The sequence below is a fragment of the Oreochromis niloticus genome, linkage group LG7, assembly GCF_001858045.2.
Source record: "Oreochromis niloticus isolate F11D_XX linkage group LG7, O_niloticus_UMD_NMBU, whole genome shotgun sequence".
NCBI lineage: Eukaryota > Metazoa > Chordata > Actinopteri > Cichliformes > Cichlidae > Oreochromis > Oreochromis niloticus.
In genome coordinates this window covers 1,362,051-1,502,511 of record NC_031972.2, presented here as the reverse complement: position 1 = coordinate 1,502,511, position 140,461 = coordinate 1,362,051, and the positions used below count along the sequence as shown (strand labels likewise).

Here is a 140,461-nt window from a genome sequence, read left to right as displayed (position 1 = left end):
CTTTATGTCTCTTCTTTTTTTCTCTCCTACAATGTGGAGAAATTAGGCGATGGCATCATTTAGCGACTTCTAGAGACTTTAAGGATAGCCAATACCAATTTTCCTAACTGAGGAGTTGGCAACACTGGCCAGGGGCTGCAACACATTTATACAGCCGTATTTCACATATGACTATGAAAGGCGTAAGAGGAAGTAGTTCCTTCCAATTTAGACAATCCGAATGATATAGTTTCTTTCCACTGTGTTCCTGTTAATAAAAAACTGCAATTTACCCTAAAGTACTAAAATATCGATATTTTGATATGAGAATCGATTCTAGAACATAAATTACTGGTATCAGAAGGATCCCCACACCATTACTATCCAATCAGAGAACAGACGGGTTTGGCTGTCGGAGGGGCGCTTTTTTGAACTGCAGGTCCTTGAAGGGTAATACAGTTTGAAGCTGGAGGATCTCTATATAAATATCCGATAGAAGCTAGGTCCCCAAACTTTCAGTAGCTGTTGAAAGGGTAAAGTTGTGATAAATCAGTGGTTAGAAATACCATTATTACTTTAGGATTAGTTTAACACAAAGTCAGGGCTGACCCGGGAACATTGCTGTGAGTCACAGTGCGCAGCATAAAGGTCCTTTCACATCGGCTGCAGCATGTTTTGCTAATGCTAACTAAAAGCCAAGGATCCAGAATTTGTTGCGCTGGCTGCTGAGCTCTGTGGGTTTTTGCGGCAGCTCTACCTGTACTAGATGCACCTGCTCCTTGTCGTTTCTATCTCTGAATTTATGTCCTCTACAAGAGTTTGTTTTTTTTCTTCAAATGTATCACTAATTCATAACAAAGAAAGCTTTGTAACTATCCCCACTGGTGAAGACTATCCGGTCTTTAAGTCTGACGTCACTAGCCGTGTCTGGGCTTAAACTCCGCCGCAGGTCCCGAAGTCAAACGATCACTGTGGCATCACTGAGAGTTGAAAAACTCTCTAAAGTCTTTCATCTGTAATAAAATGATCAGTGTTCTGCTCTACCAGGTGTAACAATTGAGTTTAACATCCAGGCATCCACGAAAACGGAATTTATGACATTTAACGGAGTTAGAAATTAGCAGGAAGTTAGCTCGCTAGCTTCCATCTAAATACAATATAACATGTCCTGACTGAGGGATTTTGGAAACAAATTCAAACGTACAGCTCTGCTATCACTTCCAACATAAATGAAGACAGAAAACTAAACAGCAGTGACGTTTGTAGGGTTACTGAAGTTTGGCTAGCTGGTATATAATGATGTGCTACGTGACCGCTAGCGACACAGCTATGTGAGCATAATATAAACACGCTAACTTTTTTCCACTTGATAAAAGTTAATGTGAGGATTCTCGGTGGTCAGGACCCAATGTAATCGCATGGCGTAAAACTCCGTTTTGCGTAACTATTTTTAAATCCCGGTAGAACTGCAACCACGTAAGCTAGCGCAATAATTTTTTTTGCATATGAAACCGGAGGAGTTGTACTTACATCTTATGCCATCAGCTTGTCCTAGGTCACGGTTTCCTTCCACATATAGCTTTGCAAAAATTGCATAAAAACCACTTGCAGCAACAAAAACATAATATTCCAGAAACACGCTTTGCCGATCCGATCAGCTGTTCGTAACACTTCCTACCTTGGAATAGATCATCAGCGCAAACTATCGCATGTCCGCCATTACCTGCCCGAAACCGGAAGTGACGTCATTTTCGCGGAAATGTAGTTTTTTACCTTCAGGGCCTCATCAGCCTAAACTGGTGTTTTTAACAGTTATGTTTGACTTTATGACTTTCTGAATAGTTTCTGGGATGCTTAGAACTCAAATTGCACTGCTGGAAATAGTTTATTTTGATGCACATGCTGTTTGTTTTTTTTGCAAATTTGCATTATAATATTTATTTTCGTTTTTCCTGCAGTAAATAAAATTGGTGTATTTCAAAAATAAAACTATGAAGACACTCAAAATAACTTTCCTGTGGTGGGAAACTATTTTGTGCAACTTTTTTGTATTTACAGTTTTGAGTGATAAGCCTCTGAAATTTCTCTAACAAGAAATATATGTTAAAAAAACAAAAACGACTTTCAATTTTTTTGTAGTTTATTGCACTTTTTTGCAATTTATGTAATTACTATGCACTTAATGCACCCATATTATTAAAATTTGGGCTATAATGGTTGTATTGATGTATAGCAACTTGAAATGCTCCCAAAAATGGCACTACAGCATGTAAAAATATAATATAAGCTCTGGCGGACTTGGTTCTATGGTAGGGTAGGTCTTAAAGGGTTAAACATGTTAACAACACAAAAGCCATATTAAACGCAGACTACTTTAGGCCTGGAAGCAGGATTCGTCACGTCATTACTTAAAGACCGGATAAAGCAGGGGGTGCCATGTAAAGAAAAACAAAGATGAAATCAATAACAAGGGGTCACGATAAACAAACAAAGATAGAAAAAGGGAAAAGACACGAAAGTCACGAGTAAACTAAGGCTACGTTCACACTGCAGGTCTTAATGCTCAATTCCGATTTTTTGATCAAATCCGATTTGTTTCCCATATGGAAAAGATATATATAAATCTTATAAAGTTTGTATCTGTCTTGTGTGAAACTTGTATGAAAAGCATACAAGAGTGAAAACAGATATAAGATCCCTTGAAAAATCATATAAATGAAACTTGAATGTTTTGGATACTTACTAAAAGAATATATGAAAGTAATGAGAAAGTGGCCACTTTCATGAGTAAATCATATAAGCCTTATATGATTCACTATATGAAGTAGGCCACATCTTATGCAAGTCTTTTATAAGATTTTACTATTTCTTTTCCATGTGGGTTGTGAACCCTCAAAGCGGCCCACATGCGCAAAAGAAGACGTCACACACAACGCGCTCTGTTTAGATCCAGACCAAACACTGTTTGACTGTTTCGGACTTTACGTTTCCCAATTTTGCTTAGTGAGCCTGAGGAAGGCTACACCCAGCCAAAACGTCGCGATAGCCCAACGGCAGAGCACTACAGCCGCTAAGGGTAATTTTTTGAACAAGGGGCACCGACCCCAATCCCATTGATGGACCGTGCACTAGTGATGTGTCGGTCACGAACGAAACGGCTCTTAGAGTCGACTCTTTGAAGTAAACGACGCGGGCTGGCTCCTTATTGGGAGCCGTGGGGTTTTTTTCTTTCTCTCACCCTCTCTCTCGCACTTTTTTTTCGCTCCACTCCGCACGCGAGACTTGTGCTTTGCGCTGGGAAGAGGGGGGAGGGGCGCTAGTTACACTTGCGGTAGCACAGGAACAGAGCAGGAGGGAGAGACAGAGAAAGAGAGCCAGGGACAACAACGTCACATTAGAAAGGTATAGTAATCATCCACAACTATTTTCAGTTGCGCATGATAAAGGATTCAGAAGGTTTATTCATGCAGGCCAATATGACAGAGAATGTATATTTACAGTATATTTACGGCACGTAGAAAACCCCGAAGCACGTAAAAACTCCAAAACACGTACAAAAGACAACAGAAGTGCTCCAGGATGCTAGGCGCAGTGTTGAGCTTTTGTTACCTAGTGGCTACACGAGCCAGGAAGTACCAACGACCAGATTTGGTGTGTGGTAGGAACAGGTAAATGAACATTTTTTTTAATTATTTGAATATATATGAGTGCTTGTGTATGAATACACAAACAATACACATATGCTTTCAATTGTGTAATTTAAGTGATCTAGGTAGCTCTGTTTTGGAAGTTCAGTTAACGCTAGAAATGTGTTTTGGAATTTGTACGTGCTTTGTTTCTAGGGGCCACCGCATATATTTATATTTAAGCATATATAAATAAAACCAATTTTTTTTTACATTAGTAATTCCTTTTCTGCACAATTTTATATTGTCGTTAATAATAAATTAATTAAAGCAACAAAACAACCTGAAGAGCTGGTTGGGAGCCGAAAGAGCCGGTTCTCTAAAAAGAGCCGGAAATCCCATCACTATTCAGTTACTCTGTGACTGAGTACATGTTTACTGTCACGGTGAGACTGAAGTTTCTGTTCATTATTACAGTTTTGATATTTTCTCCTGTGCAGTGCTGCTGGATAAACTGCGCACTGTGGGGACACAAATGGAGGAGCAACAAGACTGATTAGAATCATCCTGAGGAGGAAACAACGCGGAATAAAACCCGAAGATAACTGTCATGATCCGTGGGCGTTGACCCAGCGCTTTAATATTTTAGTTTTCTTCATTATTATATTTTCTACATATTCTGCTTTTTATGTGGGATGCCAACACTACAGAGGTGACAAAGAGGGCACTGCTGCGTCTGCTTCACATCTCCAGCTGCACCACAGCAGAAAAGAAGGCACTTCAGAGGGTTGTCACAGCTGCCCAAGGAACAACAAAGGCAAAAAACATGATCTTTTTAGTGAGCCGAGCCGAAAGAGCCGGTTCTCTAAAAAGAGCCAGAAATCCCATCACTACCGTGCACTTCAGGTTCCGGCAATAGCCGGACCTGGTCCTTACTCAAAACCTGATGCTTTTCCTAACCCTAACTTCCTATCCCCTCCCACTACCTTTCCCTAACCCCAACCCTTTACCTATTCCTAACCCCACCCATGATCCCTTTCCCTAACCTTAACCTTTCCTTTTTTTTAAAAAAAAGCCTTTATTTTCAAAATTCATGGCAAATTCACAGGCAAACGACACATAAAAACTTTACATCAATATACATGGCAATACACATAATAATTTACAATAGATACACAAACACAAAATCCAAATTACCCCCCCCCCCCCAAAAAAAACCCTCAAACATTTTAACATTAATTAAATCTTCAAAAGGTCCCAAGGTAAAGGGCTATTCTTTTTTGTTCTAAAGTTTTCCTCCTTCTCAGGTCTGTAAGAATATTCTTGCACACAGCCACACTATCTATCATTTTTTGCTCGATGACCACTTTGGCTCTCGTTTTCCAAATGTGGATGTTAATGACACACATGATGAGCCAAAAGAGGCGTCTTTTACTGTCGTACATTTTTTCTTTAAACAGACCATATTTTATAGCTTGTATGTTGTTGTCAATTTCAAACCCTACTTTAGTCATTTGCTGTCTGATCTCAACTGTTCTATAACAGGATAACAGTAAATGTTCAAGGGTTTCATCTTCGGCACACCGTGGCATTGGACATTCTTTGGTGGTAACATAACAGCTCCACTGAACCACCGCTCTAACAGAAATCAGCCACACCGTATCTCTCATATTTTCAGAGATTAATTTGTCACGGATATTTTTAACTATTAACGGGTATTGTTCTGCGCCCGCGTCTTTATATTTTATCTGTCCTTCATTATTTTTATTATTAATTATATTATATACTTGTTTTGTGCTTACTTGTGTCCAATAAATGTTAAGGTCTTTCCACTGTTCTGTAGTGTCGCCAAAAAAAAGCTTATAATAAGGTATATTTGATCTAGCCCTACCTTTTAATTTTTTCCATCGTGCTACATTAACTCTAATCAATGGAGCTTCCCTATTAAGAGCGCTAAAAACATTTTTAATAAAAGGAATTCTTAGAGTGATGCGGAGATCTGGAGCCCCCAATCCACCACACTCTTTGCCTGTATACATCAAGGTTCGTTTCGTTACCTCTCGGTTTGTTCCCCATATTAATTTGACACACAATTTGTTTAAAAGTATAAAAGTTTTATGGGGAGGAGGAAAAACCGTGGCAAGGAAAAGAAGTTTCGATACTATATGGGTTTTAACTATATTAACTTGCGCTTTATAGTTAGTATTTTTATTTTCCCATTTGACTACTTCTTCTTTAATTTCACATTCCTTTTTAGACCAGTTTAACAAACAGGGGTCCCCTTTGTTGATCCAAATTCCCAAGACTTTCATTTCGTCATATACTTGTATGTTTATTTCCGGCTTTTGTAATGAGGAACCAAACCACACGCCCTGTTTTTTCTGGGTTCAATTTTGCCCCTGATGCCAATTCGTATTGTTTGAGGTGAGAAAGTAACCTGTCTAACTCGTCCTGGTTCCTAATAATAACTGTAACGTCATCGGCATAAGCCATGGCTGTCACTCTATAGCCATCATTAAAACAGTATCCTTTAATATTAGGGTCATTATTGATTAGTTTCAATAAAGGATTGATGGCTAAAACATACAAAGCAGCGCTTAGTGGGCATCCCTGTTTCACTCCACACGAAGCATGGAATTGTTCGGTCAAACTTCCATTTACCTTGACTTGTATGATGGATTTCTTGTATAACAATTTTACCATTGCAATGAAACTGTCCGGCATCCCATAGGCTTTCATAACTGCCCATATATATGAATGGGAGAGATAATCAAAGGCCTTCTTTTGATCTAAACCAAGAATAAAAAATTCAGAGTCTCTTCTGGAGTATATTACCTCTCTCAGAGTGCACAGATTATCCCACATCTGGCGACCCTTTATAGCACATGTCTGTTCCTTCACAACAATTTTATCTAATATATCTTCTAATCTGTTCATTATTATCTTAGCTAATATTTTGTAATCAATGTTCATTATTGTTAATTGTCTATAATTATTTATATCACTTTTATCACCTTTTTTATATAATAAACACATCAAACCAAAATAAAAAGAATCACATAATACTCCCTTTTCAAGACCTGAATTCAATGCTGAGGTTAAAAGTTCGTTTACTTCCTCTATACCCAACTTGTAAAACTCAGCTGGGAGACCATCTAGACCTGGAGTTTTATTGTTATTCAGTTGCTCTATAGCAGCTGTGACCTCTTCTTTTCTTATCACCCCAAGGAGTGGATCAAAAACAGAAGGTTCAAGAGGTTCAATAACATTTAACAATGATCTTAAAGCATTGCTGTCTGAAGGTAATGCCGAAAACATGGAAGAGCATTGTTCTTTGACTGCGTGTCTTTTCTCGCTCTCATTGAGGGTTAATTTTCCACTTCCATCCTTAATAGAGGGGATAAAGTTGCTACCACGTCTCCTCTGACCAGAGACAATCGCAAAGTCAGTGTTTCCATTTCCATCACACCCTGCTGTTATCTGCATATTAAATAATAATTCATTATTGATCAATTCTATTCCTTTTTTCAATTCATCCATCTGATGTTCCTCTTCTTCATTTCTTTTTTTATATTTCAGACTTATATATGTTTTTACATCTTCATTATATTTCATATTCTTAGCATGATTTAGCTCCCGACATTTGAACTTGAAATCTTTCAGTCGGCTTTTAAGCAAATCCCACAGTTCTATCTCAGAATTTACCAGAGCTCTTAATTGCAATATTTTTTTAATTTCACATTTTAGTTCTTGTATTAGCGATAGATTCCTCAAACACGCCGTATTTAATTTCCAATAACTTTTAGGATAGTCAAGACCACACTGCATTGTAGCTTTAACAATCATATGATTAGATAGATCAGTCATATAGGTATCATAATTAAGGGCGCGTATTGAAGAAGAAATATAGATCCTATCTATTCTAGTTTGGACATTTGTGTCAAATCTAGTAAAATGAATCTTTGTGGGATGTAGTATTCTATAAAGATCTCTAAGGGAAGCATCTGTGCAAACTTGCGCTAGAAATTTACCTTCACGATTGATCTTAAAAGGCGTTGTAGCAACTCTATCACTTTCTTCCCTTACAATATTAAAATCGCCACATATTATTAAATTAAAACCCACTTCCAAAAGCTGCTTCATTTTTTTTAACAGCCTCATTTTCTTTGTCCTTTCAGGTGCAGTATAAACATTAATGATCCGCATCTTCTGTCCATGATAAAAACAGTCAACTAAAAGAAGTCTTCCAGGAATAATGTCTCTTCTTTTAATTATGTTCACATTTGAGTCATTAAAGAAAATACCAACTCCATCTGCTTTATCCTCCCCGATTGAATCTATAGAGTGCCCCGGACACCACATTTGAGTTAGGGCAGATATATCATTATCACTTTTCAGTCTCATTTCTTGTAGACAGAGGATATCATAATTTAGCTTTAATAAATAATCAACTTTCTTTTTTCTGTTTCTTTCTGACTGTAAGCCTCTAATATTCCAGGTTAGTATTCTGAGGAGACTTATATTCGAGATTAGTGTAAAGCAAGTTACTTACGACGGGCTGGGTCGGACGTCTTTCCGTTTCTCCCTACTATAGGAGGCCACAGAGACACTCCTCTTTCTGCATACACTAGGGGAGTCATTAATCAGCTCACCCATTGCAGGGTGATCCTTATCGGAAAAAACTGCCCACCATAGCTCTGCTTCCGTCTGATCATCATCATAGCTTACTGCATTTCCCGTTGGCATTTCCCCAGGAGATCCTTCGCTCTCACTCGCGCTTTCATAGCTCTCAGATGTGATGTCCTCATCGCTTTCGTCGTCATTTCCTTCCTTGTTGGCATCATTCTCACTGACAATCTCTGATGACATTGAGTTGGATCCATTTGTATCCCGTGTGTCTACTTGCTCCTCCTCACAACCTTCCTCGCTTTCCTGCTGTTCTAAGTGTAGATCCAGATGCTCCTCTTCCTCCGGTACAGCCGGTTCAGTAGGTCCTTCTGTTGTGATGGTTGCATTTTCTTCAGTCGGAGGAGGCACTTGAGACCCAGGTTCTGGAAGGTTTCCTGATTGTACTGGAAGCATTTGTTCTTCTGCTGGAGCTTGAGACATAATCGAATGGACCTCATTAGAGTGCTCTAGAGTTCCTGCTGTCTGCTGTAGACCAGATGTCTCAAAAGCAGAAAGAGATTGATGTTGATTCTTAGCCATATTTGCATATGATCTCGGACATTTGAAAAAAGTATGCCCTTTCTGACCACAAAGAGAGCATTCACTTTCATTTTGACGTTTTAGCTTTATGTCCCAGATTTCCGCATTTCCAGCACTTGATCGTGGGACATTCTTTAACTTGGTGATCGGAAGCCTGGCAAATAAAGCATCTAGTCGCTTGACCGGGATAGATAACTTGACCATTGTACGGGCCCAGGGAGATGGAATTGGGGATTTGGATGAAATGTCCATCTTCATCCCTCCGAAGGCGAACTTTAAACTTCCGAACCCCATACCGCAGGCCGAATGTGTCCACCGGCTTCATAGGCGGATGTAACACCTCACAATATCTTTTCAAATATAATTCGATGTCATGATCAGGAATTCTTCCTGTCCAAAATTTGACCACAAGGGTGGTCATTTCAATTTGAAGAGATGATTCTACCGTCCACTCTTTCCATTTTGGTTGGCTAGAGTTTGAAAGAACAATCTCCATGAAACGTCGAAGAGGAGCTTCCTGGAAAAAACACAGTTCGAAGTCCCTTCTGTTTGGGAGGGAGATGAAAGAATAAATGTCACGAGGATTTACCCAAGAGGACTGAAAAAGCAATTCCTCCGCAACAAAATCCCTAGTGGGAAGTTCTCCTTCGCCAACATATTTCAATCTGACCCATAAGTTGCCAAACTTGGAGGCATAGGGTGCAGGTGTATAAGGCGGCATGATAGACTGTGACACTGGGCACAATAGGAGCAGAAGGGAAGGGATAAACTCAGGCGTTGCCACCCTTGCCCCTTCCACTCATAGTTACAGGTCTTTCTTTGAACGATCAAAGTTGAGTTAACCTTAACCTTTCCCCCTCCCCGTAATAACCCAAATTGGCTTTATGTCTAACCCTAATTTTAATTTTGTTTAAAAGATAGTTATATTTTCCCCTAATTAATTTTATAAAGTACAATCTTAAAATATATCAATTTCATTTAAAAGTGTTAAACTAATAGAACTAAATTCATTATTACAATCTCAAAGAATAAATATTAACTTATACACCTAAATATTAAATAAGCATTAACAATGATAAATTCCTCGCAGCAGGAATCAATTCCCCTAACCCTAAAAACAAACATATAATAAAAAAACACCTCCATAAAAACAATAAAAGGACAATCACACACTTTCATCTTTCTGCCTATTACACTTTTAACTATTTAAATTTTCAGCTTTTTCCTTTTAAACAAGTTTAAAGTGAAACAATACAAAACACTGCAAACCACAGCCAATTAAGTATAAATTAAAATATGAAAACAAAAAGAAGATGCATATTCTCTGTCATATGGGCCTGCATGAATAAACTTTCTGAATCCTTGGCTTGTGTAGCCATAAAAGCTCAACACTGCGCCTAGCATCCTGGAGCACTTCTGTTGTCTTTTGTACGTGTTTTGGAGTTTGTACATGCTTCTGAGTGTTTACGTGCTTTGAAGTTTTTACATGTTTTGGAGTTTTTACGTGCTTCTGGGTTTTTACGTGCTTCGGGGTTTGTACGTGCTATGGAGTTTTTACATGTTTTGGTGTTTGTACGTGCTTTGTCTCTAGGGGCCACCGTAAATATACTTTTATTTATTCACTCCACATAAAATGTAATAAATAAATCATATAATACAAAAACCAACTATTTACATTTCAGCTTTTATTTAAATTTCCATCTTTTTCCTTTTAAACAAATTTAAAGTGAAACAACATAAAACACTGCAAACCACAGCACAATTAAATATAAATTAAAATATGAAAACAAAAAGAAGTTGCATATTCTCTGTCATATGGGCCTGCATGAATAAACTTTCTGAATCCTTTATCATCCGCAACTGAAAATAGTTGTGGATGATTACTATGCCTTTCTAATAAGAGGGTGAGAGGGTGAGAGAAAGGGGGGAAAAAAACCCACGGCTCACATCGTTCACTTCAAAGATCCGGATCTAGGAGCCGTTTCGTTCTCGAACGACACATCACTAAGAGAGAGCTTATTTTGCTTTCGACAGCCGAACGGTGCACATCTCCAGGAGCCAGCCATTGTTTTGACAGCGCTTTTATTTTATTTCGTGCCTCACAGGCCTGACGAAGACCTTTTAAGGTTGAAACGTTGCCTGAGGCACGTTTGAATTTTTTTTGAACCGAAGTAGACGGATTTTTGTTTTTAAGCCTCTGTGCTCTCTTTTAGTTGTTTAAGCCCCTTTTGGATTATTCCTTTCAGTTTGAAAACATTTCATTCATTTTTTCAGTTCTTTTTACATTTCATAATATCATTTAATTTTTTTAAACAAAAAGCCGAATAGACGTTTTTTGTTATCAAGGGGTCTTCAAGCCTTTGTGCTCTCTTTTAGTTGTTTAAGCCACTTTTGGGTTTCATGTTTAGTTTTAAAAAAAGAACTTCATCAACTCTTTTTGTCCCTGCTTTAATAGCCCTGAACCTCCTGCCAGAGAGTAAAAGCTCAAACAGGGATGGGCCTGGGTAAGCTGGGTCCTTGATCATGTTTTTTGCCTTTGTTGTTCCTTGGGCAGCTGTGACAACCCTCTGAAGGGCCTTCTTTTCTGCTGTGGTGCATCTGGAGATGTGATGTAGACGCAGCAGCGCCCTCTTTGTCACCTCTGTAGTGTTGGCACGCCGGATAAAGAACAGAATATGTAGAAAATATAATAATGAAAAAAAACTAAAATATTAACGCGCTGGGTCAACGCCCACGGATCATGACAGTTATCTTCGGGTTTTATTCCGAGTTGTGTTTCCTTCTCAGGATGATTCTAATCAGTCTTGTTGTTCCTCCATTTGTGTCACCACACTGCGCAGTTTATCCAGCAGCACTGCACAGGAGAAAATATCAAAACTGTAATAATGAACAGAAACTTCAGTCTCACCGTGACAGTAAACACATGTAATCAGTCACAGAGTAACTGAACTCACCTCCAGCTGATGGCCTCTGGAAGCCGTCGTAGGCCCGGCACTCGTTGATCAGCTGTCCCAGTTCTGCAGGACAGTCATCAGGAAGCTGCTCTCGATACTTCTCTTTACACACCTTCTGATAAATTTAAATAAAATAAATAAATAAAAGTTGGACCGTGTTTCCCGCTGTGTAGAATTCCTCTTCTTTTAACAACAGCCTGAAACTTTCTGTGAACCGAGGACAGAAGCTGCTGTGCTTCTGGGAGAGGAACACTCCCGGGTCTCCTTCGTTCTGGTTTTGGTTTCAGGATGCTCCAGATGTTCTCAGCTGGTAGGCCGCTTCACCACCTGCACTCTTCTACTGAGAAGCCGTGCTGTTGGAACGGATGCAGTCTGTGGTTCAGCATCATCCTGCAGAAATATAAAGGCCTTCCCTGGACGGAGTATATGTTGCTCTAAAGCCTGTATATACCTTTCAGCACTGATGGAGCCTCTCCAGATGTGCCAGCTGCCAGTTTCCTTGATACAATCCCCAACCCATCAGAGACGCAGGCTTTGAACAAAGCACTGATAATGAGCGGGCTGGTCCCTCGCCTCTTCATTAACCTGATTAGGTGCAAATTGTTCCTCCATCTTTTCCTCGTAGCACCACTTACTCTTCCAGCCTCCAACTTTTTCTATGTGCTATTGTAAATAAAATAACTCTGACCCTGATGAGATCTGCAGATCATTGCATTCTGTCTTCATTTACATTTTACACAGGGTCTCAACTTGTTTGGAGTTTAGGTTGGAATCTGTAATAAAGCAGACACACTGACCGATAGAGTCCTTGTGCTGCATCCAAACACATGTGAGCTTTCCTGATCCAGGTCAGAGTGTAGTCAGAATCCAGAACCTGGCGAAGACTTCCTTTCTCACAGTACTCCATGATGATGAAGAACTGAGGGTGGGGTCCTACAGGCAAGCAAAAGGACAAGTTATTACAGGTTTGTCACTGAGTGTATTTATCTGTGATGTTTTCACGTATTTATATCTGGGGATAGCGTGTAACAGACACTCTGGTCCACCGTGAGGATCCCCCTCCGACGTGGACACACATGCTTCAGTTGCAGTACCAGCAGGGGGAGATAATATATTTAAAGCCAAGAAATCACTGGTGACCAAGCAAGCTATGAAGTCCATTCCTTCTGTGCCAGGTACGACTGAGCCAGGTGGCTGATATGTATTTACTTGTAAATGTGTTAGTATTGTCTGTTAGTTCCTGTTTTAATTTTAGGGTTTGCCCCTCGTGTGGATTTCTGTTTTCATCTGTCCTTTTTACTTTTTTGAACCCTCCTTATCTACGTGTAAAGTGATGAACTGCATTTCCTGAGTTGGCTGACGCTCCCATTTTAATGCGCTGCAGTTCTTTTTTCAGGTTTGGCTCAAATACAAGTGCTCGTTCAAAAAAATATGCACCTCTGTGTTATTCACACGCTTCGGTCTGCTCACCGTTCTCATCCTGGATGCAGATTCCAAACATTCGCAGGATGTTGGGCAACTCAAACTGCTTCATGGTGTCGACTTCCTTGTTGAAAATAGACTTCACGTCTCTCGATGTGGAGAAAATGTTTGATGGCAGTGAATACAGCAGGACACAGAGAGCACTGGGAGCCTGAGCTGGAAACACTTAGAGGAACAGAATCAGCTTTGGTGAACAAGGATCAAGACACTAAAGAGCTCTGCTTGAACGTCTCTAAAGACAAATTCAGTTTCTCCTCACATTTGGTCATCTCCGTGTCGTCCTCCTTCCCGTCCATTTCGTCTTCTTTCTCTCTCTCTGTTTAAACACCTCGTACAGCATCTTCCTCTGCTCTGATTGCAGAGCTACACACAGGACCTGGTAGGCATCGTTGAGCCGCTCGCTCACCGTATCAAACTCGTCTCCGTGGCTGCCCGATTTCAGGATGCGCTCCACCAAGTTGGCTGCAGTGTATTTTTCAATTAGCTTCTGTGCTGAATCCAGAGTTAGGATCAGCTCCCCGAGGGCTTTCTCTACCTGTGGAGAGAACTCTGTGATGGACTTCACCACACCCTCGAAGGCTTTGACTCGGACCGAAATCCGCTGACAGCGCTTTTTGTTGGCCTTCACCTTTTTAGCCAGTTTGTAGATGTTTGTGGCAGCGGAAAAGAAGGGCTTTACCGTTTCCATGATGAGCTGAAGAGACAGAGAGGACAGTTTATACCAGGAAATGCAACAAATCAAAACACATCCATCAATGCTTCCCCCCTCAGGAGGGGTCCTACTGAACTCAACTGGCTTCTTTTACTGTGAAAGAGTTGTGTCTCTACTCTGAGCTGCTCCCAAATGACAGAGCTCCTCACCCACTTAGTCCTGCAGACCCCTCACCAACCCATCACTCAGTCTCCTGCTCCACTCTCCCCTCACTTGTGAATAGGAGAGATACTTTTGAGTCAAACTCCAACGTAGCTGAAACCCTGGGATCAAAGCCAGCAACTATGACGATATTACATGGTGTGTAACAAAGTAGGTTTTTAGTCTTTCCTCTCACGTCTCAGTAAGATACTCAGTTTGTTCCTCCTTCATCTTTGGCATCACACCTTCATGTCTTTGCAGCTACCTCTCAAAGACAAATCAAGACCTTAGATTACGCTCCAGTGTTGATCCACACACAAAAATCACACAGATTTGCCTTTTGTGGACTCGCTACATCATGAATTTACCTGTAAATTTATAGGCTACTGCAGAAATGTCATTATATCCCAGGTTTCTGTGGCCTGTAAGCCTGGGTATTTTTACCTTTTTAAAATGTAATTATTTTTGTGATAAAATAAGCATTTTATAGTCTAAAAACTAATAACAGGGGCATATTAAGGTTTAAAAGAGTGTGGAGAGGGTTTTTATGGCTTACAAATAATAAAATAAACATATGGTTTCTACGCGATGGATTTTCACCTGGATTTTCAGTATAATAGCATAATTATATAATAGTATAATATTATATAATATTATAATAGTATGATTTAGAAATAGAAACTTGTAGTAGAACTTAGTAGAAATGTAATATAGTAGCAGAAATACTGTGTGTCACGGCGAGTGAGATGAGCCGTGTGGAAAATAATAAAGGAGGATCCAATCGCAGGCAGGAATGAAGGTGAGAGGGTGGTTTATTAAACACAAAATGAAATGGACAAAACAGCAAACGGGACCGAAACTATCTAAACTGAGAACAACTAAACTACTGAGACAAATCAGGACCTGAACATGAAGGAGGAAGAGCGGAGGTGGCAGACGACGGACAGCAGGGAAACACACAGATGAAGCAGGGTGGATACACAGACGGACCAGCAACTACAAACACAGAAGACGCGACTTAAATACACACAGAGAAACACAGGGAGATTACACACAGGTGGGGAACACAGCTGGGAATAATCAACAAGACGAGACAGGGGTAAAACTGAACACACTCACATGAGACGCAGACCTTCACAATAAAACAGGAAACAAGAACACTACACCAAGACGCAGACCTGACACTGAGAGAGAGACAGAAAATGACACATGGAACTAAACCCACACAAAACATGAGAACACAAATCTTAAATACCAATAAACAGAAACATGGAACTCTAATAACAATAATCATCATCACCATCATCACAAAATGAGAAAACAATCCAAAACACTAAGATAACTGAAACACAAAGTGCCAGAGAAACATAAAGAACAATCCATGATGCAAAAGTAAACCAAAACATAATAAACTGAAAATACTGGGTCCAACGGACCCAGAACCGTGACACTGTGATTTGGTAGAAATACTTTAATTTAGCACAAATACTATATTTAGCAGAAATCCTATGATTTAGCAGAAATATGGTATTTAGCACAAAAATTAAAAAGTTACAGAAATTCTTTGATTTAGCAGAAATACTATTATTTGGCGGAAATACTATGATTTGGTAGAAAAACTTTAATTTAGCAGAAATACTATATGTAGATAACCTGCTGTTAGTTTGGTATTATGTCCTAATCCGCTTGCTGTACCTCCGTGTAGGTCTGTATATGTTTTGAGTGGTATATGGGCATTCGATTATTGAATCCAAGCATGTAAGTTCGTTGCTGCTCTGCTGGTTAATAAAACCACGTCAACTGAATCTACTGCTTCATCATTATCATACTGGTGAACATACAACATGGTGTCAGAAGCGACGGAACATGCCCTTCGTAGTTAACGGTATGTTTTTTTTTTTCTCGTCTCAAGTCTATTTTGTGGGTGCATTTTTTTTGTCTCCGGACTACATGGCGGAAGGATTCAGGAGGCCTGACCCGCTTGTTTTGGATGGTAATGTTGCTGAAAATTGGCGCATTTTTGAGCAAGAATATGACATTTTTATAGCGGCGGCACACTCTGACAAGCCAGCGCGCACACAAGCCTACATATTGCTCAACTTAGCAGGCCCTGAAGCTATAGAACGGGAGCGGTCTTTTGTTTACACGCCAGAAGTGAGAGAGCCCGGCGATGGAGGACGAGTCCTTATTCCTGCAGAATCGAAGGAGGATCCTGAGTGCCTCAAAAGGAAATTCAGAGAAATGTGCAGCCCACAAACCAACGTCACGATGGAAAGACATTAGTTCAACACGCGGAATCAGAGGACTGGTGAGACTGTTGAATCCTATGTAAGTGATTTAAAAGCTGCAGATTTGGTGATCTGAGTGAAGAACTAATAAGAGACAGACTGGTTTGTGGCATCAACAATGACAATTTAAGGAAAGTGCTACTGTGTGACAGTGATTTAACGCTAGCAAAAGCCATATCTGTCTGCCAGATTCATGAAATGACTGAAGAGTATAATAAAACACTTGCTTTTCCTCAAAAATCTGCGACAAATGTTGATGTGCTCCAGCCCAAATTTACAAGAAAGCACAGAGGAGATAAAATAAAAATACAAGGAGACAGGTCTGAAACACAGCATATCACTAACTGTACTAACTGTGGGGGCGCGCATGCTGCAAAAAAGAGTAAATGTCTGGCTTTTGGGCAGCAGTGTCATGCATGCAAAAAGTGGAATCATTTTAAAAAACGGTGCAGAGCCATTCAGCCTACTCAAAACGTAGCCAGACACAGAAAGTCAGTTCATCATGTGGAACCAGACCAAGCTGATGACAGCGGGGATGACACATTCTACGTTGATGGAATAAACCTGCAATATGCAATCCATGCTACTGATGTGCATGTGGAACACAAAGAGGAAGTTTTTGTCACCGTGCAGATTAATGGGATTCCTGTTGAGATGAAAGTGGACACAGGTGCTAAATGTAATGTGCTTCCCAAGAAAACGGTTAACATTATAAGAGCAGATAAACAAATAAAAGCACACCCCAAGTCAGTTAACTTAGTAGCATTTGGAGGCAGCAAGATTCAAACCTCAGGTGTAATTAAGCTGCAGTGTTTTCTGCATGGACAGTCACATGTGCTATCATTCTTTGTTATTAATGAAGATGTTCAGCCAATACTGGGACTATGTGCGTGCAGAAATGGGACTTATATCATTCAGCAATGACGTCCACCAATTGAGCACGTCTGCAGATGACCTGTCACAACAGCTTATCACAGAATACAGCGACTTATTTTCTGATGAGCTTGGAAAGTTGCCAGTCACCTATCACATGACACTGAACCCAGATGTGAAACTAGTTGTTCGCCCAGCACATCGCATCCCTTTGGCCATGAAAGACAGAGTCAAGGCAGAGCTGGACAGGATGGAGAAATTAGGCGTCATTACTCCCGTCTCCGAGCCGACAGACTGGGTGTCTTCTATGGTAGCCACCAACAAGAAAGGCAAAGATGAAATCAGGATATGCATAAATCCTCGAGATTTAAACATAGCTCTGAAAAGACCACACCATCCCATGCGCACAGTAGAAGAAGTGGCTGCATTAATGTCAAATGCTACTGTGTTCTCTGTTTTGGATGCTAAGAACTCTTTTTGGCAGGTGTCATTGGATCAGAAATCATCCATGCTGACCACCTTCAGCACTTGTTTTGGTCGTTACAGGTTCCTCAGAATGCCTTTTGGTCTTAACGCTGCCTGAGAAAAGTCCTTGATCGTGCCAGAGAAGTAAACCTCCGACTAAACCCACTAAAGTGCAAATTCTGGCTGAATCAGGTCAGTTATGTCGGACACATTTTCACAAGTGAGGGACTTAAAGCAGACCCTTCCAAAACAGCCGCAATCAAAGAGATGCCAGTTCCAATGGATGTCCAAGCCCTGCAGAGGTTCCTGGCGATGGTCAATTATCTTGGAAAATTCATTCCAAACTTCAGCCATCTGACAGCTCCTCTGCAACAGCTCACACACAAGGACAGCGAGTGGATGTGGGACACACAGCATCAGACTGCGTTCGAAGCACTTAAAGAGCACATGTCTAATCCACCTGTTCTGTCATATTATGATGTCAGCAAACCTGTGACACTAACATGCGATGCATCACAGTATGGTCTTGGTGCAGCTTGCTTACAGGAAAGGCAACCTGTAGCATATGCTTCACATACTCTGACAGACACTGAAACCAGATATACTCAGATAGAAAAAGAGCTACTGGCTGTTGTTTTCGCATGTACAAAGTTTCATGACTACATTTATGGCAAGCCTGTGGTCGTAGAAACAGACCATCAGCTACTGGTCACCATACCAAAGAAATCTATTCATGCCGCACCAGCCAGATTACAGAGGATGTTGTTAAGGCTCCAAAAATACAACATCACGCTCACATATAAATGTGGAAAACAAATGTATCTGGCTGACACGCTGTCTCGTGCTCCCAACAGATCCACTTTCCAGCAGTCTGAAGAAGAGGACAACTTTGATGTCATGATGGTGAGCTGCATCTCTTCTTCACGCCTGGAAGAACTTAAAGGACACACAGCTGAGGATGAGACACTGCAAGCGCTCAGCTCGTTCATCAAACATGGTTGGCCACAACGACTCCACGACCTTCCCACGGCAGTTCATCCATATTTTCCTTTCAGGGATGAGCTGACTGTGGATGATGGCATCATTCTTAAAGGTTCCAAAGCCGTGATCCCAAAATCACTGCAAGGAGACTACATCACCATCATCCACAGAGGACATCCCGGCGTGGAAGCTACCAAGCGGAGAGCGCGGGGGGTTGTCTTCTGGCCGTTCATGTCAAGAGATATTGAACAAACAGTCACTTCCTGCTCGGTGTGTAACAGCACTAAACCTCATCAACAAAAAGAGCCCCTTCATCTGTATGAAGTTCCGATTCTTCCTTGGTCAACTGTGGCTACAGATATCTTTGAGTGGCACTGTCAGCACTATTTAGTAGTAGTCAACTCATACTCAGGCTGGTTTGAGATTGACCTGCTAAAGGACACTTCTCAGTTCATGGTGCTCCACACACTCTGATCTCAGACAATGGAAGGCAGTTTACGAGCCAGCGTTTCAAAGACTTCGCTTCACAGTGGGACTTTCAACATGTCACCAGCAGTCCAGAGTATCCTCAATCCAATGGGCTTGCTGAGAGCAGTGCGCAGTGCTAAACAGCTGATGGAGAAATCGCACAGAGATGGCACTGGTGTATTTCTCAAACTGCTGAATGTCAGGAATGTTCCACGTGATGTGAACCTGGGTTCCCATGCAGAACGCCTTCTATCCAGACAGACTCGCACTACACTCCCAATCACAACCAAACTGCTCAAACCACAACACCGTGAATCTGAGAGAGTAAAAGCCCAACTTCTCAACAAAAGACTGACTCAGAAGGTCTGTTATGACAGATCCACCCGACCACTTCCACCTCTTGAAGAAGGACAAGTAGTGAGGTTACAGACCCCACAGGATTATGACCGCACAGGTGTGGTGAAGGAACTTTGCAAAGAATCTAGATCCTACCTAGTACAGTCAGATGGGAACACTTACAGGAGAAATCGCAGACATATATTGCCTGTATCTGAGCCTGTTACTGTTCAGAAAGACACTGATCATCATCATTATGATGGACTGCAGGTTGTGAGTCAAAACAATGTAGAACAGTTTAAAGACAGCACTCATGTTGAGAGCTCTTCTGATGTTTTGCATTCTCCAAAACCTTCCAAGAGTGATGGTGTTTACAGGACACGCTTTGGTCGTGTATGCAAACCAAATCCAGGATATAGGAATTAATTGGGTACTAGTTAAAACACAGAACTAATTCAGGTTTGATATTTGATCCAACAGTAACTGATGTCCACGTTTCAAGTTAAATTCAGTTTGATGTTATTTTCAGTAGTAATCATATTTCACTTTATACAGCAAAAGGATATTTTGTCATGTTTATTTCTTCCATCTGGTTGCAAATTTAAATGTTCCTAAGGACCAGTATATGTCACCTTTAATGCTGTGATTATTATTATTTAGCATGCATTAAACTTTGTATCCGGTTAGGGATGTACTAAAGAAGGGGAATGTAGATAACCTGCTGTTAGCTTGGTATTTTGTCCTAATCCGCTTGCCGTACCTCCGTGTAGGTCTGTATATGTTTTGAGTGGTATATGGGCATTCGATTATTGAATCCAAGCATGTAAGTTCGTTGCTGCTCCGCTGGTTAATAAAACCACGTCAACTGAATTCTACTGCTTCATCATTATCATACTGGTGAACATACAACACTATATTTAGCACAAATACTATAAAGTAGCAGAAATACTATGATTTAGCAGAAATACGGTGTTCTCACCCCAACCGGTCGCAGCAGATGCCCGCCCCTCCCTGAGCCTGGTTCTGCCGGAGGTTTCTTCCTGTTAAAAGGGAGTTTTTCTTTCCCACTGTCGCCAAAGTGCTTGCTCATAGGGGGTCATATGATTGTTGGGGTTTTCTCTGTACCTATGAAGCGCCTTGAGGCGACTTTTGTTGTGATTTGGCGCTATATAAATAAAATTGACTTGAATTGAATTGAATTTAGCACAAATCCTATAAAGTAGCAGAAATACTATGATTTAGCAGAAATACGGTATTTAGCACAAAAATTAAAAAGTAGCACAAATACTATGATATAGCAGAAATACGGTATTTAGCACAAATGCTATAAAGTAGCAGAAATACTATGATTTGGCAGAAATTCTATGATTTAGCAGAAATAATATAATTAAACAGAAATATATTTAGCACAGATCCTATAAAGTAGCAGAAATACTATGATTTAGCAGAAATACTATCGTTTGGCAGAAATACTATGATTTCGTAGAAATACTTTAATTTAGCACAAATTCTATAAAGTAGCCGAAATACTATGATTTAGCAGAAATACGATATTTAGCACAAAAATTAAAAGGTAGCAGAAATACTGTGATATAGCAGAAATACGGTATTTAGCACAAATGCTATAAAGTAGCAGAAATACTATGATTTAGCAAAAATACTATTATTTGGCAGAAATACTATATTTAGCACAAATCCTATAAAGTAGCAGAAATACTATGATTTAGCAGAAATACGGTATTTAGCGCAAAAATTTAAAAGTAGCAGAAATACTATGATATAGCAGAAATACGGTATTTAGCACAAATGCTATAAAGTAGCAGAAATACTATGATGTAGCAGAAATACTATTATTTGGGAGAAATTCTATGATTTAGCAGAAATACTATAATTAAGCAGATATATATCTAGCACAGATCCTATAAAGAAGCAGAAATACGGTATTTAGCACAAATGCTATAAAGTAGCAGAAATACTATGATTTGGCAGAAATTCTATGATTTAGCAGAAATACTATAATTTAGCAGAAATATATTTAGCACAGATCCTATAAAGTAGCAGAAATACGGTATTTAGCGCAAAAATGTAAAAGTAGCAGAAATACTATGATATAGCAGAAATACGGTATTTAGCACAAATGCTATAAAGTAGCAGAAATACTATGATTTAGCAAAAATACTATTATTTGGCAGAAATGCTATATTTAGCACAAATCCTATAAAGTAGCAGAAATACTATGATTTAGCAGAAATACGGTATTTAGTGCAAAAATTTAAAAGTAGCAGAAATACGATGATATAGCAGAAATACGGTATTTAGCACAAATCCTATTGTCATGGTCAGACGGTCTTTCCCGGGGCGACCTGCCTGTGTGTGTGTTTCTCTCTCTCCTCCTCCCTACCCTTGCTGTCTCCACCCAGCTGCTGACACACCTGCACCTAATTTGCCACCCCGGCTGTCACTAATCATCCTTCATCGTGGGCCGAGGTATTTAACTGTGTGTCCAGACGGCAGTCGACGCTGGATTGTACTTGAAGCTCGGTAGTAAAGAGTGTTTGTTACTTGCAACATAGCTTTAGCCGGCTAGCCTTCTCACCTGTTGTTGTCGCCAGTGTTGCCAACTTAGCGACTTTGTCGCTATATTTAGCGAGTTTTCAGACCCCCTAGCGACTTTTTTTCTTTAAAAAGTCGCTAAAAAAAGACGTGAAAGCGCGTATCGCTTTTACTCTCAACAAGCAGCGGGTGCTGTAACACAGTCAGTTCTTCTTTTACTCTTTTACTCTTATGCTGTTTTGTGGATCACAAGGTTTAAAACTACTTATAAACACACACACACAAAGTAACTCCACCAGAGTGCCTATTTCGGGTCACTTTTGCCGGTCCAAGCCCGGGTGAAGGAGCAGGGTTGGAATTGTGACATTAAAAAAAACAATAATTGCTAAAAGAAATTTAATTTGTAGTTCTAAATAAACTCTAAATGCATTTAGGACGTTTTTTACTCACTTTATGTCTCTTCCACGATGTTATTTCTCTCTCCAACAACATAGGTTACAATTATATTAGCATGATAAATTATGCAAATTAGGTGATGACGTCATTTAGCGACTTCTAGCGACTTTTAGGACAACCAATAGCGATTTTCCTTACTGAGGAGTTGGCAACACTGGTTGTCGCTCGTTTGTAGGAGGAAAAGATACGGAGCAGGAGGTTGGAGAGAAGGAGCCCGCGGGATTAAGCTCTCGGAGAAGAAAACACACTCGGATAATCACTTTGGAAACTCACTTGCGCACCACTGGGAGTTTGGAGAAGATCACCGTTGGATTTTTGCACTTTGCTTTGTGTTTGGAGACTGTTTTTGAGCACTGTAAATAAACGCACTGTTTGCTTTGCATCCAGAGCTCCGCGACTGAGTCCGTATTTTCCCATCACCCGTGACACCTATAAAGTAGCAGAAATACTATGATTTAGTAAAAATACGGTATTTAGTGCAAAAATTAAAAAGTAGCAGAAATACGGTATTTAGCACAAATATTAAAAAGTAGCAGAAATACTATGATTTAGCAGAAATACTATGATTTGGCAGATATACTATGATTTGGTAGAAATACTTTAATTTAGCAGAAATACGGTATTTAGCACAAATGCTATAAAGTAGCAGAAATACTATGATTTAGCAAAAATACTATTATTTGGCAGAAATACTATATTTAGCACAAATCCTATAAAGTAGCAGAAATACTATGATTTAGCAGAAATACGGTATTTAGCGCAAAAATTTAAAAGTAGCAGAAATACTATGATATAGCAGAAATACGGTATTTAGCACAAATGCTATAAAGTAGCAGAAATACTATGATGTAGCAGAAATACTATTATTTGGGAGAAATTCTATGATTTAGCAGAAATACTATAATTAAGCAGATATATATCTAGCACAGATCCTATAAAGAAGCAGAAATACGGTATTTAGCACAAATGCTATAAAGTAGCAGAAATACTATGATTTGGCAGAAATTCTATGATTTAGCAGAAATACTATAATTTAGCAGAAATATATTTAGCACAGATCCTATAAAGTAGCAGAAATACGGTATTTAGCGCAAAAATGTAAAAGTAGCAGAAATACTATGATATAGCAGAAATACGGTATTTAGCACAAATGCTATAAAGTAGCAGAAATACTATGATTTAGCAAAAATACTATTATTTGGCAGAAATGCTATATTTAGCACAAATCCTATAAAGTAGCAGAAATACTATGATTTAGCAGAAATACGGTATTTAGTGCAAAAATTTAAAAGTAGCAGAAATACGATGATATAGCAGAAATACGGTATTTAGCACAAATCCTATTGTCATGGTCAGACGGTCCTTCCCGGGGCGACCTGCCTGTGTGTGTGTTTCTCTCTCTCCTCCTCCCTACCCTTGCTGTCTCCACCCAGCTGCTGACACACCTGCACCTAATTTGCCACCCCGGCTGTCACTAATCATCCTTCATCGTGGGCCGAGGTATTTAACTGTGTGTCCAGACGGCAGTCGACGCTGGATTGTACTTGAAGCTCGGTAGTAAAGAGTGTTTGTTACTTGCAACATAGCTTTAGCCGGCTAGCCTTCTCACCTGTTGTTGTCGCTCGTTTGTAGGAGGAAAAGATACGGAGCAGGAGGTTGGAGAGAAGGAGCCTGCGGGATTAAGCTCTCGGAGAAGAAAACACACTCGGATAATCACTTTGGAAACTCACTTGCGCACCACTGGGAGTTTGGAGAAGATCACCGTTGGATTTTTGCACTTTGCTTTGTGTTTGGAGACTGTTTTTGAGCACTGTAAATAAACGCACTGTTTGCTTTGCATCCAGAGCTCCGCGACTGAGTCCGTATTTTCCCATCACCCGTGACACCTATAAAGTAGCAGAAATACTATGATTTAGTAAAAATACGGTATTTAGTGCAAAAATTAAAAAGTAGCAGAAATACGGTATTTAGCACAAATATTAAAAAGTAGCAGAAATACTATGATTTAGCAGAAATACTATGATTTGGTAGAAATACTTTAATTTAGCAGAAATACTATATTTAGCACAAATCCTTTAAAGTAGCAGAAATACTATGATTTAGCAAAAATACTATTATTTGGCAGAAATACGGTATTTAGCACAAATGCTATAAAGTAGCAGAAATACTATGATTTAGCAAAAATACTATTATTTGGCAGAAATACTATATTTAGCACAAATCCTATAAAGTAGCAGAAATACTATGATTTAGCAGAAATACGGTATTTAGCGCAAAAATTTAAAAGTAGCAGAAATACTATGATATAGCAGAAATACGGTATTTAGCACAAATGCTATAAAGTAGCAGAAATACTATGATGTAGCAGAAATACTATTATTTGGGAGAAATTCTATGATTTAGCAGAAATACTATAATTAAGCAGATATATATCTAGCACAGATCCTATAAAGAAGCAGAAATATGGTATTTAGCACAAATGCTATAAAGTAGCAGAAATACTATGATTTGGCAGAAATTCTATGATTTAGCAGAAATACTATAATTTAGCAGAAATATATTTAGCACAGACCCTATAAAGTAGCAGAAATACGGTATTTAGCGCAAAAATGTGAAAGTAGCAGAAATACTATGATATAGCAGAAATACGGTATTTAGCACAAATGCTATAAAGTAGCAGAAATACTATGATTTAGCAAAAATACTATTATTTGGCAGAAATACTATATTTAGCACAAATCCTATAAAGTAGCAGAAATACTATGATTTAGCAGAAGTACGGTATTTAGCGCAAAAATTTAAAAGTAGCAGAAATACTATGATATAGCAGAAATACGGTATTTAGCACAAATGCTATAAAGTAGCAGAAATACTATGATGTAGCAGAAATACTATTATTTGGCAGAAATTCTATGATTTAGCAGAAATACTATAATTAAGCAGATATATATCTAGCACAGATCCTATAAAGAAGCAGAAATACGGTATTTAGCACAAATGCTATAAAGTAGCAGAAATACTATGATTTGGCAGAAATTCTATGATTTAGCAGAAATACTGTAATTTAGCAGAAATATATTTAGCACAGATCCTATAAAGTAGCAGAAATACGGTATTTAGCACAAAAATTAAAAAGTAGCAGAAATACTATGATTTAGCAGAAATACTATTATTTGGCAGATATACTATGATTTGGTAGAAATACTTTAATTTAGCAGAAATACTATATTTAGCACAAATGCCATAAAGTAGCAGAAATACTATGATTTAGCAAAAATACTATTATTTGGCAGAAATACTATGATTTGGTAGAAATACTTTAATTTAGCAGAAAAACTATATTTAGCACAAAAATTAAAAAGTAGCAGAAATACTATGATATAGTAGAAATACGATATTTAGCACAAATGCTATAAAGTAGCAGAATTACTATAATTTGGCAGAAATTCTATGATTTAGCAGAAATACTATATTTAGCACAAATCCTATAAAGTAGCAAAAATACAGTATTTAACACAAAAATTAAAAAGTAGCAGAAATACTATGATTTAGCAGAAATACTATGATTTGGTAGAAATACTTTAATTTAGCAGAGATACTATAATTAGTATAGATTTCTGTTGTAACCTGTAAGAATCCTTTTGAAGGTTTGTAGATTTCTATACAGATTTCTGTGACTTCACCTTTTATAGTTTATTTTTATGGGATTTGTATCATCCAATAAAGGCTTGTTTTCAAATCATTCCTTTATTTCTTGCATCTTCATTTGGGTAAGGTCCCAGTTAGCTAACAATAACTATTAATAAATGATACGATACTCAAATCACTAATCATCATAAAGTAAATATTTGGGGATAAACATGCATTATTGTCCTGCAATAAGTGGAAGTATCAGTAGTGTCTTAGTTAAATGAGCTAATGTGTGTTTGACAGAAGGGAGCAGTTGATAGCAGACCGCTCTGATGCTCGGATTTGATTTTTTATTATTATTGATGTTTGCACAACAACGACACTGGATCAACTCTGTTATAAAAACAAACATATAATAAAAAAAATAACACCTCCATAAAAACAATAAAAGAACAATCACACACTTCCATCTTTCTGCCTATTACACATTCCCCTCATAGTCCTATTGAGCATTTCAGCAGTGCCCTACTAGCAAAACTGTACTTAAGTCTGTTTGTCCCTGCTTTAATAGCCCTGAACCTCCTGCCAGAGGGCAAAAGCTCACACAGGGAGGGGCCTGGGTGAGCTGGGTCCTTGATCATGTTTTTTGCCTTTGTTAGACAGCAAGAGGTAAAAAGTTCTTCCAAGGTGAGGACGGGGTGGCCAATCCGGTTGTTCAGTCTGACGTCACTGGCCGTGTCTGGGCCTAAACTCCGCTGCAGGTCCATATATCAAACGATCACTGTGGCATTACTGAGAGTTGAAACACTGTCTAAAGTCTTTCATCTTTAATAAAATGATCAGTGTTCTGCTCTACCAGGTGTAACAATTGAGTTTAACATCCAGGCATCCATGAAAATGGAATTTATGACATTTAACGGCGTTAGAAGTTAGCAGGAAGTTAGCTCGCTAGCTTCTATCTAAATACAATATAGCATGTCCTGACTGCGGGGTTTTGGAAAAAAATTCAAACGTACAGCTCTGCTATAACTTCCAACATAAATGAAGACAGAAAACTAAACAGCAGTGACGTTAGTAGGGTTACTGAAGTTTGGCTAGCTGGTATATAATGATGTGCTACGTGACCGCTAGCGACACAGCTATGTTAGCATAACATAAACAAGCTAACTTTTTTTCCACTCGATAAAAGTTAACGTGAGTGTTCTCGGTGGTCAGGAACAAATGTAATCGCATGGCAGGATGCTGTAAAAGGACTAAACTTCAGCCAGGAGAACAAGTGAGATAATCCATCCACAATACGAGGTTAGTCATTCATATACTGCTGCATGGGCTGTGCTGTAGTTACATCGTAAGGTTTTAAAAACTGAGCTTAAATAAATGATTAGCTGTAATAAAAGCCGAGGGAGGTCAACAGTGATCACTGACTGTTTTAGGAGCTTTTTGAGATTAAATAGAAGAAAATACAAAACATTAAACATGTTAACAACACAAAAGCCATATTAAACGTAGACTACTTTAGGCCCGGAAGTAGGATTCGTCACGTCATCACTGAACAACCGGATTGATCCTTAGGCAGTGGTGACAACTGTTGAACCCCGATCTTTTTTTCCCCATGACAGAACAGAGAAAACCGACTCATAGTGTGTTAAAACAGATATATTTCTTTTTATTCAATCATCTTCCGGAAGAGAGAGACCCCTGCACAGCTCAAACGCCAGTTGCAAGATCTCTAACATTAGAATCATAAGCTGTGTCTCATATAGGTGTTATTTTGGTACTTTACACGTCACACAGTTTCAAACATTGCTTATATGGAAAGTTTTTCTGTGTCTTATCTATTAATAGGCCTGTGCACTAAAACTTCCTGTTTTTCAGTCTGGCTGAGCACTTAGTTTGTGAGTCAAAAGTGGCCTTACTCTACAAGCCTTCATTATTAAAGTACATAAAACAATATAATAGGAAAATAAGGATACTAAGGATATTGATTTCATGACACAACCCTCTGAAGGGCCTTCTTTTCTGCTGTGGTGCAGCTGGAGATGTGATGTAGACGCAGCAGCGCCCTCTTTGTCACCTCTGTAGTGTTGGCACGCCGGATAAAGAACAGAATATGTAGAAAATATAATAATGAAAAAAAAACTAAAATATTAACGCACTGGGTCAACGCCCACGGATCATGACAGTTATCTTCGAGTTTTATTCGAGTTGTGTTTCCTTCTCAGGATGATTCTAATCAGTCTTGTTGTTCCTCCATTTGTGTCACCACACTGCGCAGTTTATCCAGCAGCACTGCACAGGAGAAAATATCAAAACTGTAATAATGAACAGAAACTTCAGTCTCACCGTGACAGTAAACACATGTAATCAGTCACAGAGTAACTGAACTCACCTCCAGCTGATGGCCTCTGGAAGCCGTCGTAGGCCCGGCACTCGTTGATCAGCTGTCCCAGTTCTGCAGGACAGTCATCAGGAAGCTGCTCTCGATACTTCTCTTTATACACCTTCTGATAAATTTCTTCATCTGAAAAACCTACGAGACATTTGAAGACACGTCAGGAGGAGAAGTCGATGGAGAGGACTCCAAATCTTAATTTAAATCTTCAGTGAGTGTAGTTTAGATACAAACCTTCAAAAGGATTCTTACAGGTTACAATTTCCCACAGGATGATTCCAAAACTGAAACAAGTTCAAAAGGAAATGTTATCATTTTACAAACCACAGCAGGTTTGAAATTAGTGACTGAGACCATGAGCTCATCAGTAAAGTGTTCTGAGATCAGCCAGGAGCTGTTTTCACATAAACCCCCAACCAGAGGAGTCTCGCTCTGATGGCACATGTAAGTCGCTTCTACATCCGCTTCACTTTTCAGACCCACAAGCTACGTCCATCTTTTAGAAAGCTTATGAATGAGGGCCTTTGAGCACACCTCTGTGGAACGACAGCCGTGGGGTCTCACCTGTACATCTCCCACTCTTTGCAGTAGCTGAAGCTGGCGTTGTGGAGCTTCTCGGGACAGTAGTAGCACAGCGACCTCATGGCTCTGTCCTCCGTCTGCCTTTTCAGAGACGTCTCTGTTTTCGACAGCCTGAAACCTCCCAGCTGGAAACAACAACCAAACGGTCATATGAAGCAAATATGTTCAGCCGCAAGAAATCCCAGCATGCATTGCCTTCAGTACCTTGACGGTGTAGCCTTTAGTCACCAGGAACTTGCTGCTGTTGATGGACCCGTGAACCTTCCATTTTTCTTCTGTGTTGTGCAGTCTAAGATACGACAGGTAAACTCACGAACATGAATCTATGAACGACACGGTCACTGTGAAGCTGCTCAACTCTAAAGAAGATGCAATGATTTGCAGATCTCATAAACTCAGACTTTACTCACAGTAGAACTCAGAAAACATTTCAAAGGTTTCAGCTGAGAAACTTTTAAACTACCTTTCAGCACTGATGGAGCCTCTCCAGATGTGCCAGCTGCCAGTTTCCTTGATACAATCCCCAACCCATCAGAGACGCAGGCTTTGAACGAAGCACTGATAATGAGCGGGCTCGTCCCTCGCCTCTTCATTAACCTGATTAGGTGCAAATTGTTCCTCCATCTTTTCCTCGTAGCACCACTTACTCTTCCAGCCTCCAACTTTTTCTATGTGCTATTGTAAATAAAATAACTCTGACCCTGATGAGATCTGCAGATCATTGCATTCTGTCTTCATTTACATTTTACACAGGGTCCCAACTTGTTTGGAGTTTAGGTTGGAATCTGTAATAAAGCAGACACACTGACCGATAGAGTCCTCGTGCTGCATCCAAACACATGTGAGCTTTCCTGATCCAGGTCAGAGTGTAGTCAGAATCCAGAACCTGGCGAAGACTTCCTTTCTCACAGTACTCCATGATGATGAAGAACTGAGGGTGGGGTCCTACAGGCAGGCACAAGGACAAGTTATTACAGGTTTGTCACTGAGTGTATTTATCTGTGATGTTTTCACGTATTTATATCTGGGGATAGCGTGTAACAGACACTCTGGTCCACCGTGAGGATCCCCCCCCGACGTGGACACACATGCTTCAGTTGCAGTACCAGCAGGGGGAGATAATATATTTAAAGCCAAGAAATCACTGGTGACCAAGCAAGCTATGAAGTCCATTCCTTCTGTGCCAGGTACGACTGAGCCAGGTGGCTGATATGTATTTACTTGTAAATGTGTTAGTATTGTCTGTTAGTTCCTGTTTTAATTTTAGGGTTTGCCCCTCGTGTGGATTTCTGTTTTCATCTGTCCTTTTTACTTTTTTGAACCCTCCTTATCTACGTGTAAAGTGATGAACTTGATGACGCTCCCGTTTTAATGCGCTGCAGTTCTTTTTTCAGGTTTGGCTCAAATACAAGTGCTCGTTCAAAAAAATATGCACCTCTGTGTTATTCACACGCTTCGGTCCGCTCACCGTTCTCATCCTGGATGCAGATTCCAAACATTCGCAGGATGTTGGTTGACTCAAACTGCTTCATGGTGTCGACTTCCTTGTTGAAAATAGACTTCACGTCTCTGGATGTGGAGAAAATGTTTGATGGCAGTGAATACAGCAGGACACAGAGAGCACTGGGAGCCTGAGCTGGAACAGCATATATGTGAGTGTGTGTGTTATTTTCTAATGGGAAGGACTATTTTCCTGTGTTTCATCCCAGTATGGAGCTGAACTGTGGTACAGACCGTGCACTGGTGTTCATGGGGTTGATGTATCTCTTGATGGCCACTGGGAATCCCTGATATTCTCCTTTGTAGAGCTCGGAGCTCGCTGTTGTCCTGAAGGGCTTTTTGGGATGTTCATACTTCAGTTCATCTGGTTTAATCTGTCGCACAGCCACGCTGCTGAAACTGGGCTTATTCACTGTGAACAAAAAAGATAAAGACTCCAATTATAAATCCCACTTTCTGAAAATAAGATGTGTGGTTTGTCAGTAAGTCACCATTCACAGACTTGTTTATGACACGACTCTCCGCAGGGCCGCTCAGCGATGTCGTACTCACACATCTGCACCACTTTGTCCAGCTGACTCAGTATGGTGTTGGTTTTCTCCTGCTGCTCTTTCATGTAGTCCATTAGCACTGATGAACAAAGAGAAACACAAACTCTGAGTCTGCTCCAAACGCTTCAACGGGATTTATTATAAGTGTGGAAACACTGAGAGGAACAAAATCAGCTTTGGTGAACAAGGATGAAAACACTAAAGAGCTCTGCTTGAACGTCTCTAAAGACAAATTCAGTTTCTCCTCACATTTGGTCATCTCCGTGTCGTCCTCCTTCCCGTCCATTTCGTCTTCTTTCTCTCTCTGTTTAAACACCTCGTACAGCATCTCCCTCTGCTCTGATTGCAGAGCTACACACAGGACCTGGTAGGCATCATTGAGCCGCTCGCTCACCGTATCAAACTCGTCTCCGTGGCTGCCCGATTTCAGGATGCGCTCCACCAAGTTGGCTGCAGTGTACTTTTCAATTAGCTTCTGTGCTGAATCCAGAGTTAGGATCAGCTCCCCGAGGGCTTTCTCTACCTGTGGAGAGAACTCTGTGATGGACTTCACCACATCCTCGAAGGCTTTGACTCGGACCGAAATCCGCTGACAGCGCTTTTTGTTGGCCTTCACCTTTTTAGCCAGTTTGTAGATGTTTGTGGCAGCAGAAAAGAAGGGCTTTACCGTTTCCATGATGAGCTGAAGAGACAGAGAGGACAGTTTATACCAGGAAATGCAACAAATCAAAACACATCCATCAATGCTTCCCCCCTCAGGAGGGGTCCTACTGAACTCAACTGGCTTCTTTTACTGTGAAAGAGTTGTGTCTCTACTCTGAGCTGCTCCCAAATGACAGAGCTCCTCACCCACTTAGTCCTGCAGACCCCTCACCAACCCATCACTCAGTCTCCTGCTCCACTCTCCCCTCACTTGTGAATAGGAGAGATACTTTTGAGTCAAACTCCAACGTAGCTGAAACCCTGGGATCAAAGCCAGCAACTATGACGATATTACATGGTGTGTAACAAAGTAGGTTTTTAGTCTTTCCTCTCACGTCTCAGTAAGATACTCAGTTTGTTCCTCCTTCATCTTTGGCATCACACCTTCATGTCTTTGCAGCTACCTCTCAAAGACAAATCAAGACCTTAGATTACACTCCAGTGTTGATCCACACACAAAAATCACACAGATTTGCCTCTTGTGGACTCGCTACATCATGAATTTACCTGTAAATTTATAGGCTACTGCAGAAATATCATTATATCCCAGGTTTCTGTGGCCTGTAAGCCTGGGTATTTTTTACCTTTTTAAAATGTAATTATTTTTGTGATAAAATAAGCATTTTATAGTCTAAAAAACTAATAACAGGGACATATTAAGGTTTATAAGAGTGTGGAGAGGGTTTTTATGGCTTACAAATAATAAAATAAACATATGGTTTCTACTCGATGGATTTTCACCTATGGCGGGGTCCCAGAGGTTTTATGCGTAATGTGTTTACTTGATAAATAGAGTTTAGTGAACAGGATTTACAAAGGGGTTATAAAGAAATGACCTTTTTTACAATGACTGCGTTATTTCACCTACATTATAACCACCCTGGTTCTTTTTGGCAGATTAAAATATCTTTACAGAACTATTGTTAGACTTGCTGCAGTTTCTGTGGCCCTCTTGGCCAGGTCTCTCTTAAGAAAGACATTTTTAATGTCAGTGAGACTTTACAGACTTTAACTGGATAAATAAACACATTTAAAGGTTACTTTGCCAAACACTGATTGCAGCGTCTGCCTTGTTGTGACAGGAATAATGTTTGGAGCTCAGATGAACTGATATCATTCATGAGGGATACATTCAGAGCTCAACTGGTAATGTGGCATACCGGGCACCTAACAGCATCCCATTGGTTCATTTTCATTACTGACACTGGATTGCCCAATGAAATCTCTTAATGTGACAGACCCCGCCCCTACCTTCGCTGTGTACTCACTCGCAAAGGAAGTGGCGAAAAGATGGAGCTGGTAATTTGAGAGAAAACAATAGAAACTAAAAATAGATGCTGAGAATGTTTGGAATGAACGACAGGTTAGCGGCCGTTAGCTGCTGCACCGCGATCAGCAGTAAAAGCAACAACCAGTAACAGCTGGTAACAGCAGGCTGTACCTGCAGCTGTGGAGAGGTGAGGAAGAGACAAGGAAGGTGAAATTAACGTGGTGAGGAAACAGACGCAGGGACATGATTAGGAAAGGAGAGATTCAAGGATTGAGGTAAAATGAATGGCAGCTTTGACCCAACAACATCTGTACCAACCTGCTCAAACCTGCCGCAGCATCTGTGAGCAAACAGAGTGAAGTGTATAAAACAGAGTCAGGAGTCAAACCCTCAACTTTCAGCTCCACAGGCGAGCAGCGTTAAAACGTCAGCATCCAGCTGCTGGTTTGTTACGTCACCATGTGCCACCTGGAGCAAAAACACCAGCGCGGATTTTTTTTGTCCCAGTTCAGCTCTGAATGCATCGCATATTATAGGCCAACAAGCTATTTTCTGCGGTTTAAATACGGACAAATGCTTTTTCACCAAACACGTGTTTTCTCGCTTTGTGGTAAATCTTTCCTCTGTTTCACTGAGAGATGCTGAAACAAACAAACAACAAAAGAGTAACTCCGCCATAATCCGGGGAGTACTGTTCAAAAATAGACCAGCAAAGAGCAGAAAATGCAGAAAGACTGTTTACCTCTGAGATAAAGTTGCTCTTCTTCACAGGAGTGTGCTGTCAGAGCACCACAAGAAAATGAAAGTAGCTCCTGCTTCCTGTTTATGTCTCCCAGCTAAGCGACCCTGCGCTCTGTTTAACACGCCTGCATGAGTCACTATGTCCCAGAAGCAGCACACTGCACAGCCACACCCGAGCCACACACTTAAACCCTTTGACTGCCTGCTCAACCATTTGGTTTAGCATATTTTGAGAGACTATATATAATGAACTGGAGTACTTAGCTTAACTCAACCTTATTGAGCCATCTCTACCACTTGGTTGAGTTATGTTATCCTAAAAAAAAACACTAGATGGCACTGTGTCAGGATATGGCAGGCCTCATCTGCCACCCTCCAACCAGGAAATCAGAAAGCAAAAAATCACTCTGGACACATGGACTGTTTTGGCTAAAAATTTTAAAGGTAAGTACATTTTTCTGCAGTATAAACATGTCAGAGTCTTTACTGAACATGATTATGTCATTTGATACCAGAAAATAGCTGTAATAAATCCATAATATTTTTTTAAAAACATGCTCAACCAAACGGTTGATTTGTCAATTGATGGTAAGAGTAGCAAAACTTAGCTAATGTTTAGAACTGTTGTTTTAACATATGAAATTGACTATTTACTATTGAATATAAATAATTTAATGATCTATACATGTAAATATGACATGTTTAAATTTTTCCATGACAAATACTGTATGTTACAAAATGTTCTAATGTTTAAAGATTTACTCACTTTCTGTGATTATTTTTTAAAGTACAGTTTTAAATGACACATGGAAATCAAACCAACTATATTTCTACAATTGTATTTTTTTTAATGTTTATTAGATGGATTGCAAATCCTTTTATGGAGCAAGACAACGCACCTACCTGGTCCAGCACCTAGACACCTCATTGGGTGTCAAGTGCATTGGCACTGTTCGACCAAATCGCACAGGTGGAGCCACTTTGATGACAGACAAAGAGCTGATGAAGAGAGGGCGTGGAGCTTTTGACTACAGGTCTGCTGAAGGTGTGATCGCAGTTAAATGGTTTGACAACAAATGTGTGAACCTGCTAAGTAATGCTTCTGGGATCATGCCACTTTCAACTGTCAAACGCTGGAGCAAAGAGTCCAAGGCGAAAGTTATGATCCCATGCCCATCACTCATCCCTGCATACAATGAGCATATGGGAGGGATAGATCTCTCTGACATGCTGGTACACCTGTACAAGACCCCAGCCAAGTCTACAAGATGGTACCTGCCACTCTTTGGTTACATGCTTGATCTGTCCATTGCAAATTCCTGGCTGGTCTACAAGAGGGAATGTGGACAACTAAACCAGAAACCAATCACACTCAAAAGATTCCGCCTGGCAGTTGCGCATAGCTTGAAACAAGTCAACAAGCCAGCATCCAAAGTTGGCCGACCATCATCCAGCTCTCCACCACCACCAAAGTAACGATACACCCCAAGACCCTCACAACCACAGCCAGATGTGCGATATGACTGCTTTGGGCATTGGCCACTTCACTGTGACAAGCGAGGCCGATGCAATTACTGTCCAAAGGGCGTCTCAAGATGGAAATGCCAAAAATGCAATGTTTTCTTGTGCTTGAATGCCAGTCAGGAATGCTTTGCAGTGTACCACCAGAAGATCTAATCATCAAGGGGTATTGGTGAAGTTGCATGAACGGCAAAAGAAAAGAGCCAGAACTGTTTCAGTGTGTTCTCAAATTTTTCAGTGCAAAATGGCAATGGTATATAATATACCACCAGAATTTTCTGGAAAATAAAATAAAAAATGTTAGTGCTGTTCCAACACTACAGTGAAAAGTTTATGTTAACAACAGGTCAAAAGTGAATTTGTATGTTTATGAATTTTCGGTAATTGCAGATCAAGTTTTTGATCAAATTTACAATATTTTTGTGTTTTATACATTTTGTGGTTTGTTATTATAACGCCCACTGTTGAAATGGAATCCAACAATGTTTGATGTTTTACTACCACAATAAAGTGGGTCAAACACAAAATTGGGTAGTTATTGTTTTGCAAAATGAGTATAACCTTTACTTTTTTCTACTAGTTATGTCTGTAGAACTTTATGTAGTTGTACCATAGAGAGACATCTCAACTGTTTGGTAGAGGGTAATATTTAAAAAACTATAAGGTGTGTATAAATTTTTTTTTTTTGATTGTGATCATTATTGACCTAAAGGAAAAGAAAATATGGACAAATAATTTTTTCATTGTATTTTTCTTGGTGAGGCAGTCAAAGGGTTAAAAGTCTTCATGAAAAGACACCAGAGGGATTTCTATTTTTACTATTAAACAAAATGACCTTACCAGACAAAAAGCTTTTTAATTTCATGCAAACCTCTAGCCTGCCCCGAGGAGTCACTTGAGTTAAGTAGAGGATACTCAGGGCTGCCTGCTGGCTTTCCTGAGCCTCCCTGAGCAAACTGAAAGGCTGAGTAATAACTGTATTAAGTAGAAGAATCCTGCATGGGGGCAAGTTGGAAATTCTTTGTGATAATACGGTAATAAGTGTGATAAATCACCATGTCCTCAGTCCAGTCAGGAGGAACGTCTGTTTCTTCTATGAAGTTCATAGAAGAAACAGACGTTCCTTCACAAATAGTGACGTAGTTGCTGCAGTACAGCAACTGAGCTGCTAAATGATGCACAACACATAGATAAGCTGCGCTCGTCGGAGCAGACTGACTCACATTTAATGCAGCGTGTTTGTCTGCATTTGTAAATTAGATGGCAATGATTTGCAAATGTTCACCAATCAGTGCTGCTCACACTGAGATCCTCTGGAATGTGTCTACAGTCCGTCTCTGTGCAAACACTTTGTGACCAAAAATGGTTTTTCATTTTGGGCAATCAGCTGATCGCTGCAGCAAGTTATGCAAAAAATAAAAAAATAAACAATAAGTCTATCATATGCACACAGCTTATGGCTGTCATGCTGGAAAACGGCGTCCTGACTCTGAATGTGACCATAAATTATAAAATGAGCATTGTTTTTTGTTTGTTTGTTTGTTTTTTGGTTTTTTTTACAGCAACTCATCAGTAAAGTTTTCACTGAGGTCATAAATACAGTACGGAGCGAGTTCATTTTCTCATAGACGTCTTTGTTATTAGAAAGAATTAAGGCCTTTCTGCATCTGCCTCACTTCTTTTATATACAGTCTATACTTGGAGTAGACAAGTTTTTTAGAAGTAAAATACTGTTTCCTTGCAAAATACTACACATAGATACTCTACATGTGTATATATGAATGCATGTGGAAGTGTAGTGCACTCCTGCATTGTTGCGTCTGCTCGTTGCAGATTCTGATTTGGTTAAGAAATGTTTCAGTGAAAGTGAATCTACTCGTTCACACTGAAAGATGGGGAAGACGCTTGCTTTTGTTTGGTTTCTGTTTTGGCAGAACTGTTTGAATTCAGCCACACTGAAGGTCTAATAAATGAGTCAAAAACTTCCCTCCTGTGTCATGCACACACTTCCATGATGGAAAACTGAGGAAGTGTGTGGATAAAGTGCAGTTATGCACGGTTTCTGCTTCCTGGATAAAACTGACTGTTGGAGGCATGGCTTTTAACTGACAGACAGGAACAGGAAGCAAGGAGGCAGAGCAGCAGGCTGAAGAGGCGCTTTATGTTTTGCGGTGCTCCAACAGCAGACTACCGTGTGAAGAAGAGCAGACTTTCCCTCACAGGTAAACTGTATTTCTGCTGTTTCTCCTCTTTGCTCACAGCTGGTCTTTTTTATTTGATGATTCAGACACTCGTTTGAAAATTCACCTAAAACGTTTCCTGATTTCCTGAGCTTGGTGATTTTTTGTGTATGGATCACCTGTGGAGGTTTGTCTGAGGTTTTGTTTTGTGTTTGAGAGGTAGCTGCAGAGGATACACCCATGAGTGGTTATGATGCTGAGACTTTAATTTCAGACTTTTCTTTTGAGAGGAAAGGTGTCAGGTTAGATGGTGGATGAGGACCCCAAATGCAGACTGATGGGCGAGCAGGCTTCAACTGAAAATGGCTTTTTATTCTAGGCGAGGTAATCACTGAAGCTGAGGCAGACACATAACAAAGGCTGGGATAACGCTGGCAACAGGGTAGCTACAGAGAAATGTGCTATTAACACACACAAGGTAACTAGGGAGAAAGGGAACATCAGGGAACAAGACTAGGGAAAGTAAAACTGAACACTAAACATATGAGATAGAGATTACCAAAATAAAACAGATGGAGCGTTGTCAGTGCACGGGGAGGCAGGGTAAACATAAAGAAAGAACCGATAAACAGAACTTAGAAATCCAAAAACCCACAGAGCACGGCAGGAGGTATAAACTACTGCTTTCTACATCATGTGAACATTGTCATGGTCCCTGGTTTTGAGCTACTTTGGACTTTGATTTGAAAAATCTTCTGGTTTGTGTCATTTCTTGGTGGGTCTTTTTGAGGCTGACGCCTCCCTTTGTGTTTCCTTGTATTGTGCATGTTGGAAATTGTGTTTCATTCATATCCTGTTTCATAGTTTAGCTTGCAGACTGTCTTCCTGTTGAGAAACTCTGGCTGACTTTATCAACTTTGGTATATTTGACAAACAAGCTGAAGCCGGTGTCCCAGGGAATAAGAAGAGAGCCACGAGTGTTCATCACAACTTAAAACTAAATGTGGAGAATCGCCTGTTAAACACTGACTGATTAAAAACTGTTAGTGCTGAACAAAATGAGGTTTAAAAAGGTTTTTGCTATTAGTATTTTCTATGCATACACAGAGTTAAACAGAAGACATATTTTTCCTCTTTAGTCTCGCTGATGAGTGTTTTTCTTACATCTGCACAGCTGTTTAGTCCCATTTCTTTGAGTTCTCTTTAAATTAAAAACCCCAACAATTATATGACCCCCTATGAGCAAGCATTTAGCAACAGCAGGAAGGAAAAACTCCCTTTTAACAGGAAGAAACCTCCGGCAGAACCAGGCTGTGGGAGGGGCGGGGCCATCTGCTGCGACCGGTTGGGGGAGAAACGGGACAAAAAACTCACTTTCCTTGATGGACATTACCCTGATTTCTTCCGTTGCTTTTAACGATTTAACTTCACCAAACATTCAAGTGATCACTTCCTAGGTGAGGGAGGGATGTGTTGCATTTCCTGGTATAAACTGTCCTCTCTGTCTCTTCAGCTCATCATGGACATTTTAGAGCCCATCTGGTCCGCCTTCTCAGGGATTTACACCCTGGCTGAAAACGTGAAGGCCAACAAAAAGCGCTGCCAGCGGATTTCAGTCCGAGTCAAAGCCTTCGAGGATGTGGTGAAGTCCATCACAGAGTTCTCTCCACAGGTAGAGAAAGCCCTCGGGGAGCTGATCCTAACTCTGGATTCAGCACAGAAGCTAATTGAAAAATACACTGCAGCCAACTTGGTGGAGCGCATCCTGAAATCGGGCAGCCACGGAGACGAGTTTGATACGGTGAGCGAGCGGCTCAATGATGCCTACCAGGTCCTGTGTGTAGCTCTGCAATCAGAGCAGAGGGAGATGCTGTACGAGGTGTTTAAACAGAGAGAGAAAGAAGACGAAATGGACGGGAAGGAGGACGACACGGAGATGACCAAATGTGAGGAGAAACTGAATTTGTCTTTAGAGACGTTCAAGCAGAGCTCTTTAGTGTTTTCATCCTTGTTCACCAAAGCTGATTTTGTTCCTCTCAGTGTTTCCACACTTATAATAAATCCCGTTGAAGCGTTTGGAGCAGACTCAGAGTTTGTGTTTCTCTTTGTTCATCAGTGCTAATGGACTACATGAAAGAGCAGCAGGAGAAAACCAACACCATACTGAGTCAGCTGGACAAAGTGGTGCAGATGTGTGAGTACGACATCGCTGAGCGGCCCTGCGGAGAGTCGTGTCATAAACAAGTCTGTGAATGGTGACTTACTGACAAACCACACATCTTATTTTCAGAAAGTGGGATTTATAATTGGAGTCTTTATCTTTTTTGTTCACAGTGAATAAGCCCAGTTTCAGCAGCGTGGCTGTGCGACAGATTAAACCAGATGAACTGAAGTATGAACATCCCAAAAAGCCCTTCAGGACAACAGCGAGCTCCGAGCTCTACAAAGGAGAATATCAGGGATTCCCAGTGGCCATCAAGAGATACATCAACCCCATGAACACCAGTGCACGGTCTGTACCACAGTTCAGCTCCATACTGGGATGAAACACAGGAAAATAGTCCTTCCCATTAGAAAATAACACACACACTCACATATATGCTGTTCCAGCTCAGGCTCCCAGTGCTCTCTGTGTCCTGCTGTATTCACTGCCATCAAACATTTTCTCCACATCCAGAGACGTGAAGTCTATTTTCAACAAGGAAGTCGACACCATGAAGCAGTTTGAGTCAACCAACATCCTGCGAATGTTTGGAATCTGCATCCAGGATGAGAACGGTGAGCGGACCGAAGCGTGTGAATAACACAGAGGTGCATATTTTTTTGAACGAGCACTTGTATTTGAGCCAAACCTGAAAAAAGAACTGCAGCGCATTAAAACGGGAGCGTCATCAAGTTCATCACTTTACACGTAGATAAGGAGGGTTCAAAAAAGTAAAAAGGACAGATGAAAACAGAAATCCACACGAGGGGCAAACCCTAAAATTAAAACAGGAACTAACAGACAATACTAACACATTTACAAGTAAATACATATCAGCCACCTGGCTCAGTCGTACCTGGCACAGAAGGAATGGACTTCATAGCTTGCTTGGTCACCAGTGATTTCTTGGCTTTAAATGCAGTGGCTTGCAAAAGTATTCGGCCCCCTTGAACTTTTCCACATTTTGTCACATTACAGCCACAAACATGAATCAATGTTATTGGAATTCCACATGAAAGACCAACACAAAGTGGTGCACACGTGAGAAGTGGAATGAAAATCATACATGATTCCAAACATTTTTTACAAATAAATAACTGCAAAGTGGGGTGTGCGTAATTATTCAGCCCCCTGAGTCAATACTTTGTAGAACCACCTTTTGCTGCGATTACAGCTGCCAGTCTTTTAGGGTATGTCTCTACCAGCTTTGCACATCTACAGACTGAAATCCTTGCCCATTCTTCTTTGCAAAACAGCTCCAGCTCAGTCAGATTAGATGGACAGCGTTTGTGAACAGCAGTTTTCAGATCTTGCCACAGATTCTCGATTGGATTTAGATCTGGACTTTGACTGGGCCATTCTAACACATGGATATGTTTTGTTTTAAACCATTCCATTGTTGCCCTGGCTTTATGTTTAGGGTCGTTGTCCTGCTGGAAGGTGAACCTCCGCCCCAGTCTCAAGTCTTTTGCAGACTCCAAGAGGTTTTCTTCCAAGATTGCCCTGTATTTGGCTCCATGCATCTTCCCATCAACTCTGACCAGCTTCCCTGTCCCTGCTGAAGAGAAGCACCCCCAGAGCATGATGCTGCCACCACCATATTTGACAGTGGCGATGGTGTGTTCAGAGTGATGTGCAGTGTTAGTTTTCCGCCACACATAGCGTTTTGCATTTTGGCCAAAAAGTTCAGTTTTGGTCTCATCTGACCAGAGCACCTTCTTCCACATGTTTGCTGTGTCCCCCACATGGCTTGTGGCAAACTGCAAACGGGACTTCTTATGGTTTTCTGTTAACAATGGCTTTCTTCTTGCCACTCTTCCATAAAGGCCAACTTTGTGCAGTGCGCGACTAATAGTTGTCCTATGGACAGATTCCCCCACCTGAGCTGTAGATCTCTGCAGCTCGTCCAGAGTCACCATGGGCCTCTTGGCTGCATTTCTGATCAGCGCTCTCCTTGTTCGGCCTGTGAGTTTAGGTGGACGGCCTTGTCTTGGTAGGTTTACAGTTGTGCCATACTCCTTCCATTTCTGAATGGTCTCTTGAACAGTGCTCCGTGGGATGTTCAAGGCTTGAGAAATCTTTTTGTAGCCCAAGCCAGCTATAATTTCTCAATAACTTCATCCCTGACCTGTCTGGTGTCTAAATCCAATCGAGAATCTGTGGCAAGATCTGAAAACTGCTGTTCACAAACGCTGTCCATCTAATCTGACTGAGCTGGAGCTGTTTTGCAAAGAAGAATGGGCAAGGATTTCAGTCTGTAGATGTGCAAAGCTGGTAGAGACATACCCTAAAAGACTGGCAGCTGTAACTGCAGCAAAAGGTGGTTCTACAAAGTATTGACTCAGGGGGCTGAATAATTACGCACACCCCACTTTGCAGTTATTTATTTGTAAAAAATGTTTGGAATCATGTATGATTTTCGATCCACTTCTCACCTGTACACCACTTTGTATTGGTCTTTCACCTGGAATTCCAATAACATTGATTCATGTTTGTGGTTGTAATGTGACAAAATGTGGAAAAGTTCAAGGTGGCCGAATACTTTTGCAAGTCACTGTATATTATCTCCCCCTGCTGGTACTGCAACTGAAGCATGTGTGTCCACGTCGGGGGGGGGATCCTCACGGTGGACCAGAGTGTCTGTTACACGCTATCCCCAGATATAAATACGTGAAAACATCACAGATAAATACACTCAGTGACAAACCTGTAATAACTTGTCCTTGTGCCTGCCTGTAGGACCCCACCCTCAGTTCTTCATCATCATGGAGTACTGTGAGAAAGGAAGTCTTCGCCAGGTTCTGGATTCTGACTACACTCTGACCTGGATCAGGAAAGCTCACATGTGTTTGGATGCAGCACGAGGACTCTATCGGTCAGTGTGTCTGCTTTATTACAGATTCCAACCTAAACTCCAAACAAGTTGGGACCCTGTGTAAAATGTAAATGAAGACAGAATGCAATGATCTGCAGATCTCATCAGGGTCAGAGTTATTTTATTTACAATAGCACATAGAAAAAGTTGGAGGCTGGAAGAGTAAGTGGTGCTACGAGGAAAAGATGGAGGAACAATTTGCACCTAATCGGGTTAATGAAGAGGCGAGGGACGAGCCCGCTCGTTATCAGTGCTTCGTTCAAAGCCTGCGTCTCTGATGGGTTGGGGATTGTATCAAGGAAACTGGCAGCTGGCACATCTGGAGAGGCTCCATCAGTGCTGAAAGGTAGTTTAAAAGTTTCTCAGCTGAAACCTTTGAAATGTTTTCTGAGTTCTACTGTGAGTAAAGTCTGAGTTTATGAGATCTGCAAATCATTGCATCTTCTTTAGAGTTGAGCAGCTTCACAGTGACCGTGTCGTTCATAGATTCATGTTCGTGAGTTTACCTGTCGTATCTTAGACTGCACAACACAGAAGAAAAATGGAAGGTTCACGGGTCCATCAACAGCAGCAAGTTCCTGGTGACTAAAGACTACACCGTCAAGGTACTGAAGGCAATGCATGCTGGGATTTCTTGCGGCTGAACATATTTGCTTCATATGACCGTTTGGTTGTTGTTTCCAGCTGGGAGGTTTCAGGCTGTCGAAAACAGAGACGTCTCTGAAAAGGCAGACGGAGGACAGAGCCATGAGGTCGCTGTGCTACTACTGTCCCGAGAAGCTCCACAACGCCAGCTTCAGCTACTGCAAAGAGTGGGAGATGTACAGGTGAGACCCCACGGCTGTCGTTCCACAGAGGTGTGCTCAAAGGCCCTCATTCATAAGCTTTCTAAAAGATGGACGTAGCTTGTGGGTCTGAAAAGTGAAGCGGATGTAGAAGCGACTTACATGTGCCATCAGAGCGAGACTCCTCTGGTTGGGGGTTTATGTGAAAACAGCTCCTGGCTGATCTCAGAACACTTTACTGATGAGCTCATGGTCTCAGTCACTAATTTCAAACCTGCTGTGGTTTGTAAAATGATAACATTTCCTTTTGAACTTGTTTCAGTTTTGGAATCATCCTGTGGGAAATTGTAACCTGTAAGAATCCTTTTGAAGGTTTGTATCTAAACTACACTCACTGAAGATTTAAACTAAGATTTGGAGTCCTCTCCATCGACTTCTCCTCCTGACGTGTCTTCAAATGTCTCGTAGGTTTTTCAGATGAAGAAATTTATCAGAAGGTGTATAAAGAGAAGTATCGAGAGCAGCTTCCTGATGACTGTCCTGCAGAACTGGGACAGCTGATCAACGAGTGCCGGGCCTACGACGGCTTCCAGAGGCCATCAGCTGGAGGTGAGTTCAGTTACTCTGTGACTGATTACATGTGTTTACTGTCACGGTGAGACTGAAGTTTCTGTTCATTATTACAGTTTTGATATTTTCTCCTGTGCAGTGCTGCTGGATAAACTGCGCAGTGTGGTGACACAAATGGAGGAACAACAAGACTGATTAGAATCATCCTGAGAAGGAAACACAACGTTTGGATTTTAACTTTTGTTAAACAAACATTAATCAATACCAAATTCAGGGATCAGAGGAAGTTAACAAAATCAGCACTTCCTGTATGAAAGAGTGCTGCCTCTAAGGCTCATCCTTCGCTCTTTGCTGTATGTGATCAACCCAAACAGCTGGAAGATTTAGCTTTGTTTGTTCTGCAGATGTCTCTGAATTTCCACTGTTTCAAAGATAAATGAGTGGAAGTCTGGATGCTTTACAGTCTTGGAAACATTTTGTTCTTTGTCTTAAAACACTCAAACCACCTTTTTCTGGCAGAATCTCACAAACACCTCAAAGATCCCACAAACAGCTGCCGTCACAGCATATGAAACAAGTCGGTCCAACCTCCTGTGGCAGTGTGAAGTCAGACTTAAACGTCGCCAGCTCTTCTCACAGCTGTCCTGAACACTGCAGCTCAGATTTCACGTGAAACCAAAGAATGAACTCCCCGCTCAAAGCTGTTCCCTTCATCGCTGTAACGACACCTGTTGAAACGACTTGCAGGAAAATGATTCGGTCCAAAGTGCCAAAAGCTGAACTTTGTTCCATTTGCTAAATGAAAAACACTGGCAGCAGCTGCCACCTTTCATTTAAAACGTGTGTGCCTTTTAAAATTCATTAATCAAACAATTCATCAGTCTCACATTAATCATCTCCAACTCTTTTTCTGCAGATTAAATCCATTCTGCTCATTTTCACCTTAAACATTTGAGGTCAACCATCCAAATCTGCTAGAGCAGCTCTGAATGACTCAAAATAATTAATTCATTATTATTAAATTAATAATTACACTGGACCCCAAGGCTGGCCCTCAGACCAGGAAGTCCCATCTGGTTTGATTATCAGCTAATTTTAATGAGAACATGACAGAAAAGCAGCACAGACCGCCTTCAATGACACTGAGAAACAAAAACAACACCAAATGGCATTTGTCTAAATCGCAGGTTTATTCTTGGTTATTTGGGTTTAAATTAAATAAGGCACATTCACATCATCATTAAACATTCAAGCCTGAAAATAAAACCAGGTGGTACAAAAATAATCCCTCAGACTCGGCTTTGAGTTTGACATCCGCTCAGACGAAGTTAAATCACAAACGTTGTTTCTATGTGAGGGAGACGCAACAGGAAACAGTGACACTGATGGGAGACACGTTTACAGTGCTCTGCTCATAACCATCAAATCGACTCTCTTCAAACGAGTAAAACCGTCAAAATCCACAAATATGAAACATTAAACACTGAGCAGGACAGTCGGCTGTGATCGAATGCCACAGTTGCTCTTTTTCCTCTGAAGACGCGCTCGTTTCATCAGGTAACTACAACCGTTTCATGAAGTAAAGAGACCGAAACTCAGAAATTAATTTGACAGAGGCATAAAAATCACACTGCTTTATTTTTAAAGAAAAAGAGATGATTGTTGTAGTTTTCAGTCATTCATCAGGCTGAACAGTCTGAATCGGGTTTTTGGGGTTTGGACTCAGTTTGTGTTCGATGATGTCATGATTTCATGAGGCATCATGACTTTAAGAGGAAGCTCAGACACATTTAGTTTGGTTTGGCTTCTATTTTCTTCTCGAGGTGTTCTCTGAAGGTTAATAAACCACCTGAGCTGATGGAGCTCTGACTTCTGACCAAAGACCATTTAGAAAAGCTCACAGTCCACGTTTGTGGCCGCTGTCATGTTTTCTTTGTGCACGGATTTGGTCGAGAGGTTGAAATGCTAAATTATCATCACGGACGTTGTAGCATAAAAAAAGCATGGCCGTAGCTTCAAACTGCGACGAGGAAAGCTGAAGTGTGTTAAGGTGCGTTCGTTTTAACGACCAGCAGGGGGCGACGCAAAAAGACTTCCTGTACAGGAAACCGTGATCTCAGTAACACTTCCTGATGAGTTTGTGGCCTCAGCCATGAGGTTCAAGTGTTGCATGAGAGTTTGTGATGAGCAGAAACAGTCCACAGGTCCAGTTCAGTGACTGCGACTGAAGCCCATCAGCATCCTTCTCTGCAAAAGAAGCCACGCCCATTGGGTTAAGCCTCACAGTACTCAGACGGATCTCATAAAAATTCACTCCATACAGTTTTTCTATCAAACTGTAAACGTGGCTCACTCTCCACTTGAGCGGTCAGCGGTTTTAATGTTGGTGCTCAAAAATCATCAGCGCCTGTAAAAAGATGGAAATCCTTCAAACACCTTGATTTGGAAAACAGCAGGCGGTGGTGTCGGATTTAAAATCAGCTGGATAAAAGCACGCAAAGAGGATGAGCAGCGGACAAGGAGACACACGGAGCTCCACCCTCCTAAATAAAATAAGGTCATCCTGATTAAACCAAAGTAAAAACCCCAAAAACGTGGTGCTTCAGTCAGAGCCAGAGAGCAGCAGCAGAAACTAAAGTGAGGACATTCAAACAGCAAGAAATGAAATCAGTTTGCATCCCTTTTTCTCTGAAGGCTGGAAGAAGAAAGTGCTTTAAACTCAGCTGAGACGTTTGTGTTGAAGCTAAATGTAAAGAATTTGGTTCCCTGTGTGAGGAGGGTTTGGATCTCGCTCGCCTCCACACAAAAGGGCCGAGCAGTTTTCAAACATCTGCAAATGAAAAACAAAGTTCGGAAACCTGTCAGTGGAAAAAATGCAGCTTCTAGTTAATGTTAACGAGTGAAAACGGAGCACGAGTGCTGCCGAGTCTGTGCGGGTTAAACCTGATCCAGGTTTCTGAGTCAGGATCGTCTCTGAAGACCCCCACTGACCCCCACCCCCACTAACACAAAACATGGATGGTGCCCGACGCCCCCCTCAGTTTGCCTGAGGAGGCAGAAACCTCCGAGCGGGACAAATAAAACCCGACGCTCTGCAGTGAGAGGACGTTTGGTTTGCGAGGTTCCGGAGTCTCGTGTGCTTTTCTTTCGGCGGTCCTGCTCCTCGTGCCGCCTGCACTGCACGCTCCCTACATCACTGTGCGCTGGGTTCTGGCTGCTGATTGGCGTTTCTCTCTTCGTCTCTTTCGCTCTGGGTCGGGGAGGACAGGCTAAGGGGATAAGGGGTGGAGTCTTCGTCCCTGCTCTCTGATGGTAAGCCTTCAGCTTCCTCGCCAGGCCGAGGGCGGCCGTCAGAAGAGTCTGCGTGTAAATCTTGGTTGGTCTGGCTGTCGGGGTCAGACTGAGCAGACAGGATGTCTGCGAGCGGGACATCGGCGGAGATATCGACCTGCGACGATGTAGTCGACGGCGTGGATGGCGAGGTCTCGCTGCCCGTGCTGCAGCTGGAGGTGTCGGTGGAGAGCGATTCGGCGCCGTTGGGTAGCTCAGCAGCGTGCGCAACGTCCGTCGGGTCGGCCACGGTCGGCGTGTGCCCTCCGGTGTCCAGGGTGTGAGAGCGAGCCAGGCGCCGCTCTTTGAGACTTCCTGTGGGGCTGCTGACTGCCACAGTCTCTCCTCGCCTCAGCCTCCACCTGTCCGGATTCACCTGCAAAGAAACGGCAGCAGAACTAAAGTCTGCCCGGCTCCAGACCGGAAACACAGATAAATACCAAAATACATAAGAGAATAAGACGCGTGTACCTGGTTGAGGTTCGGAGAACACCTGGGTGGAGAACCTGAAGAACCCTTCCTCATCTGCTGCATCCTGAAGGTGCAGGTGGGAAAAAGGAAAGAAAAATGGGGCCGAGGTTCGATGGCGGAAGGTTAAAGTCATACATTCATGAGAAATAAATTCTGATATTCTCTCAGACTAAAGCTGCAAATGTCTGTGAAATACACTCAGAAATAAAGTGGAATAAATCAAATTTACAAGGAATAAACTTCTTTTTCTTTTAATCTAATCCTGCAGCTGCTTCCTTTAGGGGGCACCACAGCTCATCATCTGCCTCACCCTATACTGTCATCCAGCCCTGTGCACGTTCTCCTTCACTACATCCATGAACCTCCTCTGAGCTCCTCCTCTGTTCCTCCTGCCTGGCAGCTCCATCTCCACCCTCCCTCCTCTGCACACGCTCAAACCATCTCAGCCTCTCCGACTGATTCATCCTGTTCAGGTGTGGATTCGTGGCTTGCTGGCGGCCTACCTGCTGATGGACTGAGCCAGCTTCTGCTTCCTGTTGTTGGAGTTATCCTGCAGCCTCAGACGCTGCACGAAGGAATGAGCTGAAAGAGCAAAAGCACAGAAACGATCCCGTTTACGCGTCTGTGGATCACAGTCCCCATTCTAATGAATGAAATTCAGGTAAAGCCTGCTTGGATAGGATTCATTGCTGGTGTTAGTTACCCAGAGCTCCTTTGGGGACGGAGAGGAGTTTGATCGGTTCATCATCAGGGGAGAGTCCGGACGCTTTCTGCAGAGCTCGCAGGATTTCAGTGTTCTGCACGAGAAAACAGGAATATAAGTCTTCAGACGTGCATGACGGTGCAGCGATGACGAGCTAACAGGTGTAGCAAACAGCTCCAGGAAGAGCTACAGGAGAACCCCCCAGGACCGACTTCAAAATAAAAGAAGACGATATTTATACTTTCATATTCAGCAGATCATGGTCACATTATTAATAATTAGGATTGTGCACCATCCACTGCAAGGTCAACAAGCCGTTTAACCTCTCTGTGTTGGCACTGAACTCCAGTTTCACACATTTGGATTATTTTGAGCTGTGAATCATACAAAGCTACCCTAGCACAGTCCAAAGATATAAATTTGGAGCCAGGTGTGAGCGGAGCGGGTTTACTTTTATGCTTTTTATGAACTCTGAAGCTTTTTGGGAGCTACAGCTGGCTGAACATACTGTAAGGTGCTGTGTAGTTTCATGCTCATCACATATTTATGATTTTATAATCATGTATCAGACATCAGCATCGGAGTGGTTTCAAATTTATTCTGCTGGACTACAAAGGTGGGACCTGCACAGAGCCGTGATGTCAGCACCGTGGAGGTGGTCACTGAGACGGAGCGACGCCATGACGCTGACATCAGGACCCTGTGGGTCCCACTCAGCTCCTTAAACAAGTTCTCAGATTCAGAGTGAGGCGGCTCCACGACCTTTCCGCCCAGCTCGTAGGCGCAGTCCAGCGGCGTCCTCTGCCTCTTGTTCCTGATGCCAGGAGAGGCCCCGCCCCTCAGCAACAGCTCCACCAGCGCCAGATGCCCGCCCCGCACCACCTCATGGAGCGCCGTGTTCCCCTGAAGGTTCGCCACGTTCACCAACGCATTACTCTGTGAACACACACACTTTCAGGGTTAATGTCAATGTGTGCGTGCGTGCGTGCGTGCGTGCGTGCGTTTACCTGTAACAGGATGGTGGCTGTTTCCAGATTTCCACGTAGGCAGGCGTGGATCAGCGGTGTGTTGCCATAGTGATCCTTTTTATTCAGCTTGGCGTTGCACTCCAGCAGAAACCTCACCACCTAAACATCAGCATGACACTCAGACTGATTCATCTTTCACAACGACGACAATTAAATCACTTTTTGCCAACACAAACACAAACACACACTCACATACACATACACACACACACACACACACGCGCACACTACTGTAAACACTGTAGTGGTCACCAGCAACTACCCGGGTCCCAGTCAGAGTCACATACAGACCGACTGTGTTTTCACCGCTCAGCCCTACACAGGCATCTAAGAAAGTACAACACCTGCAGAAACAGGCTGCAAGGTGAAATTAGAGAAAGTGACCGTGCAGAATAACAGCAAACAGCTCACATTTCCCCTCAGTGAGGAGAAAACCTCTGAGCAGCACCTGAAGCAGACGCTTGGGGTTGGACTCCTCTTTCTGAGCCGTTTCTCTGCTCAGTGACACGAGCAAAGGACCGAGTGGACTCGTGCAACAAATGAACTTTAAGTCAGCTTTTTGTTCTGCAGTCTGACTTTCTGATCGTTCATGTTTGAGTCGGTCTTTGTGCGCGTTATATCCAGAACATCCAACAATGAGCATGCTGGGAACTAAAGCTCTGCTGGTGGACACATTTCCTACCTGCCCCCCGGTGTGGAGCAGCTCTGATTTCTAGTGTCGAGGTTAAAAAACTGCAGTTTACTGAAACTGAGGCAACATCTGCCCGCTGTTGCTGTCCTGAAGTCTCTGATGTCACTGCCTCAGAGCTTCAGTGATGACGTGTGCCCGTCTTTCTTTTTTAATACTGGCTATAAAAATGGTTATAGGATGGACACCAGTTTGAAAACAGTGAAGATCTGCAGCCAAGAAGAATCTAGTAAGATATTAATATTTTAATAATACTGCACATCAGGCTCATCTGAGCACAGGCAGCTTAACCTGGAAATCTGATGCTGTAGAGCCTGATTTTCTGCTCCTTATGTGACGTTTTCATTAAAATTTGAGTAACTTTAAAAAAAAAAAGAAAAACGAACTAACATCAGCCAATACTTCCCACACGTCTTCCTGAAAACACAATTTTTCCACATTTACATCCTGTGCACGGAAAGCTCACACCTTCACTTTTCCCTTATCGCATACCGGGATGTGGCTGTTCTGGCAAGCCAGGTGAAGCGGCGTGGCGCTCTGGTTGGTGCGGGCATTCACGTTGGCCCCGTGGCGGATCAGCAGGGTGGCCAGGGCCAAGTGTCCGTGGAGGGCGGCGACGTGGAGGGGCGTGAAAGCGTCGACGTTGCAGCTGTTTACGCCGAGAGTTCCCGCCTGCTGCACAGACAGCTGCAGGAAGATCAGAGAGTTTAATGGAAACGGTGTCACCGCGTTCAGCCCGCGTCCACGCTGCTGTCCGGGCCACCGCCGTACCTTCTGAGTGGGAGCGCAGTTTGGGCACTGACACAGAGGGTGGCAAAGCGGAGCCTCCAACCGTACTTCTCCTTCATCCTCATCCTCCTCATCCATCCACTCCAACAGGTAACGCACCTGAGAAACAGGATGAGCAGATCTCGTCACGTTTCCCATCGAGGAAACTCGACCCTGAGCGTTCAGCACAAAGGCAGAAGACTCACCATCTCCACATCAGCGTCTGCCACAGCTCGCAGCAGCTTCTCCACCTGTCAGTCAAACACAGAGGCGTCAGACACCAAAGCAGCTTATTGCCTCCAAAGTTTTCTTCTTCTTTGGTACTCGGAGCTGCACCGACCTACATGGACGCTTTCTCAGAAATAAAGTTTGACTGACTGATTGATTATTGGTGCTAGCTAACGTCTGAGCAGTGTTTCAGATGTGTTTCCTGTGCTGCGAGGTCAGCGTTCACCTCTCTGTGCCGGACCCGTTCTCCCTCTGGTTTGACCTCCGAGCCCAGGGAGGAGATGCTGGAGACGGAGGAGCGGCGGCTGCTGCTGCAGTCTGAGGCCAGAGGGGAGCGGCTGGGAGACTGAGAGACAGAAAAGAGATGCTGAAAACACAACCAGCCTCCAAATACTCCCAATGCTAATATGCTTTAGCTTTAGTGTGTGAATGCAGGTTAAATGTGACCACCAGGGTGAACGTTTCAAACATATGTGGTGAAACCAGAGAGGACGCAGAGTCAGGACGGCGAACATTCGCTCACCAGTTCAAAAGTAGTTCCAGGTTTCACTAGAACTGCTTCTCACTGAGGAAACAGTCCCCCCCATTAAACATGCAGCTGCTCTGTCTCCTGAATAAACCTTTTTGTATCTAATTACATTTTTGTCACATGGATTTTGACAATATTCACTGTGATGTTGGAGATCTGTCTGACGCAAACGTGAGTGCAGATGAGACTCACGTCGACGCCGCTGCTGCCGCGCTGCCGGCCGTTCTGAGTGGACTGCAGCTGCATGAGGATCTGCAGGAAGACGTGAACGACATTTATTTTACAGTATGTGCACCATGAGACCAATATGTTTCTTTTCAGGGAGCACCTGTTTACATTACTTTTCATTTTAAAAACCTTTATTATGCAAGAAAGGCTGTGTGAAGATGATTCAGAGACTCTGCAGGACTAAAATCCAAAGCCTGGGGCCTGTGTCTGCATCAGGTGCAGCAGAGATGAAACAAACATCTGATTTTAAAATGTATCTGAAGCTGGTTTAGTGGACAGACTGGAGTAAGAGGATCAGTCGACCCGCCGTCAGCAGCTGATCAGACATATGGAAGCAGTGAGATTTATTCTTTCCTTCAGTGAGATCAGGAGCTGGTATCACTCATTACGCTACCACAGCTGTGGGTTAAAGGACTCAAACCAGCACCCACACAGTGTGGAAACGTCCTCTGCATGTTCTGGCACAATCGCGAGAGCTGCAGAGCGTTTTGGCGAGTGTCGCTGACCTTGGAGTTCAGGGCGCACTGCAGCGGCGACTCCTTGTTCTTGTTGAGGATGTGGGTGCTCGCTCCGTTCTCCAGGAGCACCTGGATGATGCCCTCGTAGCCCCAGCGCGACGCCATGTGCAGCGCCGTGTCGCCTTTGTCGTTCACCAGGTCCAGACGGCACGTTTGGACATCATAGTACACCAAGGCCTTCACACACTGACACACATCATTCGTTATTTATGAACATGCCGAGTTATTTACTGATACAGACTAACCCAGTGGTTTCAAACCAACTGGAGCATTTAGAAGGATGTGAGCTGAAACGCGAGGACATAAACAGAGCGGTGACGTACGTCCTCGTGTCCGTACATGCAGGCGAGGTGCAGCGGCGTGTTGCCGTTGTTGTCCTGAGCCTCCGTGTTGGCCTTGTAGTGCAGCAGCAGCAGCTGGACAACAGAAACAAAGGAAGGACAACATTTTTTGTAACTGGAGTATCTATTTGTCTTCTATTTGTCTTCATTCTAATGACAAGTTTGTTTGGCTGAGGTCAGACAGCTGTGGCTGATGCAAAACACACACTTCAGTCCTCACTTTGGAAACTGGTTTAATGACTTTGTTTGCTTATAACTCATCTGATTGGATTATGTTAAAGCTTAAAGGTAGAGGTGATGTTAAGGGTCACCTTTAATTTGAACCTGCCAGTTAAAAATAACCAGACTTTGACTGACAGGTGGATGGAGACACAGGCGGCTGTAGCTTCACCTCAGCTACCTGGAGTCTCTGAGCTGAACCTCTGCACCGTGTTTGTGCTGCTGGAGCCTTATGGAGCGTTTTAATGACATTTTTTTCTGACCAATAATATGGCTGCTGTGAGGTCACTGCACTAACAGACTGATTAAGTTCAGTTTTTTTTATTTAAATCTGAGGATTTTAGTTTTCTGCGCATGCTCACCGTTACTCCCTGGTATCCACGCTGACACGCCAGGTGCAGCGGTGTGAGGGCGTGGTAGTCTGTGGCGTTGACCTGAGCTCCTTTATGCACCAGTATGTCGATCAGCTGGGACTGACCTGACACACACACACACACACACACACACACACACACACACACGTTAGGAAATTATGCCTCGCAGTATTAAACAAACTCATGTTGGGTCACTACGCGTTAGCAGCCACTCACCGCAGTGAGCAGCGACATGCAGAGGAGTGTAACCCCGGTCATCTCTGGAGAACGGCGTGACGATGGACGGGTCGTTGAGCCGCCTGAAACATGGCGCCAACACCCAGAGTCAGTTTACAGTCAATAATGGCTGAACGCGTTAAACAAGGAGCTTATTGGTCAAAGGTTAGAGGGGGCTTTCAGGAAGTAACCAGTGAGGCTCAATCAGCCTCTGCGGTCTGATTCTGAACAGGGTGATACCTCAGAGATTCAGCTATGAATGGTGGGCGTGGTCGACAGGTGGAGCTGTCTGCTGGGCCTTGCTTTAGCTAACAGGACTGCACAGCATTTGTGCTGTGCTACAATTTTGAGTACTTTCATTTTCAGTGGACCATTGTATAACGGTCTGAAATACTTTCTGTGTGTGTGTGTGTGTGTGTGTGTGTGTGTGTGTGTGTGTGTGTGTGTGTGTGTGTGTCTCTCTGTCTCTGGGGGTTTCAGTGGGAAGTGAAAATACAAATAGTTTTCATTCCTGATTCGAAGCTCTGATGAACAAAAACAATTGAGAAAAGAAGAAGTGATGATCAGCTGAACAATGAAAATAGAAGTCGAAGGGTTCCAGTGAAAAACAGAATAATATCAAATATCACATCAGCTTTTCTCTGCATATGTGCAAAGGCGAAGTCAGCCTTAAAGTGAATTTCCAGCGTCACAGTCAATAATCAGTGCGTCATAAACTCCAGGCAGGTCTCATCAAACCTTTATTTTGACGTACTATATTCTTCTATATTGACGTACTCTCTGTACCTCTGCATGTTTATCTGTGCGAGTCTGGACACTGACCCTGAAAGCTGGAGGTCACAGAGGTCACAGGAGCAGAGAGGATGACACATCTTCACATCTTCATCGGCCTCTCCATCACTCAGCAGGCGTTCAACCTCCTCTTCATTTCCATTTGCTATGTGCTACAAAACACACAGGAGCAACCTGAGCATTAGCAAAATCTCCCCACTAGATGTCAGAAGACATGTCAGCCAAGAGAGATCAAAAACATTAAATTCAGACTTTCAGAGCACACCCCATAACAGCCGCAGCCAGTGAGCGTGTTTCTATCACTGTTTGGGGAGGATCTAGATGCAACTCAGGGGTTTTCCACATCTGTCTGCTGTTTACCTCAGCTGTCAATGCTGGGTGAGAAGTGTCCATCTTTATTTACTCTGGAGGAGTCAGGAGTCACTTCTGACTGATGACAGTGTTACTGAGGTGAACCTTTCTGTTGGTAAGCTGCTGTTAGCCTCTGTTAGCTGTTGTGTTTCTGCTGCTGTTAGCCTCTGTTAGCTGTTGTGTTTCTGCTGCTGTTAGCCTCTGTTAGCTGTTGTGTTTCTGCCGCTGTTAGCCTCTGTTAGCTGTCGCGTTTCTGCCGCTGTTAGCCTCTGTTAGCTGTCGCGTTTCTGCCGCTGTTAGCCTCTGTTAGCTGTCGCGTTTTTGCCGCTGTTAGCCTCTGTTGGCTGTTGTGTTTTTGCTGCCGTTAGCCTCTGTTAGCTGCTGTCAGTGAAAGTTTCTATAAAGTGGATGTAACTGACACTTAGTGTCACTTAGTGTCAGTTACATCACATGATATGAATAAACTTTCATATCATGTGAGAATGTAATCACACTGTTTATCAGAGGGAAAGTGGGTTTTTCTTCGGACCCTTGAGCTAACAATCTGATACGTTAGCTTGTAACCAGGTGTTGTTGTTTAGCCGTAAAAACGCTATTAGTCAGAAGGAGGGTGTTCTTCCTGGCCACTGTATTCAAATATGGTGAGGGGATATTACAGTTTCCACAAACCCACTCCTATGTATTTTTATCAGATTAATTGTATCATTGTCTTGGAAGACGTAAGACACTCTGATCTATGTACAGTATAAAATTAACCCCCCAAAATAGTTAATATACATTTAACTCACTTTCATGGCCTGGAAAACACCAGGAAACATCCAGAAAACATCATGAACATAAACACAAGAAATGCCAACAGAAGGAACAGAGCTGAAGATTTTAAGTGCCAAATAACAGTTTTTATTTCACTCTCTTAAATTCCTTCTCCTTTAAACTGAATTGGACCTCAAAGGCTCTGTAAAAACATTCACAGTATGAAGGGAAGCTTTTGCATGCTACTGCACAATAAAAAAACAAACAAAAAAAAAACAAACAAACAAATAATTATACAGGGCGGGAGCGCTGATCTTTTATGGGACATCTGCTAACGTCTCGGGCTGCAGCTCACCTCAAACAGACAGTTAATGGGCGTGGCTACACCCTGAGTCAGCAGACTCATCCTCTCCTTGAACAGCGCCTTGTCGCTGAGCTCGCCAGAGCCCTGAGGAAGGAGGCAAAAACAGGAGAAAAAACATGGATGATCTCCAGCACAATGAAGCAGCTGCTGAGCTACGACAGCGGTGTGTTTGTGTCTCACAGAGTTCTGCAGCTTCCCCAGGTTGATGTACTCCACCGCCGCCTCGAAGGTGCTCAGACAGTAGCTGAGCTCATCTTTACTTGAGTGGCTGAAGCAGAAGTTCCTGATGTAGCTCAGGTTGGCCATCCTGAAGGCAAGACGACACATTAGACCACCCAGCTAAATCTGTATTAATCCAAATGATGTTTCATGACTATAGATCATCCTTACGCTTCCTGTCACTGGACGATTAATTGTGCTTATTTATAGAGGAAAAAAATCACGCGCTGTGGATTTTCTCTGTTATCGTTTAATCATAGCAGTTTACTGTCAACAAATATTATGAATTCAATAAAGTAATCAAATATTGCAATAAAAAAATGATGCATTTGATCATAAAACATTAACATTTGCTTGTTAATGTCCCTATTGGAGGTCACCGGTCCGTGTCCTCAGCTGCACAGAGCAGTAAACGCAAAAACTGCACCTCCTGCCTCATAGGGGGCGCTGCAGAGTCCAGACTGAGCAGGTTCTGCTGCAGAACAAACACAGGAACCGCTCAAGATGTTTTTAATATGAAAATGTCTCCAGGCTGTGAAGTTTGGAGCACATTAGAAAATATAAATTCCAATTATAGCAACTTTCTGTACCGTGGCATCGCGGATACGCATTATCGAAAACTCAAAAGCTAATTGAACATCGCAAACATATTCAGGTCCATCCGATCAAACCTCCAAGAGGAAAAACAAAAAATAAAACGGACACAGACGCTGCCAAAATTAGATTAAATTAAAAAAGTGAATTTTTGGTACGATGGCTCCAAATTTCACAAATGTGGGTGAAGCCAGTGTTATCGTTTAGCCACGCACACATGTGAGACCTGGAGAATGTGAGGGCTGCGATACCATCCCTTTGACCCAAAACTGTAAAACTGAGTCGTCTTTTTGTTTTCACCGCCTCATTTTTTCCTCATTTCTCTGCATTTTATTCCCGACAGAAGGTCAAAGGTCGCAGCCAGTTCCCCTTTCGCTCACCAGTTGGGGATTTCTGTCTTCACCAGCAGATAGAGGACGACAGACAGCAGGTCGTCGGCGCTCACGGCTTCTATGCTCACTGTGGAGGGAGACACACAGTCAGTGAGTGGAAACTGAAGACTCATTCTTCCCGTTCATCTCTCCCTCAGCTCAGCACTAATGACTAAACTGGCCCCTTGTCAGCTCGGCCTGCAGGCTGACAGCGGGGTTGTTGCCGTGATCCAATAAGCTTGGATTACCAAAGCAAACTGCACAAATGGAAGCTCACAGAGTCGGTACTGTCCTTTTCTTTAGGGAAACACAAGAATCGCACAGCCGCTCTCTGATGAGTCCCGTATTTCCCTGCATTACACGTTTAATAAGGTGGTTTCTCTTAGGTCACCACGAGAAAATAAACGAAGTGTCTCATTTGTCAGACTCCTGGATCTAATGTGATTTTCTCAGAGTGAGCCAATTTAAAACTACTAGATATTTACAGTTTTTTTGTCCTGTTGGGGACTTTTTCTACAAACGCGTCCAACAGACATGAACTGAGGTTTAATTCGACGTTAAATTCGATTAAACACAGATCTGCACCGCATTCAAATCAGCTGGCTAACACTGCGTCGCCCCTCGTGCCACCGAAACAGCTGAAAACAGCACAGACCTCCCAGCTCTCGCACTTTGGGATTTTGCAGCACAGCCCAAGGATGGAAACTACGACATGATCAAAATTATTACGTTAATATTATCAATGATATGGATTCATGCCAATGGACTTGCAACCTCCGTGTCTGTGACGTGGTAAACTACTTTCTACTGCAAGCCTCATCCACACCTGTGCTTTTTCCTGGCGGAAGCACAAGCCAGCGCTCACATATCCATGAACCCACCTGAGGAAACTCGGGGTTCAGCGTCTTGCTCGAGGGTACTTTGGCATGCAGTAAGGTGTTGCACCACAGACCAGCTGCAGACTGACTAGAACTGGTTGCAATGTGTTGCAAATCTGTCCAATCGACTTGAGGGTGTAAGGGACCCGATCATGGCGAGCTGTGACATGTTTCCATTATAGCGAGTGCTGAAGCTCCACACACACATTTAAACTGCTTTAAACCGATTGAACACGATGAGCTCACACACTCGCTTTAGCTCCGCACACACAAACCAACAGAGTAAGTACCGGTGCGTCTCGGGGTCTGGGTGGCGGTCAGCGCGACTCTACGCAGGCAGAGCAGTTTGAGGAGGGGGGACGTCTGCTGGTTGAGCTGGCTCAGCTCTCTTTTAGCCCGAGACAAGTTTATGCTGCAGAAACAGAAGAACGGGAGGACAGACGATGGGTCAGAGACATCGAACTGACACATTCACACAGCTTCAGTAGCTCGGGCTAAAGGAAAGAGGCACACAGCTAAACAACAGATTCAATTTACAAAACGGAGACAGAACCCATCAAATGGTGCAATCGAACAGGATGCAGACAGAAGTCTTTATGATCGCTCTATTTCACCAGTAACCCTTGGATGGTCTCCATTATTGGGACCCTGTGCTGTCCCTCGGGTCAGACTGACCAGGACATATTTAAAAACAAGTCTGAAATAAAATTTGACTTCATAAACCACGAACACGTATCGTCTTTATCCATGTATACTGCTGGAACGCTGACACGAGCAGGTCGCCTTAACTGGGTCCATGTAAACGTTTAATCCCACTGAAGCATTTTGCATGTTTACACATTGTCTATGATGCCTTAAGAACAGCAAGCGCTGGTTAAACCTGTCAGCAGAATCAGATTTGACGATGCACAGAGGTCCGGGTCTCAAGGTCCACTCCGATGTGTGGAACTGACCTGAACTCAGGTTTGACTCCCAGCTCTTTCTGCTGCAGCTCCTGCAGACTCCTGGTGGTTTTGTTGAAGGCAGCGTCCTGTCAACCGGCAGCACAAGAGACGGGAGAGGAACTTTTAAAACTGTCAAAGCCTCTTTTTGGGGTCATTACAGTAATAAAGAGCATGAAGGAGAAATATTAAGAGCTGTAATAAGGCTTCCATCACTGAAACAACGATCCCTCTGCAAAGACAAGTGATCCCTGCAGACTGTGTGTTTGACGTTATATCTGCAGCAGCATGCAGCATAAACACCACAGCGATGTGTGCGTTTATGCAGGAAGCACGTTAGCAGGAATCTGATCAAAATGCAGATCGCTCAGGATCTGGAGGTGGAAGAAAGCGGATGCACAGACGGATTATTCGCTCCCTCGTTAGGTCTAATGAGTAAATCTGAGCTCAGACCTACCTGGCTGGCCTCAAGTGTTCCCACAAAATTAAAGATTAATTCATGGATACCATGATGAACGTACATCTGGGAAAAGAAGAGGAAAAGCAATATTTTAATACGTGTCAGAAACAGCTCATCAAAGTGTGCCTGCAGTAAAAAACATGAGTTTTCACCTCACACCAAAATAGCTGCATGTTTGGATTATTAAGCTGCTTCTTCTGTTACATGTAGTTTTGCCCACATTGAGTTCTGTCTTATTTTTTGTAAATATTTTATTGAGTTATTCAGCTTATTAATCAATTCCTTTACAGTTTTCACTGGCATAAAGCAGGAATGTCCATAATAAAGCTATGTGTGACAGCTGTGTGAGCTTCTGCATGTGTTTGATGAAATCTGCTTTTCTTGCAAAGTTAAACTTGCGTCTACGTGTCAGCGTGCTCCTTCACTGAACCCAGAGAGACGTTACCTCCACTGCCTGTTTGAGGAGCGTCATCTGAAGCTCCTGCTTTGCCAGAAGTTTCTGCAGAAAACACAAAGCATGCACGGGAAGAGGAACGCGTTAGAGGATGTGATAAGGCCCAAAACTGCTGTGTCACACACGCCGCGGCCACATATCATCCAGTCCAGAGGAACTCACAGCACATCCTGCGTGTGTGCGTCAGGTCAGAGGTCACGCTGATAAAAGGAAGCTGATTTGAAGCGTTAGTTACGGCGGTCACATGACACTGTTGGGGGTTCGTTCCTTTTTTAAAGTGCGAACCGGAGGAAATGATTCCTCCCCTCATAACACAGCAGCATAACGCTCACGTAGAGACTCTGTGCAAAGCCAACAGATGAACGTAGCGATGGCCGCATTAACCCAACACTTTACAATGATGTTGATGTAAGGAAGCATTAACGACCAATGATGCTGTTTAATGAGAATGCTTCCTCTGGTTTACGTGCTGTTTTGTGCCATTTCCCACAAAGAGGGAAGCGCAGACTGCATCGAGGTCACAAATGCCTGAATCAACAAAAGCAGGATTTTTCTGAACTGCTGCACGTGAACTACAGCAGCGACTCAGTATGGCCTCCATTTATATACAACACAACTCACGTGAGCTTCTTCTGCAGTAAAAAGGATGCTGGACTGTCAGGAGAGCCACACAATCATTTATGGAAAGTTGGTTTTAGGAATGATTGCTCACAGCACACTGCTGAGCATCTGTGCCTGCAGAGTATTTAAATACTCGTGTCAGTGAGGAGCAGGTGGTGCAGGAACCACCTTCAGACCTGCTGTTTGTCTGAGTTCATGGGAAGTTCATTTCTGGGGGATTTTTCCGACAGCGCCAGCAAACTTTTCCTGCCTTAAGACAGGATGTTGTGAGGGAATCACCAAGTTTGCACACAGCAGAAACAATGAGTGGCAGAAATCTGCATTTTCTCCCAATTTTTATTTTATTTTACAGATTTGAATAAGAATCCTTTTAATACAGGTGATTTTGCTAAAACCTCTTAAGTGGTGCCATAAATTCAACATCCTGACCGACTGGACTGCTCGTCCTTTGTATGGTGCAAAGATCCAATCTTTTATCCAGCTCAGGGTCACAGCGGACCAGAGCCCATCGTTGTTAAATTAAAACAGCAGCCTCTCAGTGAGTAATCAGCACTTGTGGTTTCCATCAGCTGCTCTTCCCTCAGGCAGAATCGGCTCTCAAACAGAAGCTCACAGTTTTATTAAAAAGAAACGAAGCGGAGACACGGAGAACTTTAACAGTCACATGCTCCAAAAGCACGGCCGTGTTACTCGACCACGTTTCTCACGGCTTTGATGTCATCGTGCATTCGAGGGACAAATGAACCAAGTCAGATAATCACACGAATAGCCATGAACGCACCAAGCCACCATGCAAACCAGAGAAGCACACAAACTATAAAGTAAAGACATAAAAGAGTGAATATTGGACCCAGGCGAAGAAGCCAGAAATAAATATTCACCAAAACAAGGAGAGAAAGGCGGACTTTCACTCAGCCATACAGACAAAAAGATTTCAGCTTGTTCCGTTTTAACGACCGACATGACAAATAAAGACTGTTTCTACTCACCAGGTGAGAGTCTCTCAGCAGACACTGAAGACATTTAGTGTAAAGACCGTTCACCGAGTCCTGACAGGAAACAGGACAGCTGTTAGCTCAGCAGGAAAAAAAAAGGAAACATAAAAATCCCCTAAAGACTCGAAAACCTTTAAAAACATTAAAGCCAAAAAGATGATCACTCTCCTGGAGGTGTTTTTTTTTTTACATTTTTCATGTATGAAATCCCTTTTCAAAGTAAAAAAGTGAAGCCAGCATGGAGGAGCCTTAAACCTGCACTCTTTTTAATGGCCACTAGGGGGCGATAGCTGCGGCTGTACAATGACAAGTTTTGCAGGCTTGTTATGTTAACTTGTGTGCAAATAACAGGCCTCGAGACCAGTCTGCAACCATAGGGAGGATTTCCAACCAGCTGTGAGTGACGCCTGCAGACCGATGGTAGCTGCTGAGAAACCATCGCTCAAATCAGTCGGTGACCCTGGTAACCACCAGTCACTAGGGAAAAACATGAATTACCCAACCGGTTGGAAAAACCTTCCTGTGATTGCATCAGTATTTCTGCCTTATCTGAGTCATACAGACAAAACTGTCTGTATGTGGTAAAAGAATGACAAAACCTGTAAGGCGTTCCATTTTATGTGTCGAATATGCTATTTTAGGTCAGACATGCCCAGAGCTCTGTTTCCTTCAGCCCCCTGTTTGTCACTCTGGTCCTGAGGCCGTTTATAACCCGGGTTCTGTTTTGTGTCTGTCATCCCTACTATGTGGTGCCGGAGTCCCTTCCTCTCCTGCTCCCTGAAGGCCTGACAGAAGCTCTGGATGTGCTTGTCCATTTTCTGGGCGTGGCGGCCCAGGAACTCCCTGACGTCCTCCAGGCTCCTCAGGCTGTAAGAAGACAGCGTGCTGACCTCGGACAGGCTCGGGTCCATCTCCATGGGCCTGGAGACGCACAGGATGCTATAGCTTTGCTCCCGGTCATTGTAGAAGGTCTCCTCGAACAGGATGGGGATTGACACCGGAGCCGGGAACCCGGATCCCAGCAGGACCTGCCTGTCCTGGATCCGGACTTCCTGTAACACAAACACAGAAAAAAAAACCACAAGCTGTTAAATGGCCTCTTTTTGTATTTTTAGGACTGTAAAAGTAGGACAGCGGTGCATTTAAACTCAGCCTCTGGCAACAATGAGCAGCACAGACGGGCTTGTGTTGAAGACAGACCTTCCCGTCTGCAGTCTTATAGCCGTCCTCCACGGGCTGCAGCACATAGCTGTCGAAGTGAGAGTCCGAGTAGCTGCTGAGGGTCAAACTTCCACAGCACGGCACCAGAACCTGCAGGTTCAAAGCGACACGCAGGGTATTCAATTTATTAACCACTCAGCACAGATTTAGAGTGACCTTTCCACACTAACGACAATCAGATAAGGTCTCATCTGTGTTAGGAAGCAGAAAATAGGATCAAATGGTACAAAGAGTGGAGTCTTCACTGTGTTAACTGCGGTTAGGTGGACGTACAAAGATGATGAACAGCACTGAAATGGCTCCTGGACTCTAACTCACTTATGCTTTTAAAATAGTAGAAGATGTTTATCGTGAAGTATACTGCACTTTGGTGTGTAGTGGGAGTATTAAAATACAGATTATAGAGCCGAGGCTCCACATTGTTTGCAGGTTTGTGTTTAACCCTCTCTGCAAATTCAGGTATCTGATGTTCTGAAAATAGCGCAGAAACGCTGAAATTAAACAGGCGTCATTTGTTTTTAAGATGTTCACGTGAAGTCAATAAATGCACATGACCTGATCGGCAGCATTTTATTAAGGATCTGAAGATGCAGTCACGAGCCAGAGCAGCTGCGAAGCCTGACGTATGCACAGTATGTGCACGCTGTGCCATGTAGAACTGATTTTTCCAGCTCTGCTGCGAATCATAGTTTTAATGCAGTTACATGCATTTTTTTTCCCCCCGCTGATGTTTTGACAGCGTGCAGATGACCCGACTGGCCGGTGTTCAGACATCTGATTCTCATCTGCTGCTCCAGGCGTCCGATCGTCTTCTTTAACAAGTTCAAACGAGTTTTAGAGCGCCGCTTTGCAGCTCATCTGATATCTCTGCGCTTCACTGAGATCCAAATGTAATTTATCAACCCGGCTATAACAGTCCGACCAAAACAATGCTCCTCTAACTCAGTGAGAGTAAAGGGATGGCAGCAGAGCGTGTTGAAACCACCAGAAATCCCCATGCTGACCTGCCGTGAGGCAGGAAGTGGTGTAAAGGTGTCGCTGTGCTTGCAAACCCGGCTGAGCGCGCTTCTTTTACCTCCTCATTTAAACATTTTAACAGGGATAATGCCTCTTGAACCTGCTTTAAGGAGCCGGTGAATTTCTCAGCTGTTTGTAGGCGCAGCCTTCAACCACACAGGAGGAAGCGAGAAGTTGTTCTGTGAAACAAACTGGCAGAGCTCTGCAGCCGGCTCACACCTGGACTTATTCATGTTCTGCTGCAGTTATTTTGAGCTCTGTGCCGTTTCCTCATTTTCACCTCCCTACTGTTTTTTATTAATGCAAACAACAGCACGGCCTTCCCGAGCAGAGACAGAGACGCTCAGACCCCCAGCCACCTACAGACGATGCAATACGAGGGTCTCCGTTTGCACACTGATGTGTTCCTAACATAGACGAGCAGCACCGTCTCTCCGGTGTGTGCTGGATCTGCCTCGCGGTCTCACGCCTGACATCACTTCCTCCGTGAGGCAGCCCGGTCAGATGAACCTGAGCTCCTCACCCTGCTGCCGAAGCTCATTTCTTCTGCTTGTTCTGCAACTCAAATGTTTTTTAAACATCTCAGTCTGAAGCATTTTCCACCCATTTTTAAAAAACATTGATCATCTAAGTGAATATAGACGCCACAGAGTCACAGCTATGTGACACCCAAACAGAGCGTGCTCTGATTAATCGCTGACAGATATCGTGGTACCTGATCCTCACATACATGCAGGTGGGCTTGTCTGGTGACATAAATGAGTTGACAGGTCAGACTCACAATGCCGTGGAGCTCTGCCACTTGGCTGCAAAGGTCGGGTCTCTGCTTCTCCAAGGCCAGGTAGAAAGGATTCTTCAGGATGTTCTCATCATATACAGCCATAAGGAGCTGGAGGTCTGGATCCTGCAGAGGGAACAGGAGAGTGATGAGAGGAAAGACATTAATGATCAACCAAGTATGTGTCAAGGACTTTTATAAATGTGTGACCAGTTAAACCCTTCGTGGGAGAGGGCTGTGGGGGTGCAGCCCTGTCAGGACTCATCTTCTGGGGATTATAAATAGTTGTAGAGAATAAATCTTTCACATCAGCCTCTCTGAGAGCAGCTGCTGGTTTCCTGTCGATAAGCATGTGGCAATACTGCTCATTGATGTTTGAGAAAAGCCAAGCAACAACAACAACAACAACAAAAGATCTCATGATTCCTTAATGCCTCCAAATTTGAATCTTAGGACAAGACCCGAAAACATGCTCATTTATGGTCTTTGAGGGCACTGGACAAGAAGTCCCTTTCAAACTGGTTTCCAACCTAATGTGGGGGGTGGGGGTGGGGGCTTATGTTCCCATCTCGTTCTGTCAATCTGCGGTGTTCAGGCCCCCGCCGAGGTCACGCACGCTCATGTATGAAGCTGTGCCGCCTGGATCTGAAGAAACCAGGGCTGCTTCTCTCTCAGCTGATCCAATTCTTATTGAACTGGTTTATTTCAGTACGATTGATCTAATAATCCTCCATCCAGACAAAGCTTCACCGGCTCCAACCTGGCCAGGCTGGATGTGAGGCCTCGGAAAAATCTCCCAGAGTCTGTAGTTACTAATGCTGCAAATAAGAGCTTTTATGTCTATTTACAATTAACTGAGCCTAAAGAGCTGAGCAGTTAGGTGGTTTGAACTTGACTCCACTTACCTGCAGCTGTAAACCACGAGTCCTCTGAAGGTGTTACAGGACTGTGGATGCCTTCAACAGAAGTCATATCGTTTGGTACCTGGGAGTGATTTTTGCCAGTGCTTTTATTTTGAAAAAAAAACCCCCCATGCTATCAAAGCTAACTTCTTTTAAGCTTCTGTGAAGCTGGAGCTGTCTCCCAGCTTCAGAGTTTATAGGTTATCCACTTCTGACCCAGTCTCTGTGGCCTCTTCCTTAGAGACTGGGCGAGAAGTTCAGTTATTCAGGAGGAGCTCAGAGCAGAGCCACTACTCCTCCACCTTGAAAGGAGTCAACTGAGCTCGTTTGGGGACCTGGCTAGGATGGAATACCTCCCGAGTGAAGTATTTCAGGCATGTCCTACTGGGAGGAGGCCGCGGGGTAAACCCAGGACTCACTGGAGAGATTATGTCTCTCTGCTGTTCCAGGAACGCCTCGGTACTAAACCAGACGAGCTTGGAGGAGGATGCTGGGCAGGGGGAGGTCTGAGCTTCTCTGCTTGGGCTGCACACTTCCACTGATCACCAAACTGTTTTAAAAATTGTACTTAATGCAGAAGTATTGCATATTACCATTACTCACACCCATGACCAGCAGATTGGCTGTCAACTAAAATTGTTCCCATTCTTCAAAAGAACCAGTCAGAGGTGTACACTGGTTGTACTGGTACACTGATAGAACTGCTGTTATAGCATCTGGATTTATTGAAAGAAGTGGAACATTTTCTAAACCTTTCAAAGGTAAAACACTGAATGCACCAACTGTAACAGCTGAATACTTTTCAATCAGTCGAAACGACAACAAAATAATCAGCAGCTAGTTCAATAAACAGGTATTTTAGTCCAGTTCTTAAGTAAAAGTTCCATGTTTGTAGCGTCTCCAGTGTGAGGATCAGAATGATGTATTTGGGACTAAACAGATTATCTCAGTTCATGCATTCAATAATAAACAACTTTTCCCCACACATCAGTGAGCTGGAACAGGAGTTTTGTGGAAAGAATGATTCATTGATGGAATATTTAGGCAAGAAAAGGCAAAGCAGGTCATCTCCTCGCCTGCATTTAGCTGGTATATCATTGTTTTTGTGTTGATAAGGAAAGTAAAAACCACCACGCTCCATTTTCTGAAAGTGAAAAGCTAAAAATTCCCACAGGTTATAAATAAAAGTGTGATTTCCTTCACCGAGGCAGCCAGATGTAATGAGCCAGATGTGTTCGGCCTGAGGCGAAGCTCTTACACCTCACCCAGAGAACACAGATCATCACCAGAGAAAAGCAAAAGGGTCTCAGACTCATGCACAGCTCTCTGAGCTCTGCAGCAGCTCCATTCTTCTCTCCAGATCAGTGCGCCCCAGGGTGGCTGTGGCTACAACGTAGCTTGCCATCACCAGTGTGTGAATGTGTGTGTGAATGGGTGAATGACTGGATATGTAAAGCGCTTTGGGGTCCTTAGGGATCATAAAGGCGCTATATAAATACAGGCCATTTACCATTTACCATTCCTTCAGTCATTCTGTTGCAGATCTGCTGCTGTGTTTGGATCTTTGTCCTGTTGATGACGCGGTTTGGTCCAAGCTTCAGCTGTGGGACACACGGCCTCACACTGACTCTACAGAGGAGCTCATGGTCCACTCAGATCATCATCCCTCCTCCACCACACTGATGGCTGTATGAGGTGTTTGTTTCCTCCAGACGTGCTGCTGTGTGTGATGGACAAACATCTCCACTGTGGTCTCGTCTTTCCAGAAGTGTGCAGCTTTGTTCAGATGCAGCTTTGCAAACCTGCGCTGTGCTGCTGTGTTTGTTTTTTTTAGAGAGACGAGGCTTCCTCCTGCAGACCTTTCAAACAGCCATACTTGTTCACTCTGTTTGTCTTTACAATGCCGTAAACTTTAATATTAAAAAGAATAACTGAGGCCAGTACAGTCAGACATGAAGTCTTAAGATGTAACCGAATCTTTAGCAGTGATTTTAAAGAAGACACAGATTTCCTCAGGCAGGTTGTTCCACAATCCAGAAGCCCTAACAGCTCGAATCCTTCTCGTCTGCCTGAACATCAGAAGCTGCACACCAGCTGGAACAAGAACAGCAGGTCGAGTAAGTTTTCAGGGGCCGTGCAGGGCTTCAAAATATAACAGTAAAATTATAAAAATCAATCCAAACAGCAGAACCGTTAGAAGGGCTGTAATGTGCTCACTTTTCTTGGTTCTTGTAAGAAGTTTGGCTGCTGAGTCTGAGGGTTTTCCTATTAAACCACAATTTACCTTTTAAAAAGTCAGCACAGCTAATAAACCGAAGGCGTAATCTGTTATTCTTCCCATTTCTAGCCTGAACATCAAAAGGAGAAACAATGCCAACAAAGAAAACTCAATGAAAACAGAAAGAGGGAGATGATTCATCTTTGTCTCAGGTCTGAGATTGTCTGATAAAAAATGATGACTGAAATGAATCTCTGCAGCACATCCACGAGATCGCAAACATGTACAAGCACCAAATTTAATTTAAAAACAGTTCATTCAGCTGCGCGCCAAAACCACAACAAACCAGATCAATTCTACAGACAACACGATCAGTTCTGCCCATAAAAGGGTCAGATTTTTTAGTTTAATGACAGAAAAATACGTTTTTAAACATTTTCTGATCTCTTAAAAGTCTCTAAACTGACCGCTCACACCTTGCAGGTGATCCACTCACCTCAGTGGTCAGCTTCATCCTCCCTCAGCTCCCACACACACGCACTGGAAACCAGTTCAGCACAGCACACACAGTAAATCCCCACCCGAGCAGCTCCATGCTGGGGAAAAAACATCACGTGACCCTCGTGGGTCCTCGTGACCTCACAGGCTAGAAGCAAAACAGCAGACAGAGGAATGTCCGTCCACTCGGGCTTGAGGCACATTCACAGCTGACGTCTTAGCCTCAGGTTGAAGGGAACAACAGCATCACCAACAATCACAAAATACCGAGCTCAACGTCCAAACTCAGGATAATAAAGCCCAGTCACACCGAAGTTCTCTGATCTGAAGACACAATGACTCACAGACTCACTTTCCTGAGTGGAGGCTTAGTTGTTTCGTCTAAGATGAGCGGTATTAGCTCTGCCCCCTCTAGGTCAACCACCTTCTGGTTGGCTGCCCCTCACAAGCTGTAGGATTGTTTATGCACACAATGGTCTTAGTGAAACTTCCGTCATGTTTAGTATGAATATTCACCACTAGAATAGAAGATATGAAGGAATATAAGGAAAAGTAGGATCATTTCACCTTAAAACAAGAAGACAAATCGGGAGTGTTTTATATTTTTAACTGATTTGCATCTCTAGGGACTTGGATTTTATATTTCAGGTTTCTCCCAAATGCAGCTTTAAACTGGCACACTTGCACTTGTTAGCAGAGGTGGCCTGAAGGTTTTCTTCCACTCTTTTAAGTCCTATTATCTCATATGTTCACCCATGCTCTCCCTTTCTATTGTGATTTTTTTTTATTGGGTTATCAATCTATCTGTTTCGAGTAAACACCTAGATGTTCTTCGATGTGCTATTAAATATAAAGAAATACAATTGAATGTTTATTTTCCTGTTTTGCGGTATAGATATCCATAAAACAAGAAGGTAACTTGAAATGAAACTAAAGTCGTAACTCTTAAATTTGACATTTTGTGAATGGAGTCTGGCGTGGCGCTGGAAGCAGCTAATAAACTGTGTCACGGTATCGTTCACATGACAGGTGGAAGGAGGAGTTTTATACTGCTCTGTGATAAATTAATATCTGAAGTTAACTATAGTTATCTAACAATTGTTTGTTCGGTTCTGTGGGTCTGTCAGCAAACGGGGACTTTAAGTTTTTAAATTAGCCTCCTAGCTAAAACCAAAAACAGACTGTAGCATTAGCGTTTCTGGGGATTTACTGTTGCCTTAGCGTAGTGACACGTTAGCGTTTCCAAACACGGAATTGAGCCAACAGAAGTGATGATTTGAAAGAAGACTGATTTTACCTGCTATTAACGAGTCCCTCCGGTCATCCAGGGTTTAGCATGTCAAAGCCAAACAGCCTCAGCAGCAGCACCCTGTCAGGAGCCCTACGAGCTTCTCAACCTTGCGAGACGAATTGCGATAAATAAGCTGCTAAAAAGAGCCGATTCGCCGATTATAGCGTCCTGAGTTCGATTCTGTCCAAGTAAAACTTTTACAGAAGAAGAAATGCGTTCATGTAAACGACCGTTTCATTTATGGGATCTGATGTGGACAAATTAAAGGGGAGAAGCGCACCGGGTCACACTGACCTCTACTGGCCAGTACAGTGTACTACATAAACACACTGGCTCACACCGACTCCTACAGGCCAGCGCGGTGTACCGCACCATTTTCAACTTCTGTAGCTCTCCATCACCATTATCTCACCCACACTTCCAGGTCTCTGATAGGATCTGAACTCAAGACCACACATTTCATCAAGCATTGTTTTTTATGTCCCTACTTTATTATTTTACCCATTTTGTGCTTGCTCTCAATTTTATTTCTGACACCTCAGACACTTCACACCTCCTCTATTCACCCTGCTCACTCCTCCCCACCCCCAACAACAGCATCCAATACACACTCAACACAAGGCTCCAGCCTGTCTCTCTCAACCACCCAGGTTAGGAGGGAACTGAGGAGGATTAAAGCCAAGAAGGCAGCGGGTCCAGATGGCATCAGCTCAAGGGTCGTCAGGTCCTGCGCGGACCAACTGTGTGGTGTGATGGAGCACCTCTTCAACCTAAGCCTGAGGCTGGGACGAGTCCCACAGCTCTGGAAAACCTCCTGTGTTGTACCAGTGCCAAAGACTTCACGGCCCAAGGACCTCAACAGCTACAGGCCGGTGGCTCTGACATCCCACCTGATGAAGACCCTGGAGCGGCTGGTCCTGGCTCAGCTTCGGCACCTGGTGAGCTCATCACTGGACCCACTTCAGTTTGCCTACCAACCTGGCATTGGAGCGGATGATGCTATCATTCACCTCCTACATCGCTCCCTCGCTCACCTGGAGACCGCTGGGAGCACTGTGAGAATCATGTTCTTTGATTTCTCCAGTGCCTTCAACACCATTCTTCCCTCGGTTCTGAAGGACAAGCTGGAGAACTCTGGAGTGGACCATCACCTCACTACCTGGATTTTGGACTACCTCACCGACCGACCACAGTATGTGAGGACTCAGGGCTGTGTGTCGGACAGGGTCGTCTGCAGTATGGGGGCCCCACAGGGAACGGTTCTGGCTCCGTTCCTCTTCACCATCTACACTGCAGACTTCTCCCACAACTCCACCCAGTGCTTCCTGCAGAAGTTCTCTGATGACTCTGCAATAGTCGGCCTCATCACTGATGGGAACGACAAGGAGTACAGAGGACTGACTCAAGACTTTGTGGACTGGTGCCAGCTGAACTACCTCCAGATCAATGCCAGTAAAACCAAGGAGCTGGTGGTAGACTTCCACAGGCACAAACATCCTCCACTGCAACCACTGAACATTCAAGGTATGGACATTGAGGCTGTGGACAGCTACAGGTACCTTGGTGTTCATCTGAACAACAAACTGGACTGGACTCATAACTCAGACGCCCTCTACAGGAAAGGGCAGAGCAGGCTGTACCTGCTGCGGAGACTCAGGTCGTTTGGAGTGGAGGGCCCACTCCTGAAGACCTTCTATGACTCTGTGGTGGCCTCAGCCATCTTTTATGGTGTGGTCTGCTGGGGCGGCAACATCTCTGCCAGGGACAGGAAGAGACTGAACAGGCTGATCCGCAGGGCCAGCTCTGTTCTAGGATGCCCTCTGGACCCAGTGGAGGTGGTGAGTGACAGGAGAATGGTGGCTAAGCTGTCATCCCTGTTGGACAACATCTCCCACCCCATGCATGAGACTGTGACAGCACTGAGCAGCTCCTTCAGTGGGAGACTGCGGCACCCACGGTGTGGGACGGAGAGATTTCGCAGGTCTTTCCTCCCCACTGCTGTCAGACTCCACAATAAAGACTTTAACTGATCAAACACACACATCTACAAATGTGCAATAATCTTTTCTGGCATCGTTGTATTTTTACTCAATTGTATATAGCATTTGTACTCTATTTTTATCTCATTGTATATTTTATTCTATTTTATTCTACTGTATATAGTATTTTATTTTATTCTATTCTGTACAGTTGTGTACTGTATTTATTCTTATTTTATTTTATTCTAATTTTTGCCTCATAACTTTTGCACTGTCCACTTCCTGCTGTGACAAAACAAATTTCCCACGTGTGGGACTAATAAAGGTTCTCTTATCTTATCTTATTTACTTCCCCAGCGTTGTCTCGATATTTATTTCCATGCACTAACCTGCATGTAAGATGCTATACCAAGTTTGTAGGATGTATATAAATTTTAAATAGCAGTGACAGAAGCAGTTTCTGGTCATCTCTAAGGATGTACAGACGAGCCGGTTAGTTTCAGTGAACAAATAATTTTTATTGAACTCAAAGTGATGAGGATTAAATCTTTACAGAACATTTAAAGAAAAAGTGAGCCAAGTTACAGCTTCGAACATTGCAAACTGATTTTTATTAATGTGTGCACGGGAGCTGCTGGGAACAAACGCCAGCCTGAGAAACTTCACCTATGCTTGATTACATTCGATTCTTTCACTTTGCTGTTTTTAGTGCAGGTGGTGGTACAGGAGACTGATGAACAAGTTTCACACAGCACTTTGTAAAACCAACAGAGAGAATTGGAAACAAATGACCTCCTGCAAAACGTCACTACACCTTTCACCAGCAGGAGGCAGATTTACCCAGGAAGTTTAATGTAGTAGCTGAAACTTGAAGAAAGAAATGAGAACAGTTTGAGATCGAGTTCACCATCATCATCCATTCCTCAACTCTCTTATTAGACAAAGGATGATGAAGATGAAGCTGCCAGGCAGCAGGAAAGGAGGAAGACCTCAGAGAAGATTCATGGATATAGTGAAGGAGGACATGCAGAGGACTGGTGTGACAGAGGACGACGCTGGGATAGGAGGAGATGGAGGCTGATGAGTCGCTGTGGTGGGCAAAAGAAGGTGGTGGTGATTCATTCCTCTGCACCCCCCCCCCCCTCGTCTATTTTGATCATTTCATTCTGGGAGTTGGTGCTGAGTGAGAGGAGTCGCTTTCCAGGTGCTTCAGCTACTGTTTGGTGCCTCATACATGAGAATACCCATCCTTCCTAAACCTGTTTTTATTCGCTCAAAGTAAAATAAGCTGAGTGCAGATCTTCTGAGTGTGCAGTTGAGTCGTTTTTACAGACGTCTTAGTTTGAAACTTTCCAAAATCAACAAAGCTATTCGTAAATGCTGGAATTTACAGTAAATACTTTGAGTACTTTTACAGGAAACAGAAAAAAATTAACTGATGGCCATTTTGCAACCCGCCTTCATCCCAGCTCCTCCTTTTCAGTGTGATTCAAGTATTGCATTAACTGTTTAGGAATTACAGCCATTTATATACACAGTCAACCACCATGAGACAGCTCCTTCCATGACAAAATAAGCAGATAAAATGCACAGAACTTATTCCATCAAGGAAGCAAGCGAGGCTAAAAAAAAATAAAAATAAACCTTTAGGATTGGCCAAATCAAAAGTCTGGATCTTTCTTTAAAAAGAAGGAAAGCACTGAGCAGATCAGCAGCACCAAAGTGTCTGTGAGACAAATACAGTGGATGATCACAGAATTATTTCCATGCTTCACGAGATCTAACAAACCGAGAATACGACGAGGAGGCAGAGGTATAACTGTGAAGGTCAACAATCACGCGATGCCTTCACAAATGTAAAAACAGTTTACAGATGAAACCATCATCATCATCTACAGAGTGGGTCACTCTGGGGAAAAATGGGTGTAATTCATAAACAGTTAACACAGACCGGGCGTGAAAACCTGAATTAAAGCTCAAAGTCGGCCCTTCAGTCACATCCAGTGTTTGATTTAAATCGACTGCGGTGGGAAAAGTTAAACGGTTTCGTCTTCCAGCTGCTCGTCTTCTCCTCAAAAAGAGTTTGAGGAGAAGAACAAGCCCAGGGTGAACACTGTGAAACCAACCTGCACTAAATAACAGAAGTAAAGACCCAATGAATAAGAACAAGAATAACATGACCTGAATCTGAAATGGAACAACCACCGCTTGTATGAATCTCAGCCGGCAGCGTCAGCTCACACCGAATATTTTTAATAATCTGTAAAATTAGAAGCTTAAAAAGGAACATTTTCATTTCAAACTTAAAACAACTCACTCTGAAATTTCTAAAACTTAGACTAGTTTAAATTCTCACCGTCAGTTTATACATGTACACTTCTTATTGTAAACTTTATATTTAAGACTTTTTATTGTGCAGCAGCAACAACAGCAAAGTTCCTATGGAGGAGAAGCGACCAACTGCAGACGAGAATTTGAAATAAAGAAAAATCAAAACGCAGTTTTGGCTCCAGTCATTACATTTACCTTACAGCATTCCCTGTGACCCACACACACCAGAGTCCGTTATCAGCATCTCACCGTCATGTGACTGACATCAGGAAGTATTTTGGAGCCCCAGTGTTTGTTCACCAATTTAAAAGGACAGTTAGTCCACGAACCTCCGTACATGGTGCTGGTTATCCCTGCAGATGGTTCTACTGTTACGTTTTGTCAGCACAAACATCTTTAGTCAGAAAGTCATCTCGATAAAAAACATGAATTTACAGAAAATACCTTTTAAACTGCTCATAAAAACTAAACCAAAAGTGGTTCAAGCTTTCTTAAATCAGACATTTGATAGAGATCCTAACTAATCATTTCACGGTCTGTTGGTACAAGAAGCTGCGCTGAGTCAGCAGCAACAGCCTGAAAGCACTACCACTTTCCTGCTTTTTTAATATATTGGTTCCATGTTTTTTGTCCGTTTGTTGAAGGATGAAAATTTCAGATCGTCTGTATTTTTGCACAATATGTCCCAAAACATCAGGAGGAGATCTAATGGAGGATGCACGGGTGAAATTTCTTTAGAGGAAGTGTGACACCTGAAATAGCTCACAAACCTTGGTCGGAGGGGGAACACTACGACTATTTCAGAACAACGATGAACGGTCACTGGGAAAAAAATCAAAGTGAAAACAGAACCCAAATTTTTTTTCCTGTCACTGACATGATGGTGAAAACGCAGCAGCTGGACTCTCATGTAAGTAAATCTGGAACCCCTACTCTGTGCTCAAGTTAATTTGCTCCCATTGAACCGGCAGAAGCCTCAACATTACTGAGGTCAAAGGTCACAGAACAGACACCACGACCCCAAGGATGACGGTGTTTGGAGGATGTTATAAAAAGTCGTCGCTCTCACTGCTGCTCTCTGAGTTCCCATACCAGTCATCTTCACCCGTGTTCTCCACAAACCACGGACCTGACAATCAAAAAATAAAACGGTAAAAAAATTAAATCCTGTTTCTAAGCAAACTGAAGAGCTGCAACACAGAAGGAAAATAAATGAAAACATAATTCAATTATTCAAAAATCACAGTTTTTAAAAAAACAAAGCAAAACAAAAAAAGTACAAAGACAACGTATCAAATATTACAAACGCAGAAATTCTCTGGATTTTAGAAAAATATGAAAATATCTGCTCGTTTTAAATGTTGCATCACAGTGGCACCGTGGTTCGCACACAGGAAGACGCCCGTGACCCTGAGTGGGACCAGTGGAACAAGAGCGATGGACTTTGCTTCCCCGGCACTCAGACTGAACCATGCAGCTGAAACGTGTGGAAGGTTCTCAGTGTTCCTGAACATTTCAGGTCTGTGCACATGTTTCTCTGCATTATCTCAATATTTTAATTTTTATTGTGAAAACCAATAATCCTTTGCATTTTGACACCGACAATGTTTCCATAAACTGTTCAACTTCTCGTCTGTGAGGCCGAAACAGCCGGGAGTCATGGGAGTGCGGGGGTGGAGCACCGAGGTGAAAGACAAAGCTTTCCATTTCCAATCCACCAACATTACAACCATCACTGTTTTTGCATTGAACATTGAGTTTCTCCAGACCTCTGACATCCTCATCCAAACTATTTAGAAATGTTTTAAATATTGGGCTTACACGATTTGCAAATCATTCCGTTTTTGTGTACATTATCCACAATCCCTAACATCAGTGTTTTACACGTTCTCAGATTCCATCTATAACAGTCACACTTAGCCTTCGTTGGGCTTTCAGGATCTTACCATTTGGCACTCCGTCCTCAGCTTCACCCTCATCAAAGTGCTCCATGTCATAACTCACAAATATATTCTAGGACAAGAAATATCCTATTAGTATTGCTGCTTTTCTTAGCATGGAGCAATTACTGCTTTTACTATATTTCCTTACAGTTAATGTGAAGATAATCCTACATTTCTTCTGTAAATCAAAGAAAACTAAATCAGTACCTTGTTTCTGAGGAGTTTGTCCCAGGGTCCCGGCTGCTGCTTCACTAGTTTGAGAACTGGTTCATTGGATTTCATTTCCCAGCAGCAAACGTCAGCTGCGATTTTGTAGTGAAGCTCCAGGTCAGCTCTGTAGAACCGACCGTTAACGCTGCCACTGAACACAATCACCAAAGAGAGAGCAATCAGCAAAGGACCGGTTCTTCTGGGTAGTCATCAATTTATTGAGTGGGACAAATGGATCTCCAGATTTATCTGGCAGGGCCGAAAGCCAAGGGTTAAAAATGCCACCCTACAGCTCCCCAAGGAAAAGGGAGGACTGGGTCTCCCCTGTCTCAGGAATTACTATTATGCAGCTCAAATAACCCCCCTCTTATATTGGTGCAACGAAACATACACAGCTAGGTGGAAGGAACTGGAGTCCAGCTTGTTGGTGCGACTCCCTCTACAAGCTGTAATGGCAGATAAGGGTTTAATGTGTCAGCTGGAAACCTTGGGGAACCCCTGGCTAACTGACACCCTCCAAGTTTGGCAGAGGGTAATTAACATCTGTGGGATACATAAAATGTTAAAAATTTTCAGGTGGTTTGCTTTCGACTCAGATTTTATCCCAAATAGACACGACTCTAACTTTAAAGCATGGATATCCTATGGCCTTACGAAATTCCTCGCTCTTACTCATAGAAATATTGTGCTCAGATTTGAAGCCCCGCGGGACAACCACTACTTGACAAAATACGATTTCCACAGATATCTACAGCCGAGATCATATATTGATCATGAATGCAAATTGTCTGACTTTAATGATGTTGAGTCGCATTTTTTCCTCATTCTGAAAAATGCCACAACCATGATTCCTACTAAATCCATCTCCAAATTATACAAAGCTCTCTCTAGTGCCAGCGAGGATAATACTTTATACACTAAAGATAAATGGGAAAGGGAATCAGGGATTGTTATTTCTGGGGGGGAATGGGAAAATGTTTGGTGCTGTCAGTGGGCTACATCCAGTTCTATGAGCTGGAAGGAACATGGCTGGAAGAATATCATTAGGTATTTCAAGACACCATATCAGGAGAGATACAAAGGGGTTCATATGCAATGCTGGAGACAATGCGGCTCGACTGTTGCTAACCATTTTCATGTCTTTTGGGACTGTCCCAAATTAAAAAATTTCTGGATGGGTGTCCAGGCCTCCTTAAGTCCAGTCTTTAATGTTCAAATACCTTTAGATTTTAAGGTTTTGTACATGGGTCTGGTCCCTTTTCTGGAACGTAGGAGTGAGATTAAGTTGCCGCAATTACTCTTTGTGGCAAGTAAAAAAACAATTACTAGAAGATGGTTAAGCCCAGTCCAGCCTACCCTGGATGACTGGTTTGGGATCATTCTAGAGATATTTAGAATGGAAAAATTGACATATCTGTTAAGAAATCAAAAGGCCAAATTCTACCAAATTTGGAACAATTGGATCCTATTCATTACCCCCACAAGAGCTGACTTCACTTGATCTCACTGTTACCTGTTTTTTTTTTTCTCTCCTCTTAATTTATTTATATTATTATTGTTCGTTCATTTATTTACTTGTTTACCATGACAGCAGCACGGACCTCCCCCCAATTTGTGTTTATAGTTCCATGTAATGTGTTCTAGGTATCTCCTTTTGGAGAGCAGGTGAGCAACTTTCCTAGTAATAGCCAGAGGAGGATAATATGTACCTGTTGATTATTGTTGTTTATCATCTGCTCTCCTAAACTAAATCTAAAAACCTGGAATGGACTCCGTTCATATGTTATTCATGTAGTCATCTATTTTAGTAAATACTGTAAGACTGTCCCCAGAGGACCACACTCTGGTGTGAGGGACAGAGTACGTCTGTTTTTATAGGGAGGTGGTGAGATAAACGGGGGCCGTGGCCATGTAGGGATCTGTAGGTGAGAAGGATACAGAAGACGCAGGACTTGACTGGGAGCCAGAGGAGGTGCATGAGACTGCATCGTGTCCAGGGAGACAGGCTGAGCAAACAGCAGTCCAGGACTGAACAAGGCTTCAGCAGCTCGAGTCTGGAGACTGTTTTAGAGAGGATTTAATGTGTGATGACTGAGAGGGTGGAGTCGTGGATGACATCTATTGTTGTGGACCTCTGAAGACAGTATCTATCCACATTAATGTTTTTGGGTCAATGACTTGGGAGTCACAACCAGGGAGGCCAGAGTAGTTAGACAAGCAGTTAAAGATGGACTAAGGAGACTGAAAAACTCCTGAAAGGTCCCAGAGGAGGACGATGCTGATGTGTCCCCAGTCTGCAGCAGTGAGGTCATTTGAGGTCAGTAACTTCAAGATGATGGGATGAGAGTGAGCAGGATTTTGTACGTGACCGCAAAGCAGTCTAGCACCTTGACTTTTAAAATCAGAGAATAAGATTTTGCAGAGGCTGCCGATCTTGTATTTATTTTTTTATTACTTTTAATTTTAAATATTGGTTATGGTTCATGTGCTGGTTTTCTTTAAAAAAGAAAAAAAAAAGGTCATGTGAAAATGCCCAATCAGAAAGCCAGAACGGATGGCTGTGTCATCATCTATGGATTAAAATACAATCTGAAAGGTTTTAAACTGAAGACGGAGTCAGAGGTAGGGATGGGTATCGAAACCCGGTTCTTGTTGAGAACCGGTTCCCACTGTTTCAATTCCTTGGAATTGTTTGCCATTTTTGCAAACGATTCCCTTATCGATTCCAGTCGCCCCGAATGACGTCACCACGTTGCGGAGCGTCATTTACCTGGCAGGGCGCCTAAGCGGCTCAAACGCTCAAAAGTTTGGTTACACTTTACGAGAACGGATGACAACAGGGCAACTTGCAATACTTGCAAAGTAGATATTTCATTTAAGGGAGGAAACACTACGAATATGCAAAAGCATTTGCTCACAAAACACGCGATGACCTTAAATGAATGTCGTGTTTTTAATTCCGCTCCGGACTCGTGAATCTCAACCCAGCAGCAGCGGTAACGTTTGCACGTCCTCTCCCGTTAATACGGCAGGTAAATAATCAACTAACAGTGCATATTATGTTAGCGCGATCGGCCTTATTACAAAACCTGCCATTACTGTGCATTTAGGCGACCATGATGAGACAGACAGAGTCTGGCTGGCAGTTCTCGCTGCAGTCTACCGGTAGCGTCTCCTTTCAGGCCAGGATAGACGAACGTCACCGAGCAGTGACTAAGTTTGTGGTCAAAGGCTTGCACCCATTTGCCCCAATTTTCGGTAAGTGAATGTGTTTAATTGTAGGCAGGGACATTACTGGATATTCTTGTGTAAATGCTACAGAATAATTTATGTTATACTTTGTTATTGCTACAGAAGAATATTTATTTTATTATTTTACATTTACAATTTTTTTCCTGGGGACCCTGTGACACCCCATTGAAGAGCCGTAGGCTGTGGATCTCTTAAGATCTCACTGTTGGGTTTGTAAGGCCATGTTACTCCTAAATTTCTATCTTGTTCAAAGAGAAGATATAAAACAAAGTTCTAAGCTAATCGACCTTAGTGTTCTCCTTTTTAAAAAAGAATCGATAAGAGAATCGATAACGAATCGAAAATGGAATCGTGAAAATCTTATCAATACCCATCCCTAGCCATAAGTGTTTACAGCACTTTGTTTTAGAGGTTTAGGTCTTATGAGTGCAGGCAAGCAGAAATGACACAGTGGTGCAGTGTCTGCAGTGATTGTCCATTTAGATTCCTACTCTCACCTGTGGCCACACACGATGAGTAGACTTTAAACGATCACAGACACAGAAACACTGGGGGAGTGGCAACAGGTCCATAAAGATCAAGAACCTTACCTGGTTGTGCCAAAAGGCACAAGCTCAAGGAGCCACAACAGGACTTCTTGAGCTGTGGGAAGTTAGTGGAAAGATAAGATTTTGGATACAGGCTGCAGAAAGGTCAGAGAATGGAAATCATTCCAGATGACTTCAGAGTAGAGTTGCTACTTCGCATCGAAACAAACCAGCTGAGATGGTTCAGAATCAGAGCAGTACACCTGCCAGGTGAGGTGTTTTGGGGATCTTCAACTGAAAGGAGACCCCGGGGCAGAGCCAGGACATGTTGGAGCGATATCTGGTGGCCATGAAGACGACAGGCTGGACTTGTCATGAATAAGCTTTGAATGCCTTTTAAAAGTAGCACCATGGAAGCTAATTGTGGAATTATAATTGTAATAATGTGACACTAAATGTTGATATTAAAACATTTTATTGGGAGGGTGGAATAATTAAATCTGTGCAAAACAACAGGAGCAGAAACTATTTGCTGAATTATGGGAAATAAACTCTGATGGACTTTTCCTTGTACCAACGTTTCAAATTTATCTGCCTAAACATTTTGCACATCTGCTCTAGATTATGGATTTTTTAATTAAATGGCTGAGAATTAATTAAAATAGATTACAAAATAACTTCATTAATCCAAACAACTGATTAACTTTGCGTCAGATACCAAACAGAACTGAGTGTTTTCACAGCTCACGATTAAACTCGAGTGTAATTCACATGCAGGCTGGTTATGCTGAACATGTACCCACTCCCACCTGTGTAAAGTGCTCTGGATAACAAGCTCCACTGAGTGTTGGATGTGATACCAAATAAGTAAGCGCTCATTGAAGGTCTGAATCTGACAGACCTGTAAATGACTCGGTCCGAGTAGAAGTCGCAGCGCTGGTTCTCCGGGTTTGCCAGCTTCATGGTCACAATCGCAGAGTCGTGCGTCTGGTACCAGCGGATCAGAGGGTGGAAACTGAAACAACCAGGAGACGCAGGTTAGGACTGAAAATCAAAGCTCCGGACAGTCAAACACCTTTAGGTACAGATGCTGCTGTGGGGAGTTCTTCCAGGCTTTTACCTTCGTGATGCATCATCAGAGCCTGTTCTGATGCTGGTGCTGATGACCTGCTCCCTGGTGCTTTGATCAGCACCTTCCTGCACACCTGTATGCACGCGCACAGACACACACACACACACACACACACACACACACACTTAACTGCATGCTGAGTAGCCAAAAGATTTTTTTTAATTACCTTTTTGCATTTACATAATTTTTTATGAGGCGTGACCTCTGAGTGACAGGTGGATGGCGACACGAGCGGCTCTAGCTGCTAGCTGGCTGCTCGGTTTCACCTGAACTGCACCTCTTGACTGTGTTTGTGCTGTTGGGAGTTTTGTAGTGCAATTATCTGACCAATAATATGGCTGCTGTGAGGTCACTGTACTAATAGACCTATATTTATAATTTAGGATGGATTTCATATAATATTTTCATGTCTCTTATGGGCAAAGGTAACAACCACGCCCATCTCAAACCTGGAAAAGCTCTGATGTATTTGTTGTTACTGAAGTTTGGACTGAATAAGATTTTTACCTTCTTCATGCAGGTTCAGAGCAGCAGTGTAGCTGGTTGATGGGAAAATGGCTCCATCTCTGGTGCTGCGTGTAGGAAAACGATAAAGATTTCGTTCAGTTTATCAGCTGGATCAATAGAAGTCAGACACAACATCTGAAGGATAATAAGGAAAGCATCGAGCCAGAGTAATAAGGAAAACTGGAAGACCTCGTCCATGGATGGAAATTAAGAGGGAATTTCCCCCTTAAAGTAAGGTTTGTGGTTTGAGACTATTTCTGTTGTTTTGTGAGAGTTTAATGCATTTTCATCTACACATGGAATCTGCTCTCAGGCGCTTTTTGTAAAATAGAGCCTGATGACAGCTTTTCTTTGCACAGAGCTTGGATTGTATGTTCTTTTCTTACTTATCGAAATGTTTTTTTTAACCGAGACAACAAGTATATCCTGCTGCAAATAAACTACCTGCGTTCATTAGGTCTTCATTTCAAGTGTTTCACATTCAGTCCAGCACCTACCGCTGTTTCCACAATTTAGTGTCAAAAACACAGCAGCAGGTCTACAGAAATGTGTTTTTTTGGTTGTGTATATATGAGAACAGCATTTTCTGTGCTGTGTCGTCTAAAACCTTCTGACAGATGTTTGGTGGAAAATGTCTGTGTTTTTTCATCCTTTGAATCATAGGAACACAAACCTCTCCATCTGCTCAGCTGACTTCTTATCAGTGTTTCTCTGTCCAAAACCACCCTCACTCTCTGACTGGGAGTTCTGATCACACACTGGGACCAGGTGATCTGTAGGTGCTGGGACCAGGGACTGGTTTCCTGACCTCATTGCCTCTAGTGGAGAAAGGTCTGGAGCCTTGAAGTTGTTGGCCAGAACTTCTTCCTCAGCTGTAATCCTGACATCCTCCAGAGATGTAATATTATCTGCCAGCCTGAAAACACCCACAAACACCTGGTACTTTAGTCTTATTTTAAGAAAACTGGCTGATAAAACCTCAAGTGAATACTTTGGTTGGTTGTCCTTTTACCTGGACACGTGACCGTCATCCTTGCTGCTGCTGTTCTCCTCACACAGCGCTCTCAGCAGGTCCACATGCTCCTGGTTCCTGATTCCCATCCCGGTCTTCAGGATCTCCGCCTGGACGTTGTATTCATTGATGACAGTTTTCATTCCTGGAATCTGGGTGACGCGAACCTTCAAGGAAGAAAACAAAAAGGGAATCCCGACATGACCAGCGGTGCTAAAAACCAGTCCAGAGCTCAGGTCGGACACACTTTAAAACTGCAACTTTTTTATGCTTTGTAAACTGTAAATATTAACAGCTTTGTATAGATGACTGTATGGAGAGATGTTTAAAATGTGAAACCTCACCATTGGATCAACAAAAACTGTGTTTCCCAGGCTGAGAACTACTCTGGCTCGATGCTGAAGTCCGCGGATCTTCTGGCTGATGGCTCTGGTAACCTGCAGGTGCAAAAAAAAATAATAATATAAAATTAAACACACTCTTTTTCCTTGTCCCATTCTTAAGATGGAAAGAGAACCTTTGGTGAAGAAGATCTATCTACCAGAAGTAAAAGTCAGAGAATGCATAAATTTTTGCCTCCAGATCTCAGAGGAATATTTAGCGGTTTAGCTGTTTGTTTTGGTCAAGGCTTCCATCTCCCTTATTTCTGTTTGTTCTTTGTAAAAAACAATATTTTCATTATTAAACATCTGGTTGACCTAAAACAGCATGGTGGCATCTTAAGCCATGCACATAGGAACTGTAAAACGTTTGGGGGCTCATCCAGGATATGAACCTCTTGTACCCAAAGCAAGATCCACGGCTGCCAGTAGCTCACAGATCAACTTATAATGAATAAACAGAAATGCAACAGCAACAGAAAGATAATGCCAGTGCTGATGAATGACAGCCTACTCTGCAACCAATCAGCTCTAAGAATAAATCAGAGAGGAGAGAGAGAGAGAAGTGGTGGAAGCAGCAGAGGAATTAATTGGAATTTAAATCGGAGCTTAATTAAAGTTGACACTTTTCGATAGCTTGCTCGGCCTCATACTTTGTCTCTGATCTAATCATTTTTAATCCTAACTTAATGAATGATTGTGTTAAATAACAATGCGGCTGTGGGTGTGCATGACTTCAGAGTGAGAAAGGGAAACCTTGGGGTGCCAGCTGGTCTCAGAATCAATTGGTTTGACCCGGCAGACAACGATCTCTACAGCCTGTTCATGCAGAGAGTGAAACTGCTCCGGCAGCTCAAGGATCTGATGGGATTTCACCTCCTCCTCCTTTCCCATGTCAATGAAGCAAACAAGTACGCTGAAAAACAGCCGGTCGCCTCTGTCGGGCACAGAGAGGAGCTTCACCCTGATAGAAAACACACAGGAGTCGACTTACAGTGATGAACTCACAGTCCCAGAGTGTGAGGCTGAAATCATCGCCACCCAACGGTGGTGTTTAGATTTGATTTGTCAGACCTGTGGAAGACATCGTCCTCCTGCACAGCGTACAGTCCTCCTTCCAGCAGCTTCTTGGCTCCAAGCTTCTTCTCTGCGTAGTACGAAGCCATCTCAGAGGCCATTTTCTCAAAGCCTCCGTCCTCCTTCTCGACGATACGGCCGTAGAAGACTGAGGCTGTCTTTATGTAGAGCGGTACAACCTCGGAGACACAGAGTCACATCCACTGTTTGTGTTGTTTTAAGTACAATCACTGTTTTGCGTGATCATTAAACAAACTTCAGGGTTTGTGTCCAGGAACTCCACTATTGAACCAATGTAATATCCTCACAACATCATGATTTAGAACATCACTCTGAGAAAAGAAGCATCATCCTCACTTCTATGACTCCAGATGCCGGCAGCTTGGACTGATCCAGCTGTGAGATGAAGCGGTGGCGTTCAGGACAAATGCCATTGTTTCTGCAGGGGGAAGCACACAGAATAACATACGAGCCATTTTCTCTTTACTGTCTGAAACTCATGATGTTATACACAACCCAAGCAACAATATGGCTAATTTAAAAAAAAAAAAGGGTAGGTAAAAATCTGATTGTTAAAAGGACCCAGCATGAGAAAGATGGCTGCCAGTAAATCATCCATGTGACAGACAAACTTATCTACAGACTAAAGAATAAGCACCGAACCAGTGAACAAGACAAACCACAGAGTCGTGTATAATCTGGAGACCTGCACACGCCAAAACTCTTCAGGTGGCTGCAGAGGTGGCGGTCTGTTTTCTGGTCCTCGTTTGCCATTTGTACCCCCTGTGCGAAGGTCAGGAGCTCGGGGGGCAGCAGGGCATTTGCCCTTTCCAGGTAGCGCAAAACCCCAATGACGTGGCGGGCGTTCCTTTCTGAGATCAGCAGCACCGACCTGGTGACGGCAGAACTCCTCATTTGATCCTGAGGAGAAAAATTAAAAAGTCATCCAGGACCTCAAACATTGATGGTTAACATCTGCTTATGTTCGTTAATAGTGAGCACTTTATTAAGAACACCAAAATACATATGGCCTCCCTCTGCTCTGAAAGCCATATTTTCCATACAGCTCCACCATCAGCCCCAGAGAATGGTAGGGTGGTGTTGAGGGTCTTAATCTCCTGAACTCTGCTGCACCAGTTTGTTTCATTTAAACTCTGATCACTTTGGAATCTGAGTATTTTGGAGGCCGTGCTGATGGCTGGGCTCTTTGTCAAGTTCCTCTTGAGGTTCTTGAGTTTTTGCAGTGACAAGATGATCACTAAACTTTTAATGCTGTGTCAGATCAGAGCACAGCGGCAGAAGAAACATAGACAACCACAGTTTTTCTGTTTGGATGTTTGTGTGAGCATACACTTGCTGCAGGACTTCACACCCTGTGTTACCTGAATAAGCAGGTGTACAGGTGTTCCTAATAAACTGCATCCGCCGCTCGTTCTTACTCGCTTTGAGAAGTTCCTGAAGTTTTCAGCCATGCAGAAGAGTCGGCTGCCAAAGAGCTTAGGAGAAGAGGGGAAACTGTAATGGACGACGCAGGTCGCATCTCTGATGTCCAGACCCTTGAGACAATCGTCGGTGGTTACTAGAGGTCAAAGGTCAAACAAGAAAAAGAAATGACAGCTGCACAGCTCATGTTCAGGTTCATGTAATCAGGTTAACGGTCATCATAGAAACAAATTGAGAACTATTTTCAGTTACCGAGAATAACGTGAGTCCCGGGGCCGATGTCCTTCTTCCACTGTTCAAGCACAAAGTCGATGTCATGAGTTAACCCTTCGTGGATCTTGAGGCAGAAAACTGACCTGGTGCTCACAGCCTGACGGAAGAAAACGTCAGGAGGGCAGATTTAAATTAAAATGATTGCTTTTAGTTTAATCAACTGCACACAGTTGAGTACCACAGAGAACTGGAGCTGTTTTTAAAAGGTGAAGATTATAAAACGTCTGAGCTCCGGTTTGTGAGAGTGAAGCTCCGGGATTTTATCTGGCTGTAATGAGACTAATTAGCAGGTATCTGTGTCTGCACATAGTAACGTTTTGTTTGTAGAGTATATTACTGTACTACTATTGAAGCTGTAAGGATGGACTTGTTATTTTACAGCACTGCACATCTGTGTTTCACTGGATACATTTATATGAGATCATTGTTTGTGTTGTGGTTGTTTGAGAGACAGGATGGAGTCCATATCTTCCTGTCCTGATTTTATGACAAAATTATATACTTGGATGTAAAAAGAAGCCTGTGTGTCACCTTGAACACATCATCGACCTCCTGAAAGGAGTTCGCTACGATCAGCGTCTTCTGGCCTACGTCGGGGCTGAAGCCGAGCGTTCCCAACAGGACTGAGATCTTACTGATCTCCAGAGTCATGAGGATGACCTGCAGGGGGAACAAAACACAAGCCAGTGAAGATTTCCGCTTAAGCCGGGCATGCACTGTGCAATTATTTCAGTCGCGTTATTCAGCTCCCGATCAAACTGTATGACTGAATCGCAGGGATTAGAAGTTTGTAGGTCACGATGCATGTTCTCACACTATACGGCCTGATGCGACTTGAGTGCTCACACTGTGTGTCCAGATTTTAGCTTGGTAGCATGAAGTGTTACCAAAGCTTATATTATATGGCTAATATACAACACAAAATCTGTCTCTCATACACACCCACACACAATCCAACTCTTTTCACGGTTATTGTGGTTGTGATAATTTTGTGAGGCCACATCGAAAAGGCTCGGACGAGCTTGCCAAAGTTCTACAAGTTGTGCCTCCATCGCTTTGTCCAGGTCACACGCTGCACTGCCGTGCTGCTCCGTCTTTTTCACTTCCATTTCTGTGTTTGCGCATGCGCAGTGTGAGAGGCTGCGCTAAATCGGCTCGTGGCGCTGCTAAAACAGTGCGATAGCCTCACGAGGGGCGACCAGGGTTTCAAACAGGTTTGATTTTCTTGTAACCATATGATTGCTGATCGGGAGCTCTCATTACCCCATCTATACTACACGATGCACGACACATGATTAAGGTGAAACTCGGGCTGATCCCTAAAACGGTCGTACGACTGAAAAATCATCTCAAAATGGGCCAAAACTCGCAGAGTGTGTGCCCAGCTTTACACTGCACCCAGCTCCTTCTCCTTCAGTCTATTTAATGCAGATACTTAAAAAAAAAAAAAAAAAAAGGTAACTGAGACCACTCCTTAACTCTAATTTGAACAGGAAAGTTTTTACTGACCTGCTGAACGTTACCGTAGAGAGCGGCTTCCTCGGGAACACTTATGACAATGCTGGGGCATGGCATGTAAGTGGATAACAAACCCTCCATGTGATTTGTCCATCTTTTGGCTACAACAATCAGCTGCGGAGGACAGGAATCACTTTCCTTGTCAGAGGTGACCTGGAAGTGCTGCAAGATGGTCGTCATCTGACAGAAGAAACAGAAAAATATTTCAGGTTTGGTAAAATCCAACCATCAAACTCTTTGTAACTATAAACAGCGTCTAACTACAAAATAGCCGTTTACTCTCTTAAAAATATTATCAATGGTAAAAATACTTGTAGCTAAAGAATATCAGGCCTGAAAATCTGTCATGGGCTTCCAGTTTCAAAAGCCACTTTTGTGTGTCATGCTGTGTCGTACTTTCTACATTTGTTTTGCCACCTGTGTGACTGGCCGTGCAGACTGGTTCCACCTGTTCTTGTTAACCTGCTGAATTTACAGTCTGTCCACACAGCTCAAGCTGAGCTGTCCCTCTGATTTCTAATCCTGTCCATTCTGCTTATTCCCATCAATAATGATCACTTCCTGTCTTCCTATCACTACAAAATACTACTTCACAAATACAACAGAAGATCATATTTTTCCTTGAAACAAACACAGCTATCAGAGAATAACATTAATGTAACTGCAGCACATTCTAGTTTCAACATTAATTTCATCAGATGGCTCGCAGAAGAGTCTCTCTGCTAACGGTCACATAAAATAGCACTAGATGTAGTATTTTACTTTTTACAGAAACTGCATCACCCTGCACAGAGCAGGTGAGCTGGGCAGGAAGGGACTGGATAATCTAGTCTATTTTCAAAATAAAAGACTCTTATTCTGAAACACGCTTTGTTCAAAGGACACACAAACCTGGATCTTTGACTGTTCATAGCTGTTATGGACAGAACATCCAGGGATAGCCAGGTGGTGGAAAGCTTCCGCTTCAGGATCTCACTTCTGTGTTTTACAGATAACATGGTTCTGTTGGCTTCATTAGCTGGTAGCCTCAAGCTCACACTGGAGCAGTTCACAGCTGTGTGTAAATTAGCACCTCAAAGTCTGAGGCGGGAGCAGGACCATGGCCTCCGGGTCACAGACTAATTATATGGTTTAGGTTTCTTGGGGGTTTGTTCAGGAGTGAGGCGAGAGTGGAGCAGAAGAATGATTAGTGATGTAATCATTGGTTATTTTCAAACCCTCGCTTATGGTCACAAGTTCTCAGAGACAGTGGATACAAGCAGTGGAAATGAGCTCTCTGTTAAGAGTGGAGCTCCCTTAATGACAGGATGAGGAGTTCATGATTCCACATCGAAAGGAGCCAGCTGAGGAGGCTAGAGAGCCTCTCCAGGATGTCCTGGGAACACTCTGGGTGAGCTGGAGCAGGAGGCTGGAGAGAGGGAGATCTGGACTTCTCTGCTGAGGCTTCTGCCTCCACGATCAGTCTGCACGTCCTCTGTACCCCTGCACATTGTACTCTGCTTATCTTTTGGATTCAGGTTTGTATTTTTTGGAAATAATTCTCTCTAACCCCTCTAATAAGTTTTATTACAGATTACCATTTGAACTGATCCTTGATCTTATGCCTGTCAACAAAAACAGAACTAAAAACTGAAGCGATGTGTGCACATTTACACTTGTACATCATTAGTGGTCACCTCATCTGGAGCCAGACTGACGAGCTGGTCAGCTTCGTCGAGCACCAGGTGGCACAGCCGCAGGAACAGGAAGCAGTGGCAGGACAGCAGACGGACCAGACTGAAAGGAGTGGTCACCAACAGCAGGCCTGGAATTAATCAGATTAGAAGACAGTCAGATTCTGAATAATTACTGACTTAAATCAATCATTTATCGACCACCTAGCAGACTGCGATGACGCTGGTTGTGTTTAACTCACAGTTTTTGGGGATCTTGACACTCTTAGCCTCGTCCTTGCCGATGCCCAGCAGCACAGTTGTGGGGTGGAGTTTTTGGGAGACCTTACTCACCCCCAGGAGGTCATAAACAGCTTGGACCTTCTCCCAGCCGGGACACAGCAGCACAGCTATGGGCTACAAACATATACTTTTATCACTATCAATGTGGAGTTCATCCATGCTTCTTGCCTCCTATGTGTGCACTCACCCCTGAGCTGGAGGTGTGGGAAGTGAAGATGGAGTTCAGCATGATGTGAGTAAGGAGTGGGGTAAGGTAGCTGAGCGGCTGGTCTGCGCTGCTGGAGATAACAAGGGTATGGCATCCTCGAGCCACAGCTGGCCAGCTGTAACAGTCAGCTGGAGACAAAGTGCTGTACTGCTTCCGCTGCACCTGGAGACAAACCGGTTGCTGTGAGAGAAACCACCAACAACCACACTTCCTCTAATGTCCACTAAATGCTGTCTCACTACTACCACTCAAAAAAAACACAGACGCTTCGTGAGCCGTGGTGTCTACGTCCACCTTTTCTACTGTGTTTGAAACTCAGATGGAGGTTAAAGAGCGGCGAGGGGCTGACACAAGAGAAGACGGAGCAGTCACATGAGAGTGTGGATGAAAGGGATAGTTATCAAATAAGATCAATAATCAGTAATTATTTCCTAGCTGCTCTTTTTTATGGCTATAATTTAACTATTTCAGCTCTAGACACTGGACGATTATAATCTGTTGAGACAAAAGGCATGAGTGCGGATTCCTGTTACACACGGCCCAGCCACACTCCCATCACTCTAATAACCTTTAGGTAAGCTGACATATACATAAACACATACTTCAGTCCAGAGTTCCAGTAATTTTTCACCAAGATCTTGAGTTGAGGATTCGAGAGTCAAACTGTGTAAAGTCTCCCGCACGTTCCTGGGGCTTCGGTCTGACCTCTGTGGTTGTGGCTCCATTTTTTGGACTTCCAGCACCAATCTTCCACAGTGTGTATGAATCCTGGAAGCACCACCCCAGTTAAACCTGGACTCATGAGACCATCCAACCATCAAGTGCTTTTCTTACTATAACACAACAGTTTAGTCTCAGTCCCCTGAGTCCTCTTTGCGTTGTATACATTTCACCAACATTTGTGATGTCTGATCACGACGATGACCACATTTCTTCCTCAAAGATGATGGTTCACCTCTGTCCTCCCAGGTTTTAATATGTTGGACTGTTTTTAACCCAGTTTCAGTACTTTCAGTTTCTCTCACGTTATTTCTTTGCTTGATGAAGGACAATAATTTGATCCCAATTCGAGTAAAATCTTCTCCAGGACCATGTCTTCAAACATGGTAGGTTAAGAAATGAGAATCTACTTACTGCTTCAGGGTTAAATAACCTGTTGCCAGTTGAAACCTACGAATCACTCTTACCTGTTTGCTTAGTTAAATCCAGGTGCTGATTCTTTTTTTCGGCCAGGCTCTGAGGCCTCAAGTCTCAGCATCACTACGCTCACTGTCTGATCGTTCGGTCCTCATGGACAGCGACAATGCCTCGTTGAGCTTTAAAAATTATGGCGACAGCATCGCTCCTGTGTCCTATAAGGGAAGCCGATGCTCAAGTGCCTTAAACATGCACTCGTGATCTTATGGTCTCGCATGATAGTTTAAAATCTTACTGAATTTAAAATGTCCTTTATGTCAATTAGGGTCAAGTGTAAGAACACACTCATCCTCAGATTCAACTTCAAATCAACCCCATGCTCAAGGCTTTCATTAAAAAAACAATAATAAAAAATGCCCGGCCATCAGATATGTATGTCCATCTTTTAAATACTCCAGATGAAGGAAATAATCAGTAAATTAACAACAACAACTTTATTTGTATATTTCTGAACCATTTCTGAGAGCATTTCAAATTTGAAATTGAATCTGATGCCGTGTTATTAATAACGAAACCACTTTCACAACATTTACAATTATACCTGAATGTGCAGGTCACTAAACTCTCATTTCCTAGCATGTTAAAGACCCTGATGACAAACTCAGGGCGTATTCTTGTTTACCCAGCAGAGGGTGTCTGCGATGGCGGGGTCATTCACACTGATCCACGGCTCTGCTGGGAAGGTAGCGTGCACCAGAATCCCACTCCTGCAGGGGTCGAAGGGAGAAACCTGAGGCATGCAGGTGAAAGGACAAAGGAGGCTTTAAATAACATCATGAGCAGTGATTGGACAAGTAACAATAAATCTACAGGCTTTCATTTTTATATTTTCTAAGAGGTAAAATTGTTTTTTAAAATTTTATTTGCACTCTATAACTTTGCCTTTAAATCAGAGTCTGCGTAAACGTACCACAGCGTCTTCGGCGTCGGGATCCGGGTTCAGAGCCTGTGGGTTCAACAACTCCAACAGGCTGCATCACAGACAGAACATGAAGAAACTACTTCAGTCAAACAGTCTGGACACGCATTACTGCCTGACATAGTACTACACTACACGGCCACTTCATTAGGTACACCTTGGTAGTGCCAGGTTGGAGGTGCTTTTGGCTTTAGAGCTGATTTCATTTTACATGGCTTAGATTCAGCAAGCTTCTGCAAACGCTCCTCAGAGATTTTGGTCCATGTTAACATGACATCATCACACAGCTGTTGCGTGCTTCACCACATCTCAAAGATGCTCTTTTGGACTGAGATTTGCTGAATGTGGAGGCCGTCTGAGATGATCTGTGACGTGGTGTGTTTTTCAGCTGGAAGCAGCCATCAGAGGATGCTACGCTGTGGTCAGGGATGGACACAGTCAGCAACAACATTCAGGTAGGCTGTGGAGTTACAGGCAGTATGGATCCATGCTGTTATGCTGTTCATGCCAAACTTTGACTCTGAACCATTGCAGCAGATATAAAGACTCATCAGGTCGTACAGTGTTTTTCCATCTTTTATTGTCCAGTTTTGGTGAGTTTGTGTGAACAGAAGCCTCAGTTTCTGCTGTGTAGCTCTTCTGCTTCAAGACAGAGATGCTCATCTGCACACCTTGGTTCTAAAAACTGATTATCCAACTTCCTATTGGCCTTCCTATCAACTCGAAGCTGTCTGGCCCTTCTCTGACCTTAAAAAAGGCATTTTCTCCCCAGAGAACTGCTGCTCACTAATCAGCCAATCACACGGTACCTGATATTTGTTAACAAGCAGTTAGATACAGGTGTGTCTAATACAGTGGCCGGTGAGTGGATTTTACAAGCAAACTCAAAGAAATGATTAACACACCTTTTATCCAAGCCAGTAATCGTATTTTCATCAGGTGCAGTTAAAACAATTTTTAAAAAATAAACTTGAATTAAATGAAAAACATTTAAATTCACGTCTATACTCAGTGCTTATGTCTTATGGGGATGGAGGACAGCTCAAAGACAGGAGCTGTATGGTTAAAACACAGTGTGCAGGAGATTACATCCTGTAACATGTTTTTATCAGCTTGATCTGTATCGTTGCTTCCTAAGAGAGAAAAACTGCAGCTCACCGTGCACAGACCCAGTCGCTGCTCTGGGTCTCCTCTGGTGGAGCCGAGGCGACAGATCTGCTGGAGCTGCTGATTAAAAGAACAGAGTGGAGAAAATCAGAAACACGATTAAGATGAAGACAAAGATGCTGAATGTGGAGAAAGCACACATTATTATTAATAATATTAATTAATCTCATGAGATTTTCCCGGGAATGTGCAGCAGTCTAATGGAATTCTGTTTAGGTATAGGAGGTTAAAGATGGAAGAACTATACAGAGAAGGAGCTGCACAAACGCCCAGCATCACAGAAATGCTATTTTCAACTCTGGTAGACTCTGAGAATATATATGTAAACTGTAGGTCCTGTTGTTGCACTCCAAAGTACCCCTAAGAGTACTCAGTATGACCATTTGATTTGGCTTTTCCTCATGCAGAGTACTCTACCTTGCCTCTTCATCCACCAAAGATTCAGCCTGACAGCTCTGAAGAGTCTCAGCTTCTGGTTTTTCATTGCTGAAAGAGACTGCAGTCAGTGAGGGGAACCAAACAATAAAAATGAAGCAATCAGCTCAAATAACAGACTACTATCTGGGCTAACTTTTGTCTTTTACCTTATCAGAGGCAACACCTCCGCTTCCTGCAGGGAAAACAAACCAAACAAGATTCTGGATTTTAGTTTCACTGTTCAGGAAGTTCAGAAACATCACAGGATGGAACAGAGTTTAGTCACCAACAGCACCAAGTCAGTCCCGAGTCTGACCTCACAGCAGTCGTCCCGCACAGGCTCAAATGTTCTTACTATGAGCGGGTGGAAATCCTAATCTCACACAGGAGTAGGTGCATCATCTAAAAGCTGCTCTTGTTTCTGTATGAGTGCAGCAAACCTGCAGCACGTCAAGCCAACTGGACATTTACAACAACCAGCTGCTGACTGAGATGCTTCCTCCTGCATGAAATATTAACTCAAACCTTGAGGAGGATTCATGCCTGCACGACACGTGTACATTAAAGAGCACCCCCTGCTGACACCGCTGGAGTAGACGGCGGGCTCAGCTGTTAGGACCTGGTTGGTCCAACCTGCACCTGCAATGTTGGAAAATGCACTCACCTGCGGAGCTGCTGGCTCGAAACTGCTGCCAGGCTTCATAAACTGTAGAAACCTGTGAGGAGGGGCGACAGCCCGTCACACATGATGATGTACAACATTTTGTGCATGCGATCTGAGACTGTGGCCGACTCACCTGAAGAGCTGAAGGTTTTTAGTGAGGGCTGCAGCCAGAGACGAGTCTGTGTCGTCTGACGAGCTGCTGAAGCGTGAACAGAGGCCAATAGGTTGCTTTTAATCGGAACTCTGCTGAACAATAAACTGAAAAACTGAACGAGCGCTCACCTTTTAGCTGCGTCTGAGCCGCTCCCTGATTGGCTGTTTGGAGATAGCTGTTGTTTTGTGACCACTGACCGATGTTCACCTCCAGCCTTCACCAGCTTGTGTTGTACAATCTAAAGCAGAGACGTGAGAGTTCGGCGCATGTGGTTGTGTCATTAGAACACAGATAACAGTGAGTGAGCTAGCAGGGCTGCATACCTGAGGAGGCGGGGAAGGAGCTGTAAGCCAATCAGCTGCCCCCACAGCTTCAACCAGACTCTGCTGATCTGGGACACAGAAACCAGCACCGGAACGAATAAAGTCACATGAAGAAGAAAGTGCACTCTCTTTCATGTTTCAGGCCATCAGCCTGATAGATAAAGCTCAGCAGCAACGACTGAAAATGAACAAACCACGGCGCTGCAGCGGTCCAGAGCTCAACAGACCGAAAAGCTCATAAGAGCAGAAATGATGGTAGAGAAGTAGCCAATTGTTAAGAGCCAGAGGTGTTAAGCATTAATGCAAACTACCAGGTATTTTAATTCCTTTTTTTCCTGAGGGGCCACCGCAGCAGATGCATCCATGTTTGATTCGTTGCAGACAAATCAAACATGGATCAAAGCAACATGTGCTGAGAGCGGTGAGCCAGAGTTCATATATCTGTTTACCGGAAGGTGGTTGGGTTTGTGCTGTCGGCTTGTTTGAGACCAGGGAGACGCTCTGGGTTAAGATGCTGGAGGACAGCATCACAGGAAGTCGGTCCCCCTCCTCCAGGCCGTCGGTTGAATTTGTGCTGTAGTAGGCAAACCTCTTTGCCACCAAGTCGTCGTTCACACAGATCTGTTTAAGAAAGGTTAATACAAACGTGATCACGTGTGTCCAAACAAGTCTGCGTGCAAAATAAAAGCTTTTTAGTCAAACTTGACCTTGATGTCACCAATGGTCACGTAAAGCTTGATGGGGGTAGAGTCTGACTCGGGTTCAAGCAGCACGGCTTCCTTCAGGGTCGATGCTTTGAGAAGACGAGTCAAGCTTACAGATGCATTCCACGAAAAATAAAACCTAATGTTAATGCTGTTAAAGCAGGAGCTGTAACGCTCACCTTGCAGCAGCTTGTGCAGGAAGAGCGTGGCGGAGCTGTCCCACCGAGCCGACGGTCTGCAGAAGAACACAAGAAAGACCTACAAATGTGCTCCACTGCAGCTTCTAAACTACATGACATGAGCTTGCCTTACTTGAGCTCTGCCTTCTCCTCAAGCAGAGACACTCGTAGGGTTGTTGGTTTGATTCCCGCCAGGTGGAACCTTCGCACCCCGAAAGGCAGCTGAAGGAAGTTCTCCATCGCCACCCGGATCCTTTCAGAAGGGATAGAGTTAAAAACCAAACAGATGCAAAAACCAAAAACAAACAAACAAACAAACAAACAAAAAAAAATCGCACACACCCCTGACGTGTCTGCAGAGTCAACCTTCACGTCTAGAACCACGCAGCAGCACCTTTTTAAAAAAAGTTTTCTTTTTTTTTTTCCCCCAGCTCCCCGCAGATTTAGATTTTCAAAATAAGAGCCTAGGGAAGTAAATCAATAATATATTATCTAAAATTGGACCTCACTCTCCTCCTATCCCAACATCCTCCTCTGTCACAACAACCCTCTGCATGTCCTCATAAAACTCCCCTGAAGTCTTCCTATTCTCCTCTGTAACAGATCGGCCTCCTGTATCTTTGTCTCCAAACCCATAAACCAAGACTAACAGACTAACAGAAACTAACAGAAAAGGAAGAAAACAGGTGGAGGACCATGTAGCTTAATCTGTCACCACACACTCACTGCAAAGAAGGAAAACAAGAAAGGAAATGCAGGTTCTCCATAGGATAGTGCTAAGAAGTTATAACGTAAGTGACATCCAGAAATGATAGGAGCCATTTTTAATGAAAGACAAGAACATTTAAGACTAAATAATATGAGATGAAGGTTATGGAATATTTTAAAACTGACAGGTTGGGTCCGCAGTGCAGACACTGTTCCACCGTTCCACCTCCACTGGCTCCCCCCAGAGCTGTGTGCTCTCCCCCCTGCTCTTCATCCTCTACACCGATGACTGCAGACAGTCCAACTGTCACCTGGTTAAATATGCTGACGACACAGTTGTCCTGTCATAGCTGTCAGGCCCCTCACAACACCACAGGCCCGCTCTGCAGGAGTTTGTAGAGTGGTGTGACAGCTCCAAACTTGAACTGAACGTGAGCAAAACCAAAGAGATGGTGGTGACCTTCTCCAGTAGGCAGAGGGATCTGGCTGCTTCAGTCACCTCCACCATCCATGGGAAGTCAGTGCAGGTAGTTGAGGAGTACAAATACCCGGGAACCATCTTTGACAACCTCCTGAAATTCTCTGCCAACACTGAAGAGATTCTCAGGAGGTGCCACCAACGGCTATATCTCCTTAGGAAACTCAACTCCTTTGGAGTCAGCACACCCATCATGATGACTTTTTACTACGCCTTCCTGGAAAACATCATGACCTTCTCCATCACCTGCTGGTTCCACTCCCTCAGCCTTCAGAACAGGAACAGACTGCAGCACACTGCATCAGTGTGCTCTAAAATCATTGGCCTGCCTGTCAGAACTCTGGCACAGGTTTTCAGCCAACAGGCCCTCAGACAGGCAGCCAAAATCATCAATGACCCCTCTCACATTCTTCACCCCGCATTTCAATGGCTCCCCTCTGGGCGGCGCCTCCGCTGCATCTCCTGCAGGACTGAGAGGAGGAGAGCCACTTTTGTCCCCAAAGCCACCCTGCTTTTTAACTCCAGCCGATAAGAACATTTCCCACACCAGAAACATAAACTATTCTACTTTTTATACTGCTGACACTTTACTCACTTTTAGTCACTTACAGTTATTTATTCACCTTTCAGTCCCTTTAACTTTTAAACTGTGTATATACTGTATATTCTGTGTATTTATTATCTCACTCTTATTGCCTGTTTATGCCCTGTCCTTATCTTCAACGTCATGCTGCTCTGTTGTATCTTAATTGCCCCTTGGGGATAAATAAAGTCATTCTGATTCTGAAAAGGCTGTGTGTGGGAAGCCATGTTTTAGCAGTATCAGTTATGTTAAATGTGTTAAAAATGAGGATTATCAGTTACATTTAACCTAAAACCTCTACCTGGTTTTTATATTTTATTCTGAAGCGCGTAAAACTAACCAGCTTTAAAGGCGCTGCAAAGTCTAACTGAAGGCCCAACAGGTTTAAGATAACAGGCTGAAAATGTTCTTGCATGAAGCCTAAGGATATATTGTGTATACTATTCTGACCCGACTGTTGTGTCTGTGTGTGTGTGTGTGTGTGTGTGTTTGCGTGTGCGCGCTGTGGAAGCAGTCGTTCCCGAGCTGCTCTGGTCTTACTGCTCTGAGGGGACGACGACTTGTTCTCCGTGGTCGACCAGAAAGCACCAAGCTTGACAGGAAACCGAGTCCACGAAGATAGACTCCACCACGGCCCGACACCACGACTTCTTTACTGCCCAGTACACCACATACACCTGACAGGAAAGCACACACAAATTTCCTTACTCTATCACCTCACCCAACACAGGAGCGACAACGTTTCTGACGTCTTCATACCCGTCCTTCCTCCAACGATGTGGGCTTTAGCGTGCGCATGTCCTGCTTGGCGCCGCGGTAGAAGAGGTTCATCTGAAAATGTAGCTTTTTGTAAAGTTCTGAAGTCTCCACATCGCCGCTGAGACCCCAAATGGGCCGGCCCCAGAGGCACGAAGGGTTCTCCACCTGCAGAGTTCAGTTTTAAGTACACATGATCGTCACTGTGCTGCATAGAAAGGTGTGTTTTGCACCTCTTGATGCTCAGCTTGAACTTCACTGAAATACCTAACTTACAGGTGTTTGGGACATTTTAACAAATTAAAGAAAAATAAAGTCTTCAGTCTTTGCATACTTTCATTATTACACTTATTTTGTTTCACTTTCTCCCAGTGACATGTGACAAATTTCCAACGTGTGGAACTAATAAAGGTTACCTTATCTTATGGAGGTGACATGTAATCACCCCTGAAGCACCTTTGTGATAAGTGATATTTTAATGGTTTTTAACCCTTTCATATATGAATTATGACAACCGCAATCAGGATTTTTTCTTCATTATTTTTATTCATCTTTAGGCATGAAAAAAAAGGGTTTTAACTTCTTTTTTTTAAACATGTACTTAGTCCACTTAAGCGGCTACCAGTCCACTGCCTGACCAGTGGGTGGCAGGGTATAGAGTGACACATCTGTTTCCAATGTAGTGGTTTATGTGCAAGTATACCGTCAACACTGACACAAATACAAGAAAATAGCCTTTGAATAGCTGTCCACTGTAGTGACCACTATGCGTGAAAGGGTTAAATACACCAACTACACCTGTTGGACATCAAAACTGAACCTGTGAGCCAATAATTAGCTAATAATTAAAGCAGTAACATAGCCATTAAAGGATCACGTACCTTCAGAACAGATATTTTCAGCATTTCTTCACTTCGTCAGTCCCACAGCAGCGACACTAGAAGTAAACGGTCGGATTTAACGGATTTTCTCGAACGTCAACTGTTTAAACTTGAGCCCAGTTAGCTAACGTTAGCTCGCCAGCTACGCTCCGTTTTACTGAAATTTCAAATAAACCATTAAAAAAAGAAAAAAAAATTCAGTCTTCGGTTAAAACAACTTTTTTCCTGTAAATCGTTTCTGTTTAGCGTCGAATTCGCAGGTCGAACGTACCTGTTTGTGGGGAAAAGCAGCAGCGAGTGTAAGGCGCGAACAAAAGCGGAGGGAGGGGGTCAGTTCCGAGTCTGACCGGTAGAGGGCGCTACGGTGCCAGCGTGTTCGTTATTGTAAAAATATCCGCTTAATTTAATTTATTTTTTATTCATTTTATCCATTAAAACATGAGAAATTTACCAAATAAATTCCAGGAAAAAAGCGCAATAATTTACAAGAAAAAACAAAATTAATAAATGAGAATTTAAAAAAAAGATTAAGAAATTCATATGAAATAATTTTAATTTAAAAGAAAAAACATGAGTGCTTAAGAGGGAAAAACCCATAAAAATACTAGAAAGAAAATCATAAATAAAAAAGGGAGGCGGAGGGGGGTTCTTTCGATACTAGGAGAAGAAAAAAAACAAAGATATTTTAGGACGCATTCAGTCATTTTTACAGTCCGATACACTGTGCAGGTGCGCTGTTCCTCCTGTCCTCCAGGGGGCAACGTGGAGGTGTAAGTCAGTCATCTGAAGCACGGCAGGAAAGGAGGAAGAGAGTTTAACATTAAGGAGGCAAAAACCCTGGTAGCTAACGTCCTACATTCATCCAAGTTAATAAAAGCAACATTAACCCGCTGTGGTGTTCAGCTGCATGGAGAACAAAGTGCCTGTGCTGCTTAACGCGGTTCCTCCTTACGGACACATTATCTGCAGCGACAAATGGAGAAATTCGTCCTTCATTCAGGGTTTGAAAGGTAAATAAGCACCACGAACCTTCTGTCTTGTTTCTTCTGACTGTCTTGAAAAAGCAGACAAATACATAGAAATACTCACCAAAGCATGGCTCAGTAATGAAATGTGACTGCAGTTCTAGAATCCGCTGCTGGCTGACTTATCGGACCCGTAATAATAAATATTCACCAAAAATCAGACGAGAGCTCACCTTTAACGTTTTATTATAAAAGTACTGACTTTTAATATTTTTAAGGTTGTATTTATTGGGGGGGGGGGTTTTCAGTGGAGTTCTGCATGAAAAGCAAAACGCGTATAGATATATGGATAAGCCTTATTTTATGGTTACTGAATTGTTTATATTATTTTAAATATAGTTTATTTTCAGCAGAACATTATTTTTACTGTCAGAGTTTAATGTGAATGCAATAATCAGAAAAGAAAAGGTCTTCAAATATGATGATAATAATATTTTCAAACAAATTCATGCTCCCAGAATTTGTTATTGAACTTCAGCTACACTTTTTAAATTATATATTCATAAAAGTCATAGTATCAGATATTTGGCCTAAAATTTGAATGACATAGCTTAAGTAGCTCTGTAGATATAGCTATTTGAAAATTCCCCCCTGACTTCATCACAAAAATCAGTATTTTATGAGCAAGCTAATAACAGCAGAGGGCTGAAACTTGGCAGTTTTTCTCTTATTAAGAAGTGAATAAGTGAGGCGGTCAGACTGGAAGCATTTGGTGAGTTGACATAAAGTACAGTGCTCTTAAAAGTGCCGTCTCGATATGTAGAACCAAGCAGCATAAACAGCTAAATTTCCCTGTGTTTAAACTGTCCAACAATACTCCTGAGGTTCAAAATGGTGAAATACCTCGGTCACTTTATTACTGATCAAATGAATGATGATGATGATATATACAGACAACGGTGTAATCTCTATGTGCAGGCAAATTCAGTTCAGTTTCAGTTAAAGCGGCTTTGTTTAATGCACACCGCTATATACTGCCCCCTTGTGGTCGTCTGACGAGCAACGTAGCATGCAGAAGCTGGATGTTGCATGTAATGATGCAGTGATGTGGCAGTGTCAGTCAGATGTTTGTAGCTGTGGGTGTTTGGACTTTCAAAGCACTTTTAAGAAATTTAATGTTCGCTTTTAGAGAATGACTGGATGGCTCTGGCATCATTTTAGCACTCACAGATGCACAGACGGTGAGTGCTTCCCGTTACTCATAGAGTAGAATAGAATAGAATAGAATAGCTCTTTATTGTCATTGTTACAAAAACAATGAAAGGCAGTTTGGCATCACTCCATGTGTGTGAACTATACAATAGCATAAGTATTTACACAACACAGACAAATTTACATTTACACAAGAAAGATATGTACAAGTTATACATACACCTGCATACATACGGATACACCCATGCAAACATACACGCACATACATGCATATATGTATGTACACATATGCATGCGTACATACGTACACACACATATTTCCACATACACGCTTACATATATATACACACACTTGCCATCTAAGGAGCAGTTGCATTGTGAGGTGCAGTGTGATCAGTGATATTGCACATTGAGTGTGTGAGTGTGTGTGCTGTTGCAACTCTAATAAATAGTGTTATAATAAATACAGTTTGAAGAGGTAGGAATGTTGGTTGCATTAAAGTATACATGGAAATACGGTTTATAAATAAGGTGTGATGTCCATGAGTGCAGTTATCCTCCAATCAGGGTGGAGGTAGGGCATGTTTGACAGCCTGTGGGTAAAAACTTCTATTGAGTCTGTTTGTCCTCGACCTGATGGACTTGTAGCGTTTACCGGGGGGGGGTGAGTGTCCAGGGTGCGAGGGGTCTTTAATGATGATGCTGGCTTTCTGCTGAAGTTTGCCAGAATAAATGTCTCTGAGGGGAGTTAGTGAGGTGCCAATTGCCCGCTCTGCTGCCCTCACCACCCGCTGCAGTTTCCTCTTGTCCCCCGCGGTGCAGCAGTTGAACCACAGTGTGCAGCAGTAAGTCAGAAGGCTCTCAAATGTGGAGCGGTAAAAGTGAATTAGCAGTCTTTGGGGTAACTGGGCCTGACGCAGTTTCCTGAGAAAGTACAGCCTTTGTTGTGCTTTCCCTACCTGGTGGGAAATGTTTGTGGACCAGGTAAGGTCGGCCGAGATGTGGACTCCGAGGAACTTAAAGCTTTCTACCCTTTCTACCTCCTCCCCACCAATGTAGAGGGTAGAGTGCTCAGATCGCTTTGTTCTTCTGAAGTCGATTACCATCTCCTTGGTCTTGGCTGTGTTCAGATGCAGGTTGTTGTCGTCACACCATTGCTTCAGATGCTGAACCTCCTCTCTGTAGGCTGAATCATCGTTGTTGTCGATCAGTCCTATGACAGTGGTGTCATCAGCAAATTTTATAATGGTGTTACTGGTGTGGATTGGTGAACAGTCATGGGTGAAAAGTGAGTATAAGAGGGGACTGAGGACACACCCCTGTGGGACACCCACATTCAGAATGAGGGTGGAGGAGGTGTGCTCTCCCATTCTTATGTTCTGGGGTCTGTTGCTCAGGAAGTCCAGTATCCAGCTGCACAGTGACCTGCTGAGTCCTAAGTTGCTTAGTTTATTAACCAGTTTGTGGGGTTGAACTGTATTGAAGGCAGAGCTGAAGTCCGCAAACAGCATTCTCACATAGGTGTTACTACAGTCCAGGTGTGTGAGGGCTGTGTGAAGAGCTGTTATTATGGCGTCCTCTGTCGACCTGTTTATCCTGTATGCAAACTGGTGTGGATCGAGGTTTGCAGGGATGGCAGCTTTAATGTGTGACATGATGAGTTGCTCAAAACATTTGGCAATTATGGGTGTTATGGGTCTGAGGAAGCTCTGGTTAAAGTGTTTGTGTATTTAGTGCAATTACTTTGCATCTGCTGCAGGTGGAGGTGTGAAAATCATCTTTGAGACGGAGCTCGGAGTGGCAGATTTCCTACTGCCCAACAAAAGCAGTGTCCTCTACGTCTCTGAGTGTGACATCATCGCAGGAAGCAGCTACAAGAGGAAGGTGGTTCGCTACAGGAACGTAAGTTTGATGTGGAACCTGGAAGCTTCTCGATGATGTTCAGGTTGATATTGGAGGCGCTCCTCGTGTTTGTTTTCAGGCTGGGAGCAGCTTCCAGGAGCTGGTGTTGGTGGAGAAGACCAGACTCAGCGAGCAGTACTTCCCCGCTGTGCAGAAGTTTGTGGTGTTTGACCTCGGCCTGTCTCTGCTGCCCGTCAGCGGGCAGACTGACGCCTCACAGCTCATCACTCAGATGGTAAGATTTCCAGAATGTGGTGAATTTATAGGCCTTAACTCTGGGTTAGGGTACATAAAATCATTTTGCGTTGTTTTTCTCTATGATGTCACATTTTGTAAATGTTTGTCTCTGTGTATGTCATAAAATTATTGCATTTAGTTCATTTTTATAGACAGCAGTCTGCTATAAAGAATCATTTCAGTGAGAGCTCAGTATTAACACAACATAAGGGGAATTTATTCATACGTGACTCTTTGCTTTACAGAGACATAATGAAATATAATGAAAACATCTGTGAGTCACAGGCACTGTAAACAAAAAGGATTCAAACCAATCAGAACAGAAGACACAGATCAAAGCTGGTCTTTTTGTCGAATTTGAGGCTTGTTCTTGTTGTCTCCAGGTTCATGGGGAGGGTCGGGAGAACCCCTTCAGGAGGAAGAGCTCATCCCGTCTGCTGGACCCTCTGGTCCTGGCTCTGGTCCAGCAGATCCCCGGGGTGGGCAAGGTCAAAGCTCTGGTGCTGTTGCGGCACTTCTCCAGCATCCAGCAGCTCTGCAACGCCTCCCCCGCTGAGCTGGAGCCCATCGTGGGCCAGGCTGGCGCTCAGCAGATCCATAGCTTCTTCCACAAACACACTGCCGGGACCTGAACAGCTCAGTTCAGATTACAGTGGCCAAACTCCAGCCTTGAGACTGAAGTTCCTGCAGCATCAATTCACCAGTCACGGTTAAAATGAGGTAAAGGTTGGCGTTTGGGGGAGAATAACCCCTTCGCAGCAGGAATCCTGATCCATTTCACTAATAGAAAAAAACTTAGTGGATCAGGTTTAAATGAATGAGTAAATCAGGATTATTTGACACCCCAGGAATGAGAACAGGCACTGGATGATCAGGGCTACTCATCACTCCTGATCAGAGCCGGGTGACCATGACCAGCACAGTAACCAGCACTTTTCACAGTGGTGCCTCAGGTCAGGCACGCTCCTCATTTTCATCGACATTCACGGTGTTTGCATCCCAGATGGTCAACTCCAGCGTCCTGAGATGTGTGAGAGAGAACGCTTCCTGCAAACTGCCTGACGTGTGTCACTCTAAACCAGGCGCCAGGCTGGGCTGATGCAAAAATTACTCACACATTTGTGTCTCTGAGACGACGGTTTACAGCACAGACTTCCGCGTGAGCAGGAAGTGTTGGGGGCAGCGTTAACCTAACATGTTGCTCAGTGTGTCCCGCGTGCAGGCACAGGGAGCACCTGCAAACTGTCACTGGCCAAAGAGCTGAGCATGAGCTAATTCCACGACTCGGTTCATGTGCCAATTTTTACTCTGACTTATTTATTTTTACCTGAATGGATGGTTCGGTTTTAAAGGACAGACTCAGACATCAGTTTGCGTCCTGAGCAGAGAAAAGTTTCCAGACTTTGAAAGCATGCAAAACTGATTTCTACGACTGTGAAATAAAAATAAAAGCAAAGAAAGTTTCACATTTTTTCTTTTTATTGCTTTGAAAATACCTGAAAGTATGACTCTCTGATGAAATGAGCTGCAGATTATTTCTGTGTGATTAACTCATTTCAGTCTGAGGATATTAATAAATGCACAGACTGCATATGTTGGGGGGAGGGGGGGTGTTGTTGCACTGTACTTTATGAAATTTGCCATACTGAACTACATTAATATTTTTGACTTTCTCCTTATATTACCTCATGTTTCTTCTATATATTTTCATATGAGCCTTATTGCTCATGACAATACTTTTGAAAATATGAAATTAGATCTTTAAATCCTTCCAGAATTTGGGAGTTTCTCTCCGTCACTTAGGGTAAAAGAAGACTATGGTCCTTAAACTTCTTGCACTAATTCCTTTCAGTAGAACCGGGAGAAGGTGAGAGTGCGCGGGCCGTTTTCCTCTCGGTGTCCCTGAACGCCTCTTGGTGAGTCCTGGGTATTTAACATTCTACCCTGGACAGCGGCAGGTTGTTGCGCAAGCGCAGCCCATTCAGTCTGCATGAATGCGGAGTGAGGAGAGGACAGGAGCACTGGGAGTACTGGGACTGGGAGGATCGGACCGGACCCGGGCAGGCGGACATGGATGGACAGAACAGCGGCAGCATCTGCTCCCGGCCGCACGGCACCGGGACGCACGGCAAGAAGAAGAAGAAGATCCCCGACAGAGTGACTCTGAAGAAGGAGATCGGGCTGCTGAGCGCCTGCACCATCATCATAGGTGAGGCTGAAAAACAAGGAGATCCCTTCTTCTTTTGATTTAGTGCTGCAGAACTTTACATAAAGACTCGTTCTTTATCAGAGCTGTGCTGAAATGAACCAGCTCCTCTGTGGCTTATTAATAAGCTGAAAGCTGCACAGGAAACTCACAGCTTGTGGGGATAGAAAAATGAGGGAGTCCATATTTGTTGTGGGTTCACATCAAACTGAGTTGTAGTGCTTACGTGGCTGAAATACATGAAGTCCAGGAGCAGGCTGGTGGTGAAGCAGAAGATCATTGTCTGCTGGAGCAGAAGGAGAAGCCGGGACCTTTAAAGAGGAGCACCATCCAGGGCGGATGAAGGGAGGAGGCCTGCAGGAGCTCAAGTCTGTCTTAAAACTACTGTCAGCTTCAAACGGGCTCTTATTGTTCCTTCGTTTGATACTGGGCATGTTTGCAGTCAGCCAATCAAAATCCAAACTGCTTGTGGTGCGCAAAAAATAGTTTATCTAAAGCTAAATGAGTTCTTTTTAAAATATAAACTGTGTTTTTCTGCTTGGCATACAAACACAAAGAGGAACTTTTATATTATACTGAGCCTCATACATGGCTGTGGGTTTCCTTCAGCACTGGGACACAGAATCCTTCAGGGACTGAGCCTGGTGCTGAAGTGCCAAAAAGTGCAGTTCCTCTAATGTCCACTCGAGGCAGACACTCTCATGTTAAGCTCTCCAGCTTTACACGCAGAGTGATAAACTTGTTTACAGCCTGTTTCTGTACATAAGTTTGATCCACAGAATGTCCAGACACAGCCAAGAAGTTGAAGCTGCACACTATGGTGGCCTCAAGATCATTGACGGTGTGCTGTGATGATGAGAGAGCTTAGTCTGAAAGCAAAGGTGTCGATCTGCATTCTTACCCACGTCTATGATCACAAACTCTGAGTGGTGACTGTGAGAATGACATCACAGATACAACCAATGGAAATGAGCCTCATCTCCAGGGTTTCTGGGCTTTCCTTTAGGGTTGAAGAGTGAGGAACTGCCCACGCTGAAAGAAACCAGCTGCGGTGGTTCCAGGGGGGTTAGGGGGGATATGACCCCCTCAATAATCAGACCCAACCAATATAACCCCCCCAATAAAATTATGAATTATCTTGCATAAATAGGCTGTTTATTTATTTAGACAGAGATCTTGGCCGCCCCCAGTGTTCAGCACCAAGTTACGCTGATGGGTGGTTCAGCGTCTGTTCAGAATGGCACCTGGAGGCCTCCTGGTGAGGTGCTTCTGAAATGAGTTCCAGAGCAGACCCACGATTCTCTGGAGAGTCTCTTGGCTGTAAACATGTTTATTTCTGCACTGTAAAAAAAAAAAAAAAAAAAATTTGTAATATAAAAGTATTTTATTGTGTGTTTTACATTTTTTTTCTGCTTTTTTAGAATATCAATAAATTGACATAAATAGATTGTGATTTACATGTCAAATGTAAAATAACATAAAATTGGTGTAAATGTGCTGTAAAATTGGAAGTTTTTACATGAGAGTCTGTGGGGACTGACTCACTGCTGGAGCCAGGTTCAAGAGGACCGCCATGGTGGCTTTAGATAGCATAGAGGAGCAAAACAGTGAAGTGAGGTGATGCCAGTGAATCAGTGCAGGGAGGAGGCTGTGGTTGATGTATACGTCGACAGAACGTTGGACTTTAACACAGGATTTTGTTTTTTTGTTTTCAAACCAACAGACTAACTGATTTTGTTTTTGTGCATAAACCCAACCAAACATACCTGTGCTATATTTTACACTCCTATTAACGTTATTTAGGATGTATAGGGATAAATGACCTATCTCTTGTGAGGGACAGAGAGTAGACCCATGCAGCATGGAGAAGCAGGTATTCCCTAGTAGGTAGTGAGGGGCCAGAGCATTAACGGATTTGCTAGTGGGTGATATGTTCCCAGAGGTCAGAGTGAGTTAGAAGCCTGGCATATAAGTTCTGGACATACTGGAGCTTTTTCAAGCCTTTGCTGGAAATCATTAACAGAACTTCATTGTAGTAATTAGCGCACAGATGAATCTCTGCTACAGAATCAATGAGTAATGGCCAAAATCGAAAGGTGTAAAAAAGCTGCTTTGGTGACAGATATGATGTGAAAGCATACAGTCCAGAACGACACCCAGATTGCAAACCTCGGGGTTCATGTCAATGAGTAGATTTTTAGTCTGTCGGACTTTGGAGCTCACAACCAAGAGCTGTGTTTTATTTCTGTTGAGTTTGAGTAGGTTAGATGACATCCATGTTTTGATTTCATGCAGACAGGTGACAAGTGATTGTGGGAGGAGCTGAGTGGAGGGTTCGGTAGTGAGATGAAGTTGTGTATCATCAGCACGTAAGCAGAAACTATGGCAGCAGATGATCTGACCAAGGAAGAAAGACAAGAATCAGTCATGAGATCTCGAGTCATCCACAGTCCTGAAAGTCCTGAAAGTCTCCTTTTCTATCTTCTATCTTACCAGAGTTACTCTTAGATATCATGATGGGTTATTTTAACCTTGTGGTCTACTAGCAGGCACAAAATGCCTTCTAACAACATAGCTTAAATAAAAACAGAACAGCTCAATAAGGTACAAATTACACAAAAGAAGGAGTGAAATTTTATAGAAAACAGAAATGAAATAAATTTCAACAAGTCACCAAGAAAAAAAAACTATAATAAGGAGCTTTATGATGCAGGAAAAGATTTTCCTCATCTGTCCTTGTGACAGCAGAAACAGATGTTAGAAGAAGGATTCAGCTGTATGTCCAGCTGTTCACCACAGCCACAGTCATGTGGATGGGCTCTGCATCAGCTAAGCAGTGTTTTGATTCAAGCTGGATTCTTACAGCAGTGATGGGGAAAAATTTGCTCATCAAATAATATGGATGCATTAGCTGGAAGTTTAACATCCGAGCAGCAGTAATGTTCAAATCGATTTTTATCTATACAACGCCAAATCACAACAACAGTCGCCTCAATGTTCCTTCATGGTAACGTGTCCGGATTCATGCCATTTGGATTAACGTCCCCGCCCACCCAAAAAGTCCAAAGGCCTGGCACCCACACTGTGTCTGTGAGGTGTGAGTGCAGCCATGTCTCCATGAAACACATCAAACTACACTCATGATGAGTCTCTATCAGTTCACCGAGGTCGTCCATATTATTATCCAAGAAGCTCACATGATGAAAGCTGGAGAGACATTTAATTTCCTTCTCCCAGTTTGTCGCTTAGCTGCAGCTCTGAAAACCTACTCGCCTCCTCCGTAGCTCTTCAGGATTACAGACTTTGCTCCAGGCAGCCGAACTGGAGCAAGATTCTCTGTTGCCTCGTGTTTAATGACAAGAAAAAAAAAAAACAAGGGTCGACTTGTAAAAAACAAAAATGGTTTCACCTCGGTAGAAACACAATGAGTAACTAAAATGTGTTTTATTGGCTTAAATACATTTTTTTAAAAAGCTGCTGTAACAGGCTGACACTCTGCACAGAACAAAACATTTCTGTGCTTTGAAGCAGCTGTCTTTCATTTCTTTTTCACCACCAGTGATCAGTACAGTTCAGTCTTCCGGTGTGTAATGAGGATTCCAGCTGTTACGTCCGACCTACAGTGGTTTTATTATCTAGTAAATGGAGTGCTCCAAAGTGTTGTGAAGGGACTGAACCCCAGGCTGCTAACCTGCTGCCTCCATGGTTGTTGGTGCAGGTCTTGGCTAACTGGACCTCATCCACACTTGGCTTTATGTTTTTTTCCCTCCAGAACAAGAGAAAGGTTTTGTGTGCAGAATGCTGAAACACCTTTCCATTCACAGAGAGATGGAGGGAACAAACTGGCTGCTCTGCACGCTGCAGGGAGCTCTGCATCTGAAGTCATGTTTCTGTAGATTAAAACAAACTCGAATCTTTTTTTGGGACCTTTTAATTCCTTCAACATCGACATGTTTCAGAGAGGAAGCTGCAGGAATGAGCTGCTGCAGAAGGTGTGTCGGTCACTTCTCACCTCTGCAGACTGGAGTGGATAATTTATGTCTGGTTATGTAATGGCTGTGTGTGCCACTTGGCTGCCTTCTGCCACGCTACTGGTAGTGCTGTAGACTGAATGTGTCGGATCTACTGGTACTCCACGCTGCATACTGAGGCTCTGGGCAGGAGGAATTGTCCCCATCCTGAGTTATGGCCTTTATGTCCTCCTCTAACTCACTCTGTTATGGAGCTCTTTGTGTTTTAATGTCCTCTATATAAACTCAGAGGGGACCAGTTTGGACTTTGGAGCAGTAGAAATGTTCAGGATGTTCTCTGACAAAGAAGTCACATGTGAAAAGCACGTGCAAGGAGGATGGTGCTATGTGACCAATAAGAGAACAATCAGGACCCTGTGGGGTCACTACCCCCAGCTTCATTCTTTGCATTGTTTTCTGGGTCTCATTTACTGTTTTTTAGTATTTGACAGATTTCTGGACTGATAGCAAGCAAAAGCAAAATTCTCCTGAATGTATCTCATAAAGCTTGAGGTTGTTCATCTTCCCTTAGAGCCGTGAGGGGTTCAATATTTGAAACAATAATGTAGAGTGTAAGACCTTTGATGCTTTGGGCGCCCCCCGCAAAATCAATCAGGGCCTCCTACCTGACTTGCAGACATTTACACTAACACCTGATCCTCATCTCTGTGTCACCACAATACGTGAATACAAATGAATGTACAATGCCCCCCACCACCACCACCCCACACACACACACACACACACACACACACACACACACACACACACACACACACACACACACACGCACACAAAAGCTGAGGAGGGCAGGAACAGAGATGAAGAGAGCAGAATCGAGGGTGTCCCAGGTGTCCCAGGGCAAGGTGGGAGGGCTCACACACTGGACAGGTCACCCATCTGTCACAGGCCTAACAAAAGCAGGAAATAAAACCATACAAAGACACACAAGGAAAAAACTAACAAAGTAAACCAGGAAGTAACCAGAAGACTAACACTAAACATGATGACATAGACAGGACAAGAAAAAAAAGCATGGGAAGTAAAAAACACAAGGAATGACTAAAAACTAATGGAAACCATGGCAACAATAACACCTCACCAACAAAGCACCCCAATGTGACACATACCTCATGTGACCTGGGTTATTCAAGATATTAAAGATCTCGACTCCTGTTAAATGTGTTTGATAGGGAACATCATCGGCTCCGGGATCTTCATCTCTCCTAAGGGCGTCCTGGAGCACTCAGGCTCGGTGGGTGTGGCTTTAGTGGTCTGGGTGCTGGGAGGCTGCATCGCTGCGTTGGGCTCCCTCTGCTACGCTGAACTGGGCGTCACCATTCCCAAATCCGGAGGCGACTACTCCTATGTCACAGAGATATTTGGAGGTCTGACGGGGTGAGTGACCCTTTGTGTGTCCAGTACTTGTCACTTAATTAGGATTAGGATGATGAAAATCTAAATGTCAGATGCTTTTCTCTCTGAGCTGTGCACTGTTGCTCGTTACTGGTTATGGCTGCACTTTTTCACAAACTGTGGCGTAACTTGAGCCTGCTCTGTGTGCTTTTAAGTTCAAATCTGGAAATAACATAAAAGAGGAAAGGAGCAAACTCTTTGCCACAGCTCTGTACAATAAATAAATATGACTTGTTATCAGGGTTAATGCCAGTAAATAACTTTTCTGACCAGTGTAGGTCAGTCTACATGGACAGGTAAAAGGTGTAGCTTCATACTACACATGGAGACAGATATGGAAGACATGAATTTGCACAGCTAACCAGCAGGTTCTTACCATCAACCAAACATTTACATGTTCTGCCGTCATACAGGCAAGTTGTGCACCAATAACTTTCCGAGTTGTTGTTTATGTAAAATTTTTTGTTACGCCTTTTCTTTGGAAGGATGCAGACTCATTAACTCGAATGTGTGTAGCAGAAGCATCTCGTTGTGGTGGATGAAGGTGATGTCACCAGGAAGCTGCTGCTGCTCGCTTCACACCTCAAATCAAACTGGAGGATTCCCTAAAGTGGCTCATGATACAGAAAGATATTTCACTGCAATAGAAACCCGTCTCAGTCCTTCTGTCAAAGACATGCTGAACAAAAGAAAACAGTTTGGGCTACAGAGCCCGGTTATTCTGGATTGTCTTACGAGTGCCATGAATACTCCAGAAGTCTAGAGGTTCTTTGGCTGCTCTCACACTGGACGTGGTCTTTTTTATATTCACCAGTGAAATCCACGGTGAGGGCTTTGCCTCGTGGTTTGGTGTCCTGCTGAGTTATGGAGAGTTTCTGAATCTGTGTTTGTCACTGAAGCTCCTTCTCTCTTCCAGATTCCTCCTGTTGTGGAGCGCCGTCCTCATCATGTATCCGACCACGCTGGCCGTCATCGCACTTACCTTCTCCAGCTACGTCCTACAGCCGGTCTTCCCAAACTGCGTTCCACCATACATGGCAACACGGATGCTGTCTGCCACCTGTCTCCGTGAGTGAGAACTTTATCAAACAGAGTAGCCTTTGTTGAGTGTGATGCCAGTTCATCAAGTCAGAAGAATTGCTTCATTATTTTTTCTTCTGTGGAAAACTTATAAGGTTGAGCTTTCAGGCCCACAGGAGATGCAGTAGGAATCGGGAACACCTCGGACGCTGTAGCGATGAAACACGTTTCCAACCAAATTCGTTGTCCCAGAAACTTTTTGTAAAAGGTGCCTTCAGACTGTCTGATTGAAATGGCAGATTTTCGTGGCGTATCTGAATATACATACACCTCCATTAATATTTGTTGCACCTCAACCAAGATCCTTTTGGTATCCATCAACAGGTTTCTGGTATAATTCTGGTTTATATTTAATTAATTAATTAATTCTTGGAAAAGTCAGTAGAGTTAATTTATATTGGTTGGTTTCCTGTCACAGATCCAGCTTTTAAGCATATACCACAAATTTTCAGCAGTGTTGAGGTCGAAGCTTTGGGAGGCCCATTCCATAAGCTTAATGCTAACTTGGTTTATCCAAAACCAGTTCTGTTGTGTGTTTGGGATCATTGTCCTGTTGGAACCCACGGCTGTGTCCAAGTTTCACACGTCTAGCTGCTGATTGGAGAAGTTGAAGGTTGTGGAGGTAGTCCTCCTTCTTTATTCCATCCACTTTGTCTAATGTACCTGCACCACTGGGAGCAAAACAGCCCAGAGCATGATGCTACCACCACCATGCTTCACAGCTACAGTGTTCTCAGGTTTGAAAGCCTCACCTTTACTCCTCCAATCAGCTCCATCTTTGTCTCGTTTGACCATCAAACTTTTCTCCAGAGGGCGTTTGGCTCGTCCACGTGGGCAGCTGCAAATTTCAGTTGAGCTCCTTGATTTTGGAGCAGGAGCTTCATTCTTGGTCAGTCCATGGAGATGTGAGACTGGCTTCACTGTTCACAGTGATGCTGGCGCTCCAGCAGATTCCAGTCAGGCTTGATCCTGGGTTGTTCCTGAACATCCCAACCAGTTTCCTTTCCAGTCTGGGTCTTCTCCCAGACCTCAGTGGTGACAGATCTGAGTAACTTGTACTTGTGTGATCCTGGAACCTTGTTCATAAATGGCTCAGAGAGACTTCTCAACTTGTGTAAATCTACAGTTCTGCTTTTTAGATCTTCACTGAGATGGTCGGACTTTCCCATTGTTCCCAGTATTGGTCAATCCAGTGAGTGCTGTCAAACAAATCCTTTTTATGCTGCCGAGAGAATCTGTCAGTTGTAATTAACCATGATCACTAATGAGAAGTTAACAGGCCTCGGCCAAGTTTAAAGACATTATAGAACCTCCAACATCTTTTATTAGAAGCTTTCAGCACGTGTAGGTAAACATGTCGGTATAAACACTTGTGTCCAATCAAAATGAATTCAGAGTTGAGCACCCAGATCTTGTTTTTTAAAGCAGTCCACCCTGGAACAAGAACCGTTCAAAGAAATCAGTGAATGCCCAGAATTACCACGACATTCATGCCTGTGATGAGTGGATGGAAACCTCTGACCTCAGCTGTATCCCATGATACTGCTGCTCAGCATTCATCTTTAGAAACAGTTGTGCTGATCAGAAACATACTGGTTGCTGTTTTTAACAGAGCTTGAATGTGTTTCCAGATTTGGGGGATTTTGTCTGGAGTGGTCAACTGGAAGAATGACTAAGGCAGAAATTCTGTGTAAAAAAAGCCTTTAATAAAAAACAAATCACATGTTCAGTGTGATCCAGCGTGGAGAATAACGTCATGGAGCTGCAGACTGCGGGCTGTGAGGCTGCTGTGCTGCTCGTCGTGTCCTCATCTTCCCTCTGTGCTCCAGAGAGCAGTGATGCAGCATTACTTGAATGTCAGAGGAGAGTAAAGTGTGTTAAAATGCTTCGAATAAAAAATGCATTGGAATCCTGGAGGAGGAAGAAGAGCAGGACCAGGAGACAAGATGAGCTAAAATCATTTAAACCCTCAGAATCAAAGATTATCCATGTTTTGTCTGTCAGTGTGTCCATTATTCAGCGTCATGTGTGTGGCTTCAGCAGTTTACAGTTTCTATAGAGCGGTTTGGTGCTCAGGGTGTGAATGAACTGAAGAAGCAGCAGCAGAGGGATGTTTGTTTCACATTCTGCTTGAAAGCAAACAGTTTGCACAAAGCTGAGTGTTTATAGCTGCTCTGAAAGGCTACACTCCAAAGCAGAGTCAAAAGTCTGCCTTCATAGAGAGCGACAAAGTGCAGTGAATGGTAGAAATGAGCATAATGGCGCACACTTTTGAACAGACCCTCGTTGAAGGCTTTCATGCTGTTAAACTCAGTTGTTCACACATGAAGTGAGCTCTGTGTAAAGAATGAGAAGAAAGACGGCGAAAAAAGTGACCTGGCTGCTTTCTCTGCTCTTCGGGTCTGCAGATTTTCTGCCCTCTCACGGCTGTCCAGCATTTCTGTTACACAGCTCAAATGATGGCAGTTTCATGCATATATAAACTGTGTATAAAAGTGCACTTTGCCAACTTAAAGTCACACGTAATTTGGTTTGGGAGGTCCAGTCATGAAACCTTAGTGTTGAAATTTTGACACCGTGTGTGTTTTATGGAGGTAGAAGTGACAACAGCACAGAAACTCCAGTTAGGTGAGCGAAGGCGATCTATAGAGAGCAAAACAGTGTTTTTGTATCAGGCTGCAAACATTTGTTTTTCTGCTGTAGTTTGAACTTTGGACATCAGAGGAACTGCAGCTTTTTTAGCACTTGCCAGTTTTTATATACATTTGTACTCCAGCACATGACACCAGGAATCTCTATAATAAATGGAAGTCCATCTTTGGAGGTGGATTCATGCCATAGATCGTATTTGTTTGAGTTCAGCTGTGAACTATCAGTACAGGGTCATTTTTAGGTTACCTGGAACTTTATAAAGTAATACAAGGCTGTCTAAAAGTCTCAAACAGTTACTGCTTGTCTGCGCTGAATTAGGCTGTTAGACACATTAACATGGAGCACATAAGCTAGCTCTTTGGTCCCATTCCTTTCACTGTAAAGTTGTCCACGAGGGAACTGACTCCTCCTGGGTTTGGACTGACGACCTTGGCTTGTTAGGTAAATGTGTAAGCTACTACACTATGGAGTGACTGGAAAGGCTGGCTATAAAAACTCTTTAAGTTCACTAATCCAGTGGGGTAAAATAAAAACTCTTAGATCTGAGAAAAAATCTTAAAAACAGGGTGTGACTCGAAAAATTCATCTGTTTTTATCAAAAATTGATTCAAAGATACAGAGTGTCATTAGAAGTGTAAGGCCAGTCAGTGAGGACGACAGAAGAGCCCGAGCAGAGGTCACGACCCCTCGGGCTGCCTAATTGGTTGATGTCTTGTAACCGGCTGCAAATGCTTGATCAATGAGTAAGTAACGTCTGGGCTGGAATCTGAAGTGAGACAGCTGGACTCCTGACGCCCTCCTTCACACTCGTTCTTGGAACGGGATCCTGAAACGTGAGCTCGACCCGGCCTCCTCAGAGGGTGGCCGAGGGGCACCCAGACGGTTTTGTTCGCCCTTCGCAACGGAAGTGGTTTGTTTTGTGTGGCTGACAGCCTGCCTTTGTGCCGGAGAGCGAGGCCACCATGAGAGCGAGCCGGGGAAAGCCGCTGACAGTGATAGACGAGGTGAAACAATCACGCCCTCTCTCACTCGGCCTTTTCCCACATTCCTGCCTCCCAGGGTAACCGGCTGCTGCCGCCCACTGCCGGTGAGAGCACCCGCACTGGGACCGCGGGATGTAGACCAGATACTGCTGCTGATCTTATTAAAGGAGCACTCCACCGGCTTTACGTGTTGATCTCAGTCCAGACCAGCAACCTTTGGTCAGTCTCCAGTGATGTCCAGCTCAGTACCAGTCAGACGGGGACTGGTGATCCAAAACTGTGTTGTCCTCTTACCCAGACAGGTCTTACTCCAGGAGGCCTTTTTTCCTTGCCCTGCCAATAAGGAGGCCATCACTAATGGAATCCATTACGCTCAGCGATGGCAGCTAGTCGTCTTAGAGGTTCCATATTTTTCTGTCTGGATTTACTTCCATAGCCTTTTGCTTGACTCTCAAAGAAATCAGAGTTTTCCTTCCCCGAGATCAGGGCTGTCAAACATAAGCCCCGAGGGCCCACTAGAGGGCTTTGGAAAATGTGAAGGAGGGCTTAAATTTTAAACTTTTCAACTTTTTTCCTTCATTATTCTTTAACTCTCAGCCCAGACGTGGCTCCACAGAGCGGTGACCTCCAGCATGCAGCTGTTAACAGGAGCAGCTGAGCCCAGAAGGATTGAGCTTGGAGACATGTTACTGCTTATTGGTGGTTCGTTTAAAAGTCTCATTAATGTGTGGAGGTTATTTTGCTGTGCAGAAAGAAAATAACAAATCCTAAGCGTTTATTTCCTGAGGAGAGCTTTCTGCAATAATCCAGCAGAAAACGCCCCCCTCAGAATCAGCTGATAGTTTTTGATCTTTAATGGAGACGTGCCAAGTTTGACCTTTATACTGTAGAGATGTTCTGAGCACCCTCTGTCCTCCCGAGTGTGTCGTTAACGAGGTTCTGTGCTCGGCTCAGTGCTGCTGACCTGGGTGAACTGCTCCAGCGTCCGCATGGCCACCAGGATCCAGGACGTCTTCACGGTGGGGAAGCTGATGGCGTTGGGCCTCATCATTGTAGTTGGTCTGGTCCAGATCTTCAACGGTAAATCTGCCAGCCCTCAACAGATTTGACGCTTTTCGACTTCCTGAAGTAAAGCTAAAAGCTCTGATGTCTCATGTAACCACCAGGAAACTATGAAGCGCTGACGCCTCAGGTGGCCTTCTCTCTGGAGAGGACGCCGTCGGTTGGGCAGATCGCGCTCGCCTTCCTGCAGGCGTCCTTTGCCTTCAGTGGCTGGAACTTCCTCAACTATGTGACAGAGGAGGTGGTCGAACCCAGACGGTGAATATTCACACTTCTCATCACCGTGGTTTTGCTTTCACAAATTATTGGGAACGTTCTAAAGATACGTAAGTGCCCAAACACAAGAATTTCATCCAAATTAAACTTTAAAGGAAACGTCAGACATCAAGGAAAATCAAGGAGACTGGAAAGTGAGAAACTAGCCTGCTTACAGTAACCAGATCACCACCAACTCATCAAAAGGTCCTAATTAGAAAATAGGATCGTTAATGTGCTGCAATATTTTTTTTCATTCTGTATATTAATCGAAAATTGCTGAGACCAAAAAATGATTTAAAAACTAATCTTGCACTTTTGTAATCCTCCGTCCATCATCGTTTTATTCAAACAAACCAAATGATGTCTAACACTTCCTTTAATGTTTGTTTTTGGCTGCTACGTCTGCCTTTTTTCAGCAGAGTGATGCTCCTTGATCCTGATTATTTCTCCGATTTTATTCACCACGACCGTGTTAAATAGATGTGGTAACACTTTGTAAAACCCAGCTGTGAGGCTTACAGGTTCACATTTTTCTTTATTTCTTTATTTATTGCTTTCTGTTTAAGACACACAAGAACAACAGAAAAATGACATCTAGTAGGAAAGAATGAGACTTAAGGTCATCGCTGATGATGACTGAGACCTCACAGGGTTAATAAATGGAAAATTTCTAGTTAATTAACTTTTATGTTCAGTAATAGGTAAATGGATCGGAAACCATACAGCTGGTGATGATGAGTCAGAGGGACTGCTGTTTCCTTCTGTCTGCCCCTCGGCTCTTCAGTGTTGGAGTTACTCAAAAAAGTAATGTATTACACACAGGACTGATGCTGAAGGCCTGTGAGGCCGCAGCAGCTTTCATGTAAAATAATTATTTAACTATTTATTATTTTATGATTTTTTCCACTGTTTGGAACAGTACTACAGTTTAGTTAACTGTCAGGCTGCCATTTATTACTGATGGTTATTATAAAGTGTTACCAAATATGTGAGTAAAATATAAATGTATGCAACTTCCTTTAAAGTGGATCCTTTCTGCTCATTTCCAGCTCCATGTTTTAATTCTTGGACTCTGCTAGAGGAGCTTTGCATGAGTCACAGTTCAAAATAATCCTCCTCTATCTCATACTGGGCTGTGTTGCAGACCCTCAGCTGAAACAAGAAGTTGTAGCTCCTCCCCTTTTAAATCAACTTTCTTCTGATTGGTTGATGGAAAATTGGAAGAGAAGTGGGTGGGGCTCTTTGCCTGAGATGATAAAATTAGGGACATCCCCTCTCCATGACATCATACAGAGCTAGGAATAAAAAAAAAAAACCTGTGAAGCCTGAGATTCTGGCTCACAGGGACTTCCTGTGCAGATGTTGATCTAAAACTTTAATTTCATGCTCTACAGTAAAAGTTTCACAGGTTAGAGGTAAATGTCAATCATATATATTTCACCTCTGTAATATTCTTGATATTTATAATTGAGCGATTTGTGTATATTAGTGCTATTTCTTAAATCTGTAAACTTTGAAATATATTGTATTATTTAATTAGTTATGTCTGTTACTGTTAATATCTTGGAGCAACCACATAATTTCCTTGGGGATTATTAAAGTATTCTGAACATGCACCACAGAGACGTGCCATATATGACAGGAAATAAGCAGAATATTTCCACTTTGATAGAAGTCTGCTGTCTGATGGTCAGCTCACTTGTTTCAGTGAGCTGACCACCAGACCTTCCTGTTTGAAAAGCTCATCCTTCAACTTCATGTGTGGTTGTAAATGTTTTGGTTTGGACTGTGTCGTTTGTGCATGGTGCGTGGCCTCGGTCAGGAATCTACCTCGTGCCATCTACATCTCCATCCCATTGGTGACCTTTGTGTACACGCTCACCAACATCGCCTACTTCTCCTCCATGTCGCCCGAGGAGCTGCTGTCATCCAATGCTGTGGCTGTAGTGAGTAACATGGAAATCATGGGCTCGATTATCCAACCCTGTCTGCTGAAAATGACGTGTTCATGCAACCAAACTGCTTTTTTAATTATGTTTCAAGGGGAAAGGTAGAAAGGGAGCAGTCATGTGTAACACAAAGACAGACAAAGCCTGCATTTGGAGATGTAGCCTGATGAACCAGATAAAGTTAACCACTATTAAAGGGATAGGCCCTCCCACAGCTAAATTTACACATTTTTCCTCTGACCTATTGTGCTGTTTATGCAGCTGAGTTATATCCCCCAGTGTTGGAGAGACCACGACAGTACTAAATACCCTATAATGAGCACACATACCTACCCTATACATGAAAATTTAGGATTGACAAAGTAGTCAAATATGCATGCACAGACTGAAAACCCTCCCACAACACATTGTAAAACCTTTACATGTATACATGCAATCAGTAACCAATCAGTGTTAAGCTTTGGTTGTGGAAAGGACTCAAATGAGAGTCAAGAGAACAAAACTCAACAAAAAGTGTCTTCATATCCCAACGTTCTGATGAAAAAGAAAGTTTGGTTGATTCTGACTTAAATCAGACCTGTGGGTACCTGTCCCTTTGTTCTAGTGTGCTTAAAAGTGAGGTAATCTATTTCAGCTTAGGTCAGCCAATCAGAGTCTGCGGGACCCAAACAGATTAAAAGAACACTGCTGTGGTCTGAGCGTGTTGGTCAATCTTTCTGTTGTTCTGCTCTCCAGACGTTTGGTGAGAAGCTGCTGGGAATGTTCTCTGTCATCATGCCGATCTCTGTGGCTCTGTCTACCTTTGGAGGAATCAACGGCTACCTGTTCACCTCTTCCAGGTGAGCCGGACTTCCTGTTTTTCTGTGGTTTTGAATACTGACCCAGCTCGGAAGCAGCTGCTAAGTTCGGTCTGGTTTTCCTATCGACAGGTTGTGCTTCTCGGGAGCTAGAGAAGGTCACCTCCCCAGCCTTCTGGCCATGATCCACTATAAGAAATGTACGCCCATCCCCGCCCTGCTCGTCTGCGTATGTACACATCGATATTACAGAAGACTCAGTTTCTATGCTTTCTACACATAAACAGTATTTTAATTGTTTTTAACTGCAGAATGCTGTTTTTAAATATTTTTATAAAAATTCTCTCTAACTCTGTGAGCTTTAAGTCCCATTAGCTTCAACCCCGAACCCAGCGCTATCAGCATATCAGATTTATGGCTTTAAAAAAATCAAACAAAATCAAAAACTGTTTGCATATTTAAAAAAATAATCATTTTCTTTTCCTCCAGAACCTATGGTTAAATAGATTTCCACATACAGATGTGTCAGTCTGCAAGAGAGTAACCAATTTTGTTACCAAAAGTTTTTAAAACCTTTTTTTTTATTTAAACAAACTGCTTGTGTGGACTCCCTTCTTTGACCAGTTTGGGGGTTTGTCCGGGACAAAAGGAGCTGAATTGGGAAGCACAGTGTTGTGAAAAAACTTGGCATGGTTTCTAAAACAAGTGTCCATAGATGCAAGAGAACCTGTTACAATAGCTAAACAAAGGTAAACAAAAAGAACAATATCAAATGTTTCTTATTAGATTAGATTGATATTTAATTTTAAATATCGCAATTATCATAGGAATCTGTTATTGTGGCACCCTTAAAAATACAACTACCTTTATTTCTGGATTTTCAGATAACTGAACAGATCGGATTACAGATTACTGATCAAAGTTGGATATATTATGGTGTTAATATTTTTTTCCTAATAACAACTTTTCCCATTGGTTGGTCCAGACTTTTTTTTAAAACAAAAAATCCTTTATTCGGCTGAATGTTAACTGAACCCCAATGGGTGGGTCAGATCACCATTACCAATCCCATGTGACCATAGCATGGTATTACCTTGAGATAGCCCATGATGGTGAACTTGGAGTGGGTAGTGGTTAGAGTGATCCTGCACCTATCAGCTGATCTTAAAAAAAGACTTCCATTGCCTCTTTCTCTCCCATGTTGGACAAACACCAACAGCAGAAGGAGAGACTCTCTGGAGAAGCAGCTGAATGACTGTGAGGACTGCCACAACAACAACCTGCTCATACCACTGACTGCAAAACATGGGCTAGGAAGGGCTGGATGTAGCTGATTAGCAGGGATTAAACAGAATAAAGACCCATCCTGGTTTAAACTGACATACAGTCAATATAGACTTAAAATGTTAAAGTTGGTCACCAGATTGACTTGGTGAGTGTTAATTTACCATGGTGGTCCATCCAAGCAAAGTCTGCGTGTGGAAAAACTGTCAAAAACTCTTCTTCAGTCATGTTCACGCAGTCACGTCTAACCTTGTGTTACAGTGCACTGCCACCATCATCATACTCTGCATTGGAGAGACGCACAATCTGATCAACTACGTCTCCTTCATCAACTACCTGTCATACGGTGTTACCATTGCAGGCCTGCTGTACTACCGCTGGAAGAAACCCAACTTGTACCGACCAATCAAGGTGAACCCAGCAGACTTCTAAATGGTAAATGGTAAATGACCTGTATTTATATAGCACTTTTCTGGTCCCTAAGGACCCCAAAGCGCTTTACATATCCAGTCATTCACCCATTCACGCACACATTCACACACTGGTGATGGCAAGCTACGTTGTAGCCACAGCCACCTTGGGGCGCACTGACAGAGGCGAGGCTGCCGGACACTGGCGCCACCGGGCCCTCTGACCACCACCAGTAGGCAACAGGTGAAGTGTCTTGCCCAAGGACACAACGACCGAGACTGTCCGAGCCGGGGCTCGAACCGGTAACCTTCCGATTACAAGGCGAACTCCCAACTCTTGAGCCACGATCGCCCACGATCTACCAGCTGTTACCTGTTAACTGTTCATATCTGCAACTCATCAGGTTTCACTGACTTCCCACCATGTATTTGCTGCCTTCTCCAGGTGAACCTGGTGGTTCCTGTGTGCTACTTGATGTTCTGGGCAGTGCTGCTGGGATTCAGTCTTTACTCTGAGCCAGTGGTTTGCGGTGTTGGACTAGTCATCATGCTTACGGGTGTACCTGTCTACTTCCTGGGTGTGCATTGGAAAGAGAAACCAAAGTGTATCTATAACTTCATTGGTGAGTTTCTAAAGAAATTACTTTGTAGGGTTTAATTTGACTTGTTTTAATACAACTTGTGATTTGTCTTTCTGCAGAGAGGGCGACACATGTGGGCCAGAGGTTGTGTTTTGTGGTCTTTCCTCAGCTCGACCCCATCGAGCTCGCCAGTCCTCCAGAGTGGACTGACCGCTCATCAGGCAGGGGAAGCGTGTCTGTCAATTCTTAAAACTCTTATCTGGAAACATAAAGATCTTCTGGGGTTTTTTTTATCCTGTTTTTACTGATCATCAAACAAGTCCAGACACCTGTTCCAGTCATGGGAGCTTTCTGTCTGATTTTTGAACCTTCGAGACTCTGATTTTTGTTTTTCTAAAGTCGAGTGGAATGCCCACTGTTCTGTGCGGGCTGCGTACAATTTTTTTTCTCCATCTACTTTTCTACTAAGTCTTCAAGTACACCAACCTAATGCCAACAGTGTCACGCTGTGACAGGACTTTTTATTTCCACTTTGGAACCATCTGTTCCTCCTTTGGTAACATGACAGAACAGTGACTCTCTCTGAATGTTGCTGGTATTTTATTGTGCCTTCAGGTCTTTTCACACCAAGTCAAAATCCAAGTTACAGTTGGAAAACTGTAGGAAAAACAAAACGTGCACATTGTTTGTTAAAGTCACTTAAAATAGCCAAACCCTTTCTCATTTTCAGATCCATCCATGTCACCAGAGTGTCACGGGGCTCTTTTAAGATACACCAATAAAAAAGTGATACTGGAACAGCAGGCTAGATGCTTTAGATTTGGCTAGATTTAGAACCTAGGCTGAAGTCAAAGATAGCTGTTGTGATAAATTTTGTTTTTTTTCGTCTGTCTTCTTGGATATTTGCCCCATTTATTTTCATTTGCCTGAGCAAAATGTTTCTTCAGACCAATCTAGTATCTGCTAATTAGTTCCCATGCATTAAAAATGAAGATTTTACATGTTTAAATGGGGAAAATGATCGACATTTGGAGGCAGGAGGCGTTGGCAGTGGCAATAATTATTTTACTGCTCACAGAGTCCTGGGAGAGATTTTTTTCCTTTCTGCTCTAATAAAGTGGACTGATAATTCTTTCCCTTATTTGTAGTCATACATCTGCTGTGCTGTTCATATGAAATATGACCAAAATTTGGTAATGCCACACACATGGCTCTGTATGATGTCAGCAAGCACAGATATTCCTAATGTGGCCATCTTAGACCTAAACTCCACCAACTTTCTGTTCAAACCTTCTGTTTTTGTGAGGGGCAGCCAATCAGAAAAAAGTTACTGTCTTGTTTCAGACAGTGAACGAAAGGATTACTTTACTCTAGAAGAGTCCTTGAATGTAAATATGGAGCTGTAACATTAATAATAACACCTTCTCCTTGTCCCAAGGACTCACCACAGCAGATGGAGCTGCATATTTCCATTTGGTGAAGCTGCAGCCCCCCCCCCATTAATCCAGGCTTGGGATTGGTACAAACCTGTAACCCTGTAGGTTTATATCTCCTCCTTGTCTTGAACCAATTCAATTCAATTCAATTCAATTTTATTTATATAGCGCCAAATCACAACAGAAGTCGCCCTCAAGGTGCTTTATATTGTACAGTAGATCGCACAATAATACATATAGAGAAAAACCCAACAATCATATGACCCCCTATGAGCAAGCACTTTGGCGACAGTGGGAAGGAAAAACTCCCTTTTAACAGGAAGAAACCTCCGACAGAACCAGGCTCAGGGAGGGGCGGGGCCATCTGCTGCGATTGGTTGGGGTGAGAGAAGGAAAACAGGATAAAGACATGCTGTGGAAGAGAGACAGAGATTAATAACAGATATGATTCAGTGCAGAGAGGTCTATTAACACATAGTGAGTGAAGAAGAAACACCCAGTGCATCATGGGAATCCCCCAGCAGCCTACACCTATTGCAGCATAACTAAGGGAGGATTCAGGGTCACCTGGTCCAGCCCTAACTATATGCTTTAGCAAAAAGGAAAGTTTGAAGCCTAATCTTAAAAGTAGAGATAGTGTCTGTCTCCCGAATCCAAACTGGAAGCTGGTTCCACAGAAGAGGGGCCTGAAAACTGAAGGCTCTCCCTCCCATTCTACTTTTAAATACTCTAGGAACAACAAGTAGGCCTGCAGTGTGAGAGCGAAGTGCTCTAATAGGGTGATATGGTACTACAAGGTCATTAAGATAAGATGGGGCCTGATTATTTAAGACCTTGTATGTGAGGAGCAGGATTTTGAATTCAATTCTGGATTTAACAGGAAGCCAATGAAGGGAAGCCAATACAGGAGAAATCTGCTCTCTCTTTCTAGTCCCTGTCAGGACTCTTGCTGCAGCATTTTGGATTAACTGAAGGCTTTTCAGGGAGTTTTTAGGACATCCTGATAATAATGAATTGCAGTAGTCCAGCCTGGAAGTAATAAATGCATGAACTAGTTTTTCAGCATCACTCTGAGACAGGATATTTCTAACTTTAGAGAAGTTGCGCAAATGGAAGAAAGCAGTCTTACATATTTGTTTAATATGTGCATTGAAGGACATGTCCTGGTCAAAAATGACTCCAAGGTTCCTCACAGCATTACTGGAGGCCAAGGTAATGCCATCCAGAGTAAGAATCTGCTTAGATACCATATTTCTAAGATTTTCAGGGCCGAGTACAATAACCTCAGTTTGATCTGAATTAAGAAGCAGAAAGTTAGCGGCCATCCAGGTCTTTATGTCTTTAAGACATTCCTGCAGTTTAACTAATTGGTGTGTGTTACCTGGCTTCATGGATAGATAGAGCTGCGTGTCATCTGCATAGCAGTGAAAATTTATGCTATGTCTTCTAATGATGCTGCCTAAGGGAAGCATGTATAATGTAAATAGAATTGGTCCTAGCACTGAACCCTGTGGAACACCATAATTGACCTTAGTGTGTGAAGAGGACTCTCCATTTACATGCACAAATTGGAGTCTATTAGATAGATATGATACAAACCACTGCAGCGCAGTACCTGTAATACCTACAGCATGTTCTAATCGCTCTAATAGGATATTATGGTCGACAGTATCGAACGCAGCACTGAGGTCTAGCAGGACAAGCACAGAGATGAGTCCACTGTCAGAGGCCATAAGAAGATCATTTGTAACCTTCACTAAAGCTGTTTCTGTGCTGTGATGAGCTCTGAAACCTGACTGAAACGCCTCAAATAAGCCATTCCTCTGCAGATGATCTGTTAGCTGTTTGACAACTACTCTTTCAAGGATGTTTGATATGAAAGGAAGGTTGGAGATTGGCCTATAATTAGCTAAGACAGCTGGGTCTAGAGATGCTTTTTAAGTAAAGGTTTAACTACAGCCAGCTTGAAGGCCTGTGGTACATAGCCGATTATTAGAGATAGGTTGATCATAGTTAAGATTGAAGCATTAATTAATGGCAGGACTTCTTTGAGCAGTTTTGTAGGAATGGGGTCTAAAAGACACGTTGATGGTTTGGAGGAATTAATTATTGAAGTTAACTCAGAAAGATCAATTGGAGAAAAAGAGTCTAACTTAACATCGATGGTACTAAAAGTAGCTGTAGATAATATTACATCTGTGGGATGATTATTGGTAATTTTTTCTCTAATGATAAAAATTTTATTTGTGAAGAAGTTCATGAAGTCATTACTAGTTAACGTTAAAGGGATTGTTGGCTCAGTAGAGCTCTGACTGTTTGTCAGCCTGGCTACAGTGCTGAAGAGAAACCTGGGGTTGTTCTTATTTTCTTCAATCAGTGACGAATAGTAAGATGTTCTGGCTTTGCGGAGGGCTTTCTTATAAAGCAGCAAACTATTTCTCCAGGCTAAATGATGATCCTCTAAATTTGTGACACGCCATTTCCTCTCCAGCTTACCAGGCAGCTTGTGTGTCTAAGGCAAATGTTAAACCACCACATCAGCCCCCAAACTGTTACCTGCTAATCAGAATGAGTTACAGATTTTATTTTTTAAATAAATAGAAAAGTGACATTAAGAAAGGATGACATTACAGACTGTGTGCAAGACGCCAGAGTAGGTGTTTAGTGAAAATTTCAGACTTGGTGTGATTAGCTCTTTATTTGGTGAAATGTGTATAAAATGTGGTGTATTAACTGATTCACTGTTAGAGATTTTAATATATTTGCGAGTGCCTTTTTGCTTTGTTTGTTGCATAGATTGTCTGAGAATTACTTTGGTCTCCTGTTGGCTGTTTCTGTGTCACTATAAAAAGAAACCTGCTGTAAATAAACCAGGCGGAGCACAAAGCACTGCCACATCCAAAAGACCGAGGGCAAACTCAAGCTTAAAAAAATGTTGCTAACAAACTAGTTGTTCTCACGTTACCTGCTGCTCTCATGGATGAATTAAATGATGCTGTGACCGTGAGTGGATTCAGACATAGGATTTGTGTAATCCACAGCAGTCTAACACTCTGTGGCACTTTATGTTGTGCATGTAAAGTGTTGCTAATGCAGGATGTTACTGAGACAGAATTAGCCCTCCTTGCAGTCACGTCTGCTGGTCAGGTTGGAGCTGTACTGTTAGCAAAGCTTCTCACCTTTGCTAACAGTACAAAACTAACTTTCTTCGATTTCCTGCTCTGTGCAGTTTCTTCTTGTGCAACATGTTATTCTAAGAAACTGTGAACAAGACCCTCTTTCAGTTCTAAGGTTTTATGTATTAGGACATAAAAAATCATCTGGTCTTCAGCAGGTTCTAAACATATTACACTGTATCAGCAGCATGAGGCAGCATGCAGAAACAGGCCCCACGCATCATTCAGCAGCTTCGAGAAGCTCCTTTAGCAGTAATAAGTTGCAGTGATGATTTCCTGTGTGACTTTATCAGGCTCTCACATCACTGTGGAGGAGTTTTGGTTTCTTCGCCTCATTGAGGTTTGCAGCATTAATTCATGCACAGCTCTTTGAGGACTGGACTTTGGACCATTGCAGCAGCTCAGTGCTTTTCTTTTTCATCCGTTCTGCTGCTGTGCTTGGATCATCGTCCTGCTGATGACCCAGTTTGGTCCAAGCTTCAGCTGTGGGACACCCGGCCTCACACTGACTCTAGAATACTTTGGTATACAGAAGACTTCATGGTCCAATCAGATCATCATCCCTCTACCACCATGCTGACAGCTGCTATGAGGTGTTTAGTTTTGTAAATTATGGACAGATATTTCCACTTAGGTCTCATCTGTCCAAAGGAAACTGTCTCGAGGTTTGTTCAATTTCAGCTTCATAAACTTGAGCCACGCTGCGATGCTGTCCCTGACTCTACTGAAGCCTGTAGTCAGAGATGGAGATCTTGATGGGGGGTTTTTTCCACCTCCAAACCAGCAAACTGCCAAAATTTCAGCTTTTATAGAGGTGCTTACACCGGCTGAGGATCATCTACTCAGGTGCATCTGATTAACTCACCTTTTAATTCCTGTGGAAGCAGTGAGGCTGGACTTTTTCACACACTGCTTCTACGTTTTGGCCTTATTTGTTCAGTAAATACTGACACAGTGTAATGTGTAATAATGTTCATCTGAAGCTGACCTAATTTTAAAACCTTCTAAGGACCAGCTGAGTTTTTATGACGTCTACCCTAAAATTAAAAGAGAGTGTTCTTTCTTTTTATGACTGTGTTTTTCTGTGTTTGCTCTCAAGCAGCTGTGCTGTTGGACAATAACAGAAAGAGGAAGACTTAACATTTCTATGTGTGCCCATTTAGACTTTTATTCATGTATTTTTTGTTACACCATTTAGTATAATCCAGTACACTGTGCACTTAATGAGTCATAGTTATCCCAAATGATTTTTAATCCCTCAGGTTATGGCGATTTGCAGTATAAAACAGCAGGGATGAGAATTCACACCTCCAAGTCTGAGGCCATGGTTGTTATCCAGACAGGCGCTCTGTGCTGATGAGCTGTGGAGAAATTGCAGTATCTTGTGTGTTGTTCTTGAGTGAGAGGAGAGCAAGAGACTGACGCAGCCTCTGCAGTGATGCAGACGCCATATCGCTCCGTTATGATGAAGAGTCACAACAGATCAATACAGGTCACAGAGGGACTAGAAATGACAAAATTAACATGTTTTATTGAATGAGAATGAAACTAATGATTAAATCAGGAAGTCATCAGGAGCATGTTTGCTGAGGTTTGAGGACGCTGAGGGCAGTTTTACCATAGACCCAACTTCAGATTGGCTACATCAGTAGAGGGGCCTAATTCTGTTCAGACAACAATCAAAAAAAAAAAATCTAAAATCCAGCTGTATTCACTTTGGAAATTATAGCTGGTGTCTCCACTCGTATTGATCCACACACTTTCATGTTGTAAATTTCTTGTAAAGCATTCGGTGTTTACAGTGGGATCATCACACTGGATGTTAACTTGGATGTGTGTTACTGCACTTTGAGAAAATAACTATAAATAAATGCAGAATGAGGCAGACCTGGACTGATGGTGTCCATCTTTCTGAGCTATGCCGGCTGTGGATGCGTCACAGCTGCTCGGGGTGGAGCCAAGAAATTATGGGGCAGGTGATTAAAAGCGATTCTGGGAGGGGAAAAAAATCTGATTTTATAAAATTAAAACTCAAGAGAAAATGCCAGAATAGAGAGTAGAGGGACAAATCAACAACAGCAACAAAAAAGTTAAATATATTGATTAAATTTATAATTTTTGTAATATTTTGTAATATTATATATTGCGGTTTCCTTAACTTCAGAGTTTTTTTTGTTTTTGCTGAATTTTATTTTTATTATTATTTTTATTTAAAATGAAAACTATAAATATAGATTCTGCTAAACGTGTCGCGAAGATGAACGGCGTGATGACGTAGATACCTAAACAGGAAGCTTAAACAGCAGCACGCTTTATTTTTCCCCACATGAGCACGAGAGCCGCTGTCGTCAGCACCTGAGAACAAATGCCGTTAAAGATTTGATTTAAACTTAGAGATAAAACCTTCTGTATGATCGCAGATGTCGCTTCCGTACTAACGCCTGTTTTCAGCTCGTGACGGAAACACAGGTAAGCAATTAGCTAAAATGCTAACGTAGCTTGGCTAGCCGCTCTGCCAAACTCTGTGCACAAAAATTGCAGTTAAAATGTTTATCGCTTGTTCGCTATCGGAAATCTACCAGAGAGCATGAATCTAACTTTTCTACAAAAAGCATCTCAATAAGGTTAATTCGGCGCAGATAGTTAGCAGATAATTCAAGTTAAATAGACTAATAGTCTGACCAGGTTGTCGACCTCTAGGAGAAGCTAATTGATTCAAAGCAATACTAAAAGGTATGTTGTTATTTGTATGGATTTGTTTCAGTTGTGTCAATTAATGCCTTAAACGTACTTCTTTCAGTTATATACACTTGTGTTAGAACTGAAACCGCCTTAAATCAGCTAATATTTTTTTTTTTTTTTAAGGGCGTTTTGTGTTGTTGTGAAAATGTGGCTAAACATGCCAGCACCTCTGGATAGTTGAAACGCAGTTGTTTTAGAGGAGGGTCTCTGACTGTTGGGTCCTGTGTGGTCTTGGCAGGACGACTGAGCCGCCACGATGGCAGCAGGCCGGCTGAGCTTCAGCAACATCACCGCCCTGGCTCCCATGGTGCGGGTGGGGACTCTGCCCATGAGGCTGCTCGCTCTGGACTACGGAGCTGATGTGGTTTACTGTGAGGTGAGGACAGAGGCCGTATCCTTGGTGACCATATTTGGGTTATCCTCTCTTTGTGACATCATACAGAGCAAAGAGTGGTGAAAAAAAAAAAAAAACTACTAAGATGGAGTGTTTAGAGCAGGGGTGTCGAAGTTCAGGGCTCGAGGGCCGGTGTCCTGCAGGTTTTAGATAACGCCCTGGGTGAACACACCTGAATCAAATGAGTAGTTCATTACCAGGCCTCTGGAGAACTACAAGACATGTTGAGGAGGTCATTTAGCCATTTGAATCAGCTGTGTTGGATCAAGGACACATCCAAAACCTGCAGGACACCGGCCCTCGAGGCCTGGAGTTTGACACCTGTGGTTTAGAGCAATCTGATGGATTTTGGGTCATGTGTTGACCACAAGAAGAGGGAAATGTATGATAAGAAATAAGTAAAAGCAGAATAGTTCCCCTTTGACCCTTTGGTGTCTGTTGCAGGAGCTGATTGACATCAAAATGGCCCAGTGTCAGAGAGTGGTAAACGGTAAGAATCTGTGCCTTTCGCTGCCCTTCATACCGGCTGTTCATTCAGACCTTTCTCATACCTGTGTGTACATCAGAGGTGCTGGAGACGGTGGATTTCGTCGCTCCGGATGACCGGGTGATGTTCAGGACCTGTGAGAGGGAGAAGGGCAACGTCGTCTTCCAGATGGTGAGACTGGAAGCTTAAAAGCGAGCAGAATGGCATCGATGTGGAGAAACAAAATTACTTTATTGGCTTTGTGCTTATTGTTTGCTATGGAAACGATAAGTCTTATTGGTCCTCTGCAGAGACGGGTCACAGGGTCAATCTCACATACTGTTTGGGTCAAACAGTATGTGAGGCTGCTCTCTGAAACAGTATTGAAGGATTCATCTTCCATTCGTTATGTCAGACGTCCTAAATGCATCTGTAGTTCAAAATTCAGGATTGGCACTTATTATTGTGGAGGTTAAACGTGCTGTGAAGACATGAAATATGAACACTGTGTAAGGGGAAACCTCAAACACAGTCTTCCTTTTGTCTTTTAGGGAACCGCTGACCCGGACAGAGCGTTGGCTGTGGCCCGACTCGTGTGAGTTCAAAGTTTACTCTTTTTGTTGTGAGTGAAGTGCTCGTGCCGTCGAGCTCTGCGCCGCCAGCACCACCTTCCTCGTTACAGTAAATTTAAACTTACTTTCTGACAACAAGCTGCTTCATCACAGGGAAAAGGATGTGGCTGCTGTCGACGTGAACATGGGCTGTCCAAAGGAATATTCCACTAAGGTGAGTCCAGTCGCCTCCCACTGACACTGTGACCCTCTGTCCCTGTGGCTGACCTCTGACCTCTGCTGTCCTGCAGGGCGGGATGGGAGCTGCTCTCCTGTCGGATCCTGACAAGATCGAAGCGGTGAGCTGTGAGCCAAGAGATCACGTCAGGATAAAAGGAATGTTTTTAATTCTGACTTTGGTCTTCACCTCAGATCCTGAGGACGCTCGTGACAGGAGTTTCCATCCCGGTGACGTGTAAAATCCGAATCCTGCCCTCAGTAAGACGTGAATGTTTCACTTCCTCACCTTCGGTCTGTTATCTTATTCATAGGTGTATGTTTCAGTGTTAATCATCAATAATCTGAGCTCACCCCTGTGCACTGTGGAGGGGGTTTCCCCTTTACCTTGCAGTTTAAGGTCTTGTGAGACCCCATCCTTAAAAAATGAAATGTCATGTGCCTTGCACCCTCTGCATGCACACAGCCCCACCTCTGCCCTGTTTGTTGCAACATGTGGTAATATGCAGCAACAAATCTGCAAGTGCGTGTTTTACTTGCTGCCTTGCATCGAGCAGTCAAACTGCTCGCACAGAGAGACCCAGCTTTCTCTTTCGCCTCAGCTCTGTGTGTTTGTACCTCTGATCGTGGTGGGCTGCAAGCTACACGCAACATGAATGACGGTTTCATTCCTTAAGAGAATAAAGTTATCCAAACCTGCCTGCCCTGTGTGCAAAAGTAACTGCCCCCTAAACCCGATAACTGCTTGTTCCAGCCTCGACACTGAGAAGTCAGGTGCTTGTGATCCCTTCAGTGGGCCAGATGTGCAGAAGAATACATGAGGAGGGGGGTAAATACTTACTGCAGATGTTTAATCTTCGCTGTTCTTTGGTTCCAGCTGGAGGAAACCATCAGTCTGGTCCGGAGGATCGAGAAGACGGGCGCTGCTGCGGTCGCCGTTCACGGCAGGTAAACTGCTTCAGGAGTGTAAAAACTTCAGTCACAGAGAAGCAGAGTAGTTTCATACAGTCATGCAACTCGCATACATAATTAGTTATAATGACAATGGGGGGAACTTCTGTGATCAGGCCAGTTAGTCCTCTGATTATCTTTGCTTTGCATCTAAAATATGAGAAAGTTACAAAAACATCTCATAATATTTTAAAAATAACTTTTACTGCACCAGCTTTCCAAAACTGAACAACAATCTGTTTACGGTGTCAAACAAAAGGAGCCAATAAGGAGCCTGGAAAAGTCTCGAACTGCTTCCTGTTGGATTTCTTTTGGTTGTTGCTCACGGACGTCTGTGTCTCGTTGGTGTTCAGATTTAAGGAGGAGCGTCCCAGACATCCTGTCCACTGTGATTACATTCAGGCCGTCGCTCAGGCCGTCTCCATCCCCGTCATCGCAAAGTGAGTAACAGTCAGCTCCCGCTCATGTGTTTGAACGTCATTCTTGGCTTGAGATGGAGAGTCCTGTTAGGAAAGAAGAGGAGTTCCTCTGAGGACACAGCCGTGTGGTTTCTGTCCTCAGTAAAGACAATCTTAAATACCAGGGTTCCTAAACGCAACACTAAGAGCTGGAGTCATTAAACCGTCCGCTGTCTCGTGTCTCCTTCAGCGGAGGCTCTCTGGATCATGTGAAGACCAACGCTGACATAGAGGAGTTCAGAAAGGTGACGGGCGCCTCATCGGTGATGCTGGCCCGCGCCGCCATGTGGAACGCATCAGTGTTCCGCAGCCAGGGAGCGCTTCCTTTGGAGAAGATCATGGAGGACTACCTCAAATACGTGAGTCTGAAGTTCAGCTCGTGAAGATGCAGAATAAAATTCTCTCTTTGGAGAAGCTTTGAGCATGTTTGGCGTTTTGTTGATTACCACAGATGTTGTTTGTGATTCTTTGATGCTTCACAGGCGATTCGATACGACAACAACGCCTTCAACACAAAGTACTGTCTGTGTCAGATGCTCAGAGACAAGGTGGAGTCTCCTCTGGGGAAGCAGGTGCAGGCGGCGCAGACCAACGCTGAGATCAGGTGCAGCACTGGGTTTTGTTTTTTGAAGCAGTGTCAGATGTGTATGTGCGTAGGGTGGGTGTTTGGTGTGACGCGGTGCTGACGTGTTGCAGTGAGGCGTACGGGCTGCAGGAGTTTTATCGGCAGACTCAGGAGCAGCTGCAGGCTCGGAGGGACGCCCTGCAGAGCGGCAGCCAGCCGGAGCGACCCGTCACAGACGGAGACGTCACCACCATGGCCGTCAAGTTTGAACGGTGGGTGAAAAACACGTTTTCAGCTCCTCATTTGTAGCTGGAGATGATTCTCATGGTTTACGCAGCGGCTCGTAGAGCCGGCCATGAAAGGCAAATGTAACACGTTTTTAGAGGTGCTGTGCGGTGATTTCCCAGAGACCTCAGCACTAAATATTTGCGTAGCATTATTTGATGAATTCATGCCACGACTCATTTAAATGGAAATGAGCTCGTGGCTGATTTTCCACATTTGATAAACACGGTCCGGAAGTTCTGATAACTTTTGTTCCCCAGTTTAACCTTAAAAATAAAGCAGTGTGGTTCCTTATCTAAAAATCAGGATTTTGCATCAGCCAGCGGGCGGTGTGGACACGCAACTTGTTCACTTCCGCCTGCTGGTTATGTTTGGGCACCTCAGTAGGTTCAGGGAAGGGGTCACTGGTACATGCACCAAACGACGCCTCAAGTGCAAATGAGCAGCTGTAACAAGGCGGTACTAACTGACACCCCAGGGATGACAACGGGCTGGACACCGCTGCCCGTCTACCTGCGTGGATGCTGGCGTGTTGAGACTAAAGTGAAACTTGGTGGATTTGATGTGTTTGGTTGCAGGAGAGAGTATCCTCCTCAAATCACTCCGAAGATGTTCCTGCTCGAGTGGAGCCGTAAGGAGAAACTGGAGCAGCCGCAGTACGAGACGGTGAGAAAACGCAAAGCTTCATATCCACAAAAGTGTTCGCCTTCGTTCCTGAATGTGACGGCGTGGATGACGTGTGGGGCTCTAAGAGGTGTGTGTGTGTGTGTGTGTGTGTGTGTGTGTGTTTTTCAGGTGCAGCGTGCTCAGGACCGAGCCTTTCAGTCCACAGTGACCGTTGCGCAGAAGAAGTACAGATCTTCACTGTGGTGAGTACAAACTTCAGTGCTTCTGCTCTGCAGCTGTGTTCAGTCACAGCGAGGCCACTAATGTGCTAAAACACCAGCAAGGCTCATATTTTTCCCTCCACACAACCGCCAAAGTTTCTGGTTGGGTTCTTCTGAGCAGCTCTGAAGGTCTCCGGGGTTCACCGGTTGTTGAGCGCTGGTTTTTGGTTGAATGGACTGTGCTGAGCGTTGGCTCCAACAAGCTCAGCCACAATCCTGGAGAACTCTCAGCTGATGTCCTCCTTCGTGTTCTGTTGACAAATCTCAAATCTGATTTTTAGCCTGCATGCAAGCTGTTTTGCAACCCGCCTCCACCTTTTTCACTGATGCTCTTTTCTGTTCCTAAATGAATTGCTGCCGTGTGATTGGCTGTTTGGATAGTTGCATCATTTAGCAGCTGAACAGCTGGCAGGGAATCTATACTCCTGAAGTAAAATTTCATCGCCTTGAAAGTTCCCAAACCTGACACGATCAGTGCAACAGAGTTGTGAAGAGTCTGGAACGCTGAGGCCAGGAATGGCGTCTCTCTGAGCCCTCTTTAAGCACCTCAGTGACAAAATGTCAGCTTGTGGAATAAACTGCACGGCTCTGATCCTCTGAGGGCTCCCGCCTCCTCACAAATATCTGTGCTCGCTCATTTTCTACGGTTATTGTGACGTCTTGTGTGGTTGAGCCCCCCCTCCTACAGTTCTGACCACATTAGCTTCTCACAACAGGCACGACTGAAAGTGTGAAAATAGAAAGTTTCATACAGATTATCAAAAGTAGACACGGTGTTGTCCCCGTCTGACACCAAGTGACTCAATTCAGCTCCAGATTTCATTTTGAAATGACACAAAGTAACTGAAGAGAATTATAATATATTTATTTAAACACATCGTGAGGATGTTTTTCCAGCTTCCACTCAGAGTGGAAAACCTCCAAGAAATGAGCTGGAATTGAACATTTGTTCACAGTTGTGATTTCTTAAGTCTGCTGCGCTTCGGGCTAAAACTCTCTTGTGGTCTTTCAGGGAGAAGTCAAAGAAGTTTGCAGAGCAAGCGGCCGCCATTGTCTGCCTGAGAGTTCTGGGAGTACCGGAGGGACGGATCGGTGAGGAAGACTCCGGCCTAGTCTGCAAAAGGAAGAGGGAGGGGAAGGTAAACGGCGCTGCAGAGGAAGAGAGGAGTAGGAAACGGCACATAAGCGACGTCCTGCAGGAAACCTCAGAGGTCGCTGTGGTAACGAACGGTGACAGTCACAAAGAGGCTCCGCCTCCGAGTCAGCGGGAGAGCCTGTGAGGAGTTTAACAGGCTGGGAACGACCTGCATGATCAGACATTTAACCCAGAAATGAACTCTGAGTTTGTGCTCACAGTTTTGTTTTTTTTAATTATTCATCACTTCATCTGATTTAAACCCAAAGTAAATATTTTTTTAAACCCAGCACGGCTGACATTCAGACGTCTCACAGCTCAGGTCTGATCGTTTAGTCCCGTTAACCGTGCCGCTGATCCGTGTCTGTCTGTGGATGTCTGCACGTAGATGCGCGAGGAGGGGAGCCACGCCTCCTAATGCACGTAGGTCTGCACGTGTTTATAACCCATCAGAACTCACTGAGTTTTATATGAAACGTCTCGCATGTGGAGTAGCCATGACATGGTGTCCTGCCTGCAGAACAGACAGTATCCAGTGTGAGAGCCTGATAGCCTTCTCTTTGATAAGAGAGGATTAAATTAAATAAACACAGACCTCCTCCAGCTCTCTTCTGGGGTGCAGGGGAAGGCTTGATCTCTCCAGGATGGGTCTCTTCATGGGTCCAGAGCACCTCACCTCCCAGGAGGAGGAGTACTCTGTCTCTGAGGGAGAGCCCCGCCCCCTTCAGAGGAAGCTCATTTCATTTAGTAACCCCGATCTCTCCCAGCCGCAGGTGAGGGTAACAACAACAACAATCAGCAGCTTCACCGTTACAGTTTCATCACTGCAGCTGCAGCAGCAGCTCATCTCCGGCCCGGGTCCTTATAATTTACAGACAAACGGCTGTTGGATAAAGGAAAGCTGGTACAAACATCGAGCTCCTGAGTACATGTGAGGCTTTAATGAAAACCCTCACCAGAGATGCCAGACGAGCATTTCACACACGCGTCCTGCAGCAGGTGAACGACGGTTTTAGGGCTTGGCCTAAAAAAACTGAGCCAGATCCTGGAATAAATACAATCCTGTGGCTGCTCTTTAGTCAGTCCTGTCAGTCTGGTATGAGCTGAGAGTGGACGCCGCTGTGCAGCTGGAGCATCAGAGGGTCTGCCTGTAGACATCTCGGTGCTGGACAGGTGAAAGAAGAGGGCGCTGCTCAACTTTTCCATTCAAAGTTGAATCTTTAGGGCGTTGCAGAAAGCCGTTTAAACACCCGGTGCCTTACTTTCTTTGATCGTGATTTGTGGAAGAGCCTCAAACTCACCGTGTGCTGATGGAGAAAACGTATGTGATTTTATGTGGCTTGTAGACTGACTGCCACACTTGGTGAACTAGTTTTGATCTCATGGTCTTATTTGTTTTAAGGTATGAAATCTGCCAAATGATGTCACGTTTTATGTTCATGCCAAAGGAACAACCTGTGCTTTTCTTTGTCTGCAAGTTGAATTAAAGCATGTGCAGCCTGGTGGCTCTGTCCTCACAGAGCTGAGCTGTTCATAATGACGAGTCTCAGAAATCATTTTGGACTAACACTGGCTCAGGCTATGTTTGCCTCCATTAAAGAGGTCATCTCTGCTAAACAAATGTGCATGTGGCTCATTTTCCCCTCAGTAATATCTGAATTTAATTGGATTTTAAACCTTGAACTTTAATAGCTCGTTTTGTTGCAGCAGGATTTCTGCTCGTGTTCAGAACTTTCTGCACAGTCAGATGCTTGAAACTTGCTCCAAAATCCCTAAACTCAAAAACATGACTAGCTTCACAACTGACTGTTTTTACAGTTATTCAAGAGTTCAATGATCAGACCTCTTCTTCCTCGAGTGGAAGGGTGAATCCAGGCACAAAAAGCTGCAGTTCCTCTAACGTCCACTGGAGGCTTCAGCAGTGAGTCCGTCCCATAGACTCCCATGTTAAAACTTTGCAGCAGATAAGTTTCAGCCTGATACACAAACTTTGGTCTCTACAGATGCGTTCTTCATAACACCTGTGCAGGTGGGGAGTCACTGTGTAAACTGCATAAAGGCTGAAAGTTTGAATTATAAGGGGCGTGGCCTCTGTGGCCTGACAGGCGGATGGTGACACAGGCTGCTAGCTGTCTGTTAGGTTTCACCTCTAACTGGACTCCCTGAACTGGACTTCTGGGCCGTGTTTGTGCTGTTTGGAGCATTTTTAATGTTTTTATTAGTGAAATTTTATTTTCGCATTAATTTGCAGGCGGTCCCATACTGTTTATGAATGCAGCTCGTTAGCATTAGCTGATAAATGAATACTCCACACTGTTGTCCAAACACGGTCACTTCTGGGTCCCACTAACCAGCATGGTGGCAGCCAAAAATGTTAAAAGTGAGGATTTAATATTCACTCCATAAACCAACAGGTGAGCTGTTGTGTCCATCTTTCACATACAGTCTGTGTCTCCTTTATCCTTCTCACTGTTCTCATCTTTAGCAAACATGAGCATGACATTAAGGACGAAAAATCCTGTGGTTTTATTAACTCATTATATTTGATAAACCTTCGGTCCAGGATGTGCTCAGAAAATCTCAGGAGTATACAATCAATAATTAATAAAAAATATTTCTCAATTTTCTGTTATTTGAGTATTCGTGTCGACTGTCATCCACAGATCAGCACATCTCTGTGGTGTCGCTGTCTGATGTGGAAGCCCGGGGATAACAATGCTGGACGGTCCCTCGTAAAGAGGGTCACCTGGTCACCCAACCCACACCTGGACCTGAGGTCCGGCCCATGACCAGGTGTGACTTTCCTGGGCTGATTTCTGAATTCATGCAGTTTTACATCTTTTAGCTTCCTGTGTGACATGTTTTAAGTAGCCTGGGCCTGTACTCACTTCACCTGAACTCGCATGACCTCAGGTGAGGTCAGAGCTTAGAGCTTCTGCACGCAGAACGCGAGCGTCACTACACAGGTGTGCCGCATGGTGCTAAAATAAAACCGCCCCTTGTGTTTAACGAGTCCCGTGAAGTCCTGAGCTGAACCTGTGAGGTGAAGACATCCTGCAGCTGACGTCAAATTAGGGCGGTCTGATGGGGCCTTCAGGGGCGCTGGGAAATACGGTTTCTAGGAGCCTGCTGATCTCTGGGAGGGGACTCAATGAAGGTGCAACGTGAAGCTGTGTGTCTGAAAAAATGGTCATAATTAAGGAGAGGAACACCCTGTGGAGGCTTTCTAAAAGCACATGGCAGCTTTCTGTCAGCTGCTCAGTGGAAAACAAGATGAAGTTGGGTGAGGCCACACAGGAAACTAACGTCTCACAGCTGAAAAAGGAAGTGCAAGGTTAGCAGCAGTGTGCATGGAGAGATACTACAGTGCTGCACTTGAAATATGAACACAGGAACTGCTACAGATCAACAGTTTCTGTATTGGTTGATATAAAAGCAGGCAGTAATAATAAATGCTCTGCTTACAAAACAGATGTATTCTTACAGCAGCTGGAAACAAATGAACCATGTCGTATAGATCTTAGTTTGAAATTATAGCTCAGACATGATGAAACACATTAGCTATTTTAAAAGGAATTAAAGGTTTCTGAATATTTGACTGGTGTAATCTTTATTTGGATAAATTGAAAACCTGTTATGACACCAGTCATCGTCTTCTATTGGCTGCTCTCTTAAGGGGTTGTCGCAGTGGACCATCTGCCTCCATCTTCTCCTATCCCAGCATGCTCCTCTGTCACTCCATCCCTCTGCATGTTGCCCTGCACTACACCCTCGAACCTCCTCTGAGGTCTTCCTCCTTTCCTCCTGCCTTCCAGCTTCATCTTCCTGTAAACCTTCCCTATTAACTCTTGCTGATATCTTTCTGTCCCAAATCACCCCTGACACTCTTCGCCCACTCCACCCTGCTTGCACTCTCCTCTTCAACTCTCTTGCACTGTCTGTTACTTTGGATGCTTGACCCCATCCAAATGGGAATCCCCCCACCACATGACAGCACCACTTCATTTGCTTCTCTGCTATTCCGGACTTCTTCATGCAGTACCAAAGTTAATAAAATAATAAATAGATAAATAAAAATGTAGTCTTTTAAATTGTTAAATAGATGGCACAATAAAAGTTTTTTGTTTTCAGGGTTGACTTCCTGTTTGATACTTGCCACACCCATCTATGGCATGCCACACCAAGATTTCACAGCTAAAGTTTATTTTTTTTAAAAAGCAGAAAAGAAAACACAGTTTAGTTCAAACTCTTTATTTCCACTCATGGCAGTATATAAACCCTGCCCATTTCCACTTTTGGCTGAATGGGACCGTTTTTAAAAAGCCCCGGTCACGCATAAACAGGAGTTTTGGAGTTTCCGAGGCGGCCGTGAACGCAGCAAACGGATCAAGCTGGAGGAGCGTAAAAAGTGAACGCGAGCAGGAGCCGCGAGGACAACAAGTTAGCGCGGATAATGGGACCATTGTGCTCCAGCAAGGCAGATCGCAGGCGTGTTTATTGAGCCGTCACATGCCGCCGGACAACTTTTAGCTCGGATTCAGTCGTCGTTTCGTTTGGCGGGTCAGTTAGAAACAGAGTTCTGCTTTCAGTCGGATGTCAGTGAGTGAGACAGGTCACTTTTAAAGACAGGCAGGCAGACAGGTCGGCTGCACGGCTTCCGCTGGGGGACATTTCGGCTCCGTTCAGTTCAATGTCCACAGTAAACTGCACGGAGGAGCTGGACTTCAGACTCATCTTCGAGGAAGACGGCAGGCAGACGGCAGGTACGTGTCATTTTCTCGACGTTAGTTAGCAATTTGTCGGCGGCGTCAAGCTAGAGCTAACGGGAGCGCCACCGGAGGTGCACGGCTTTGGCCTTCAAAATAAAACACGGCAGGAAACCGGACCGAGACTTTTGAAGCTGTCGCAAAACTTGTCAGATGTTCATTTTTATTTTGTGGTGAATATTTCTAGATTTTACCTGCTGGGTTCGCTATCATATACTCTAGGGTTCAGTCAGTATAATCAAACCGTTACATTACATTATTTAATAAATGTACCCCCAGTAGCAAGTAGACATCGGACTGTCTGAGATGTTCTTTTACATTTCCTTAAAAATGTTTGCCTGATATTTACAATTCTTTTTCCTGTAAAGTACTCTACTCATTTTAAATCACCTCAAAAACATATTCATTGTTTAAAATGTTAAAATGCTAAAATAGAAATATGAGCATGACTGGCACAGTTTTATCTCCATGGACTGTATTTCATGGTGTAATAATAAACAGCTTTGTAATAATCTACTAAACTGTGGAAACTGTAGCTGTTTGTATAAATGACAGGTTTAATGACCTGCAGCTGTTTGTCTAATGACAGGGATTATTGTTCTCGTATTTCAAGCAGCTATGACAGTCATTAATTATTACTTTAGTCAGTAATCAGTTTATAATCCCAAAACAGTCCAGAAACACGTCACTATACGCTAATACTTTGTGCGATTTTACTTTGAAAATCCCGACCGGATGTTGTGATTTTCTGTTTTGGTCGACGTGACACATCAGCTGTCTGCTGATAAATGTGGATCAGGAGGTGAATAGAGGGCCAAACCAGCTTCTTCTTCACTTCCTGCCTGACGTATTGATAAACTTACCGATCAATCAGCAGATTCATTAATGATGTCTCAACTGAAAACCATCAATAGATATTTTAACGTTTAAGTCATCTGACCTTTACTACAAAAGCTCTTAATGTTGACTGAAATTATACTGAACTTCTTTTTTTCTTTTTTTTACATCTCATCTGCATTTTATTTTTCAATAAATCAATTTATGGAAAATAAGATTCAGAAAATAGGGGAAAAATCACAGAAACCTCACTTTAGTCCAGACTTCACCATAAAAGTCAAAAATACTTACTTTGTTCAAACTTGATTTAA

General features: G+C 43.2%; 9 protein-coding genes, 1 long non-coding RNA gene and 1 other non-coding gene across 16 annotated transcripts in view; 6 read left to right on the top strand and 5 right to left on the bottom strand.

Moving 5' to 3' along the window:
• LOC109203039 (uncharacterized) overlaps nucleotides 1-48 on the bottom strand; it is a 1,747-nt gene extending 1,699 nt beyond the window's left edge. The window contains exon 1 of the long non-coding RNA XR_002063004.2: nucleotides 1-48. This exon is cut by the window's left edge and continues 843 nt beyond it. This is a non-coding gene — a long non-coding RNA (uncharacterized LOC109203039).
• An 11,531-nt stretch (nucleotides 49-11,579) lies between these two features.
• On the bottom strand, nucleotides 11,580-12,695 carry LOC100694574 (uncharacterized). 2 transcript variants are annotated; one of them, XR_003220756.1, is made up of 3 exons: nucleotides 12,565-12,695; nucleotides 11,768-11,882; nucleotides 11,580-11,667 (listed from the first exon to the last, which is right to left on the bottom strand). It is a non-coding gene; the product is annotated as an uncharacterized LOC100694574 (transcript). The 2 variants fall into 2 exon arrangements; XR_003220755.1 differs by having other exon boundaries at nucleotides 11,768-12,695.
• A 14,936-nt stretch (nucleotides 12,696-27,631) lies between these two features.
• Nucleotides 27,632-34,029, bottom strand: LOC102082348 (mixed lineage kinase domain-like protein). The gene is made up of 11 exons (XM_019360932.2): nucleotides 33,892-34,029; nucleotides 31,427-31,859; nucleotides 31,179-31,256; nucleotides 30,861-31,038; nucleotides 30,595-30,695; nucleotides 29,936-30,071; nucleotides 29,331-29,415; nucleotides 29,109-29,251; nucleotides 28,779-28,828; nucleotides 28,542-28,682; nucleotides 27,632-28,441 (listed from the first exon to the last, which is right to left on the bottom strand). The coding sequence occupies exons 2-11, from the start codon at nucleotides 31,851-31,853 to the stop codon at nucleotides 28,386-28,388; spliced, it is 1,395 nt and encodes a 464-aa protein (XP_019216477.1). The 5' UTR covers nucleotides 31,854-31,859; nucleotides 33,892-34,029; the 3' UTR covers nucleotides 27,632-28,385.
• Nucleotides 34,030-34,194: 165 nt separating this feature from the next.
• LOC109202786 (piggyBac transposable element-derived protein 2-like) lies at nucleotides 34,195-36,062 on the top strand. Its single transcript, XM_019360933.2, has 2 exons — nucleotides 34,195-34,334; nucleotides 34,752-36,062. Exons 1-2 carry the CDS (start codon nucleotides 34,224-34,226, stop codon nucleotides 35,364-35,366), a joined length of 726 nt encoding a protein of 241 aa, XP_019216478.1. The 5' UTR covers nucleotides 34,195-34,223; the 3' UTR covers nucleotides 35,367-36,062.
• Nucleotides 36,063-37,475: 1,413 nt separating this feature from the next.
• LOC100694305 (mixed lineage kinase domain-like protein) lies at nucleotides 37,476-44,496 on the top strand. Its single transcript, XM_019360931.2, has 11 exons — nucleotides 37,476-37,633; nucleotides 39,105-39,537; nucleotides 39,708-39,785; nucleotides 39,926-40,103; nucleotides 40,269-40,369; nucleotides 42,534-42,669; nucleotides 43,190-43,274; nucleotides 43,354-43,496; nucleotides 43,777-43,826; nucleotides 43,923-44,063; nucleotides 44,164-44,496. The coding sequence occupies exons 2-11, from the start codon at nucleotides 39,111-39,113 to the stop codon at nucleotides 44,217-44,219; spliced, it is 1,395 nt and encodes a 464-aa protein (XP_019216476.1). The 5' UTR covers nucleotides 37,476-37,633; nucleotides 39,105-39,110; the 3' UTR covers nucleotides 44,220-44,496.
• A 699-nt stretch (nucleotides 44,497-45,195) lies between these two features.
• ankrd27 (ankyrin repeat domain 27 (VPS9 domain)) lies at nucleotides 45,196-69,685 on the bottom strand. The gene is made up of 28 exons (XM_005449178.4): nucleotides 69,390-69,685; nucleotides 64,478-64,600; nucleotides 62,659-62,769; nucleotides 62,202-62,510; nucleotides 61,453-61,512; nucleotides 59,834-59,887; nucleotides 59,386-59,451; nucleotides 58,941-59,017; nucleotides 58,278-58,399; nucleotides 57,119-57,197; nucleotides 56,106-56,232; nucleotides 55,917-56,009; nucleotides 54,488-54,609; nucleotides 53,666-53,748; nucleotides 53,438-53,553; nucleotides 52,839-52,931; nucleotides 52,504-52,701; nucleotides 51,962-52,021; nucleotides 51,467-51,586; nucleotides 51,219-51,263; nucleotides 51,016-51,132; nucleotides 50,737-50,931; nucleotides 49,536-49,655; nucleotides 49,291-49,464; nucleotides 48,529-48,622; nucleotides 48,329-48,407; nucleotides 47,826-47,889; nucleotides 45,196-47,730 (listed from the first exon to the last, which is right to left on the bottom strand). Exons 2-28 carry the CDS (start codon nucleotides 64,577-64,579, stop codon nucleotides 47,218-47,220), a joined length of 3,393 nt encoding a protein of 1,130 aa, XP_005449235.1. The 5' UTR covers nucleotides 64,580-64,600; nucleotides 69,390-69,685; the 3' UTR covers nucleotides 45,196-47,217.
• A 2,170-nt stretch (nucleotides 69,686-71,855) lies between these two features.
• Nucleotides 71,856-98,713, bottom strand: tdrd12 (tudor domain containing 12). Of its 5 annotated transcripts, none has more exons than XM_005449175.4 (37): nucleotides 98,532-98,713; nucleotides 98,261-98,417; nucleotides 97,383-97,547; nucleotides 97,164-97,300; nucleotides 94,988-95,107; nucleotides 94,855-94,910; nucleotides 94,679-94,764; nucleotides 94,421-94,592; nucleotides 93,972-94,039; nucleotides 93,777-93,886; nucleotides 93,628-93,693; nucleotides 93,495-93,546; nucleotides 92,998-93,023; nucleotides 92,831-92,899; nucleotides 92,405-92,473; nucleotides 91,238-91,298; nucleotides 90,950-91,057; nucleotides 89,110-89,292; nucleotides 88,883-89,036; nucleotides 88,644-88,771; nucleotides 86,959-87,147; nucleotides 85,981-86,109; nucleotides 85,429-85,546; nucleotides 85,173-85,312; nucleotides 84,440-84,654; nucleotides 84,091-84,172; nucleotides 83,731-83,912; nucleotides 83,413-83,620; nucleotides 82,621-82,713; nucleotides 82,277-82,443; nucleotides 81,938-82,180; nucleotides 81,265-81,329; nucleotides 80,746-80,830; nucleotides 80,527-80,640; nucleotides 75,844-75,997; nucleotides 75,640-75,706; nucleotides 71,856-74,822 (listed from the first exon to the last, which is right to left on the bottom strand). In XM_005449175.4, exons 2-37 carry the CDS (start codon nucleotides 98,282-98,284, stop codon nucleotides 74,740-74,742), a joined length of 4,188 nt encoding a protein of 1,395 aa, XP_005449232.1. In that variant the 5' UTR covers nucleotides 98,285-98,417; nucleotides 98,532-98,713; the 3' UTR covers nucleotides 71,856-74,739. The 5 variants fall into 5 exon arrangements, with proteins under 5 accessions (XP_005449232.1, XP_005449233.1, XP_005449231.1 ...); XM_005449176.4 differs by having other exon boundaries at nucleotides 98,261-98,316; XM_005449174.4 differs by having other exon boundaries at nucleotides 98,261-98,713.
• A 153-nt stretch (nucleotides 98,714-98,866) lies between these two features.
• Nucleotides 98,867-104,042, top strand: faap24 (FA core complex associated protein 24). The gene is made up of 4 exons (XM_003439516.5): nucleotides 98,867-99,270; nucleotides 102,197-102,339; nucleotides 102,419-102,574; nucleotides 102,960-104,042. The coding sequence occupies exons 1-4, from the start codon at nucleotides 99,168-99,170 to the stop codon at nucleotides 103,206-103,208; spliced, it is 651 nt and encodes a 216-aa protein (XP_003439564.1). The 5' UTR covers nucleotides 98,867-99,167; the 3' UTR covers nucleotides 103,209-104,042.
• A 495-nt stretch (nucleotides 104,043-104,537) lies between these two features.
• Nucleotides 104,538-122,945, top strand: slc7a10b (solute carrier family 7 member 10b). The gene is made up of 11 exons (XM_003439515.5): nucleotides 104,538-104,785; nucleotides 109,986-110,190; nucleotides 111,125-111,276; nucleotides 115,878-116,003; nucleotides 116,090-116,243; nucleotides 118,066-118,189; nucleotides 118,928-119,031; nucleotides 119,122-119,218; nucleotides 120,535-120,684; nucleotides 121,129-121,306; nucleotides 121,384-122,945. Exons 1-11 carry the CDS (start codon nucleotides 104,647-104,649, stop codon nucleotides 121,512-121,514), a joined length of 1,560 nt encoding a protein of 519 aa, XP_003439563.1. The 5' UTR covers nucleotides 104,538-104,646; the 3' UTR covers nucleotides 121,515-122,945.
• A 5,147-nt stretch (nucleotides 122,946-128,092) lies between these two features.
• On the top strand, nucleotides 128,093-136,785 carry dus2 (dihydrouridine synthase 2). Its single transcript, XM_003439514.5, has 16 exons — nucleotides 128,093-128,345; nucleotides 128,857-128,994; nucleotides 129,457-129,502; nucleotides 129,579-129,670; nucleotides 130,030-130,073; nucleotides 130,204-130,264; nucleotides 130,341-130,388; nucleotides 130,462-130,527; nucleotides 131,144-131,214; nucleotides 131,571-131,657; nucleotides 131,866-132,034; nucleotides 132,158-132,279; nucleotides 132,372-132,512; nucleotides 133,104-133,191; nucleotides 133,321-133,394; nucleotides 134,425-136,785. Exons 2-16 carry the CDS (start codon nucleotides 128,875-128,877, stop codon nucleotides 134,690-134,692), a joined length of 1,497 nt encoding a protein of 498 aa, XP_003439562.1. The 5' UTR covers nucleotides 128,093-128,345; nucleotides 128,857-128,874; the 3' UTR covers nucleotides 134,693-136,785.
• Nucleotides 136,786-138,785: 2,000 nt separating this feature from the next.
• The window catches only part of LOC100692953 (nuclear factor of activated T-cells, cytoplasmic 3), a 25,962-nt gene continuing 24,286 nt past the window's right edge, over nucleotides 138,786-140,461 (top strand). Inside the window, 1 exon segment of the mRNA XM_005449172.4 lies at nucleotides 138,786-139,310. Coding sequence (XP_005449229.2) covers nucleotides 139,238-139,310 — 73 coding nt within the window. The 5' untranslated portion in view covers nucleotides 138,786-139,237.

Bases quoted from the DNA above. Each gene is read 5' to 3' on its own strand.
- LOC102082348 (XM_019360932.2), bottom strand. From the start codon at position 31,853: ATGGAAACGGTAAAGCCCTTCTTTTCTGCTGCCACAAACATCTACAAA. The intron at 29,416-29,935 runs GTCAGTGTGTCT...GTCGTATCTTAG, and splicing joins GCAGCACGAGGACTCTATCG to ACTGCACAACACAGAAGAAA. The intron at 28,683-28,778 runs GTTTGTATCTAA...AATGTCTCGTAG, and splicing joins CTGTAAGAATCCTTTTGAAG to GTTTTTCAGATGAAGAAATT.
- dus2 (XM_003439514.5), top strand. From the start codon at position 128,875: ATGGCAGCAGGCCGGCTGAGCTTCAGCAACATCACCGCCCTGGCTCCC. The intron at 128,995-129,456 runs GTGAGGACAGAG...TGTCTGTTGCAG, and splicing joins CTGATGTGGTTTACTGTGAG to GAGCTGATTGACATCAAAAT. The intron at 130,074-130,203 runs GTGAGTTCAAAG...GCTTCATCACAG, and splicing joins TTGGCTGTGGCCCGACTCGT to GGAAAAGGATGTGGCTGCTG.
- slc7a10b (XM_003439515.5), top strand. From the start codon at position 104,647: ATGGATGGACAGAACAGCGGCAGCATCTGCTCCCGGCCGCACGGCACC. The intron at 111,277-115,877 runs GTGAGTGAGAAC...TGCTCGGCTCAG, and splicing joins GCTGTCTGCCACCTGTCTCC to TGCTGCTGACCTGGGTGAAC. The intron at 116,004-116,089 runs GTAAATCTGCCA...TGTAACCACCAG, and splicing joins TCTGGTCCAGATCTTCAACG to GAAACTATGAAGCGCTGACG.
- tdrd12 (XM_005449174.4), bottom strand. From the start codon at position 98,284: ATGCTGAAAATATCTGTTCTGAAG. The intron at 94,765-94,854 runs GTGAGCGTTACA...GTCTTCTCAAAG, and splicing joins CCTGCACAAGCTGCTGCAAG to CATCGACCCTGAAGGAAGCC. The intron at 75,707-75,843 runs GTACTGATTTAG...TTCTTGTCCTAG, and splicing joins ACAAACTCCTCAGAAACAAG to AATATATTTGTGAGTTATGA.
- faap24 (XM_003439516.5), top strand. From the start codon at position 99,168: ATGGAGAACAAAGTGCCTGTGCTGCTTAACGCGGTTCCTCCTTACGGA. The intron at 99,271-102,196 runs GTAAATAAGCAC...CATCTGCTGCAG, and splicing joins CTTCATTCAGGGTTTGAAAG to GTGGAGGTGTGAAAATCATC. The intron at 102,340-102,418 runs GTAAGTTTGATG...GTTTGTTTTCAG, and splicing joins AGGTGGTTCGCTACAGGAAC to GCTGGGAGCAGCTTCCAGGA.
- LOC109202786 (XM_019360933.2), top strand. From the start codon at position 34,224: ATGGCACTGTGTCAGGATATGGCAGGCCTCATCTGCCACCCTCCAACC. The intron at 34,335-34,751 runs GTAAGTACATTT...AATGTTTATTAG, and splicing joins TTTGGCTAAAAATTTTAAAG to ATGGATTGCAAATCCTTTTA.
- ankrd27 (XM_005449178.4), bottom strand. From the start codon at position 64,579: ATGGCTGTATATGATGAGAACATCCTGAAGAATCCTTTCTACCTGGCC. The intron at 61,513-62,201 runs GTAGGGATGACA...GTTTCCTGTCAG, and splicing joins AGGGACTCCGGCACCACATA to GACTCGGTGAACGGTCTTTA. The intron at 47,731-47,825 runs GTACACGCGTCT...GTTTCTTTGCAG, and splicing joins GTTCTCCGAACCTCAACCAG to GTGAATCCGGACAGGTGGAG.
- LOC100694305 (XM_019360931.2), top strand. From the start codon at position 39,111: ATGGACATTTTAGAGCCCATCTGGTCCGCCTTCTCAGGGATTTACACC. The intron at 39,786-39,925 runs GTGAGTACGACA...TTTTGTTCACAG, and splicing joins GGACAAAGTGGTGCAGATGT to TGAATAAGCCCAGTTTCAGC. The intron at 43,275-43,353 runs GTACTGAAGGCA...TGTTGTTTCCAG, and splicing joins CTAAAGACTACACCGTCAAG to CTGGGAGGTTTCAGGCTGTC.